The following is a 144,179-nucleotide window of genomic DNA, read 5'->3' as shown; positions in this document are numbered from 1 at the left end:
CTACTCATCTCCGCCACCCGCTCCGTCTCCTGGATTATTCTGCATCTTTTGAATCTGTAAATAAACACTCACATTCGTTCAACTCACCTTGTCCTGGTCTGCTTCTGGGTTCGGTCTTAGAGAACCGTGACAACATCAACACCAATTTGCATACCACCCCACAGATCCAAAGATGATGCAATCTCTATTGCACTCCACACTGCGCTTTCCCACCTGGACAAAAGGAACACCTACGTGAGAATGCTATTCACTGACTACAGCTCAGCGTTCAACACCATAGTGTCCTCAAAGCTCATCACTAAGCTAAGGATCCTGGGACTAAACACCTCCCTCTGCAACTGGATCCTGGACTTCCTGACGGGCCGCCCCCAGGTGGTAAGGGTAGGTAACAACACAGCTGCCACGCTGATCCTCAACACGGGGGCCCCTCAGGGGTGCGTGCTCAGTCCCCTCCTGTACTCCCTGTTCAACCGTGACTGCATGGCCAGGCACGACTCCAACACCCTCGTTAAGTTTGCCAATGACACAACAGTGGTAGGCCTGATCACTGACAACGATGAGACAGCCTATAGGGAGGAGGTAAGAGACCTGGCCGTGTGGTGCCAGGATAACAACCTCTCCCTCAACGTGATCAAGACAAAGGAGATGATTGTGGACTACCGGAAAAAGAAGAGGACCGAGCACGCCCCCATTCTCATCGACGGGGCTGTAGTGGAGCAGGTTGAGAGCTTCACAACACCAACAAACTATCATGGTCCAAACACACCAAGACAGTTGTGAAGAGGGCACGACAACGCCTATTCCCTCTCAGGAGACTGAAAAGATTTGGCATGGGTTCTCAGATCCTCAAAAAGTTATACAGCTGCACCATCGAGAGCATCCTGACTGGTTGAATCACTGCCTGGTATGGCAACTGCTCGGACTCCGACCGCAAGGCACTACAGAGAGTAGTGCGTATGGCCCAGTACATCACTGGGGCTAAGCTTCCGGCCATCCAGGACCTCTATACCAGGCGGTGTCAGAGGAAGGCCCTAAAAATTGTCAATGACTCCCGTCACCCTAGTCATAGACTGTTCTCTCTGCTACTGCACGGCAAGCGGTACCGGAGCGCCAAGTCTAGGTCCAAAATACTTCTTAACAGCTTCTACCCCCAAGCCATAAGACTCCTGAACAGCTAATCAAATGGCTACCCAGACTATTTGCATTGTCCCCCCCTCCCCTTTTACGCTGCTGCTACTCTCTGTTTATTATCTATGCATAGTCACTTTAACTCTACCTACATGTACAATTACCTTGACTAAGCTGTGCCCCCGCACATTGACTCTGTACCGGTACCCCCTGTATATAGCCTCGCAACTGTTATTTTACTGCTGCTCTTTCATTATTTGTATCTTTAATTTTTTACTTAACACTTATTTTTCTTAAAACTGCATTGCCTGTTGTATTTGGCGCATGTGACAAATACAGTTTGATTTGATTTGATGTTGTCTATGGTATGCTTCATTCACTACCTACAGTATATGTAAATAAGGTTTTTTATGTTAGCTCAAGTGTATATGTACACTTGAAATGTAACTATGCAGTATACATGAAATGACATGCAATCTGTCACTGATGTTGTCTATGTAATGCATCATTCACTTTCTACAGTATATGTAAATAACGTTTTTATGTTAGCTCGACGGTAACCATGTATGAGAGATAAATGTGAGCCTCTACATAATCTGAAATGTGGTCAAAGGAGCACCTATCATGTGATGAACAAAATAGGAGAAAAGCAGTGGGAAAAGCGAGAATAAATTGTTGAATGTGCTCTCTTTCAGCAGGTAGATTGTCCTTCACAGTTTGATGAGTTATGAAAAAACTTGTTATAAATTGGAGAGTACCAGGAGGAGGGAGATTCACAGCAGAGTGGGCCTCATAAATAACACACACCTGAGACAGGGGAGGGAGAACCAAGACACCAGACTGCTGCATATACAGTGGGGGGAAAAAGTATTTAGTCAGCCACCAATTGTGCAAGTTCTCCCACTTAAAAAGATGAGAGAGGCCTGTAATTTTCATCATAGGTACACGTCAACTATGATAGACAAATTGAGATATTTTTTTCTCCAGAAAATCACATTGTAGGATTTTTTATGAATTTATTTGCAAATTATGGTGGAAAATAAGTATTTGGTCACCTACAAACAAGCAAGATTTCTGGCTCTCACAGACCTGTAACTTCTTCTTTAAGAGGCTCCTCTGTCCTCCACTCGTTACCTGTATTAATGGCACCTGTTTGAACTTGTTATCAGTATAAAAGACACCTGTCCACAACCTCAAACAGTCACACTCCAAACTCCACTATGGCCAAGACCAAAGAGCTGTCAAAGGACACCAGAAACAAAATTGTAGACCTGCACCAGGCTGGGAAGACTGAATCTGCAATAGGTAAGCAGCTTGGTTTGAAGAAATCAACTGTGGGAGCAATTATTAGGAAATGGAAGACATACAAGACCACTGATAATCTCCCTCGATCTGGGGCTCCATGCAAGTTCTCACCCCGTGGGGTCAAAATGATCACAAGAAAGGTGAGCAAAAATCCCAGAACCACACAGGGGACCTAGTGAATGACCTGCAGAGAGCTGGGACCAAAGTAACAAAGCCTACCATCAGTAACACACTACGCCGCCAGGGACTAAAATCCTGCAGTCCCCCTGCTTAAGCCAGTACATGTCCAGGCCTGTCTGAAGTTTGCTAGAGTGCATTTGGATGATCCAGAAGAGGATTGGGAGAATGTCATATGGTCAGATGAAACCAAAATAGAACTTTTTGGTAAAAACTCAACTCGTCGTGTTTGGAGGACAAAGAATGCTGAGTTGCATCCAAAGAACACCATACCTACTGTGAAGCATGGGTGTGGAAACATCATGCTTTGGGGCTGTTTTTCTGCAAAGGGACCAGGACGACTGATCCGTGTAAAGGAAAGAATGAATGGGGCCATGTATCGTGAGATTTCCATCAGCAAGGGCATTGAAGATGAAACGTGGCTGGGTCTTTCAGCATGACAATGATCCCAAACACACCGCCCGGGCAACGAAGGAGTGGCTTCGTAAGAAGCAGTTCAAGGTCCTGGAGTGGCCTAGCCAGTCTCCAGATCTCAACCCCATAGAAAATCTTTGGAGGGAGTTGAAAGTCCGTGTTGCTCAGCGACAGCCCCAAAACATCACTACTCTAGAGGAGATCTGCATGGAGGAATGGGCCAAAATACCAGCAACAGTGTGTGAAAACTTACAGAAAACGTTTGACCTGTGTCATTGCCAACAAAGGGTATATAACAAAGTATTGAGAAACTTTTGTTATTGACCAAATACTTATTTTCCACCATAATTTGCAAATAAATTCATAAAAAATCCTACAATGTGATTTTCTGGATTATTTTTTCTTATTTTGTCTGTCATAGTTGACGTGTACCTATGATGAAAATTACAGGCCTCTCTCATCTTTTTAAGTGGGAGAACTTGCACAATTGGTGGCTGACTAAATACTTTTTTCCCCCACTGTACATGGACTTTACAGGCTGTACATGACTGCCATTAAACAGAGCCCAGGTTGGGGAACAATCGATAAAGCACCATACCAGAACCAACTCTTGTCACATTGTCTCAGCCCATCTCCAGGGTATGACAGCTATTATCATAAACTCTGTTTCCACGGCAGCAGTACTGTGGACCCCCTTCTTCCCTAGCCACAGACATTAGGCTGACTGGCAGTTCACATCATATACTATATGTTGAACCATTAGAGACATGGGGTCTACTGAACAGCATTGTGTTATGTTGTTGCCAAAACAGCCCTATCACAGTGGTGTTTCTGACTCTGCACAGGGCAAGGCGGCTGGGTGGGGGGATGGGACAATTCTCATGTCTGGGTAGTAAATTTAGCTGACAGCCATATTGTCCCCACTCCACATCTCCATTTCCACCCCATCAAAATATTTAGACTTGCAGCCAAATAAGGGGGATGGAATAGTTTAAATATGGGGCATCGGATCCTCCCCCGCCTCCATTCCAGAGGTGGGAGGTCCATCTAGCACAGATGTGACACACATTAGTCTGTGTGGGAGACACAGCTCTCCTCCAGTGGTAGCAAAGCTTTGCTCTGGGGCTCAGTACATGTTTCACTAGTAGGTTTGACTGTCTGACCTTTGCCATCAAACTCGTACCAACACAGCATGTGAACCACCAAGGGGCATTTTCTTTTCTTTTCCTTGTTCGTCCGTATAAAGACTGAGCAAAATGAAAAACTCTACACTCTCTCCACAGTATGAAAAGGAGCAATTAAAGCCCTCTCTGGTGCTATTCACCTGCCTAAACTCTGTCATTCTTACTTCTCTCTCTCTCTCAATAAAGGCTACGGAGGAAGCATACGAAGAAAGAATCAATCGGATTTTAAGTTTGTTTCAGGCTTGTGCCTTTTTGCTCTTCAAACCAGCACACATCATCACAATGAGTTCCACCAGACAGCCAGATAGGAGCATTCCTGATGACACTGGCTTTATTATTTTGGCATCACGTATTGTAAAACACCTAACGTTAGGTGGCTCTATTCAGTATACCTCTTATCCAAGAGGCCAACAGGGACATGGACAAGGACAACAGGGACTCAGATGGAGCTGGAATGACGGAGGCAGGCAGTTTCCACAGCCAGCCAGGGTGGCGGTGCCTCTGAGAGATCCCCTGCTCGTTTTGTCCTTGGGCTAGATGACATCTGCCTGCTGGCTGCCATTGGCTGTCACTACTGACAGAGAGCTGATGGGGAAGGGGTTGGGTGGAGGGGGTCTAGGGGTGAGGAGGGGTGAGGAGGGGTGACGAGGGGAGAGAAGGGAGGTGGCAGGGAGATAGACTGTTCCCCAGCTGTGTTTCTACACCCAGTGATCTCTCAACCCCCACCAGTCTACCCCACAGGCTTGGGTGTGTTTTTAATAAGCAGGCCAACGCTTTCACAGCCCTCAGATAAACAACTAATGAAATCCCTCTTTGCCTCTTAATCTAAATACCAGCGTGCACCTTGGGCTCCGGAGCAGACTCCTGGCAGGAGCCCAACCTGCTGCTAGGAGCCCTGCTATTACCTCGCTCAGCACGGCTCTGCTAAGCACAGCACAGCACAACACTTCACACAGAGGATAGGCATGTGCAAGAGCTAACACAACAACACAGTCATCTCAGCCTCTACCCCACGCCACCAAAACAAGGCTGACCAAGTACCATCAATAGATTAAGGAAGTCTCCCATAAAGCTATATGGAACACTGTGGCGATAAAACAATTTTATGGCGAGCTGCGAGAGCTTGCTTTGTTACTAATGGAGAAAGAGGTGAAATAAGTATGTCAAGTCTAACAGCCTGGTCTTGTACCAAGGCATAAAGGGGCTGTATATTTTTGCATGAATGTCAGGTAGTGTGACCTTAAATAATTCAGATGCACCCTCTCTCTAACATACTGAAATACACCCCCCTGAAGTCCCTGCTCACTTCTCCAGCTCACTCTCAGTTCCCTACTCTGTGCTGGAATCACTATTGGCAAATCGAGCGAGGCAGGATTAATTGTAATTCAAGGTCTATTACCATCGGCACAGCCTGGTTTGGGTGCTGAACACTGTAGGTGGGTGTGGTGAGAGGGAGAGCGGCTGCACTGCAGGCTGCTCTGGCCCTCAGATTGTTAAATAGCTTTTAGATCGAATTGATAAATCACTGGAACCTGTCTCACTGTTTCTCACCAAAAATATCTCCAAAAAACAGATAGAAATGAGTGAAATGAAAGAAAAAGGGGTGGGAAAAACAAAATGATTTAGAAATGGGTTAGGTGACAGTAAACTATGGAGATATGCTGCCCCCATGAGGAGCGATGAGGAACAGAGTATTTAACATGTTACTAACGGAATGTTCTTAAATTGTGCATGCCCGTGTTGATTCCAGCTGTCTCCCAGCCAGGCTTCCTGGAATGGCTCTGACAACTCTCCCCACTCTTAAATGTCACACTTCACACGGGCTATGTGATCCACTATGATTTGTATTTACCACAAAAAAAGGCCTGCTTAGGATTAGCATAGCAAAGGTGGCTGGCTATTTGACCTCTGTTAGAGGGAAAGGCCATGGCTGGCTAGTGTGTGACAGTATGTCTGGCCACTAAGAGAGAAACTGTGTGAATAGATTGGGTTCATTCAGCTCTTGGAGTCCCACAGCCCACAGAGACAGTGTTGGGGATGTACCATGGCTAGACAATGGCATCATATCTCTGCCTCATCTGGGCCCCTTAGTTCACTCTGATTGAGTCAAGGGTTTCACAGGAGAGTTACAGACAGTCTGACTATGTATTGTAGTCAGATAGGCATGGTGATAGACCTGTGGATCTGAGCTTGCTAATAGGAAAGGTTTTACAGACGATGACAGCTTTCAGGGCAAAATGACATCATCATTTTGAGCCACATTTCATATTGTTGAAACAGGATCAAGGCTGAACTTTCAAACTCTCTTGTTTCAAAAGGTGAAGCAAAATACACTGTGGTTTCACTTGGATCTGTAAAATACCTCTAATATTTGAGCTGCTCTACTTGCTTTGAAGTACTAGGGAAAGGCTTCAATATTTGTTGTTTGTCTGAAGGATTGCACTGTTGGGTTCTCTGAACTATTTCAATGAGCAAAATGTATTTTGAAATGCAATGCCAATATGAAACTTCTTTCTGAAGTGAGTCTGTTTTTGGATCTCAAACAGTCTCGAATCAAACGCTTGCCTTGTGGTAAAAAAACAAAGCTTGCGGTACCATTGCAATTTGTAAGATTTCGCTGCCTTTTGGGGCTCCATATTCTGTCCACAGAACAGCCTTAGCAATGCCCTATCCCATGAGCAGAAACTATTTTGGTATTGCTGGGCTGATTAACTGCACTGCACAGATAAGACTAAAGAGTATTGTGGTGTACAGGGAATATACCTGGTGGAGTTGTTGTCTTTGGGGAGTGATGAACACTGTGATGAACACTCCATAACTCATTTTCATTAATATATTGGCACAATAAAGATGGCAGAGACGACCAGATCTAAAATAGGAACAATAAGCAACAGGGACGATGACTAAAAGCCATAAAATCACAATCTCAAAACTAGGCTACATCCAGTACAAAATGGCTGGCTGTTGCTATATTCATATAGTTTCTCTCAAACATTTGCGGAGGCATTATTATTATGGCCATTTCAGTATGGTTGGGTCATAATAGAGTTCCCTCCACTGTTTTATTGTGGAAGGCAATCATGTTAGTTATTGCAAGCCATTGGTCATTGGTCGTCTACACTCCTTTCTCCTGACTCTATTAATACATTAAACCAATGAAACCTTGGAGCCAAATTTCAGTTTACACAAAAGCGTATGAGATTAAGTGGGGAAAGTAACACAATTCCATAGCCTTGCCAGCAGATAACACATCTGTAAGAGCTGCTGTATGTGTTGGTTTTAATGCATGTTATACATGGAATGATTCATTCATTGATGAATAAATGAGACTCCATCTCCTTCTAACTCAGTTTAACAGTGTTCGTCCCTAGGGGATTGGTGTCTTCACAGTAGATTTACAGATAACACGCTTAGAATTTACTTATGAGGATATCTATTTCCTCCTGTGTGAGGAGTTGAGTTTATTACTGCTCCTCTGTGCAACACGTTTGTTGCCACATGCAACATTAAAGGCACACCCACTGGGTTTATATTGGAATCCTGATTGGTTAGGAGAAAGAAACATCTTCACCATATCATTCTATTATTCCCCCAACCATTTACTACCACAGTCAGACCCTCTCTGTTATACCTCTTTTATATGATTTTTTTTTTTGCTGATTTACGACCCACAGATTAGTTCATTTTCACATTTCCATTAGTCCCTGCTAAAGGCCACAGGAAATGTTGAATCACTGTGCCCCATTAGCTGGCTGTACATTATTTAAGCACTGCTGAGCCTCTAAGCATTGTGTTTTCTATTATACTTCTCATGAAGAATGAATTGAGACATATCAATATTGTGAATCTTTCCAGTAGACAAAGGGAGAAATGTCATGACCCTCTCTTAAGTTACCATCATTCACAGAATGTCTGAAAGGAGCACATCAGGATATCCCCGTCTGGCTTTTGACAGAGTTTTCTGAATCTTGTCTCTGGTTCTGGACTTCAGTCTGTCTCCATCAGAGCAGAGTTTTCCTTTCTTTCTCTTTCTGAAGCAGCATCAGGGGGCCATCCATCCACAGTGATCCTGAATAGATATTCAAATGAATAAAGAGAAGTTGCTTGGCAATGGCTCTATAAATTAGTCAGTGTGTGTCTGCCGAGGCTGGTTGTTAGTCAGGGCGTTGTGATGAGGATCTGCTGGCTGTCTGGATGGTTGATGAATGGAGAGGAGGCCCCCAAGGGAGGAGGCCCTTAATCGCAGAGTCAGTATAATCTGTGTCTGAGCCAGCCAATGACAGGCCTCATCTGCCCAATTTGTGTCTGAGCAACCAATGACAGGCTTCATCTTCCCAATTTGTGTCTGGGCAGCCAATGACAGCCCTCGTCTGCCTCTCTCTACACCTGAGGAGCTGGTGAGGCGTTGGCGGATACGAGAATTCCGAGCAGGAAGCCGCAGTGGGCGTGTTCGAATCGTCTGTCATTATTATTTATGTCTGTTCATTTATTCACTGTCCAGCATCGCCTATACCTGTATCTCATTGTTGATGCTTGTTTCATTTATGCCTTAGATTTTGTAGAGGGGCAGGGATGCAACAAGAGAAGTTGTTGTTGTTTGTTTTACCTCTGTGCCACTGACAGGCGATGCTGTGGATCAGCGTATACATCACAGTGAGAGGCCACTTCAGTCAACATCATGGTAAACAAGTCGAGCCATCATGTGGATGAGGGGCTGTGAAGAGGGGCCTGCTGGGTAGGCCTGCCGGGCACAGTTTGGACACTCCCCTGTGGTGGCTCCCACTGAGGCCCAGCAGGGGGCGCTCTCTTAACAGGCCACTGGATGACAGTTGATTAGGTGTTCCCCAGCGAGGAGCAGCACCACTGAGAAATCTCCTGGATCCCCTTCTTCCCTCCGCTCCGTCCAACCCCCTCGAGAGGAGAGCTGCTGCCTCTCATTTACGGTACTGTTTCTGTACTGAGAGGGCCGGTGGGGATACTTGTTAGTTCCTCTGCTCTGCTGTCTGTATGAACAGCCCTGTCTTCAGTGGACATGCTAGTCCAGTGTAATACTGCAAGGCCTACTTGCATCACAGAGACTACATGTCAGATTATAGAACTCACAATCAGGGATAGCAACATGGTGTACAACATCACACCTCAGAGTGCTAATGAAGGTGCAGTAGTTGCCTACCTTTGGGGTGAGTGCTCGACTTGATCTCAGCCAGGCAGCTCAACTGTTGGCGCTTAAGACTGATCTTCTCTTTGAAAGAAGATCACAAGCAATGTTTGCAAAGGAAACAAAAAACACTCAAGTGATTAAAAAGAGATGACACATTTACTGACATAGAACAGGCTCTCTTAGCACAGGAGTCAGGTGTTCACATCCACTTCGGGAAAAGAACACGTCTGATTATCACCAAGATCAAAATGGCTTTATGATCCCTAAGTATGCTTGTAGTTGATGAGGGAGAGTTGAAAGCAAGCCATGGCAGATTATTTGAAAAATCTTCTCATTCATCTCTCGCACACAGACAAAATAATGCATTTCAGCCCTTTGCATCATCTAATAGTAGCTTACATTTGTTCCTGTTTGCTAGGTAATTAAAATTATTCCCACTTTGAATTGAAATTAATCTGAAAGCAAGCAGCAATTAAAAACCACATTGCCCTTTTTGAGCATTGTACACAATGTATTATTGATGATTGGGCATATTAAAACAAATTACCTCCATGAATCAAAAACGCTTTGGATGGGAAAGAAGAAATCAAGAGTTTGTTGCTCTTCGTATTGCTTCACACATTAGAGTAGTAGATTTAATCTCTGTCACTGTCACCAAGGTACTGGTGACCATCTTTGGAATGGAGCTCCAGTGTAATTTAAAAAGTAGCTGCCACGAATTCAGCCGAGGCTGCCCCTCCTTCTTGCTCGGGCAGGCTTCGGCGTTCGTTGTCACCGGAGTACTAGCTACTACCGATCCATGTTTCTATGTTCGACTTGTTTTGTCTTTATTGGTCACACCTGTTTCCCATCATGTAGTTATGTCTTCCCTATTTAACCCTCTGTCTCACACTGTGTGTTGTGCGTGTTTGTTCATGTTTTGGTTGTCGTAGTGAGCGGGTTTGTTCCTCCCTGCGTAGAGGTGTGTTCATTAAGATACCTACGAGTAAAGTACGTTTTTTTCGATTAGCTCTGTGTCCTGCGCCTGACTTCGTCCTACCGCATTACACTGATGCCTTGATAGCAGCAGATGTTGTTCCTATAAAGACTAGAACAAGACTAATTGTTTTTGTATGTATTTTTTATTTGGTGACTGAAACATTCTTAATGATAGATTAGAATAAAAGTACAGAACAGCACCACTTGAATAAATGCAGGGTCATCCAAGAACAAAGTGTGGCTGTTGTTTTCCAAGGCTTGTTCCTCGTCTCTAAATACATCATGCCACAGCAAGTTGAGGGCTCATTTGCAGGAACACAAGGCTTAATTGTATTTTAATGTGGGTTCCCTATAACAGGTCAAAGTCTCCCTAATTTCATCTCATCCAGCATAGTTAAACCATTAACCCTCATTAAGATCAATGGCTACTGCTCAGGCAGGAAGGCAGCTAAGTGCTCTGCTTTAGCCTCTTAAAAAACTGCCTTGGGATCTTTTGAAAGACACAGTGGGAATAATCACTCCTGCAATCACGCTGAACTAGTCAATCAGAGCAATATGCTCGGCACACAGTCAATGATGAACGAAAGCCACCCCCCTTAAAGCCCCCCTCCCCCCCTCCTTCCCACAAACCACCATCACAGCGCAATCTAGCTAGGCCAATCAATTTGGCCCAATTGAAATGGCTGCTGTCTCACTGACTGTCAGTCTGGTGAACCTGCCTGGCACCAGAGCACACACTCAGGCAGAGAAGTGATATACTTTACAACCGGTGAGTGAATCTAAAGGGAAGGATGTGACACCAGGCCATATAATCCCACTTCATTGACTCAGGTAGTGACTTCTAAATACAAGATTGAGTTGAATTTCATCTCCTCCTCCCCCGGCCTCCCTTCCCTCTAAAGAGTTGCTGAGTTATCAAGGACGCCAGCGTGTGCATGAAAGGGTCGCTAAAGATTTCGTCTTGTGGCATAGTGTCTGCCTGGACTTGGTGTTAGAGGAAGGCCAGCTCCATTAAGAAGCCATTGTCCACAGCCCAATGCCATTTCATTTGTCAGATACACTGGGTAAGTGCCTGTGATATATCATCTCCCATTGCCTCCCTGATAACAGGAATGAAAACGAAGCACTTTAAATGCCCCTTTCCCAGAAGCCTCAGCTAAGGCCAATAACAAGCAGAGAATATTGAGCATACACAAACACATAAGTGCTCACAGCAGGGTTAGAAAACAAGTTAACCCTTTCACCGAATTGATAGCTTTCAAGTGAGAGAGCATTTTATATCTAGAGGATTACTGCCATTTACCTGTATTTAAACACTAGTTTATGGCATTTTGTCTGTTTAGAAAAAGTCATAGCCTTGGGAAGTGTGACGAGTACTGAGGATACGAAGCGGTAGGACGCAGACGCAGGAATTAACAATGTAAAGGTTTACTTAACACTAAGCAAGAGAACAACAAAGAGAGAGTACACGACATGACACTAACAATCACACAAAACACAACGCTGAACAGTCCAGGGCTATATAGGGGTGGTGATGAGGTGCAGGTGCACTGGAGGTGATTAGGGTGTGTTGGGTTTCCATTCCGGTGTTGCCGAGGTGGTGCGCTCAGACCGGTGGCTCAGTAGACCAGTGAATCAGAGCAACGGGAGGAGACGTGACGCACTGGAAGGGAGTGAGCCCCATGGAGGAGTGAACGAGGGAGTTCTGGGCATATTCTGCCCAGGGAAGAAACCTCGCCCACTCACACTGCCGGTCCTGACAGTGGCAACGAAGAAACCTCCCCAGCTCCTGGTTCATGCGCTCCACCTGCCCATTCGACTGAGGCCTATACCCAGAAGTGAGGCTGGCCGTGGCCCCGATCTTCTCCAGGAAAGCCTTCCACACTCAGGAGGTGAATTGGGGGCCACGGTCCATAATACCTCAGCGACCTGGAGTGCAGAAGGAAGAACAGTTAGTGGCAAAAAACGGCATGATTTGGAGAACCGATCTACGGCCACAAGGACTGTGCTGAAGCCATCAGAACGTGGGAGGTCGGTGACAAAGTCTATGGACAGGTGTGACTAAGGTCGCTGAGGCACTGGGAGAGGAACTAGTTTGCCTGCCGGGGCGTTCCGAGGGGTCTTCGTATGGGCACATACTGAACAGGAGTTGATATAGCGGGAGACATCAGTAGCCAAGGTGGGCCACCAGTATTTTTGTGAGAGAGAATGTAGGGTGCGCGTCATACCGGATTGCCCTGCCATAACGGTGGTGTGCGCCCAGATCAGCAGGCAGTCACGGACCCTGTTGGGTACATACACACGCCCCGGAGGGGTGTTGGCAGGTGCTGGGTCCTCCTGAGCCACCAGGCGGATGTCTTCGTCCACATCCCAAACGACAGGTGCCACGATGAGAGACGGAGGCAGGATAGGACCCCCCAGATCCTTCCTTTCTCCGGTATGGTGCATCCTGTTAAGTGCGTCGGCCTTCACATTCTGGGATCCTGGGCGGTAGGACAGAATAAACTGAAAGCGAGTAAGAAATTGGGCCCACCTGGCTTGACAAGAGTTCATCCGTTTTGCTGCTCGTATGTGCTCCAAATTCCGGTGGTCAGTGAGAATCCGGAATGGATGGACTGCACCCTTCAGCCAGTGTCTCCATTCCTCCAGAGCGAGGACCACCGCCAACAGCTCCCTGTCTCCAACTCCATAGTTCCTCTCTGCGGGGGTAAGCTTTTTAGAGAAAAAGGCACAGGGATACATTTTCTCTGGCTTACCTTGCCGCTGGGAGAGGACCCCACCCATGCCCTCCTCAGATGCGTCCACCTCCAGGATGAAACGACGAGATGGATCTGGGTGTTTTAGGAGGGGAGCTGTGGTGAACCTCTCCTTCAGCCTCTTGAAGGCAGAGTCAGCCTCAGGGTTCCAAGCCAGCTTCTGAGGTCACCCTTAAGGAGAGAGGTGAGCGGTGTGGCTATGGAGCTGAAGGACCTGATGAATCGCCGGTAGACATGTGCGAAGCCCAGGAAGCTCTGTAGGCCCTTGATGGTGGTGGGGACTGGCCATGACCTGACGGCGTCCGTCTTCGCTCTTTCCATGAACACCCCCTGAGGACTGATCCTGTATCCCAGGAAGGAGATGGCCTGTTGGTGGAATTTGCATTTCTCCCCCATCAACAACAGGTTGTGTTCCCGGAGGCGGAGTAGGACCGCTCGGACGTCCCTGATGTGCTCCTCGAACGTAGCCGAGTAGATCAGGATATCGTCGATGTACACCACCAACTGTCTACTCAGCATGTCTCGGAACACGTAATTGACGAAGGACTGGAACACAGGTGCGTTGGCGAGGTCGCAGGGCATGACGCAGTATTCATAGTGGCCTGAGGTAGTGCTGAATGCCGTCTTCCACTTGTCTCCTTTCCGGATTCGGAACAGGTTGTAGGCACTCCTCAGGTCCAACTTGGTAAAGTACCGGGCCCCTCGCAGCTGCTCGATGGCCGACGGAACCAGAGGGAGGGGGTACCGGTACTTGGTGGTGACTGCATTCAGCCCCAAGTAGTCAATGCACAGCCTCAGTCCACCTTCTTTTTTGGCAACGAAGAAGAAGCTGGCGGAGGCAGGAGAGGTAGAGCGTCTGATGAACCCCTGTTTCAGGGTCTCCGCCACATACTTCTCCAGGGCCTCAGTCTCCACTATGGAAAGGGAGTAAATGCGACTCTTCAGGGGGTGTTGTCCCTCCAGCAGGTCAATGGCGCAGTCCCAGGGCCTGTGAGGAGGGAGACACTTAGCCTTGGAGGCAGAGAAGACATCGGAGAGATCTGCATACTCACGTGGAATGTTGGGCTGGAGGGCTGACGTGGAACAACAAACCACCGGCAGACAAGTCCTCCGGCATGAGGGGGACCAGGCTGTGATCCTCTTGGTGATCTAATTGATGGTGGGGTTGTGTAGTCTGAGCCAGGGCAATCCCAAGACTTGGTTTGGTGACAGGTGATGACGGAACACTCACGGAGCGGCGAGGGGGGTCATACTGCCTAGATAGGGAACGCCAGGAGATCTGTGGTCCGTGGTGGTGTAGGGGGTGCTGCCCACCTCCATGGGTGAGGACTCTGAGGCAGGGCGGCTTCCATAGTTCAGATGGGGTGAGCGTCGAGGCTCCGGGTGGTGTTGGGAACGCCGTCAGTCTCTCAACATGTCGTTGAGATGAATGGATGTGGCGATGAGGGTATCAAGGTCCATCTCGTCGTTCCGACATGCGAGTTCCCTCGTAATGTCCTCCTCTCCTGAAGGCTGTGCGCAGAGCACGCTCATTCCAGCCAGAAGACACAGCCACCGTGCGAAAGCTCAGGGCGTACTCGAACGCAGCCTCCTCTCCCTGGTGTAGCCGGAGGAGACGCTCAACCCCATCCTTTCCCTCCGTGGGATGATCGAACACCGCCCTGAACCAATCGAGGAAGGTGGAGTAGGGAAGCGCCGCGGCCTCACCTCATTGCCAGACTGCCGTGGCCCAATCCAGCGCCTTTCCCTTCAGTAGCAAAATCACCAGCACTATCCTGGCTTGGTCCGATGGAGATGCCCCATGCTGACACGCCAGATACAGTGAAACCTGTAGCAGGAAGCCTCCGGCAGGGCGAGGGGTCCCTCAGACGTTGGTGATAGCACAGGAGGAGGTGGACTAGGTGCACTCGCCGGTCCCTGAGGTGGAACCGGAGCGATGGTCAGTTTATGCAGTGTTTGGAGCACTTCCTGCATGGAGGCGTTCAGCTGGGCAATCTGCTGCTGGTGCTGGTCGAGGAGCTGGGAAACTCCAGGAGGATTACCTGCTGCATCCATCTTCGTGAGGTGTGTGATTCTGTGACGAGTACTGAGGATACGAAAAGGTAGGACGCAGACGCAGGAATCAACAATGTACAGTTGAAGTCGGATGTTTACATCTTAGCCAAATACATTTAAACTCAGTTTTTCACAATTCCTGACATTTAATCCTAGTACAAATTCCCTATCTTAGGTCAGTTAGGATCACCACTTTATTTTAAGAATGTGAAATGTCAGAATAATAGCAGAGATAATTATTTATTTCAGCTTTTATTTATTTCATCACATTCCCAGTGAGTCAGAAGTTTACATACACTCAATTAGTATTTGGTAGCATTGCCTTTAAATTGTTTAACATGGGTCAAACGTGTCGGGTAGCCTTCCACAAGCTTTCCACAATAAGTTGGGTGAATTTTGGCCCATTCCTGTGCAGTTGCAAACCGTAGTCTGGCTTTTTTATGGCGGTTTTGGAGCAGTGGCTTCTTCCTTGCTGAGCGGCCTTTCAGGTTATGTCGACATAGGACTCGTTATACTGTGGATATAGTTACTTTTGTACCTGTTTCCTCCAGCATCTTCACAAGGTCCTTTGCTGTTGTTCTGGGATTTATTTGCACATTTCGCACCAAAGTACGTTCATCTCTAGGAGACAGAACGCGTCTCCTTCCTGAGCGGTATGACGGCAGCGTGGTCCCATAGTGTTTATACTTGCGTACTATTGTTTGTACAGATGAACGTGGTACTTTCAGGCATTTGGAAATTGCTCCCAAGGATGAACCAGACTTGTGGAGATCTACAATTCTTTTTCTAAGGTCTTGGCTGATTTCTTCTGATTTTCCCATAATGTCAAGCAAAGAGGCACTGAGTTTGAAGGTAGGCCTTGAAATACATCCACAGGTACACCTCCAATTGACTCAAATTATGTCAATTAGCCTATCAGAAGCTTCTAAAGCCATGGCATCATTTTCTGGAATTTTCCAAGCTGTTTAAAGGCACCATCAACTTAGTGTATGTAAACTTCTGACCCACTGGAATTGTGATACAGTGAATTATAAGTGAAATAATCTTTCTGTAAACAATTGTTGGAAAAATGACTTGTGTCATGCACAAAGTAGATGTCCTAACCGACTTGCCAAAACTATAGTTTGTTAACAAGAAATTTGTGGAGTGGTTGAAAAATGAGTTTAAATGTATGTAAACTTCCGACTTCAACTGTAAAGGTTTACTTAACACTGAGCAAGAGAACAACAATGAGCGAGTACACAACATGACACTAACAATTACACACAACACAACCCTGAACAGTCCAGGGCTATATAGGGGTGGTGATGAGGTGCAGGTGCGCTGGAGGTGATTAGGGTGCGTTGGGTTTCCATTCAGGTGTTGCCGAGGTGGTGCACTCAGACCGGTGGCTCAGCAGACCAGCGAATCTAGTGACAAAAACATTCAGCACCCCTACCCTAAAACATCTTCCCACAGCCTGGAAAGAGTGCAACAAATGTTTGAGAGCCCACTTATTTTCTGCAACACTGTGCAAATGTTGTATTTCAGTCATGCACAGATGACAGGCTACATTAATAAACCTGTCGAGGCAGCCTCCATTCTGATGGCCTGCTGAGCACAAAAAGCGGCCAGATTGTAGCCAACCACTCTTTCTGTTTGTAGTGATGGAGGGCGGTTTTTTGGGTCCGCTTATGGCTTCTAAACCACAGAGCTTCAGGTTTGTTTTGATCTTTTTGTTTCTCCCGTCTGGCCTTTCCTGCTGTGCTTCACAAATTCCAATTATTATTAAAGGATCAAATCAATGGCCCAAGTGTCTAAATCGCTGGTGGACTGGACAGCCTCTGGATTTCATTTTTCTCTATGATGGTGGGAGGGAGCTCCAGGGACAATTAGTTTACCCTCAGTGGGACTGAGCCTGCTTTGCCCTCCAATGAGATGACCGCTAGGAGCAAGTCTCCACCGTTTTTTTGTGGAAATGACAACTCAGACTGGAGCTAATGATTTTTTCTTATTTTTTCTTATTTTGTCTTTAACCTGAGGACTGTCTTGAGGTGCTGAGTGCCACTCGATCCAAAATGACTCTCTGGGCTCTGCAGTGGACTTGTCACCTCTTGACTTCTGCCTCCCTATTATTGCCTCATACTTTTGAGTGAAATGAAAGGCTGGTGGCAAAGACCAGCCATGCAAGCAAGGTACAATTCAGCTTTCAGAGAAGGAAGAGCAGGAAGCCACACAGTTCTTGCATATACAGTGAGGGAAAAAAGTATTTGATCCCCTGCTGATTTTGTACGTTTGCCCACTGACAAATAAATGATCAGTCTATAATTTTAATGGTAGGTTTATTTGAACAGTGAGAGACAGAATAACAACAACAAAATCCAGAAAAAACACATGTCAAAAATGTTATAAATTCATTTGCATTTTAATGAGGGAAATAAGTATTTGACCCCCTCTCAATCAGAAAGATTTCTGGCTCCCAGGTGTATTTTATACAGGTAACGAGCTGAGATTAGGAGCACACTCTTAAAGGGAGTGCTCCTAATCTTATCTTGTTACCTGTATAAAAGACACCTGTCCACAGAAGCAATCAATCAATCAGATTCCAAACTCTCCACCATGGCCAAGACCAAAGAGCTCTCCAAGGATGTCAGGGACAAGATTGTAGACCTACACAAGGCTGGAATGGGCTACAAGACCATCGCCAAGCAGCTTGGTGAGAAGGTGACAACAGTTGGTGCGATTATTCGCAAATGGAAGAAACACAAAATAACTGTCAATCTCCCTCGGCCTGAGGCTCCATGCAAGATCTCACCTCGTGGAGTTGCAATGATCATGAGAACGGTGAGGAATCAGCCCAGAACTACACGAGAGGATCTTGTCAATGATCTCAAGGCAGCTGGGACCATAGTCACCAAGAAAACAATTGGTAACACACTACGCCATGAAGGACTGAAATCCTGCAGCGCCTACAAGGTCCCCCTGCTCAAGAAAGCACATATACAGGGCCGTCTGAAGTTTGCCAATGAACATCTGAATGATTCAGAGGAGAACTGGGTGAAAGTGTTGTGGTCAGATGAGACTAAAATCGAGCTCTTTGGCATCAACTCAACTCGCCGTGTTTGGAGGATGAGGAATGCTGCCTATGACCCCAAGAACGCTATCCCCACCGTCAAACATGGAGGTGGAAACATTATGCTTTGGGGGTGTTTTTCTGCTAAGGGGACAGGACAACTTCACTGCATCAAAGGGACGATGGACGGGGCCATGTACCGTCAAATCTTGGGTGAGAACCTCCTTCCCTCAGCCAGGGCATTGAAAATGGGTCGTGGATGGGTATTCCAGCATGACAATGACCCAAAACACATGGCCAAGGCAACAAAGGAGTGGCTCAAGAAGAAGCATATTGAGGTCCTGGAGTGGCCTAGCCAGTCTCCAGACCTTAATCCCATAGAAAATCTGTGGAGGGAGCTGAAGGTTTGAGTTGCCAAACGTCAGCCTCGAAACCTTAATGACTTGTAGAAGATCTGCAAAGAGGAGTGGAACAAAATCCCTCCTGAGATGTGTGCAAACCTGGTGGCCAACAAACGTCTGACCTCTGTGATTGCCAACAAGGGTTTTGCCACCAAGTACTAAGTCATGTTTTGCAGAGGGGTCAAATACTTATTTCCCTCATTAAAATGCAAATCAATTTATAACATTTTTGACATGCGTTTTTCTGGATTTTTGTTGTTGTTATTCTGTCTCTCACTGTTCAAATAAACCTACCATAAAAATTATAGACTGATCATGTCTTTGTCAGTGGGCAAACGTACAAAAACAGCAGGGGATCAAATACTTTTTTCCCTCACTGTAGAATGGAGAGGGCGGGCAGTGCTCTTTAACTGCACCAACGCCACTCTAAACCCCTCGCTGCACAGATGAAATAGTTGTATAAAGAGGGCTGTATGACAGGAGCCTGTCTTATAACAATTTCAATCTACTGATGTATCTGTTTACAAACAGATGCTCCTATGCAGCTTTATCACCAAATGTATTTACAGAACTTAAACTTGGACAAGTCAAAGTGATCTTTGTGTCTTCTGAATAGTTTTGCAGGGAATCAGTGACAGTAGGTGAAGTGAAGAGTTAAACCCAGTACACCAGATCCCACTGAGAACACTGCATCGTCTAGTTCCCCAGATTAAAGAGCCATCAGCACATCATTTGCACATCTAATAAGCCAGCAGTAAAATCACACACACAATGGCTGCTTCATTAATAGTCTCTTCAAGTGCTTTGAAACATAAAATGCTTAATTCTGCTTATTATTCGCTTGAAATGTATCCCACTGAGAAACATTTCTGTTCTCTAAATTCAGACACATTTGTTTTCCTCCTCTGAAAATACAAAACTCTCACTAATTAGGACCTTGGTGGCATATGGCAAACACTGTCGGGAGATTTGCCCCTGTTTTTCTGTGCCTTTATTATGTGTTTAATGCACCTTGAGCCCTTACCAAAGGCACTGGGGGCCTTCTTGTTGCTGAGGAAAGTTCTTTCATTAGTGTTATTAGAAAGTGGCAGAAATGTAAATTGGTAGAGATGAATTAACAACCCCTCTGGGAGGTGGAGGCCTAAGCTTGCTAATATGCAATTATATTAGCCAGCTTTGCATCTCCATCACAACATATCTGAAGGTGTGAACCAAGGAATGGGGGGCCGGATCTGGGGCCCTCCCAGCAGCGCTTCGCAACGCAGCCAGGGTGTGCAGTGTGTGTGAAGGGAGGTGGGGGAGGCAGTTGCTCTGCTAAAGCCGACTGGATAAAATGTTCAGCCTGTTAATTGAGAACAGTTTGCTTCCGTGACAAACAACAGCTACACAACCGAGCAGTGAGAGATCTCTCCCTCCTGCAATGGAACTGAGTTCTCACTCAAAGTACCCTTCACAGCAGCTTATATCCCATAGCTCTCATACCCATACACAAATTATATATTGTACCTCATTCTCTCTAGACACTGTTAATGCTATATACTGTCACACCCTGATCTGTTTCACCTGTCTTGTGCTTGTCTCCACCCCCTCCAGGTGTTGCCCATTTTCCCTCATTATCCCCTGTGCATTTATACCTGTGTTTTCTGTTTATCTGTTGCCAGTTCGTCTTGTCTCGTCAAGTTTACCAGCGTGTTTTTTCCCGTACTCCTGTTTGGTCTAGTCCCTGTTTTCTAGTTCTTCCGGTTTTGACCATTCTGCCTGCCCTGACCCTGAGCCTGCCTGCCTTTCTGTACCTTGTTGACACTACCCTGGATTACTGACCTCTGCCTGCCCTGACCCTGAGCCTGCCTGCCATTCTGTACCTTACTGACACTACCCTGGATTACTGACCTCTGCCTGCCCTGACCCTGAGCCTGCCTGCCATTCTGTACCTTATTGACACTGCCTGAAAGTGACAAAGTGTCTTTCTAATCATCTTCAACATTTCAATGGCATCATTTAGTAAACCTTGAATCCACTTTGACGTGGATGTTTTATTCTACTTCTGCTTTGATTAAAACAATTAAAAATACGTTGGTTGTGTTTTGTTCTGCCAACTGCAATTGTTTGCCATTGTGTTCTCCAGACTGCAGAACAGACTGCTGTTAGATGCCTTTGTATGCATATGTTTTACTACACATACAATTGAACTGAAATTGATGTATCATGTTGTGTTGTCTCCAACAATAGAGTTAATTTGTTTTACAGTTTCCAAAACAGACCTGACAAATTCTGGGCATTGCTTGACAGAAACTCGGCTGACGTTTCGAAGTCTGAAGTCTGTACTATAACTACATGTCTCCGGTTGTTGTTTATAAATTTTTCTCTGTCCAAATGACAAGCTTTTCAGGCAGGACTCCAACTGTTCTGAGCAATAGGCCAGTCCAATATCCTTTTGGTTGTTGATGGACAGATAATACAGCACTGCTTATGAGAGCCCACAACTTGTCTAACAAACAGGAAAGATGATGGGAAATTGCTGCCACATTGCCTTGGAGTTATTTTTAGTGCTCAATTAAATAGGCCGCATGATAGGTTTTGTATTGCCAGCTATTAGATCATTGTAGTAACATAGCTACTGTAAGTGTTGGTCAACTTGTTTCTAGGGCTGTGAGCAGATTTATATCCCTGAAGTTTGAAAGAAGAGCAGAAACTCTGCTGCAAGATCACAACTACTTCTTATGTCAGTAAATCCTGTAGTTATGACATGTCATCAAATCCAATGATCTGGATTTATAGGGATTAAAATATACATTTTATTGCATTAGAGTGGTGGGATCAGCTGCCTTCATAAAATGCAATTAGCCTGAATAGCATCTGGGTAAATATGTTTCTCTTGACCAACGATAAAAAATGTGATGTATTGCTAAATGGCTGGATTTAGCATCCGAGGGAACGCCTTTTATCCTGACTATGTATTATGTCCTGGAGAATGAATATGGTGCATGTTCACAACACATGATTCACAAGCTGTGCATTAAGCCCTGACTGGGCCTTCTGTTTTGATATGATGTCATTGAACGCTGCCTTCGTTTCATTGTAATCGTTTGGCAGCATGTGTCTTTTCATCTTAACCCTCCCGTTGTCCTAGGGTCAAAATGACTCGCCACTGTGTTGAACCAACTTTATTTAATTTTTATATTTTTGGGATCATTTGTGAGAAGGAGGCAGTGAGACTTTAACAACGGGAGGGTTAAGCAAATGCTGACCCATATCTCTTCTGAACGAGCCGGACTTGGCCCTCTCTTTAACTCTGCCATGTTCAAACAGGTTGTATTCTTTGACTGGGAACAGTAGATCCTGCTGGAAGACAGTCCACTTTATCTCCCCTCTTCCCTAGCGCCATCTGTAGTGGTAAGCACACCTCATGTTGGTAAGTGAGTGTGTGTTTGTGTTTTAGTCGGCCTTCTCCCTCCTGACTGGATCAGAAGTCCTCCTCTCTCTCTCTGGAAACTGTGTGATGTTAAAAAGGATTATGGCGGCACAACAATGGAGCCCCCAGATGTATGGGCCAACTATAGCCCACTACACCAGCAGACCACGGAGTGATGCCTTTGCCAGTAGCTTCCAGGAAAGGGAGCATGATCTGCCAGATGGAGCCAGCCTTTAGGAGCTCAGGAGAGTTAAGTCCCTTATACTGGAGGTGAAAATAATAATAGTATGTCCGCAACACTTGTCACAAGCCAAGGAAATATAAATGCATGCTTTGTGCCAATTTAAAAATGATTTGTGAATAACCCTCACATAGTTGGGAGTTGAGGTCTATCCTGTTTAATAAAACGGGTTGTTTGGATCCTGGATGCTGATTGGTTGATATGCAGGAGTTGTAGGACAACAACTCCCGCAAAATACCATAACGTTATGATCTCATAGTTCCATTCTCCCGCAGCCCAGGCAGGAAATTCATAAACTTCATCTCCCTCGGGAAAAAGCATCTACACATTATTTTTCCATGCTACTATTTGGGGGTTGTATAAACCTATGTGTCAGCCTCTACGACCTGTGCAACCATGTATCATTTTACAAATGCGATCTCCCGTGCCAGTAGGCTAGCTAGCCTAACAATGAACGTCAAACTAATCATTAATTTTATATAACGGGTGGGTCTAACCCTGGATGCTGATTGGTTAAAACCGCATTCCAGCCGGTGTCTATTCCACAACTTACCACCGGCTAAAGCCATGACGTTGAAATGCCTATTTACTCTGTTCCATCTCACTCCACAATCCACTGTCTCATCAGCCCAGCCAGGCAATTTATCAACTTGATCTCCACTATAAAAATCATCTAGACACTATCTCCCATGTCTTTTAGACTAACATTTTGTTTTCAACAGGGGAGATGTGTATAAACCTTGCTGTCTGTCTCTCCGACATTTGCAACATTGTTTCAATATTGAAATTCGATCTCCAGCTGTCCCATTGTAATGAATGTGTAGGGAGTCGGGATGAGACAGACAGGCAGGCAGCTTATCTCAGCCAGTCGAAATCATGAATTAGCTGGCATCATTTTTATGGATATATACACAGTTGAAGTTGGAAGTTTACATACACCTTAGACAAATACATTTAAACTCAGTTTTTCACAATTCCTGACATTTAATCCTAGTAAAGATTCCCTGTTTTAGGTCAGTTAGGATCACCACTTTATTTTAAGAATGTGAAATGTCAGAATAATAGTAGAGAGAATGATTTATTTCAGCTTTTATTTCTTTCACCACATTCCCAGTGGGTCAGAAGTTTACATACACTCAATTAGTATTTGGTAGCATTGCCTTCTAAATTGTTTAACTTGGGTCAAACGTTTCGGGTAGCCTTCCACAAGCTTCCCACAATAAGTTGGATGAATTTTGGCCCATTCCTCCTGACAGAGCTGGTGTAACTGAGTCAGGTTGTAGGCCTCCTTGCTCGCACATGCTTTTTCAGTTCTGCCCACACATTTTCTATAGGATTGAGGTCAGGGCTTTGTGATGGCCACTCCAAAACCTTGACTTTGTTGTCCTTAAGTCATTTTGACACAAATCTGGAAGTATGCTTGGGGTCATTGTCCATTTGGAAGACCCATTTACGACCAAGCTTTAACTTCCTGACTGATGTCTTGAGATGTTGCTTCAATATATCCACATAATTTTCCTTCCTCATGATGCCATCTATTTTGTGAAGTGCACCAGTCGCTCCTGCAGCAAAGCACCCCCACAGCATGATGCTGTCACCCCCGTGCTTCACGGTTGGGATGGTGTTCTTCGGCTTGCAAGTCCCCCTTTTTCCTCCAAACATAACGATGGTCATTATGGCCAAACAGTTCTATTTTTCTTTCATCAGACCAGAGGACATTTCTCCAAAAAGTACGATCTTTGTCCCTATGTGCAGTTGCAAACCGTAGTCTGGCTTTTTTATGGCGGTTTTGGAGCAGTGGTTTCTTCCTTGCTGAGAGGCCTTTCAGGTTATGTTGACATAGGACTCGTTTTACTGGGGATATAGATACTTTTGTACCTGTTTCCTCCAGCATCTTCACAAGGTCCTTTGCTGTTATTCTGGGATTGATTTGCACTTTTCGCACCAAAGTACGTTCATCTCTAGGAGACAGAATGTGTCTCCTTCCTGACGGCTGTGTGGTCCCATGGTGTTTATACTTGCGTACTATTGTTTGTACAGATGAACGTAGTACCTTCAGGCATTTGGAAATTGCTCCCAAGGATGAACCAGACTTGTGGAGGTCTACAATTCTTTTTCTGAGGTCTTGGCTGATTTCTTCTGATTTTTCCATGATATCAAGCAAAGAGGCACTGAGTTTGAAGGTAGGCCTTGAAATACATCCACAGGTACACCTCCAATTGACTAAAATTATGTAAATTAGCCTATCAGAAGCTTCTAAAGCCATGACATCATTTTCTGGAATTTTCCAAGCTGTTTAAAGGCACAGTCAACTTAGTGTATGTAAACTTCTGACCCACTGGAATTGTGATACAGTGAATTATAAGTGAAATAATCTGTCTGTAAACAATTGTTGGAAAAATGACTTGTGTCCTAACCGACTTGCCAAAACTATAGTTTGTTAACAAGAAATTTGTGGAGTGGTTGAAAAATGAGTTTTAATGACTCCAACCTAAGTGTATGTAAATTTCCGACTTCAACTGTACATATTCCACGTATTGCCAATAGAAAACAGGTCAAACGAAACGAAGTGCAGCTAGTTTGCATTCTTTCCAGCTTTAGGCTGAAGTGATTGTGTTAGCTTTGTTGTTGGCTAGCTCCTCTGAACAACAGTGTCCTGACGAGAGAGCACATCTTCTATGCCAGCGAAATCGCGCATCATTAGCTCATTGTTATGGATGTATCCAAATAAATGTCACTAGAAAACAGCTTAAACAAATGCAGCTACTTTGAAGTGACTGTAAATTAGCCATAGTTGACTACATTTACATTACAGACGCTCTTATCCAGAGCAACTTACAGTTGGTGAATACAATTATTTATTTCTTTTTTCTATACTGGCCCCCCGTGGGAATCGAACCCACAACCCTGGCGTTGCAAACACCATGCTCTATCAACTGCGCTACATCCCTGCCGGCCATTCCCTCCCCTACCCTGGACGACGCTGGGCCAATTGTGCACCGCCCATGAGTCTCCCGGTCGCGGCCGGCTGCGACAGAGCCTGGATTCGAACCAGGATCTCTAGTGGCACAGTTAGCACTGCGATGCAGTGCCTTAGACCACTGCGCCACTCAGGAGCTGACTAGCTAGCAAGCAAGGGATAAGAACATTGCCAGCCAGTATGACAATGGAACATTTAGAACGAACGACTGGGTCGCGTCCATAGTTACAGAACCAAATGACTGAGCGACTGGGTCGCGTGTCTGGCAACCGAACCGATAGAACGAACGACCAGCCGCCTTGGATAGCAACCTTAGATTTGTGTCGGGACTATATCTTGTGCAAGGATGAACTAGAACAGGGGTGTCAAACTCATTCCATGGAGGGCCTAGTGTCTGCAGGTTTTTGGTTTTTCCTTTAAATTAAGACCTAGACAATCAGGTGAGGGGAGTTCTTTACTAATTAGTGACCTTAATTAATCAATCAAGTACAAGGGAGGAGCGAAAACCCGCAGACACTCGGCCCTCCATGGAATGAGTTTGACACATGTGAACTAGAAGATGAAAATTAATTTATTGGCACGGTTTGCCAGGCCTCGGCTTCGTCTCGGGCCTAACAACACCGATGCCAATATATCCTCCAAACACCGGCTTCTCTGGCATTATCACTTAAATGAAAACCATAAACACTCAGAATTCCATTCATTCATCAGAAAGAGCAAGATGGAATGTTCTGTTTCTGTATCTTCTAGCACAATGAGAACAGCACAGTGAGAGCATTTCATGCAGACCATTCATAACCATTAATTTCTCATGTATATGTAGTGCAGTCGTAACTCCTAACGATTGCAGAACACACATTCATTCGTGGTGCAACATCCAGCTAAACCCGTCCTGGACTCAGCCATCTTGTCTATCTCGGGAACAGTCAGGCTAACTGTCCCTGAATTCCGTCCAATTTCCCAGCGTGCCACTCCATGACAAGCAAACTCATCAGTGATAATTATACAGCCCAGCACTCAGCCTCTTCAAATAAAACAGCCAGGGCCATTTTGGAGATGCTCCAACAGGGGCTGGGAATGTGCAGACAGGGACCTATAGCCAGAAGAAAACCGCTGATGAAGGCGTATAAGACACTTAAATTGTAATCATTGTCTTCATCCAAGGATCCTCTGATTATTTACAGGGAAAATCACAATTGTTAAATGTCTCAACACTATCCCTGCTTTCAGCAGAACTGCCATAGACTGTACAAGATAACTGCAACGCATAAAATATGCTGTAATGGCAAATAAATCCACAAGATGGCGACTGTGGGCTTTGTAGAATTCCAGTGCAGTATCTCATAATAATACTGCATGTCTGAAGTATTCATTTGTTTATCACCCTCTCTACAGTACTAAAAACAGAGTATTTCTGCATCTTGTAAAAAACACAGCTAATGGTGTGGGACTGTAAACTGTATTGATTAATGTTGAGAATCATGCCAAGCAGAGATTAGTAATAACCACAGGGGTCCAACAATTATACTCCTTTAAATATGGCCACACACTTAAAAGAGGCCTATTTCACAAAGACATGATGGACAGCTCGCAAAGTAACCTTGGTTATTTTAAAAGGAAGTAACTAACTTCCCCACACCTCCCATGTCTTTTTTTTCATTCGTCCTTTTCCAGTGTGCATATTGAACTTCTTTTCATGTGTGCAAGAACAAGGGAGATTGTTTCCTTCTTGTAATGTCAGGGGGGTGGGATGATGCAACAAAGAAAATCACTTAGACGAGACAGACACTCTGTGCAGCGGTTTAATCAGATCCCCTCAATGGGATTAGGGCCCAGTTTAATCTGGAATAAAAGCGATAAACAGGTCTGAAGGTGTGGAGACTGGAAAGTGTGGGGAGAAATGGCTTTAGCCAAGCAATCAAGAGATGAGAAAAGATAAAGAGATTAAATATCTCATGATAATCTTCCACTTTGCATGGCCGGCATGGGTTTTTAGTTGTTTTTATTTTTCATTTCTAATGTCGATATTGTTGTTGATAGGGATGGAATGAAAGAGGTAGTGCTAATGAAATACGTAGTCTGATTAGAGGAAAACATCACGCCATAACATCATAATACCTACAGTGCCTTCAGAAAGTATATACACCTCTAGACTTTTTCCACATTTGGTTGTGTTACAGCCTGAATTTAAAATGGATTACATTGAGATTGGTTTGTCACTGGCCTACACACAATACCCCATAATGTCAAAGTGGAATTATGTTTTTTGAAATTTTTACAAATTAATTAAATGTCTTGAGTCAATAAGTATTCAACCCCTTTGTTATGGCAAGCCTAAATAAGTTCAGGACAAAATATTTGCTTAACAAGTGACATAATACGTTGCATGGACTCACTCTATGTGCAGTAGTCATTTTTAATGACTAGCTCATCTCTGTACCCCACACATAAAATTATCTGTAAGGTCCCTCAATCGAGCAGTGAATTTCAAACACAGATTCAACCACAAAGACCAGGGAGGTTTTCATTGGGGGAAAAAAAGAAGCAGACACTGAATATCCCTTTGAGCATGGTGAAGTTATTAATTATACTTTGGATGGTGTATCAATACACCCAGTCACTACAAAGATGCAGGCGTCCTTCCTAACTCAGTTGCCGGAGAGGAAGGAAACTGCTCAGGCATTTCACCATGAGGCCATTGTTTACTTTAAAACAGTTACAGAGTTTAATGGCTGTGATAGAAGAAAACTGAGGATGGATCAACAACATTGTAGTTACTCCACAATACTAACCTAACTGACAGAGTCAAAAGAAGTAAGCCTGTACAGAATAAAAAATATTGCAAAACATGTATCCTGTTTGCAACAAGGCACTAAAGTAATACTGCAAAGAACTGTGGCAAAGCAATCACTTTTTTTCCTGAATACAAAGTGTTATGTTTGGGGCAAATCCAATATAACACATTACTGAGTACCTCTCCATATTTTCAAGCATAATGGTGGCTGCTTATTGTTATGGGTATGCTTGTAAACGTTAAGGACTGGGGAGTATTTCAGGATGAAAAAGAAACGGAATGGAGGTAAGCACAGGCAAAATCCTAGAGGAAAACCTGGTTCAGTCTGCTTTCCACCAGACACTGGTAGATTCATTCACCTTTCAGCAGGACAATAACCTAAAACAGAAGGCCAAATCTACACTGGAGTTGCTTACCAAGAAGACAGTGAATGTTCCTGAGTAGCCGAGTTACAGTTTTGACTTAAATCTACTTGAAAATCTATGGCAAGACCTGAAAATGGTTATCTAGCAATGATCAACAACCAATTTGACAGAGCTTGAAAAATTTTGAAAAGTATAATGGGCAAATGTTGGAAAGTTCTTAAAGACTCACAGCTGTAATCGCTGCCAAAGGTGCATCTACAAAGTATTGACTCAGGGTTGTGTAAATTAGATATTTCTATATTTAATTTTCAATACATTTGCAAAAATGTCTAAAAAAATGTTTTCACTTTGTCATTATGGGGTATTGTGTGTAGATGAGTGAGAAAAAAAAATTATTTAATCCATTTTGAATTCAGGCTGTAACACAGCAAAATGTGGAATAAGTCAATGGTTATGAATACTTTCTGAAGGCACTGTATATCACGCTATTCCTCTAAGCCTCTACTGACTCCCATTTAGTCTTGGGGTACTGTACTGTCCACCTATTCACTTAACAAAGGTTCCCTTTCATAAACGAGCAATGGGTCAATGAACCAGCATCATATTTCGAGGTGTGCAACGAGGCATCTTTCATTTCCTGTTTCTGTTTCGCTCCTAATGACCTCAGCGTGTTGGGAAGGCTAGAAGATGTGACCTCAGGTCTGCTGTGGCCTCCGAAGTCCGACCACGTATTCACCAGGGAGCCAGGGGCCCTTCACGCTTGATGAATATGTGGAGCATATATACATGTACTATGTGTGGCAGACTAAACAGTACCCCCATTGCTATTTTTACTGATTAGCGCTCATTAATAAGACTATTAATTCCAGCCCCTAAAAAGAACAGCCCTTACCTTTGAGCAAGCCACACAACTCCAGTCCACAGGAGGAGAAGGAGGTAGTTTCTGCCACAGTCAGACTGATACATACCAGGTAATTCATAATAATCTTTCACTGACTTCCATGGTGTTTTTGTTCCATATTTTAATTGACAAGTGTGTTAAGTTATTGATGTGCTTCTGACACTCTTTCTCGAGCTCAGTTTCTCAGACACAACTTTATGCCTGAAATCGGGGACACAATGAGGCAGATTGAGTGGGTTTAATTTCATTCTTATGTTTGGCATTCATTATGCATGAGTTTGTGTTTTGCATGGCTGTAACTTCATGGTGAGTGGGTAAATTGGAATGGAGTGCCACTCTCTCTTTCTTTCTTTCTCTCACTCTGTATTTATCTCCCTCCCCTCCCCCATCTCTCTCTCTCTCTCTGAGGGTAATCTGTTACCAACCCTGAGAGGGACAAACAAAAATGATTCATTATCCTCTCAAATAGCTTTTATCTCCTCGGCAGAACCATTTGATTATTTTCTATCAATGAGCTTTGCTATCGGCACGGCATCTATGTGGATGCAAAATAAGTCTTATTGTGCCATTAAAAATCCACTATGTTCGAACGCAATCACTCAAGTTAAAACAACTCCCTCTCTCAGACAGAAACCAATGGGAGACAAGAGCTTTTCAATGTCTAGAAATAGGAAAATAATGACATGTATATGCAGGATTAATTAGGTATATTTATAGAGATAATCCACAATCAGTAGGAGTTTGGTTTATTTATTAATCATGCTTCAATTAAGACTGCGGCCTGCGGTGACTGACAAAGGGCTTGGGTATCCTGCCTCTGTGCATGACTGTGTCTGATAAGTCACTAACAGCCAGCTCAACCTTTTTTTCCCCAAGCTTTCGGGGACATTCACAGAAATATCAGCTCTCGTGATGTTTCTGTTTGTGTTTTCTCTTTCATTCTCTCTCCGTGCCCTATTGTGGCGGCTCATGTGTCATATAATAAACAAAAACATTAGCCCTTTGCCTTGAGTCAAATGTAGAAAGGGTTAAAGTGTGGCTTTGGTTTAGGGCTAGGCAAAGCATTACAGCTTCTAAATCCATACATCCAAAAATCCACTTAAGAGGCACACATTTCCTCTTCAATTACCAGGGTCCAAATTCTTTTTTCCCCCTGGAAATATTGGTTAGAAAATGTAGGCTACAATGCTAAAGGGGATCAAAATCCGACACAAATCATTTTCCCGTTATCAGTCTTTGGATGTCCCCTCTAATAACAGGCTTAAAAGTATTTTCTATGGATACCGTGGATGATCCCAACCTTCTATAAACAACAAGGGAATCCATCCTGGTCAAATGACTCCCCTGAACACGCCAGATATACCAGCTGCTGTTGTGTCGCTATAGGATCAAAGAGCTCTCCAAACCTAACTTTTTTTAAAGCTGAAGAAAACTAACTGTAGTGACCCTTTCAATATTGATTCAATCTTCTTTAATTGTCTGATAATCCCATTGCTTGTTATATCATCCTTACATGAGTGGCCATCATTTCAATTTCACAAGCCATTTCAAAGCAGATGGAATCAAAATAAATAACATTGTCAATAACCTGTTAAGGAACTCTATGGAAATCATTTGTACTATTCAATATTTACATTGAATATGAACGAGATTGGAGAGGTGATAATCTGATATTGAAATGTCTGGTTGATTAACTGCCAAGCCACTTCATTTTGCCACTTAATAATAAAGAAAGGTACTTGTGGGAGACTTTTGTATCGGATAAGAGGATTCAAACAGATTGTAATGTAGAGGTAACTTTTGACCAGCAGTGGAGGAATGTTGTTGTTGTGCTAGGTCAATCCCACTTCCTCCTATTGAAACAGTAGCTACATTCCCCCTTTAAAACCTTTAACCCTTATCTTCCTGTTGAGAAAATGGAAATCCCTTGGATGGCGCACAGCTGGCCAGCTGAGAACTTTTGTTCCCGCAGATACAGAGGCGATTATGCCAGTGACAGAGAGATTGTGACAGTATGTGTCAATCAGTGTTTGTCTATGATGGAAAATTTAGGCTTCGTGTTTTTGTCTGCATTTGTCTGTGACTGAGTCTGTGAGAGTGTGCGTGTGAGTGCCTGAGTGTACGCATCAGTGTGCAATTAGACAGCAAACGAGCGAAATGCATATACTTTAAAGAAAACCACTTCCCACAACAGATAAACATAACCAAAGAGTTATGTTGCATTTTTGTTTATTTTCCCAATCAGAAATAAAATGCCAGCTTTGTGGGCTACCCAGCCCATTGGCCATAGAGGTTACAGTGGGGAAAATAAGTATTTAGTCAGCCACCAATTGTGCAAGTTCTCCCACTTAAAAAGATGAGAGAGGCCTGTAATTTTCATCATAGGTACACGTCAAGGTACAAATCCAGAAAATCACATTGTAGGATTTTTAATGAATTTATTTGCAAATTATGGTGGAAAATAAGTATTTGGTCAATAACAAAAGTTTCTCAATACTTTGTTATATACCCTTTGTTGGCAATGACACAGGTCAAACGTTTTCTGTAAGACTTCACAAGGTTTTCACACACTGTTGCTGGTATTTTGGCCCATTCCTCCATGCAGATCTCCTCTAGAGCAGTGATGTTTTGGGGCTGTCGCTGGGCAACACAGACGTTCAACTCCCTCCAAAGATTTTCTATGGGGTTGAGATCTGAAGACTGGCTAGGCCACTCCAGGACCTTGAAATGCTTCTTACGAAGCCACTCCTTCGTTGCCCGGGCGGTGTGTTTGGGATCATTGTCATGCTGAAAGACACAGCCACGTTTCATCTTCAATGCCCTTGCTGATGGAAGGAGGTTTTCACTCAAAATCTCACAATACATGGCCCCATTCATTCTGTCCTTTACACGGATCAGTCGTCCTGGTCCCTTTGCAGAAAAACAGCCCCAAAGCATGATGTTTCCACCCCCATGCTTCACAGTAGGTATGGTGTTCTTTGGATGCAACTCAGCATTCTTTGTCCTCCAAACATGACGAGTTGAGTTTTTACCAAAAAGTTCTATTTTGGTTTCATCTGACCATATGATATTCTCCCAATCCTCTTCTGGATCATCCAAATGCACTCTAGCAAACTTCAGACGGGCCTGGACATGTACTGGCTTAAGCAGGGGGACACGTCTGGCACTGCATGATTTGAGTCCCTGGCGGCGTAGTGTGTTACTGATGGTAGGCTTTGTTACTTTGGTCCCAGCTCTCTGCAGGTCATTCACTAGGTCCCCCCGTGTGGTTCTGGGATTTTTGCTCACCGTTCTTGTGATCATTTTGACCCCACGGGGTGAGATCTTGCGTGGAGCCCCAGATCAAGGGAGATTATCAGTGGTCTTGTATGTCTTCCATTTCCTAATAATTGCTCCCACAGTTGATTTCTTCAAACCAAGCTGCTTACCTATTGCAGATTCAGTCTTCCCAGCCTGGTGCAGGTCTACAATTTTGTTTCTGGTGTCCTTTGACAGCTCTTTGGTCTTGGCCATAGTGGAGTTTGGAGTGTGACTGTTTGAGGTTGTGGACAGGTGTCTTTTATACTGATAACAAGTTCAAACAGGTGCCATTAATACAGGTAACGAGTCGAGGACAGAGGAGCCTCTTAAAGAAGAAGTTACAGGTCTGTGAGAGCCAGAAATCTTGCTTGATTGTAGGTGACCAAATACTTATTTTCCACCATAATTTGCAAATAAATTCATTAAAAATCCTACAATTTGATTTTCTGGAAAAAAAATGCTCAATTTGTCTGTCATAGTTGACGTGTACCTATGATGAAAATTACAGGCCTCTCTCATCTTTTTAAGTGGGAGAACTTGCACAATTGGTGGCTGACTGAATACTTTTTTTCCCCACTGTATGTTGTAGTAATCAACTGCTAGAGTGCAAATCTGCTCCCTGATTAAACATAGAGAGCAGATAAACCGTTCCCAATTGCTGCCGCTTCCAGAAGGTTGAAACACAGGACATGAGCTCCCGATTAGTTTGGTTTTGGGAGGAAGCCGAGGCTTGACACTACGGAAATGACTGTGAGGGCTGGAGCTCCTTGATTAGGACTGAGCAGATTAGATTACCAGAACCACTGATTTTCAAAATGTGTAATAAGACAATGAGAGGTCTTTGTAGTGAAGCTAGCTATCACCTATGATGTGAGGACAGGGAAGTAAGTCAGGGCATACATTATACAGTACATCTCTATGCATCATGGGAGTTTGGATGTCATGAGTTAAAGGCAGATGTGTGACTAACTACCCCAACTATTCTATACGGACTATTCCTTTTTTTACAAAGTCTTCATCAAGGGTAGATACAAAGTCGTAAAGGCGCACTCCGAATAATGTATGATTTCTCCATCTGATTTAAATGAGCTATGTTGGGAGTAAAATATCAATTGAAATATGACAATTATAATATCTGTTGGTTTTATTGGTCCTGTACATGACAAATTACAGCATTTTTGCCAAATGAAGAGCTTTCTCTTGTGGTTAACCATAATGCAGTGCCTGTACGGTTTGTTATTGAGAGAAGGTATGAAGGGTAAAGTGCAACACCATGATGAAACTCTATGGCAATTTTAACTCTCTCAAGTCTAAAAACCTGAAGGGAATATATTCTGGGAATTAATGGTTTCAACATGTGAGTCTAAGGAAAGCAACATGAAAGCGTTGCCTAAGTCTATTTTCTCAAACAACTAAGTGGCTTTCTCTTTCATTTTTCCAAGCATCGCTTCAGGTTTCTTAAACTCCACACATCTCGCTATCATAAAACTTTTCTTATTTGTTTGGATTGTTGTTGGTGTTAACAGTGGACTGCCAGCTTGTTTTTAGTTTTAGAGAAACTGTACCAAAATATAGTGAATTTGTTAATTATATCCTGGTCAAAGCAGTTAAATCAAATGTTTTATTACAGTACTACATCGTTAAAGTGGTTAACCGTTGAACTGTCAAGGTAACATGACCTAGATGTCCTTTTTATTTTACACATTTAGACATTTAATGTAATCACTTTCAGTGTCTAAAAGTGAATGTATCCCATTCCCTATTTCCACTCGACTGTATCTTGGACTTTGCTTTATTTAGAGTGAGCATCCAGCCACCACAGTCTAGCTGAGCTGAATTAACACTGGGTGTGTTAGAAGCATTAACATTTTCCAACTTGAATACTTAACCATAATGCAGTGAAGAGGAATGCTTCCACCATGTTGCATCATTTACCATGATCCCCCCCCAAACAACAGATCTAGAGTGCATTGTAGGCACCATCTGAAAGCACTGGAAAGTGAGAGGGGCACAACCCTCTGCATCAGGTTGGTGTCATTGAAATAACCTCTCGCTGGCTGGATTGTCCGAGAACCTTGAAAAATGATGAAAGTGGGGGGCAATCACACAGAGTCAGGTAAAATCAGGGGGAGAGAAAATAAACCACCCTTTACAAAAATCAGCGCAAAATCATTCAGAGGGGTTTCGGTTCATTGCTTAAAATGTTGAAGTATGTATAGCGTTAGAGATGGGAGGGGGAGATGTGTTGATTTGGGAATTTGGGATGGAGGAGTTATAAAGTCAGATCCCTCCCAATCCTAGCCCCAGGCTGAATGCCACATTCACATTGAGATCAGTCAGATGAGTTCTTGTAAACTGTACGTCACCATTCTCTAAGGGGCTATACAGCGTATTGCTTGCCCAACGCAAATGAACCATGACAAGAACCCTGCTATTTTTAAAGAACACACTTCACAAGGAATTGACTCCCCTTCACTGGCTGTGATGAACATCAAGGATCACATACCAAGGACAGGGTTAAACACTGTCTCAATGGTCAAGACAGTCAGTGCGACACAACCACTAGCTGACCACTTGAAACAAAAATGACTGCCAAAATGGAAAATGAGAAGAGCTTCCAGTAATATCATTAGGTCAAAGCACTGCTACATTCCACTGAGTGTCCTCTGAGTCCTACAGAGTGACTTTTATTACATTTCCCAGACACCGCTTTTAAGGACGGTCATGAAAAGTAGCTGAGTCTTTGCATAAGCTACATGGAAAATCAAGCTTCCTTTCCAAGAATCACCCCTGGTCTGCATAATGAAGTATTTCAGTCACACAGCACACCTCTCACCCTGTCACATGCAGGGCCAGTTCAGATTAATGTAAAGTAACACATACATATTTATAATATTTATGATTAAATATCTACTGCTCTGAGAAGGATGTATTTCTGTAATTATATCTATGGTCTGCATGGCATTTAGGGTGTCACACCCTGATCTGTTTCACCTGTCTTTGTGATTGTCTCCACCCCCCTCCAGGTGTCGCCCATCTTCCCCATTATCCTCAGTGTATTTATACCTGTGTTCTCTGTTTGTCTGTTGCCAGTTGTGTGGTCCTCTGAAGCTCAGCTGGTAGAGCACGGCGCTTGTAACGCCTAGGTAGTGGGTTCGATCCCCGGGACCACCCATACACAAAAAAATTGTATGCACGCATGACTGTAAGTCGCTTTGGATAAAAGCGTCTGCTAAATGGCATATTATTATTATTTCGTCAAGCCTACCAGCGGTTTTTCCCTTGCTCCTGTCTTTCTCAAGTTCCTGTTTTCTAGTTTTCCCGGTTTTGACCATTCTGCCCGCCCTGACCCTGAGCCTGCCTGACGTTCTGTACCTTGTCACACCACCCTGGATTATTGACCTCTGCCTGCCCTGACCCTGAGACTACCTGCCGTTCTGTACCTTTTGGACTCTGATCTGGATTACTGACCTCTGCCTGCCCTTGACCTGTCGTTTGCCCGCCCCCTGTTTTTGAAATCAACTTTTGTTACTTCAACACTGTCTGCATCTAGGTCTTCTCCTGAAACGTGATAGTACGAACTGGCCATGACTGACCCAGCAGACTCGGACCAGCTCTGCAATGCCATCTCCCCCCAAGGAGCCACCACTGGAAGGCACGAGGAGTTGCTTCGTGGTCTCATGAAAGGGTTCCAGACCTTGGCCGAACGCCATGACCGAGCGTTTAACACATTGCTGGAGCAATTCCGCAGGTTGTCTGCTAGGTAGCCTACCACGACGGTAACCTCCCAGTCCCTCAGTAACCCAGCTGTTAGCAGCACGGCCTCCCTGGCCACCTCGGTTTCCAGAGAACCCCGCTTACCTCCCCCGGAACACTTCGCTGGAGAGTCTGGAACATGTCGGGCATTTCTTGCTCAGTGTTCGCTCATCATCGAGCTGCAGCCCTCCTCCTTCCCCTTGGACCGCTCTAAGATAACGTACCTCATCACGCTGATGTCCGGGAGGGCTCCCGCCTGGGCTACGGCAGTGTAGGAACAACAGTCGGCCGTATGCTTCAGTCTGGAGTTCATGCAGGAGGTAAAGAAGGTTTTCAATGCTCCATTGTCCTTGAGAGAGGCTTCCCGGAAGTTACTCCAGCTTCAGCAAGAATCCCGCAGTGTGGCAGACTATGCAGTGGATTTCCGCACGTTGGCAGCTGAGTGTGCCTGGAACCTGGAAGCGCAGTTCGACACGTTCCTGCACGGAGTATCAGAGGAAGTAAAGGACGAGCTTGCAGCCCGGGAACTACCGACGGATCTAAACTCGCTCATCGCCTTGACCATTCGGATCGATGGGCGACTACGGGAACAAAGGAAGGAGAGGAAGTCAGGTTCCACCTCGCCTCCGAGGCCTCCCGGAAGTCCCCAACGGCTCCGTTGCTGAGAGAACCCGAGGCTACCCGAGTTCCCCCGAGAGTCTCCGAAGTCTGCCGATTCACCTCTTCCCGAGCCAATGCAACTAGGCAGAGCTAGGCTGTCTCCAGCCAAACGGCAATACAGGATTCACATGAAGAGTTGCCTGTATTGCGGGACTACTGGTCATTTTGTGTCCACCTGTCCACTAAAAGACCAGGCTCACCGGTAGGAGCGAGTACTCTGGTGGGCCATACGGATAACTTTTATTCTCCCCTTACTCGCATCCACTTTCATGCCACCAGTCGAAATCTCTCTGGGTACTCTGGGACCGACTCTGGGGCCATCGACTATTGGGTTTCTCTTGACTCCAGCGACACAACCCCTTTATTGACTGGTCTACTGGTGCCATCATGGGCTGGAGCCCGTTCTGCCACGCTCATTGCCTGAAGTCAGCGCAACCAGCCCCGGGACGTCTTCCTGGGGGCTCGGAAGTTGCCTCGGTCCTCTCCGCCATTCCCAAGGAGTACCAGGCCCTCCGGGTGGTGTTCAGTAAGGCCCGGGCCACTTCGCTTCCGCCGCACTGACCCTACGACTGCGGAATTGACCTTCTCCCAGGCACCACTCCGCCACGGGGACGACTGTACTCGCTGTCGGGTCCGGAGACCAAGGCTATGGAGACCTACATTGAGGACTCCCTAGCTGCCGGGTTCATCCGTACTTCTGCCTCCCCCGCCGGCGCAGGGTTCTTCTTTGTGGAGAAGAAGGACAAAACCCTGCACCTGTGCATCGACTACCGGGGCCTCAACGACATCACTGTGAAGAACCGCTACCCGCTACCACTCATCTCCTCGGCCTTCAAGCCGCTCCAGGGGGCCAACGTGTTCTCCAAGCTGGACCTACGGAACGCCTACCATCTGGTGCGGATATGGGAGGGGGACGAGTGGAAGACTGCCATCAACACGGCCAGCAGTCACTACGAGTATCTGGTCATGCCATTTGGCCTTACCAATGCTCCAGCTGTGTTCCAGGCCCTGGTTAATGATGTTCTCTGCGACATGTTGAACCGGTTCGTCTTCGTCTACCTCGACGACATCCTCGTCTTCTCCCGCTCCGCCCAAGAACACGTGCTCCACGTCCGACAGGTCCTCCAACGCCTCCTGGAGAACCAGCTTTTTGTGAAAACTGAGAAATGCGAATTCCATCGCTCCACCATCCCCCTCTTGGGCTACATCATCGCTGCAGGGAGTGTACCAATGAATCCCGGGAAGGTGGGAGCGGTGGTGGATTGGCCCCAGCGTACGTCCAGAGTGCAGCTGCAATGTTTCCTGGGATTCGCCAACTTTTATTGCCGCTTTATCCGGGGTTACAGCACCCTGGCTTCCCCTCTGTCTTCACTCACCTCTCCCAAGGTTCCGTTCACATGGTCCCCAGCTGCTGACCGGGCGTTCTGGGACCTCAAACACTGTTTCACCATTGCTCCCATCTTGTTTCATCCTGACCTGTGCGCCAGTTCGTGGTGGAGGCCGATGCTTCGAATGTCGGAGTGGGGGTGGTCCTGTCCCAGCGTTCGGCCCTAGACCTCAAGTTACATCCCTGCGCCTTCTTCTCCCATTGCCTCAACACCACGGAGAGGAATTATGATGTGGGGGCCCCAGACAACCGGATGTTTGTTCCTGGCGCTGTCCGCTCCACAGTCCTGGAGTGGGCCCACTCCTCCAGGCTTGCCTGCCACCTGGGCTCCCGTCGGACCCTGGCCTTTGTGCGACAACGCTTTTGGTGGCCTACCATGGTTCCTGACGTCTCCGCGTTCGTCACCGCCTGCACCATCTGTGCGCAGAACAAGACTCCCCGGCAAGCTCCGGCTGGTCTCCTACAACCTCTGCCTGTTCCTCACCGTCCCTGGTCTCACATATCCCTGGACTTTGTCACGGGTCTTCCCCTGTCTGATGGCAACACCACCATCCTGACAGTTGTGGGCCGGTTTTCCAAAGCAGCCCAGCTCATGGTGCAGCACGTCTTCCAGATCCATGGACTCCCAGTGGACATGGTCTCCGACCGGGGTCCTCAGTTCTCGTCTCCGTTCTTGAAGGCGTTCTGCACATTCATTGGGTCGTCGGCCAGCCTGTGCTCCGGTTTCCACCCTCAGTCCAACGGCCAGTCGGAGCAAGCCAACCAAGACCTGGAGACGACTCTGCGCTGCCTGGTCTCCGCCAACCCCACCACCTGGAGCCAGCAATTAGTGTGGGTCGAATACACCCGCAACACCCTTCCTTGCACTGCCACGGGTCTTTCACCCTTTGAGAATTTCCTGGGTTATCAGCCCCCGCTCTTCCCGGCATACCCTCGGCCCAGATGTTTGTCCACCGCTGTTGTCATACCTGGAGGAGAGCCTGGTCGGATCTTCTCAAGACCATCTCCAGGTATCGACAACAAGCGGACCGCCACCGGACCCCGGCTCTCTGGTATTGTCTCGGGCAGAAGGTATGGCTGTCCACCCGAGATCTGCTCTCTGGGTGGAGTCCCACAAACTTTATCCATGGTTTATCGGCCCTTTCCTCTTTCCCCATCTCCAAGATCATTATCCCCTCTGCTGTTCGTCTTCTGTTGCCCTGTGTACATCCCACTTTTCATGTGTCTAGGATCAAACCCATGTCTCACAGCCCTTTGTCTCCTGAAGGTTCGACCTCAGGGCAGGGGATTCCAGTACCTGGTTGACTGGGAGGGTTATGGCCCGGAGGAGAGGTGCTGGGTCCCCGCTAGGGACATCCTGGATCCAGGACTCATCACTGAGTTTCAATGCTGGCACCCCAGTCAACCAGGTGTGAGCCCAGGTAGGACGCCAGGTGGCGCCCCAGCGTTCTTCCCCTTGCGCCTGTCTTTCTCAAGTTCCTGTTTTCTAGTTTTCCCGGTTTTGACCATTCTGCCTTCCCTGACCCTGAGACTGCCCGCCATTCTGTACCTTTTGGACTCTGATCAGGATTACTGACCTCTGCCTGCCCTTGACCTGTCGTTTGCCTGCCCCCTGTTTTTTTAATAAACTTTTGTTACTTCAACACTGTCTGCATCTGGGTCTTCTCCTGAAACGTGATATAGGGGGATTTAATTTATTCATTTTGAACTCTTTATTCTAGAGGCTGTGCCTTAAGCACAGTTCCTCTCATGGGAACCCTGTAGATTCCCATGACTATATCTAATATCTAAACAGCTAAATAGCTATGTGCATAATATCACATCTCTCTCTCTTTATACAGTACATATCTACAGAAGAAGCAGATCCCCTCCCTCCTACCAACAACAGCTAGAACCATGACCCCTGCTGTGACAAAGGATGGTGTAATTTTCTTGTAATACAGAACGCTTTAATTATAATAAAGACTGCTTCCTTTTGAGAGTCCATTACCAGAAGAAAATACCTACAAGTAGCCATCAAAGATTGATTTGAAATGTAAAGTGAGGTCAAAGCAGGTGAATAACGAGAGAAGAATAGAAGAGTAAGAGACATGGAGAGAGACAGGAGGGTGATTTGCTGCTCCCACTCCAGGGACGGCTACTTCATTCTAGAGCTACTTGTCTGTCTGCTGTCTGATCCATGAAGACGTTGAGAAGAGTAATGGTTGCCAAGCCGGAAAATAAACAAATAAATAAACAAACGTCAAATGGGCAGTCTCTCTCTCTCTCTCTCTCTCTCTCTCTCTCTCTCTCTCTCTCTCTCTCTCTCTCTCTCTCTCTCTCTCTCTCTCTCTCTCTCTCTCTCTCTCTCTCTCTCTCTCTCTCTCTCTCTCTCTCTCTCTCTCTCTCTCTCTCTCTCTCTCTCTCTCTCTCTCTCTCTCTCTCTCTCTCTCTCTCTCTCTCTCTCTCTCTCTCTCTCTCTGCCCCAAGGTATCATCGTAGGTCTTCTGTCAAATAGGCTTGCCCTCTCTTTAAGACTAATCTCACTAAACTGACTGCCTCCCTTCAGATCTACAGGGTGTGTTGCTGAGGGGCTTTGATAAAAAACAACCATACAGCTCCAGTCCAATTCCCCATATTACAGATGATGCTCAAGGGATAAGCGAGAGAGCACTGGAGAAAGCCCACTCATCTCACTTACCAGCTTAGACAAGATCTCTGAGACAGATATGCCGCCGTAGCCCTGAAAAATGTAATACCACTATGTGGGAAATCTCATGGGATTAACGTCTATAAACTGTTTATCATAATCTTTGTCCCATAGGTATGAATAATGAATCGCTTTGCTTTCTCTCCTTCTTTTTGTGTTTTCATCATGGAGGCGAGAGCAGAAATGTAATGCTTCTCACATCGCTCTGCCTCTCCACGCGCCACAGTCTGCCTGCCTCTTAACATGTGGCTGGCGCTCTCACCGCCTCCTCCAGTCACTTCAGCAGCGACGTGCAGCGCTGTGATACACGCATCGCATGCCTCCCTCTCCCCCCTCAGCCCAGGCTCTTCAGGCTGCAATTAGGAGCTGCTGTTTGTTCTATCTGATTCTCTGTGGGACTCTCCACGTCAGGGGCCACAGAGTGGACTCCAACAAGAGGAGAGGAGAAGGACTGTAACAGGAAACGTGACAAGGGGAACTGGGCTGATCTTTGTGGCCATTGGGCTGGCCTGGAAGTCCTGAGTGCTCCCCTCTGAGAAGAGAATCAGACAGGTCCACAACCAACAGCTAACACTACTACTGCTCTTTCACCCAGGATCTACCTGTGACTTATACCTGCCTCATACGCATTGGACGATCTAAAAAGGAGGAGTTCTGAAAATAATTCATCTCTAGTAAGTCATTCCAGTCATTTATACTGTATGAATGGTTTTGTTTATATTGTAAGTTTGGTTACACATAACTCATAACATTTTATCATTTGTGTGGATACGTATGAAATGTATGATTGAAATATCACATCGATACAGTATGTTGTATCTTGTTGCGTCTCAAACTGATAAAATCTATTACCACAATGTGCAACAGCGACTGATTTGATAACATTAGCCCTGAGTGTAAGGCTGAACCCTCGAGACAATTTGATACCAGATTGACTATGTTTATATGTGCTACACTAAGACTCTGTAGCCACGAGGGAGAAATCAATCAAAAGAAATCCTTAAACCATCTGTGCATTTTGAGTTACACAATAGTGTACAACATTTTTGAGTCTTGTATTCTATGACCTAAGTGTAAGGTAACTCAACCTCAGATATCATTTTCCTTTCAAAAGTAGAAAAATGTATTCATTTACCTATACCAGATTTATGACAGTGTTAATAACATTGAATTGTTTCGATACTGTACATAGATAGATATGCAATTTAAATATATACTGACGTCAGCTGCTCTAGAACTAATTGTTGAGGCTTGAAATGATGAGAATGAAGTCAAACATACAGATGAATTCTAGTATAGCAGTTAAACCAGTCAAATAACATCTAATGACACTGAACTAATCCTTTTAGCAAATATAATGTCAAATAACTGTGGTAAAAGACCTCAGAGAAGAGGTGTGATAGATAGCCACTGTCTGTCAGACTCAGAGAACAAGTGCTGCCAGAGAGAGCCAGTGAGTCCAGTGTGATGTTTTGTGGGTGAAGCAGGGCTGAGGAGACGGCTCATCAGTGACAGACGGCGTTTCCTAGAGGAGTGAGTAGGCAGACAGATTGTTGGAAGCTGCTCTGTGATTAAAGCTGTTTTAATCTACAGCGGGCAAACACACACACCCACACACACATATTGTACGTCACTTAATTCTACAGTATCATCACAATATTGAGGCTTGCTTGATAGTTGATCTTGAATAGTCAGATTTCAACATAATGTGTATGCTGAGTGCTTGCCTTGATATTACCAAATATTGCCAATTTTCTGACTAATGTTACAGTACAGTATACGATTAGAGATCGCAGGTGCATCAGGTCAGGTTGTGTGAATATATCCATAAACTGATGAATTGATATGGATCTTCCATATAGCTTTGTGTGCTACTTGGGATTGGAACACAGCACCAATTGTCTCAGGCATACCAGGCTGTGAACTGTGTGAGTCATAGCCTACTAAGATTAATTCATGTGGAATAATGTACAGCATATTTCAAAATACAGTACCGTATTCCTCTTTTTTTTCTACAAGATAAGCTGCCTTATTGAGAACTTCTGAAAAATATCTACATGGTCATATAATCTGACATTTGCATAGACAGCATTTAAAATGGCACAGACAGAGAAATATACTTTCAGTTATCATTGAATGGCATTCAAATGAAAGGTCAATGGACTCGCTTTGAGGAGAACAAGAAACTGACATTCTGGATATAGGTTTGTCCATCATTCGAGAGTTTAAATGGGTTTGATCCATTTGAACTAGGTATAGCTGAGGTCCTGAATGAAATACTTTACAATTGTCCGATAGCATCCTACCTAAACCAACTCATTTAACACATTGTTTAAAAATCCCATTGTTTTCTCCTTAACTCTCGCTACTGCTCAAGAAAATTGTCAGAGAAAGAGAGCCAGAGAGACAGAGAGAGAGGGAGAGAAAGAGAGAGGGGGGGAGAAGACGGGGGCAGAAATTGAATTGCAGGAAGGGTGTGAGGCCACAGTAGCATTAGCGTAATGATGACTCTTCATTAGAAATGTGAATGTTATTTCCCAAGGGCATTGTGTTTACACTTCCTCTCCTTGATAAAAGCCCAGACTTCAAATCATGACCTCACTGGGAGGACTTACTGTATGTACCCAGTAACAGAACAAGGAGACATTCAAAAAATTCCATTTTTGACGTAGTGGGCCATCCATGACTACAAAGACAGCTACAAATAGTGACGATTGAGGATGTCTATCTCTAAAGTAACTGGAGTTTAAAAAAGGCCTCTATCCTTTATCGGACAAACTTCAGGGCGTGGCAAGAAGGACATCGGATGACGCACTGTTAACACATATGAGGTTTGACTCCTTACGTTATAGCACAGAGTAAATGTCTTCCAACAAAACATTTTTAACTGTTCCAATAAATAGCTGAAGACAAGATTTAATAAGTTATGGAACAATAAAACATGATGAGATACTCACTTTGTGCCAAGTTCTTTACCTCAAAGGCCCAGATAAACCTATTGTCAGTGTGGAGAAGATAAGATACTTTATTATCTGTGCTGTATGGGGTTGTAATGAAAGTCATTTGATTGTAGTAGTTTTGGGACTTTAGAATATGATATTAAGCCATTTGGGAACATTTACGAACCATAATCCACCTCATCTTAATATCCACTGCTGAGGGCTGGCAACAATAAGACTGGAATAACCCAGATAAAGTATATTATCTGGGATGGACTGCTTTAATGTTTAGCTATCCTCTTGACCACAAAGAAAGTGTCCATTTAAAGAAAGTGTCCATTCAACTTTTCTAGCGGAAAACTCTCAAAAGTGCCAACCCTGCCCACCGGGCATGCCAGGCAAGCTTAATTAAATGCACCCAAAGTAATAGTTAACAGTTGAAAGAAGACAAATCGTTTTTTGAGCCAGGTGTGTTGCATGAGGCGTGAGTGGCCTCAATGGCCCAAATTTAATTATCTGCTTCTCCCTTCCTCTGCTTCTCCCTTCCGTCCTTCAGATGATGAGACAGTCTGCATGGAGGCAGATGACTGGGCCAGAGCTGTGGATGGGTCTCTTTGCCTTGGCCCTCACCCTCAGTCTAACCATGGCTGAACATATGGACCAGAGGCCAGCACTCCAAACCAGCCCATTTCTCCACAGGCACAAGAGAGAGTGGTTGTGGAACAACCTTTACGTGGAGGAGGAAAGGCCAACCTACACCCAATACTATCTTGGAAAGGTATGTCGTTGTTTTACCATGTAGGTGTACTCTTGGAGGCTCAGGTAGAATGCCAGAGAGTTGAATTAACATTGTCTTCTGTTTTTCTATTTGTAGTTAAAGTCAACTAAGTCTGGTGACAGGACACGCTATGTCATTGAAGGAGAAGGTGCCAACACAATCTTCAAAGTCGATGAAAAAGGAGACATCTATGTCACTGAACGATTGGATCGAGAGGTGAAAAGCACATACCATCTAAAGGCCCAGCTGTTTGATACCAGCAACAACTTGGTGGAGAGAGTGGAAGAGTTTGTGATCCTGGTTACTGACATCAATGACAACGATCCAGTGTTTACCAAATCATTCAACGCTTCTATCAAAGAGAGATCCAAAAGAGGTACAGGAGGTCAAATCCTAAACACAAGGATGATTATGCTGGATATTAAAAACTGCTTTTGCTAAATCCCTTCTCTTTATTTCTTCCCTGTGTAGGAACTAAAGTGATAGAAGTCACTGCCACTGATGCAGATGATCCAACGACTGCAAATGGAGAACTTGCTTACAAATTATTAGAGGGGGGAGATGTCTTCAATATAGACAGCACAACAGGTAGGAGATGTTCATTCATTTTAACTCATATGGCATAAAGTCTATTGTATCTTCATCTCTTTTCAATATTCTTTCCTAATAACCCTTATTCATTTCAGGGGTTATCACCACCAAGTATGAGAACCTGGACCGTGAGACCCAGAGTAGCTATGTGGTTGTGGTTCAAGCCCAGGATCTGAGAGGACTTAAACAAGGGGGCACCGCCACCACCTCTGTCACCATCGCAGTCAGCGACATCAATGATAACATAGCCACGTTTACCAAAAGTAAGGGCAATATAGAACATCCCTGACAGCTATATATAGCATATTGACAATTATTGGTCTTATAGGAGATAAACCTAAATATGAATGATTGTTACGGAATGCTTAGCTGCAAATGAGGGATTATTCCATAATGTCCCTCAGAAGCTTCTCTTACTAAGATGTAGAGTGTATTTTGCCCCTAGGTTCCTATGTATTTAGTGTGAAAGAGGACATGAAGCGGGGACAGAGAATAGACACCATGGTCCTGGAAGACAGAGATGAGATCCAGAATAAAGACCCTATCTTCACCATAGCACCTTCATCTGACATCTTTGAAATGGAGCGCAGTCAGACCAAAGATGGCAACCTCATGCTGAAACAGGTATTTCACTCATCCTAAACTGTTGCTTTTTTTTATCACAGAAAATGATCCACATTTGTCTCAATAGTGCAACCAGGTTTAATGTTTTCCTAATGTGTCCTAAACTCTACTGTAGATGTGAACATTACAGAGTGATGCATAACACTGAACTATACAGTAGCAGAGACTAAAGAAATAAGACCATGCACTCTTTGAAGGACATATGAAAATGATTGTCCTTGAAAGACTCCTTGAAGGGCATTATTAAGTAAATGAAGAAAATTAAACTACTTAAAGTATTCTGCGAAAAAAGTATCAGTACAGCCTGTACATTATAGATAAAGTTGTAGGGAATATGTATGAGAGTGACACATTTGCTAAAGATTATACGTATAGTACAGGTACTGAGTCTTTTCCTTAACCTTCCTTACTTCTTTTCAGGGACTTGATTATGAAACTAAGAGCAGCTACACGTTCTTTGTGGATGTGAGGGAGAACCACTTGCAGTCCCCGGCAGATAATAAAGACAATCCAGTGATCAAGGCCCAGGTGACCATCCAGGTACTAGATGTTGATGAGCAGCCAGAATTCAGCAAGAGCATCTATAACTTCAACGTGATCGAGGAAATGATGGTCAATAATATTGGAGTCGTTTCAGCCAGAGATCCTGATAAAGCCAACAAGGCCATACGGTAGGCCTACACATTCACTAATTGGCACAGGCTAGAATAAACAGCACTTATTTTCTGAGAGGCCATTTCCACAATGTCTCAACGTGTCCTCTACAGGTATTCCATTGAGGACAAGGACAGTCCCATTGGTATCAACCCCATAACTGGACAACTTTTCACAGTGAGGAAGCTGGATCGGGAGCTTGTAGCCAATCACATGTTCCAGGTTAAAGCTAAGGAGGAACCAAATGGTATGACATTAGCCATCATCTTTAATCTTATTAACTGCAAATTCACATTTATTGCATGAAATGTAATTAATGTCCAAAACATATTTTACCTTAATAACTGGTATGCTTTAGGTGTTTCCCAATAATAAAATCATTTTTCCTGTCTCCTCTTCAGGACTGGAATCTTTTGTGAACGTCAACATACTGGTCATCGATATCAATGACAACAAACCAGAGCTGTCCATTGAAGAGATATTCGTTTGTGAAAATGATATGGCTGGCACGGTAGGATTTTTTCCAGAGTTAGATGTCATCTAAGCCATCAATCTTTAAACTCTTGCTGAAAATTGCATTATGTCTTTCTTAAAATGTATTCCCCTCACACAGGTGATTGGGACCATAAGTGCCACAGACAAAGATGATCATTTGCCCGCATTCAGCTTCACATTGGTGAAGCCGAACGCCAACTTTTCAGTCATCGATAACAACGGTGAGAGAACTGATCATTTCTATGCATGAACATATGACAAGTGGCACCTTTATTATGTCACCTAGAGCTGTGCAGGCAGACACATTCTACTGATGCTAAGCTGTTGGTTGGTGTGATGGGGTGGTGAGGTGGGTATAACAGGGATAATGTGATTGGCTGGTTCACATATGGGCTCAGGATAGCACTGTGCTCCCCAGTGGCTGAGGAATCAGCCTGGGCAGCGCTCCGTTCTAAAGCTATCTGACGTCTGAACGTTCTCCACCTAGTCGGGTGGAAACGAGAACAGCAACAAACCACAGAGAGCCCCTGAAATATTCATGATGTACAAGCTCTTTAAAACCAGCAGCCCTTCATTACATATTTTGAGAGCAACAGTGACGACCTCAGAGGCACTCTGGCTGGGGAACATTTTCAGTGCAGCGCTGGGGTGGCCTGGTCCAGTCTGTGCTGCCTCGTTGGCTGCACTGCATAATGAACTGATGTGACATTTCCCCATGTAATGATCAGCCAGGAACACGGAACACTGGGAGTAGGCTGCACATTAGCCCAGTGCAACTAGAGAGAAGGTCATAGCACCGGAAGAACAGAAGAACAGTGAGAAGTTGTTCTTCCATTAGTGATGTGCATGTTAAGGCCATATCTCTAGCTTTGATGTACAGTATGCACTACAAAATGAGTATGCCCAGTTTCTATCAACATCTACTGGCACCTAAAGCTCATGGAGATAATCATATCTAATCCACATAGGACTAACCATGTGGAAAAGCATAATTTCTATATCTAGGTTCGGAGCATATTCAATCATCCTGCTTTGAGGATTCTTACCTACTGCGATTTTAGGTGATTGTTAGTGCGGAAAAGTTTCACTTACACAGGAACCCTCAGATTCAACAGTCTGCTTATTAGGTAGATGCAAAAGTCTACACCTAAGTAAATTGTAGCTAAGAGCATTCCACCATTGGAACCAATGCACTATCTATGAAGACCCATATAATGTATAAAAATTTCCTCCAAATCTAACCATGGCAAACCTCTGATAACTAACATTGTTTTATGTCCACCTCTCCTAGACAACACATCTAACATAGTGCTGAAACATGGAGGCTTCAGCCTGGAGGACTCCAGGGACTATGTAATAGACATTGAGATTAGCGATGGAGGCAGGCCTCCCATGAGCAGCATCACCTCTCTGCCTATCAAAGTGTGCAGGTGTGACAACAAGAGGATCCACACCCAGTGCAAAGCAGCCCAACTCAAAATGGGTGTCAGTGTCCACGCCCTGATTGCTATACTGTTGTGCATCCTGACTATTCTGGGTGAGTCAATCTCTCCTCTACTGTATACAGCCCTCTCCATTTTAACTGGCATTCTACAACACCACTGTTCCTGATTAAGACATATTGTAAAATAGAGCAATCGTCTAAGAAATAAAAAACTGAGATCATTAAACAAGGTACTTCAGCTCAAGGTGTTCTTGGGTAAAATCATGAAGTATTTACGACACAGGGAGAAGGATAGGTAAATGTGAACAATTCAGATGATGGATGATGGGCGACTCATTTCAATTTTTTGGACAAAGTTGAAGAGTTTTACCTCAGTATCTGATTGGATAAATAACATACAAGAATCCAGGACAAGCTAAGTAAATAGTGGAAGGAATGGGAAGCATTGAGCTGAATATTCTTTTTGATACATTCTCTGCTCTGCTGTCTTGGGAGAAAGCCATTTGTCATATTAGATGAGCCATGTGCCAGAGATGTTTTGTCAAAAGCTCATATCTGAAGCAGAGAGCAATCGCACTGCTGCAGTAGGCTTCCACAAAAGCAGATATGTGGGAAAAACATGAGAAGAATGGGAAGGCTAATGAGAAGATGATCAGTTATTCGGCTGTCTTGTTATCAAAGACAAATAATGAAGTGGTGATTAACTATTAAACAGTCATTATCGTATGAATCCCAAAGAAATATACTGGAGACCCATTCAACAAAGTATTTTCTCACACCCGATTTCATTTGCCTCATGAAATATATATTTTACCCGCTCCTATCTCCTTCAGTACTTATTAAAACCCCAAAGTGTCTGTTATGGATATTAAACATGTTTTCGTTCTCATTCCAGTCATAGTGATCCTGATTGCTATGAGAAAGCGTCACCAGAAGGACGCCCTGGTCACTCTGGGAAAGAGTGAGATCCACGAGCAGCTGGTGACGTACGACGAGGAGGGCGGTGGGGAGATGGACACCAACGGCTACGACGTGTCCATCCTGACCTCAGCTCGGAACGACGGCAGCATGAGCATGAGGCAGGGCCCCAGCCTTTACGCCATGGTGAAGAAACCACCAACAGCGTGCAAGGGAGACATGGCCATGATGATCGAGGTGAAGAAAGACGACGCTGACCATGACAGGGATGGGATCCCCTACGATACCCTGCACATCTACGGCTACGAGGGGCCAGAGTCCCTGGCTGGTAGCCTCAGTTCCCTGGATAGTTCCTCCACTGGCTCTAATCTTGACTATGACTTCTTAAACGACTGGGGCCCTCGCTTCAGAACCCTGGCTGAGCTCTATGGGGTGGATGGGTCTGAGGGAAGTGACTCCCCGTATTGAGCACATTGAGCCTAAAGACCAGCAGGCAGAACGTCTCTCAGCTCTCTCAGCTCTTCCTTTGACTAAAAGCACAACGGGATTAACTTCTTCCACTAATCCGTCCAATCATAGCACACTATGATAGGGTCCACTCAAGCGTGTGCCAATTTGAAGTAATTCTCTCTTCTTCTCGTTCTTGCTTCCTCTTCTTCTACCTCCTGTTCCTCCTCTTCTTACTTTTTCCTCTCTTTTTCCTTGTTATTATTATTATTTTATTAATATTTTAAAGAAATCGTATTTTATTTCCTTTTCTTTCATTTCATTAATTTCTGTCACATGTAAATATGACGATAAAGGGAAACACATTTGCTGTAAAGAAAACTGTTAACATTCCACAACTGTGCTTCATTTATTTGTTTTACATTTATTTGAGGTTTCAGAGGAGATTGAGACAATGAGTTTGATTTTTTATCTGATTACTCACACAGAAATCTGTATACCTTCATTTTGATTGATTGTGTTTTTTTATGGTTGACTAAACCAACTGTAGCTATGTAGTGAGAGGTGGGCCATTCAGTGAGTCACAGTGGCAGCCTGAGTTGTCTTTCAGACAGAATTACCCTTCTCCTCAGGAGATACTATTGCCCAGGGAGCCCGGCAGGAAACAATGATAACAGAAGCTCTGAAATAATTAAAGTCTATTCCCAGTTTATTTGACAGGACTCATCAACACATCAATTGTTGTGGATACAGCCCAGGTCTCTGAGGTCCACTGTAACAAAAGTATTACAACCAACTCAGGAAATGTGAAGTATCTCAATAGTCATTTAGATGAAAACAAAGTTATCTGAATAACTTTAACCTTTCATCTTTGAGCTAATGCTTCAACGTACTGCTTCAACATACTGCTTCCATATTCTGCTTCAACATACTGCTTCAACATACTGCTTCAACATACTGCTTCAATATACTGCTTCAATATTCTTCTTCAACATACTGCTTCAACATACTGCTTCAACATACTGCTTCCATATTCTGCTTCAACATACAGCTTCAACATACTTCTTCAACATACTGCTTCAACATACTGCTTCAATATTCTGCTTCAACAAACTGCTTCAACATACTTCTTCAACATACTGCATGTGCTTCTGCTCCATTTGCTGAAATAGCTTAATATAATGAGGGCAATCTACACAAGTTCAAGTTTATCATTATCGCTATTGTCCTTCTTGACTGAATACAGCAAAAAGAGAGCAAAGGTTTACTCCTGTTTATATTTTATTCCATATTATTTAGAATGTGAACTGTTTGTTGTATACTGAAGCTTTGAATACTTGGGACCACCTCTCATAAACTATGGATACAATATGTGGAAGCCATCTTACCACTTTCCTGTCTGGATCATATACATGGAGGGCTGGACCACCATCCTTTTTCAAACACCAGAGTCCACCCCTACACATCACCCAAACAAAACACTGGAATCAGCTTCCTGCACATATGTGTGTGAGGAAGTCCTCTTCCTGTCCTGTTATCTTTTAAAGTAAAGCAACACATTGCGGCCCGCTTCCTGTTTTCCTGCCTGGGAAAAACCTTTTGGAGAGGGCAAAATAGATAGAGAACAATGCAAGAGCCATGATGACTTTAACAACAGGCAACATTTCATTTCATTGTCGACCATCTACCAAAGATCAGTATGGTGAAACCTCAGCTTACAATAGTTTCCACTGGTAAACTGTTCTGTAATGTTATGTCTCCAGTACTCCATTTCTATATAACATACCTGATCTACTTCGGTCCATGCTATTAATGATCATTGTCTGCTCCCAATTCTATTCTATTTCACAAGCTCTTACTGTTAGTGGTGCTCTGTATAATCATCTGTAAACCTTATGGACTATTTTTCAATGGCACTAAGTAACTTGGCAATACGGGATCCATGTTATCGAGATTGTGAGTACTGGAAATATAGTTGTCTACACTGTATATAGAAAATGTGCCTGAATATTGATATTGGCCTCACTTCCTTTTGCGTTATTTCAAAATGATTTTACTTGACACTGGTGTTTGTCTGCTGAAAGTGTAAAATATGTCGTTTTTTTTTACTCTTGTAGTTTAATTGATGTGTAATTGTGCATTGATTGATACTGTATGTAGGTGTGAGTCTACCTGTGTAAAGTATTGGGCACCAAAATGAGAAGAGAAAACATTCAAATGCATTTATTTTGTATGCAGCTAGATTATTCTGTAGGGGAGCAATATGTGCCTTGGTTTATGATCATTCTCACAATGGTGAACACAATCTTTTCTAAGGTTTGTATCGTGTAAAACAACAACTTTTTATTCCGTACCAATTTTATATGTGTAAAATAAACGTAGCACTCAAATGATAGTACAAAAAGTGAGCTTTATTGTTTCAAAAAATGCAAGAAGGAATTAAGTAATATTATGCTAAATGGAATTGAACTGACTAGATTAGCATAATATAGCTTTGATACTTGGTACAAACAATGGTCCGTTCTAAGTTATGGTTTCTGTGTTTTGCTGTAAGATAAAGAACAGTCTCATAATGCCTTTATAGCCATCTAAATTGGCCTCTTGTGATTGTAAAGTCATTATTGTATGAGAGGGTTATCTTCAGGTGAGGCTCAGTCTTCAGATCCAACAGCAGCTACAGTCCCTGTGGTCTAGAAAGTATGTGGGAGGACTGGGTGTGTGTGTGTGAGATTGCAAAGATAACGGAGAGACTAGGGAAAATGCCTCAGTGATGTCACGCCTCAAACTCCCGGGACTAAAAGAAAACAGCCAGTAGGGAACTTCTTGAAGCCTCACATGTCCTCACATTTTTTTAAAGGACCAGGAAAGTGATGGGCCTCTCACGACCTCTGATATATGGTGAGTGCCGCTGTGCATTTGAGCCTTATGAGTCATTGTTACAATATTGAGAAAGCTATGTGCTGAAAATATTTTGATTCGTTAGGGTATAGGAACATTTGGGATTTGTATCATGGACCGGAAGACGATAATGAAGGTCTTCCCTGGAGTCTTCAAGAAATATTGCATCACATTTTCCAACGGTCAGCAGCCAAGTGGCCCTTTACTATTCTAATTTGCACTGTGAACTGGGGCCGGAGGATTGTGAACATTGACCAACAATCTCTTCTTTACAGCACAGGAAGTCCAAAGGGGCAAATTAGAGAGAAAATGTGTCATTTTGAATGTTTTAAGTGGCCACAATTTGGCTAAAAAACGATTACAATTCAGTTATAACTCAGCTATGGGTCAGTTACAATCTGTGATATGTTTCAACAGAGTGCTGAACTGAATAACTGGCAGACAGGTGTAGTTTGCCCAAGTGAACACTGGGAGACAGTAAAATGTTACGAACGCAGTGCAGGAGGTAACATTTTAGATCAACACAAATGCTTTCACAGAGAATAGATTCACTCTCTCGCTCTATTGTCAGAGGAGGAACAATGCTGCTTTTTAGCCTGACCACATGCTGATTTGCCATAATTTCATTGTTTGTCATCCAACATAAAAACATACACAATTGAAATTCAAACAAACTAATTCAGAGACATACTGTAACTATGTCATGGTTAGATCAAAGAACAATGATGAGCCACTTCCTTCAAACAGTCAATAATAACAAAAGCCAGGTGAATGGGATAAACACTCTCAGGGGATATCCCTTTTCATGTCCAGTCCATACTGCTACGGAATGCAACAATACAGAGTTAGTTAGGGTACGTCTCAATTCCTGGCCACCTTGCCCATTCATACCCACGGACTATCTGACCGCTCCACCTGTTTCCTACGTCTCAGACAACCTTTCTGTGTCTGCTGCCTGGCAGACACAAAGATAAATACAACAGCTGGGAATGAATTGCCTCTTACTTGGGGAAGCAGCCAGGGCACCGATACACACACACGCAAGCGCGCGCACACACACACACAATGACACTGAGATAAAAACACAATTCAATGCTAAATGTAATTGTCTATCCCTATATTCATGGTTTTAATAGTTATAATTGTTTGTGCTATGGAGGAATGAGGATAAAGGAACCCAGGTCCTCTTCTCATTGTCATTACAACTACATAGATACACATGGTTGAGGAAATATCCAATATGGCAGTCCCATTTGTACATGTCTGAATTGTTTTAAATAGACAGCTGGATGGCTTAAATTATCCCTCTTCTAATTACCCCTGCAAGACAAATTCCTCACTCAGGAGCGTGTGCAAATTAAACACACTGCCACTGCTGTGGTTCCTGTCGGATTAATGAGACAGGGGTATCAATTATTAACTATCAGGCCCCGACAACATCAGCGCCTCTAAAGTTATTGTCACGTCAGCAACACCCCGGGGGCAACGCCCATCCGCTCAACCCGCGCCCCAGCCATGTGGATTGACGGATCAAACAGACGCAGTGTGAACTGAGATGACACCAGCATCTGATCTGGAGATGTGGAGACAAATACCTGAGGGAAGAAGCCCTAGTGCTGCCATACATAGTTGTTTCAGCCTCAGTGGACTAAAGGAGTTCTAATGGCTGAGATGAGGAACTAGGTGGAGTAATGGAGAAGTCCCATTACCCATTAAACACCACCAGGGGGCCATGGACTAGCTAGACCACGAGACCACAGCCCATTCATACATACTATACTGTCTACACCACAGTCTGTGCATCACAGTATACATCACTATGAATCATTAAACTTGTCCTTTATTTATCCAGCTAGTTGCAACTAGTTCCACAATACTCATGTGCTCCAATGGTGCCCCAATTTAATAATAATAATAATTATTATTATTATTAATTTGTAGAGCGCATTGACCCACGCTCAATGTGCAAATGTCATCACCTATTGGGATTGAGGTTGGTAGAGATACCTTGACAAAGATATAATGGTTCTCCCTCTGTTTTTAGGCAACTAGAATCTGTGGGTTCATTCAATTGTGAGTATAAATGCATCATTAACATATACAAATATTAATACCTTGCACCATGCTTGCTGAACAAATTAGCTCAATAAGATAGATAATCAATGCAGACCTCCAGTCCATGTGCAGCATGTTACATTTCCTGCTTGGTGTAACATAATGAAGCTGGATTGGATCTGAAATGACTGTGCATAAATACATGCTGAAGCCATCCCATGTGCATGCATATGTCATCTGTCTCAATTTATTTAAGGGATAGCCCTTCCTTACAGAATATTACATGCTTGTAAATGGCTCCTGATGAGAATTTATTTGATTTCATCTCTCCAAGGAGGAGGAGGTGGACTGAAGCAAAATGACGTGAAGGTCATGCAAGCGAAGGAATTTTGTTCCCTCGTTACACCCTCTCTTTGTTTTAGATTTTATCTCCTCAGTACATCTCCCTCCTTATCACACATCCTGTCACCCGAAACATGTCATGCTCAACTTTCATTCACAACACAACGATATTACTTAGAAGATGCTATTAATCTTTCAAATTATGACAGAGCTTTTCCATATTGGATGACAGTCCTACATGTTACATAAACCTTCCACCCTCTCGCCAACCGGAATGTATCTTCCACCTCAATGCCTTACCAGAGTGCAATCAGATGGCCTTCTGGTCTCTACTTTCATCTTCTCCTTACTCACACAGACTCTCATATAGTGTACACATACAGTGCTAAGACGCAGACACACTCACTAACTCATCCAAAGATACCAAATCTCCCATATTACTACTAAGAAATAAATAATCTGCCTCAAAAATCTTATTTTATCGCTCTCTCACACACACAGTAAAATCCCTCCTGTACTTTGTATCATTTTCCACACGTAGTTAATCCATATAAAGTCAACAATGTGATGTGGTAACTGAACAGAGATTACAGATCAGATGGCCTGTGTGTGCCCTGAGCGGTTTGTGTCCTACCTGTCTCTCTCACGTGTCTCTCCACATGGCGCCTGTCCACAGCAGCAGCAGCAGTCCAGCTCCAGGGAGGCATGTCATCGCTGGCCGTACTCCTCCGACCATATGGCCCCAGCTCTGAATCTCTGGGGAGGAAAGAGAGAGTGTGTCTAAATCCAAAAGCGAAATCCAAATCTTTCTGTATTATGTAAACTGTAGTTGTGGAAAGGTCCCATGGTACAGACACTTGTAGAACATAGCCTTCATAGTGGGATTAATAAATATAAATACTGTATGCTACAGGTTATTCCTCTGTCCTGGTTTAGGGAATAACAATGTCCTGATATGACTCTGTCAGAGCACAGGCATCTGAGTTTATGCCGCTGAAATCTGACTAATCCTTCACTTTGTCTGATTTGAAGGGACCTGGTAAATTGTGGTAAAAACAATAGCTTTTGTTTACGTATGTATCCCTGCCCGACACCTCAGTGACTAAAGTCTGCCTGCACACATCTACAGTGTACAGAAACACACCATCTGGGTATCTGTTTTGTTCTATATCCCCATCGGTGTGAACTTTCATTGTTGACGTGAACTAAAGATTCATACACTCATCTTTTTCTGCTGACAAAGAATAAAGGACAGAAAATACACATATCAGATTCCACAGATGAGACAGACACTTTAAAAACACAGACGGGTTCATGACAGACTACGACCAGTTGGCATCAACAACAAACTAGGCAATATCACATTTCTATGTCACCATAGAGAGATAGGCCTATGGCATGCATCTGAAAATACAGTTGGTCTATTAGTTTCTTAAAATACCCTCACTCCTTCTTCCACTTACAGTATACCTCGTTCTCCTTACTTTTCAACTCTACAACAACATTGCATAATCTATGATGACATTTTAAATGCCAAGTGCACATAGTGCACCTTTTTTTGCCTTTAGAATGGCATGTTTTAGTGAAGGTATCCTTTCAGTGCTAAGTTGGGAGACTTTGCCTGCCGCTAGCAGTAGTTTTACAGGCTGAAATATATATAGCTGTGTGTGCTTGCTGCTGCTGCAGTGCAGATGAAATAGGACTGGCAATGACTGACTGGCAGGCACATCAAGCCCCCAGTCACCACCTTACAATTCCCTTATCACAGCCTGCTGTTTAGGCTACTGCCTGTCTGTCACAGCCAAAACATCCAAACTAAATGTGAGATCATTACTTTGACCTCCCCCATTGATCCTATCTCTCTGCTCAAAATGTGTCAGCGTTAATTAAAGCTAGTCCAGGCTGTGACACTGTGACATCCAACACAAAGACGCCGGGCCGTTACCTGAACACCACATGAGGTTGGTGGCACCTTAATTGGGGAGGACGGGCTCGTGGCAATGGCTGGAGCAGTACAAACAATATTATACAGTGCATTTGGAAAGTAATCAGACCCCTTGACTTTTTCCAAATGTTGTAACGTTACAGCCTTATTCTAAAATTGATTAAGTTGTTCTTCCTCATCAATCTACAGACAATACCCAATAATGACAAAGCAAAAACAGGTTTTTAGACATTTTTGAACAAAATAAAAAAATATATATATTACATTTACATAAGTATTCAGACCCTTTACTCAGTACTTTGTTGAAGCACCTTTGGCAGCGATTACAGCCTCGAGTCTTCTTGGTTATGACGCTACAAGCTTGGCACACCTGTATTTGGGGAGTTTCTCCCATTCTTCTCTGCAGATCCTCTCAAGCTCTGTCAGGTTGGATGGGGAGTGTCGCTGCACAGCTATTTTCAGGTCTCTCCAGAGACGTTTGATTGGGTTCAAGTCCGGGCTCTGGCTGGGCCACTCAAGGACATTCAGAGACTTGTCCCGAAGCCACTCCTGCATTGTCTTGGCTGTGTGCTTAGAGTCGTTGTCTTGTTGGAAGGTGAACCTTCGCCTCAGTTTGAGGTCCTGAGCGCTCTGGAGCAGGTTTTCATCAAGGATCTCTCTGTACTTTGTTCTGTTCATCTTTCCCTCGATCCTGACTAGTCTCCCAGTCCCTGCCGCTGACAAACATCCCCACAGCATAATGCTGCCACCACCATGCTTCACCATAGGGATGGTGCCAGGTTTCCTCCAGAAGAAATGCTTGGCATTCAGGCTAAAGAGTTCAATCTTGGTTTCATCAGACCAGAGAATCTTGTTTCTCATGGTCTGAGAGTCCTTTAGGTGCCTTTTGGCTAACTCCAAGTGGACTGTCATGTGCCTTTTACTGAGGAGTGGCTTCCGTCTGGCCACTCTACCATAAAGGCCTGATTGGTGGTGCTGCAGAGATGGTTGTCCTTCTGGAAGGTTCTCCCATCTCCACAGAGGAACTCTGGAGCTCTGTCAGAGTGACCATTGGGTTCTTGATCACCTCCCTGACCAAGGCCTATCTCCCCTGATTGCTCAGTTTGGCTGGGCGGCCAGCTCTAGGAAGAGTTTTGGTGGTTCCAAACTTATTTGATTTAAGAATGATGGAGGCCACTGTGTTCTTGGGGACCTTCAATGCTGCAGGATTTTTTGGGTACCATTCCCCAGATCTGTGCCTCGACAAAATCATGTCTCGGAGCTCTACGGACAATTCCTTCGACCTTATGGCTTGGTTTTTGCTCTAACATGCACTGTCAACTGTGGGACCTTATATAGACAGGTGTGGGCCTTTCCAGATTATGTCCAATCAATTGAATTTACCACAGGTGGACTCCAATCAAGTTGTAGAAACATCTCAAGGATGATCAATGGAAACAGGATGCACCTGAGCTCAAATTGGAGTCTCATAACAAAGGTCTGAATACTTATGTAAATAAGTTATTTCTGTTTCTTAGTTTTAATACATTTGGCATTATGGGGTATTGTGTGTAGATTGATGAGGGGAAAAAAATATTTAATCAATTTTATAATAAGGCTGTAATGTAACAAAATGTGGAAAAATCAAGGAAGAATAGACTAGTGGTTCCCAACCTGGGGTACTAGGACCCCTGGGGGTACTTGGCCTATCCACAGGGGGTACCTGAGAAGACTCATGAGACCATAGGCTTAGCCCTACTAGTAAAATGCACATGAGGGGGTACAACAAGTGGGTACTCTCGGTAGAGCAAAATTCAGTTGGTGGTAGGCTACAGTAACCGAAAAAGGTTGGGAACCACTGGCCTAGCACTAGACTCCACCACCCAAACATGAAACTCTTCAACACATTTGTAGTGCTCACAAAGTGCACGCATATTATTGTGTGTGCTACTAGTAACATTACAACATCTACACAAAAAACGACTTATTGGAACATTGAAACCATTTATTGTATCATCTAAAAGTTACATTTCATTGCCAACCTGTGTTTGATGTTTACCATCTCCGGTATTGGCACGCTTTTTAGGGGGTGCACGCAACATTAGACTACTTCATCGTTAGGCCTATAGACAATCACGTCAGTGACGCCGGTAAGTACTCTGTTATGGATAAATGCTGTTACATTACAAGTAATTACTTTCTGCATAAATCAGTGACTGCAGTAATCATTATTCATGTATGATTTTCATGCGAATATTCAAAAATCTGCACATTTTCACACCAAATATGTGTTTCTATCAAATTGACTTGTTGCGGATACAAGGCTGTGAGGGATGACCAATAGTGGGCAACTGCAGCCCACAATTTGGGGCGTTCCTGCATGTGGGCATGACTGCATCTGCAGGAACGCCTGCCCTCGAGCATCCTATTGGTTCCTTCATCGCCCACTTACCGCTAGCTATTCTGGGAGGCGGGGGCGACACCATTTGCTAGCATGCTAGTTAGCTAGCTAGCACACAGTGCCCTTCACTCCTGCCTGCCGAACACCTGCCCTTACCGTCATTAACATAACTGCGGGAAAACAGTGCCTGACAGGCGTGGGCGAAGGACACTCCCGGGTTAGCTATAAAAAAATATTTGCTACCGGTGTGTACTAGCTATAGCTAGCTACCGTTGTCGCCCCCGCCTCTTCTTCTTCTGTGGGGTTTATCGCCGGTTGGCATCCAACGTTATGCTGCATTGCCGCTATATAGTGTACTGGAGCGCCCCTGCAGATGCAGGATGCAGGAATGCCCACATGCAGGAATTCCCACATGATGCAGGAATTCCCACATGCAGGAACGCCCCGAATTGCGTGCTGCAGTTGCACCCTTCTCATGCTTTCCTGAGTCATAGTGGGAGGACCACACAACATGTCATCGCGTGACTCCAAGTTTACTTCGATATTATATCACCGCCATTTTTCACATAATTCATTTTACAGACACAAAAAGATCCCACCTTGTATAGCATATTTTGTTTTGTCAACATTTGGAAAGTTCACCAACAAAGTAGCGGTTTCCATTAGACCTGTCAATACATTTTTTGTCCGGCATGTACTTTACTTGCGTAAAAAAGTTGGATGGAAACCTGGTTTATTTAGGCTTCTTTATTGTACGCATTTTGACCGGTCCTTGAAAAACCTAACTGTTTCTGTGTTTATGGTTTAGCCCGTTTTGGGAGTGTCTGTACAGGCTATATGCCATCCTCTAGTCATTATTTACATTTTAGTAATTTAGTCATTGTAGCTGGAAACGGCTGATTTTTTCTGATTTTTCTTTTTATGGAATATCTACATAGGCATACAGAGGCCCATTATCAGCAACCATCAATCCTGTGTTCCAATGGCACGTTGTGTTTGCTAATCCAAGTTGATCATTTTAAAAGGCTAATTGATCATTAGAAAATACTTTTGCAATTATGTCAGCACAGCTGAAAACTGTTGTGCTGATTAAAGAAGCAATACAACTGGCCTTCTTGAGACTAGTTGAGTATCTGGAGCATCAGCAATTGTGGGTTCGATTACAGGCTCAAAATGGCCAGAAACAAATAACTTTCTTCTGAAACTCGTCAGTCTATTCTTGTTCTGAGAAATGAAGGCTATTCCATGTGAGAAATTGCCAAGAAACGGAAGATCTCGTACAACACTGTGTACTACTCCCTTCACAGAACAGCGCAAACTGGCTCTAACCAGAATAGAAAGAGGAGTGGGAGGCCCCAGTGCACAACTGAGCAAGAGGACAAATACATTAGAGTGTCTAGTTTGAGAAACAGACGCCTCACAGGTCCTCAACTGGCAGCTTCATTAAATAGTACCCGCAAAACACCAGTCTCAACATCAACAGTGAAGAGGTGACTCCAGGATGCTAACCTTCTAGACAGAGTTGCAAAGAAAAAGCCATATTTTAATTTTATTTTATTTTTATTTTATTTCACCTTTATTTAACCAGGTAAGCCAGTTGAGAACAAGTTCTCATTTACAACTGCGACCTGGCCAAGATAAAGCAAAGCAGTGCGATAAAAACAACACAGAGTTACATATGGGGTAAAAAAACATAAAGTCAGAAATACAACAGAAAATATATATACAGTGTGTGCAAATGTAGCAAGTTATGGAGGTAAGGCAATAAATAGGCTATAGTGCAGAATAATTACAATAGTATTAACACTGGAATGCTAGATGTGCAAGAGATTATGTGCAAATAGAGATACTGGGGTGCAAAAGAGCAAAATAAATAACAATATAGGGATGAGGTAGTTGGGTGGGCTAATTTCAGATGGGCTGTGTACAGGTGCAGTGATCGGTAAGGTGCTCTGACAACTGATGCTTAAAGTTAGTGAGGGAGATAAGAGTCTCCAGCTTCAGAGATTTTTGCAATTCGTTCCAGTCATTGGCAGCAGAGAACTGGAAGGAATGGCGGCCAAAGGAGGTGTTGGCTTTGGGAATGACCAGTGAGATATACCTGCTGGAGCGCAGACTACGGGTGGGTGCTGCTATGGTGACCAATGAGCTAAGATAAGGCGGGGATTTGCCTAGCAGTGATTTATAGATGGCCTGGAGCCAGTGGGTTTGACGACGAACATGTAGTGAGGACCAGCCAACAAGAGCGTGCAGGTCACAGTGGTGGGTAGTGTATGGGGCTTTGGAGACAAAACGGATGGCACTGTGATAGACTACATCCAATTTGCTGAGTAGAGTGTTGGAGGCTATTTTGTAAATGACATCGCCGAAGTCAAGGATCGGTAGGATAGTCAGTTTTACGAGGGCATGTTTGGCAGCATGAGTGAAGGAGGCTTTGTTGCGAAATAGGAAGCCGATTCTAGATTTAACTTTGGATTGGAGATTCTTTATGTGAGTCTGGAAGGAGAGTTTACAGTCTAACCAGACACCTAGGTATTTGTAGTTGTCCACATACTCTAGGTCAGACCCGTCGAGAGTGGTGATTCTAGTCGGGTGGGCGGGTGCCAGCAGCGTTCGATTGAAAAGCATGCATTTAGTTTTACTAGTGTTTAAGAGCAGTTGGAGGCTACTGAAGGAGTGTTGTATGGCATTGAAGCTCGTTTGGAGGTTTGTTAACACAGTGTCCAATGAAGGGCCAGATGTATACAAAATGGTGTCGTCTGCGTAGAGGTGGATCTGAGAGTCACCAGCAGCAAGAGCGACATCATTGATATACACAGAGAAAAGTGTCGGCCCAAGAATTGAACCCTGTGGCACCCCCATAGAGACTGCCATAGGTCCAGACAACAGGCCCTCCGATTTGACACACTGAACTCTATCTGAGAAGTAGTTGGTGAACCAGGCGAGGCAGTCATTTGAGAAACCAAGGCTATTTAGTCTGCCAATAAGAATGCGGTGGTTGACAGAGTCGAAAGCCTTGGCCAGGTCGATGAAGATGGCTGCACAGTACTGTCTATTATCAATCGCGGTTATAATATCGTTTAGGACCTTGAGCGTGGCTGAAGTGCACCCATGACCAGCTCGGAAACCGGATTGCATAGCGGAGAAGGTACGGTGGTATTCGAAATGGTCGGTGATCTGTTTGTTAACTTGGCTTTCAAATACTTTCGAAAGGCAGGGCAGGATGGATATAGGTCTGTAGCAGTTTAGATCTAGAGTGTCACCCCCTTTGAAGAGGGGGATGACCGCGGCAGCTTTCCAATCTCTGGGGATCTCAGACGTTATGAAAGAGAGGTTGAACAGACTAGTAATAGGGGTTGCGACAATTTCGGCGGCTAGTTTTAGAAAGAAAGAGTCCAGATTGTCTAGCCCAGCTGATTTGTAGGGGTCCAGATTTTGCAGCTCTTTCAAAACGTCAGCTGTCTGAATTTGTGTGAAGGAGAAGCGGGGGGGGCATGGGCAAGTTTCAGCGGAGGGTGCAGAGTTGGTGGCCGGGGTAGTGGTAGCCAGATGGAAAGCATGGCCAGCTGTAGCAAAATGCTTGTTGAAATTCTCGATTATTGTAGATTTATCGGTGGTGATAGTGTTTCCTAGCCTCAGTGCAGTGGGCAACTGGGAGGAAGTGCTCTTATTCTCCATGGACTTTACAGTGTCCCAAAACTTTTTGGAGTTAGTGCTACAGGATGCAAATTTCTGTTTGAAAAGGTTTGCCTTTGCTTTCCTGACTGCTTGTGTATATTGGTTCCTAACTTCCCTGAAAAGTTGCATATCGCGGGGGCTATTTGATGCTAATGCAGTACGCCACAGGATGTATGTGTGCTGGTCAAGGGCAGTCAAGTCTGAGGAGAACCAGGGGCTATATCGGTTCTTAGTTCTGTATTTTTTGAATGGGGCATGTTTATTTAAGATTGAGAGGAAATTACTTTTAAGGAACATCTCAGACTGGCCAATAAAAATAAAAGATTAAGATGGGCAAAAGAACACAGACACTGGACAGAGGAAGATTGGAAAAAAGTGTTATGGACAGACGAATCGAAGTTTGAGGTGTTCGGATCACAAAGATCCGAACACCTCAAAGACGCAGACCAGACCAAATGAAAAGATGCTGGAGGAGTGCTTGATGCCATCTGTCAAGCATGGTGGAGGCAATGTTATGGTCTGGGGGTGCTTTGGTGGTGGTAAAGTGGGGGATTTGTACAGTGTAAAAGGGATCTTGAAGATGGAAGGCTATCACTCCATTTTGCAATGCCATGCCATACCCTGTGGACGGTGCTTGATTGGAGCCAATTTCCTCCTACAACAGGACAATGACCCAAAGCACAGCTCCAAACTATGCAATAACTATTTAGGGAAGAAGCAGTCAGCTGGTATTCTGTCTATAATGGAGTGGCCAGTACAGTCACTGGATATCAACCCTATTGAGCTGTTGTGGGAGCAGCTTGACTGTATGGTACGTAAGAAGTGTCCATCAAACCAATCCAACTTGTGGGAGGTGCTTCAGGAAGCATGGGGTGAAATCTCTTCAGATTACCTCAACAAATTAACAACTAGAATGCCAAAGGTCTGCAAGGCTGTAATTTCTGCAAATGGAGGATTCTTTGACAAAAGCAAAGTTTGAAGGACAAAATTATTCTTTCAATTAAAAATCATTATTTCTAACCTTGTCAATAACTACATTTCCTATTCATTTTGCTATATTTCCTATTCAAACTCATTTCATGTATGTTTTCATGGAAAACAAGGACATTTCTAAGTGACCCCAAACTTTTGAACGGTAGTGTATATATTCTTAATTCATTCCTTACTTAGATTTGTGTGTATTGGGTATATGTTGTGAAATTGTTAGATATTACTTGTTAGATATTACTGCAGTCGGAGCTAGAAGTAAAAGTATTTCGCTACACCCACAATAACATATGCTAAACACGTGTGTGACCAATACAATTTTATTCGATTTGATTTACCTCGAATAACCTGTGCCCCCGCACATTGACTCTGTACCGGTACCCCCTGTATATAGCCTCGTTACTGTTATTCTATTGTTGCTCTTTAATTATTTGTTATTTTTCAATTTTCCTTCTTTTTGTATTTGTATTTATTGTTTACTTCAGTTTATTTAGTAAATACTTTCTTAACACTTATTTTTTCTTAAAACTGCATTGTTGGTTAAGGGCTTGTAAGTAAGCATTTCAATGTAAGGTCTACACCTGTTGTATTCGGCACATGTGACAAATACAATTTGATTTGATTTGATTTGATTCTCATTTACTTTTGAATCAATACCACATTTTCATTGACTGAGTGCTGCTTACTATAAATATTTGAGATAAAAATGCCTTTGGGTTTACAGTGTATTCATTTACAAATCAAAATGGTATCAAGTTTATGGTTATGGATACATTGTCCTTATGATGTACACAGAATTACAATTTCCTTCAGCAGACAGACATAATGGGAAGAATGTATCATAATATAGAACACCACCAGCAAGCCTTTTTGGCAATGCATTATATCACCAGTAGGGGTGGCCAACACACCTATCATGGAATATTTGTAATAACCCACATCAACTTCACGAATTGTACTTCATTCAGAAATGGAACACCTTCCTAATATTTTTTGTCTTGCCCATTCACCCTCTGAATGGCACACATACACAATCCATGTTCTCAATTGTCTCTAGGCTTAAACATCCTTCTTTAACTTGTCTCCTCACCTTCATCTACACTGATTAAAGTGGATTTAATGAGTGACATTCATTTAACGTGGATTCACTTGGTCAGTCTATGTCATGGAAAGAGCAGATGCTATTATGTTTTGTATACTCAGTGTAGGCCTAGTGTCTTTTCGCAAGTTATTATTTCAGCTAAAAATGAAAAATGTCCATTGTATTCAATGAAAAGTATTACATTCTTGATTTGGAATTTCCTCAATTGATTGAACTGAAATGGTATTGACTCCAATATCCTCTTTTTCAATATCCTCCTATGTAGTAATACATACATAAACAGTGAATAAAGTGAATAACAGTCGAAATGTGTGGATGTCAGAAGACAGTTCACAACATAACCGCCTTCGTCTGCTTCAGAAAACGAAAAAATAAATAAATATATATATATATATATATATATATATATATATATATATATATATATATATATATACTGTAAACTTGAAAACAGACAATTGTGGTGCTCTTACATCCTGGGACATTCATATTGTATTTGCCCGGTAGTCTGCAATATGGTATCCATCCATCCAACTACAATTATGTCATTTGTAAACAAACGCCAGTGTTGGCACATGACTGCCGCTGCCCGCCTGTCATCTAAATTAAATATCATGGCGTTATAATACTGTATGTTGGATAACTGAGCGCTGCAAACGACCTACCACGTTCGCAGCAACGGCGGGACATAGAAGATGCTTCTTGCTGCATAGTGTTTGATTTGACGGCTTTTGATGGCATTTGGTTTATATGCTCGATGTTTACACCGGGGATATTAGAAAAACTAGTTTTATCTAGTATCTACTGTGCTAACGGAAGTTTAATGAGTGATATACTTGCTTGCTATGTTGGCCAGGTGGGCCATGTCTCCGGTCGACGGCACGCGTTTTTGAGGGTTGAGGGTTTGTTCTGAGGGTTTTCGCACCAGATATTATGTTGCACCGTAAGATATCGTATCCCCTTTAACCACGATGTTTTCTTCGAATTAAACAAGTAATATTTCTGCTGACATTGGGTAGGTAGGCTATCCGAAATTGAAGGACAGGAAGACACCTGCATCACACGGGGATATTTTTATACCGGTCGGTAGGTACGTACTCTATCACTCTTTCCTCTTGTCCGATAAGCTGTTGAATTTTCGTTTATAGACCTGTGATCTGCGTAAGACTATTCCAGGTTGAGCAGTTGCTTTTTTCTATTTATGTTGTGTTGTGGGTACACCTTTAAAGATGTTTTCACCATTGAGATCATGGCATCCATGCACCATGCTTGGTCTTTCATAGAATGTTTCCAAAAAATTAATTGAAGTCATTAATATTTCTCATTATTACGTTATGAGTTTGGTTCTTGTCCAAGGAAGGCCATAAATTGATGACTGACCCAAAATAGGCAAAATTGGGCTGTCACATAGGGCTAGCCCAAGATTGATGAGCATAGTGTATACATGCACCAAGTGCTATGCACCTGCCCCTGAGGAGTCTGTAGAATCTAGCTAGAGAGCATTGCATTTATATTCCAAACATCCCCAGAATCTATATGGTCTAGTACATGGAAACAGAGCTCTGCATGGAACTATACTTGTCCCATTTAAAGGGACTATCTGCATTTGAAATGTCCACATTACTGTACAGTAGGACAGCCAGTTTAGAGACCCATCTGGTTTCATATAAAATCTAAGTATCTATCCTAGTGCTCTATTAGTAGCTGTACAGGACGATGCTAACCCACTGACTATGTTACATAATGTTCATGAGGAGTTATTACATTCCCATCCTCCTTTTTGGGATATTTTTCAACATATTGATCTGGGTATCCAGAAACTGTCTGATACCAGGTTGGTTACACAACTAATCAACTTCATTTCTGCCTTTGATAAATACAAAAACGACAGAGCTCACAGAGCAAAATGAATGAATAAAGAACTATAAATTTTTCTGTGGGGGATAACAAAGTCTTATCTTGATCTTCACTTTTTAGCTTGTCAATAATACTGTCACATCACCATAAAGTTTGGGCGTTGATGTTGTGAGATAACTGGCAAGACTGTCTGAATATCTGATCTGTAGTCAGCTCTGCTGTAGTTTTGCCTCAGACGATAATGGTCATGGCAGCCTGTTGACCAAAGCCACTATGCATATGTTGTTACTGTCTGGCTTAGTCCCACATTCTCCCTTGGACTTGAAATACCAAGCCAAGCCATGGCTTGTCCAATCCCTGCATTAGCCTCATCGGGCCTGGGCAGAAATGCCAAAGAGGCATGATGTGATGTCAGTGTCAGCCAAGAGGGAATAGCACCCCAGTCACCATAAAACAAAGTTGACAGGAATACAAAATGAGATTAATGCTTCCTCTCTCTCCGTTTCACTCCTGCGCTGTACCTCTCCAGCTCTAGGACTGCACACTCCCCTTGTCTGTGGCACCTCAAACGCAATTGAAGTTGTCAGGAACTACTCCAAAGCCTGTGAGTTTTCTCTGTGTTTTACATGTTCAGTACCGTACTTAACCCTGGCTTCTTATACAAAGAATGCACAGATTATATCATACATGGATGTGGGTATATGAATGTATGGTGTGTCTACTGTATAATACAAGACTCATGGTCCGTGAACGGAGTGTACTAGAATCTAAGAGATTTTAGCTGCTGCCTGGAAGATGCAGCGTTATGTAAGAGCACTATCCACCTTTGGTTAGCGTGACATTAGATACTCTGCTTTAAACAGGACTTGAAACCTCATTCACAATGGCAGGGCTTTGTGATGGCAGGCAGTACAGTCATCCTTCATACAGTGTGCACAGAGTAAACGTCATCATATATGACTCACCTCATTTGAATATAAACACACATGCACAATACACAAAGTAATAGCATATGTACAGTGGGGAAAAAAAGTATTTAGTCAGCCACCAATTGTGCAAGTTCTCCCACTTAAAAAGATTAGAGAGGCCTGTAATTTTCATCATAGGTACACGTCAACTATGACAGACAAAATGAGAAAAACATTTTTTTAATGAATTTATTTGCAAATTATGGTGGAAAATAAGTATTTGGTCAATAACAAAAGTTTCTCAATACTTTGTTATATACCCTTTGTTGGCAATGACACAGGTCAAAAGTTTTCTGTAAGTCTTCACAAGGTTTTCACACACTGTTGCTGGTAATTTGGCCCATTCCTCCATGCAGATCTCCTCTAGAGCAGTGATGTTTTGGGGCTGTCGCTGAGCAACACAGACTTTCAACTCCCTCCAAAGATTTTCTATGGGGTTGAGATCTGGAGACTGGCTAGGCCACTCCAGGACCTTGAAATGCTTCTTACGAAGCCACTCCTTCGTTGCACGGGCGGTGTGTTTGGGATCATTGTCATGCTGAAAGACCCAGCCACGTTTCATCTTCAATGCCCTTGCTGATGGAAGGAGGTTTTCACTCAAAATCTCACGATACATGGCCCCATTCATTCTTTCCTTTACACGAATCAGTCGTTCTGGTCCCTTTGCAGAAAAACAGCCCCAAAGCATGATGTTTCCACCCCCATGCTTCACAGTGGGTATGGTGTTCTTTGGATGCAACTCAGCATTCTTTGTCCTCCAAACACGACGAGTTGATTTTTTACCAAAAAGTTATATTTTGGTTTCATCTGACCATATGACATTATCCCAATCCTCTTCTGGATCATCCAAATGCACTCTAGCAAACTTCAGACAGGCCTGGACATGTACTGGCTTAAGCAGGGGGACACGTCTGGCACTGCAGGATTTGAGTCCCTGGCGGCGTAGTGTGTTACTGATGGTAGGCTTTGTTACTTTGGTCCCAGCTCTCTGCAGGTCATTCACGAGGTCCCCCCGTGTGGTTCTGGGATTTTTGCTCACCGTTCTTGTGATCATTTTGACCCCACGGGGTGAGATCTTGCGTGGAGCCCCAGATCGAGGGAGATTATCAGTGGTCTTGTATGTCTTCCATTTCCTAATAATTGCTCCCACAGTTGATTTCTTCAAACCAAGCTGCTTACCTATTGCAGATTCAGTCTTCCCAGCCTGGTGCAGGTCTACAATTTTGTTTCTGGTGTCCTTTGACAGCTCTTTGGTCTTGGCCATAGTGGAGTTTGGAGTGTGACTGTTTGAGGTTGTGGACAGGTGTCTTTTATACTGATAACAAGTTCAAACAGGTGCCATTAATACAGGTAACGAGTGGAGGACAGAGGAGCCTCTTAAAGAAGAAGTTACAGGTCTGTGAGAGCCAGAAATCTTGCTTGTTTGTAGGTGACCAAATACTTATTTTCCACCATAATTTGCAAATAAATTCATTAAAAATCCTACAATGTGATTTTCAGGATTTTTTTTTCTCAATTTGTCTGTTATAGTTGACGTGTACCTATGATGAAAATTACAGGCCTCTCTCATCTTTTTAAGTGGGAGAACTTGCACAATTGGTGGCTGACTAAATACTTTTTTCCCCCACTGTATAATACAGTGCTTGACTCATTTACATATTGATTTATTCTAAACAAGAAAATGAAACATATACATTTCAAGATAACCAATCTGAAGCAGATTTCAGTGTTAATAATTTCCACCTAGTTACAAATCCAGTCTCCGAACGCCTTAACGGAATACTTCGGGATTTTGGCAATGAGGCCATTTATCTACTTCCCCAGAGTCAGATGAACTCCTGGATACCATTTTTATGCCTCTGTGTCTAGTATGAAGAAAGTTAGAGGTAGTTTCGTGAGCCAATGCTAACTAGCATTAGCACAATGACTTGAAGTCTATGGGTATCTGCTAGATACCCATAGACTTCCAGTCATTGCACTAACGCTAGTTAGCAATTGCCCTAGCGCTAGTTAGCAACTTCCTTCAAACTGCACGCAGAGACATAAAAATGGTATCCACGAGTTCATCTGACTCTGGGGAAGTAGATAGATTCATTGCCAAAATCCTGAAGTATCCCTATAATATTGTATGTAGAGGGGTCCTGGTATTGATCGGGACACTCAGACCCTGGGGTCATGTACCGGAAAGACTAATGAACACGGGGCAGCGTGGGTGGCCCCTTGGCTGCACACAACACACAAATACACACACGCACACACATGCATGTGCCTCGGGCTTTATAAACAACAGAGAACCTGTCACTCACTCACTCACATCACTCTCTCTCTCTCTCTCTCTCTCTCTCTCTCTCTCTCTCTCTCTCTCTCTCTCTCTCTCTCTCTCTCTCTCTCTCTCTCTCTCTCTCTCTCTCTCTCTCTCTCTCTCTCTCTCTCTCTCTCTCTCTCTCTCTCTCTCTCTCTCTCTCTCTCTCTCTCTCTATCTCTCTGTCTCCCTCTCCCCCCTCACAATCTCTCTCCCTTCTGCCTGCCCTTGCAGATGAGGACATCGCCCTTCTGTGCAGAAGAGAGGAGCTCAAGTTCGGCACCTGCCTCATTAACCGGCTGAAATGTTACTATAAGAAGGACTGTGGAAGGGAGTACATGTTGATGAAATTAATCTGCTCAGGTAAGGGACACATCCTTGCATGTTTACTGCACATTTCTATTTGAATTGTCTTAATGGTTCTTGTCATGGTGTATACTAGATTGATTATCCACATAATATTATATGTATAATGACTAAGAACATGTAACTCTGCCTCTTTAGAGAAACCAATAATAACCATGGCAACATATGTCTGGGATGTGATTGAGAACATTTGTTTCTGTCTTTAGTTGATTAAATAGTGTAGTTGTAAGCTGCCTCTGGCACTCCTCTTCAGATCATCAATTTACCTGAGAGAAATGCAGACACCAGAGCCAATGTCCAGAGAACTGAACCACTTAAACAATGACCTCAGGTGTCTTAAATCTATAGTGACTTTCTAAAGTGGTAGCCGTTAGTGTTAGTAGTGTTGGACTTATCACTGTACGTACAGCGTTATGGGAATACACATCCCATGGTGTCAAAATGACACAAAATGCCGGTTCCTGCTAAAAAATAAACAGATAAATAAATAAATATTACAAACGCGGGTTGTCAGCCATCCTCAAAATGTGATGTTCCAGTCCTAATATATGGCTTGGAGGCACAAACTGCCAGTGAAAAAACAGTTACCTCCCTGCCTGGTTGATTTTAATCAGGGTCTTTTTTTTCATTGCCAGAAACATGGTTTGTACGTCAGTAGTGACCACGTGTTGCCTTATTGTGTTAAAAAGCTGCCATCTTGCCTTTTATATAACACCTCCATCTCTGAAATATGATCTATTGGCTGCTAGGTAGCCTCGGTCCTTTATAAGTACCTTTCCAGTGAACAGCTTGTCCCCTCGGCCACGGTGTGTTTACACCCGCCACTAATGCAGCCTGACCTTTCACTAAACTGTTTGCAGAGAGAGAAAATTGTGCCCACAAACGTCTGCAGTCAGTCAGTGGAACCTCGGTACGTCATGTGGTCCCTGGCACTCTCCAGAAGAGCTCTAACGAGCCACAGAGGGCTTCTCAACCAGCCACAATATCTATCTCCTGACTGACTATTGGGGAGGGCTGGGATCAGGGAGGAAATTGTACCCGTTAAAGCTGGCCTTGTGGGATTTTATGGCATCCGTATTCTACATACATATCCATTGAAATCTGAATAAAGTAATATCAAGATGAGAGGAAATGTTTCAACTTTTCTTCAAAGTATTTAGCATGTTTAGACTGCACACACACTTTTGTGTTGGTGCTAATAAACTAAGCTGTAATGGGAGTTTTCCCAGTGATGGAAGTGGTTGAACCTATACAGCCTCGCTGGCTGCTCTGACAATCATAGCTCCTCTCAAAGTAATACTCACCAATCCCAGCTCTCCCTCTAATCTATAATTCACAGCTCATCCCCCTCACACCTGAAATGTCACCAGTGCCCTAGGCTGTGGAATGACTTTCGGTGGACGGACTCCCCACTCTCGGCCAAGCTGTAAAAAATGAATAGAGTAAATAAATAGATAAAGAGAATGGAAAGGCAGGATCTTTTTAGGTTCCTCTATGGACATGCCCCTATGCCCAGCACAGTCCTCTATGTTGACACTGTAGCTGTGGACTTTTTTTGATATTTTGTTGGGGATCACCCCACAACATGTGGCTGGCCAAGTGTGTTGCTACTATCTCATTACCTCAGTGATAGGTGTAAAACGTCTCATTCCACAAACAGATCACTGAGAAGGTCTTCGAGAAATACATTTGCCACAATCTTAAAAATATCTTTGTAATCTGAATGTCATGATAGCAGATATTATCTAAGCGATCTTTATTTCTTAATGCCTTTCCTTTTGAGGACCTATAATATAATGCACATGTGTTAATATTAGAATTTGATATACTTTTACATTTAAATACATTCAATGAATGAATCCTCTCATCTTGATAAAATGTGTATTAATTGTATAATGTATTAATTCAGATATTACCTGCTTCATACTGTATGCCCAAGCATACTATTTTCATTTTTAGCAGTGAATAGATAACCGCCTGCATCCTGAATCTCCTGTTAACCTTGCATTAGTCACAGTGCAGGTATCTGCTTCAGCTCTCAAATGGAGGCACTGGCTCTATGCTCCCATGTCAAATCAAATAGTGGAGTGCTTTTCATGGATTTAGCACTATCCTCTTCACTTTGGTCTGTTTATTCTTTGTCATAGTAATTAACTTCCAATAAATATCTTCACCCCATACTAGTGTGGCAGCGATACTGTATTAAGTTGGTATTTTATTTCATCATTCTGATTGAGAACGGGGCTTCAGTGAAGGATAGCTCGCTGAAGGACAAAGGCTACAGATGGGACGTCGGCGCTCTATCCTTGAGAAGGACACTTAGTCCAAATTGTTTGTCTAAATATCCAGCTGTAGAAGCGAATCATATGTAAATCCATCCATCTCCCAGTGGATCAGGGCATCTGCTGAGTTGATAACTAAATAATGTAAAGAGCAACAAGTGGCTGACTAATGTTGCCACTTTGTCACCATGCCCCTCTCCTGATTTGACCTTCTCCTCACCGTTGCCAACGCAGACCTAGGAACTGTGACGGTGGCTCTGGATCCCCTGGAGTGGTCCTGCTGTGGCCCTGCTCCTGCTGGGTGTCTGTCAGAGTAGGGACAGACAGGAACAGACAGGCTCTACGCTGTGGCTGCACTCACCAGACCACATCCATCACCACTGTAATGTACTGTTCCTCAACATCCACAACAACCGCCGCTCCTCTATGCCAGGAAAACGGCAGATCCACACTTGTCATCTGTGTTCTCTAGTCTGTGTGGATCTGTTTGTACTGTCATTTGTTTGTGTGTGAATACCTGTTTGCAGCTTGCACAATTTCAGAGATGTGCAAACTGGGATTATGATTATATGGTGAGGGAAGGTTTTAACACAATCAGTTTGAGTTTCTTTGGAAATCGAATGCATGTAAATGTCAACGTACATCACCCAAACTTCAATATGCAATCACACCAATCATATCATACCTACACTGTAATTACAATGTGTTTGCCCACAGTATGTAATGCTATGCAAATATACATTTTAGCAACACCTATTATGAAGCCTCTTCACAGACAAAAGTTGAGGCACGTCGTCTTTCCAAACCTTATTTCGGTGTCTTCATATTTTATAGGGAGATCTATGGCCACTTTCATTGTTCTCTCTGTAAACACTTTCAATTATCTGAACATCAGAATGTATTCAATAATGTACACTGAGTATACAAAACATTAAGAACACCTGCTCTTTCCATGACAAAGACTGACCAGGTGAATCCAGGTGAAAGCGATGATCCCTTATTGGTGTCACTTGTTAAATCCACTTCAATGAAGGGGACGAGACAAGTTAAAGAAGGAGTATTTTAAGTATTGAGATAATTGAGACATGGATTGTGATTGTGTGCCATTCAGAGGGTGAATGGGCAAGACAAAACATTTAAGTGCCTTTGAATGGGGTATGGTAGTAGGTGCAAGGTGCACCGGTTTGTGACAAGAACTGCAACGCTGCTGGGTTTTTCATGCTCAACAGTTTCCCATGGTATCAAGAAGGGGGGGGGGGGTTCCTAATGTTTGGTATACTCAGTGCATTTCCATTTTATCTTTAAAATTAAGTAAAAAAAGTTAAACATTTAAACGGTCTGTTCCAGTTCAGTGCACATGATCTACAAGTAAAATGGTACCCATGATCCTTTGCTTATCCATCAGAAAGAACCCCATATTTAATGAATTATGAAAATATCAGAAATTGGCGCATTTGCAAATTTTTGTTGCTTTTTCACTTGGTCCAAGTATGACCATCTATATGCATATTAGGAGATGTGGTGAGATTGTAGAATATGGAGGCTGGGGATAAAATACCAAGATGGTTCTGCTTCAGTTCCCTTGTCACAGTAGAAAAAAAAAATAATTAAAGGCATTGCAGGTGGCCAGAAAGTGGTGGCAGATGTCAGGTGAATTCTCCCTGTGCCTTTTGGAAGAAAAGCTATTTTCTTTGCAATTAGTGGACAAGCTTTCTTAATAGCATCTATTAATTGCCATGGCAAACTGCTGTGGGGTGGAGTGAGTGAGACAGGAGGAGGATGGAGAGAATAGGTCCTTTATGAGTGCCTTTATTCCCATTAATTGCTTTAGACATATTCCTTTAATTCTATCACTTTCTCTATGCCTTAGTCTATTGATCCCTCTGTTCACCATTTACAGCAAAGGGATCCATTAACTTAGGTTTACAACTCCAATCCAATATGTAGGAAATACAGTATCAGTCGAAGCAGCAGACATGATGAGAATGAATGTGTCTGTGAATACGATGCCTGGAAAATGGCTCCAGAACACTGTCGGCAGACGAAACATGAGGAAGGGTTATTGTGCTCTGGTCTAACACCCCAAGCATCCGTTCCTCCACACATTGCAAAAGCAATGGGATTTCTCAAAGCGGGAAATGTGCTTACACATGCCATACCCAATTCACAGCTGTGGATACAATACGCAAAGGTCAGTAGTGTCCTATGGCAAGCCTGCTTCTCCCTACACCCAGCTGTACCCTAGGGCCCAGGTTATAAGTTACCCTTGTATTGTGACACCCCAGGGATTCAGATGCAGGCCTGTAGTGTACAGTATGTTGGGAATGGACATCCGTCTCCCCGTCAGTTGAGAAGTCAGGGCAGATACAGGAGGAGGGAGCAGGAGTTATTACATACACTAGAAGCAGGGGTTATTAGAGCCGCCTTAACCAGATTAAGAGGCTGCAGTTCGGTCTCATCCCGTGGGCTCAGTGTGCCAGCCGTGACAGTGAGAGTGGGATCAAAGCAGCCAAATCCCGCTGAAATGGGCCATGCTATTGGCCCTCCTTACCCACTAAACCTCAGACGTCTGGATAATGCAGGGCCGGGCCTCATCCCCTGGCTGTCTGTTTGTTTGGGAGGTGCAGCAGCCATGGCCCATACATGCAGGTTTATCCCTGGTTCTCCTCTAATCTGGGTTAAATAACATGGGGAGAGCTCTCTTTAAATGGCCGCCCCTCCTCCCAAAGTGTCTAATTATCTTAGCGGGATAAAGTGCAGTGAAGTCATGGGCTGCTTACTGTCCTTGACAGTGTTTTAGGACTGTGGTTGTCGAATTTGGGAAAAAGCTGACTATACACACATACTTTAATAACAGTGAATTTAAAAGATGCTGTAGTCCTGATCAAGAAGCCATGTTGTATCTAATGGGCTAATGCAATGTTGAATGTCGTATGACCTTGAGCACTAGCATTGGAGGTCATTCACTCTGTGAAAGCCTTTCAAAGAGGCTTTGTGTACCTGGAGTAATCAACTGTTCTTCAGAGCTCACTTGAATCACATGGATAATCATGATAACCAAAACCTGTCCCCCGCTCCGCCCCCTCTGTCTCTAGCATGGCATCACAGTAAACCTGGTCCCCTGAGGAACTCTGTAGAAGTGTAGCTGGCTGGCCGCCACATGCAATCCAAACTGGTTTGATCCAGAATGAGTGCAGCTCAATTATTCACTCACTCCCTTTCGGGGTTCGGTTGTCTAATTCGGCATTCCACGGATCCCCCTCAGAAGGATCTCCGTATGAAGTTTCCCACCGGCTGGAGCCTCTGGCAGAGCCTGGATAAGGACAGAATGCCTGTGCTCTCAGACACCTCAAAGTCTCAGCCAATTATGGCATAGCGGACGTCAGTTTTGACAGACTTATGCACTTTTCACCATGTCATATCTTCCTGACAGTTTCCACAACAGCTTTGAGTGAAGCAGCTTCCTTTGACTAAATCCACAGAGGCTGAATAATCCACAATATGAATGGAAATAAAGTCAGAGGCTAACCAAACTCAAGAGGACAGTGCATTTCCTTCTTCTTCAATATCTCCTTGTTCTTGTAAAGCCAGGCACGCTGGAGGGAGGCACAGCCAGTCAATGATTTGATCTCGTAATCTTCTATTGAATTAATAGAATCAAAAGGCATCAACTTTCATTCTGCAAGTTCTTCCCTGGTGGCAGTGTTTTGGTGAGCCGATACCTGCCACTGTTAGATAACCCACTTATAATGATTACAATTGTGCTGAATTGAAGTCTTCCAATTTATGACATGACCTAGCTCTTCCCCTACTTTGAGTTAAAATCATTTCCTGTAGCTGTTGTGTCATGCTGCCTCTCCTGTGCTGTTACTGTGGCAAGAGGGACAGACAGTCCCAGCCAGGTTTGGGCCTAGATTAGTACAGGAAATGACTCATTCATACCTAACCCCATTAAGCCTCTTTAGACTGATGGTGTCTGGACTTCCGGGATATGAGCACTGTCACACCTCCACCTCAACGGGAGACAAACTAATCACATTTGTTTTCACCATGGCAGCCTCAAGGGAATGGTCAGACGCTTTATTTTCGTAATAGTCTGGATTGGTGAATCATTGGCAGATCTACAGGGCTCTACTGTTTCCATGGCTCAGTGCTCAAAATGTGTCTGTGATGGCTCTATGTATTATTGTCTGTTACGGGAGATTTTCCCCTTTTCAAACACCACTCTTCTGAAAAGTGTCCAGTCCAGCAGAAATGGGGTAGGGATTTTGAGTAATTTCAAACTGCTGCCAGGCAGTTATATCTAAAAATATCTATTTTAGGATTCATCATGTATCTAATGTGAAATATGCAAAGACCTAATTCCTCTGACTCTAATTCTATTGCAGTGATGTTGAATGATGGGATTGGGTTAAGGGATCTAGAATAGTGAAATATGGTGATGCCACGACATCACACACATACGCATGCATGCATCCATGCATGCACACAACAACAACAACAACAAACCTCCTGGTAATGAGTAGGGTTGGATGTGGAAGAACACTGGTATAATATTGATAATCTGTGCCATCCCTTCTGTGGTTTATTAATAGGTGAGCCAGAATGCACAGAGAGCTTCTATGATCCAGTTTGACCCAGATATTCGTTCCCCCTCCATGGCTCTGTGACCCACATCCAATCATATCCAACTTCCCTTCATGTATAATATTGTGGTGGTGTTACGCTGTGAAGGAGGCTGTTACAATAATACTGTCTGATAAAGGGCATTGTGCCCAGATACAGTATTAGGTCGCATCTCTGAGACAGATACAGTTCATTTGTTGTTCTATACAGATGTTACTGTTTTGTATCACCTGTGATCTCAATGAACTGTTTCAATAGAATAAACGGAATAGTTAATGTGTCTGCTATCTATCGCTTTCATGCATATCAGTTGGGATCATAGGAGGCTGCTGAGGGGAGGATGGCTCATAATAATGGCTGGAATGGAGTTAATGGAATGGTATCAAACACATGGAAACCATGTATTTGATGTGTTCAATACCATTCCATTTATTCCGTTCCAGCCATTACTATGAGCCCATCCTACCCAATTAAGGTGCCACCAGCCTCCTGTGGTTGGGATATCATAGTGACAGGGCCGTTGTGGATGAGACTGATGTCTATTGGGTTTCTGCTGTTCTGTGGACTGCTTGCCCTCATTTTACACCAGCCTCTGGGTTTCAGAATCAGATCTCTGATGCTTTGTCTTACAGCCAGAAAAACAGCCAAGACCCCTGCAGTAGGCAGGAAATGGGTCACACCATGTATTGTGTAAAACATAAAGCACACTGTGGTTTGCTGTCTTTGTCACATTGAATCAAGGGGCTGACGATAAGAGAGCTGGGTACATGTGTGGTTGTTCTTCATAGCTCTGTTTTTGTGTACTGTTAATTTGTCTGTGGGTCCTATTTGGGTTAGTTTGTGTGTGAGCGACAGAGATATGAGAAAGAGAGAGAGATGAGAAAGAGAGATGAGAGAGAGGGGGAGAAAGGGAGAGAGAGAGAGGGAGAGAGATTAGAAAGATAATGTGAAGGAGGGGGATAGGGAGAGGGAGAAAGCGAGAGTGAGTGTGTGGGAGTGTGTGTTCTTAGTATTTGGCCCCCTGGAGCTGTTGCTCTGTGCTGTCACAGTGTGCCCTGGCCTGGTCAGCAGCTGTCGTGTCGTCCAGACTCCAGCCTGATTCTGATGGATGTGCTGCAGGATGACCTTGAGCCGCTGAATCAGTCTCATGCTAAATTGATTTGGGAGGGTTGCTGTGGAGATGGCTGCATGGCTGACAGACTGCCCAGTAACAGCAGTCCCATCCCAAGTCACAGTCAGGGAGCAACAGTGACATCTCAGCCCTGGAGGCTCCTTTTAACACTGAATGTGAAAGGAGGGAACATCACTGCGACTATCAGATCCATTATAACCCATCCATCAACCAGCCAGCCAACAGAGTCTGTCTACCACAGGGTGTGAGAATGACTGCTTACCAACCACTAGTAACATGCAGAAAACAGGTGAAATTATAAGATAATTATCACCCACAGAAGTGTGTATGGTTCTGGCATGGCTTGGCTAGTATGTGTGGTATGTTCTTACTATACTAAATTTATGTATAAACAGGTGTAGTACAGATATCTTAATTTGATCACTCTGTTGTGGCTGAGTATTTTCCTGCACCTCAGGAAATTCAAATGAGCCTTGTGATTAATAAATTCACAGAAAACCAGCAGTTCTCTTTCTTTCTCACTCGCTCAAACGCTAAAGCACCAGACAGAATAAATGTCCTACTACTGTAGGTCCTACTACTGCGACATTCAAATGTACAAAAATGTATCTGAAATTCAGCCATAATTAACAAAAATATAAACGCAACATGCAACAATTTCAAAGATGTTACTGAGTTACAGCTCATATAAGGAAATCAGTCAATTTAAATAAATTAATTAGGCCCTAATCGATGGATTTCACGACTGGGAATACAGATATGCATCTGTTGGTCACAGATACCTTAAAAAAAGGTAGGGGCGTGGATCAGAAAACCAGTCAGTATCTGGTGTGACCAGAATGTTGTCCCACTCCTCTTCAATAGCTGTGCAAAGTTGCTGGATATTGGCGGGATCTGGAACACGCTGTCGTACACGTCTATCCAGAGCATCCCAAACATGCACAATGGGTGACATGTCTGGTGAGTATGCAGGCAATGGAAGAACTGGGACATTTTCAGCTTCGAGGAATTGTGTACAGATCCTTGTGACATGGGGCCGTGCATTATCGTGCTGAAACATGAGGTGATGGCCCCAGATGAATGGTACGACAATGGGCCTCAGGATCTCGTCACGGTATCTCTGTGCCATCAATAAAATGTAATTGTGTTTGTTGTCCGTAGCTTATGCCTGCCCATACGATAACCCCACCGCCACCATAGGGCACTCTGTTCACAACGTTGACATCAGCAAACCGCTCGCCCACACGATGCCATACACGTGGTCTGTGGTTGTGAGGCCGGTTGGACGGACTGTCAAGTTCTCTAAAACAACGTTGGCCTCCAATTCTCTAAAACAATTTAATCTTTGGTTTAGAGAATTTGACACCGTCCAACCGGCCACACAACCGCAGACCACGTGTATGGCGTCATGTGGGCGAGCGGTTTGCTGATGCCAACGTAGAGAAATTAATATTCATTTCTCTGTCAACAGCTTTGGTGGACATTCCTGCAGTCAGCATGCCAATTGCACACTTCCTCAAAACTTCAGACATCTGTGGTATTGGTGTTGTGTGACAAAACTGCACATTTTAGAGTGGCCTTTTATTGTCCCCAGCACAAGGTGCACCTGTGTAATGATCATGCTGTTTAATCAGCTTCTTGATATGCTACACCTGTCAGGTAGATTGATTATCTTGGCAAAGGAGAAATGCTCACTAACAGGGATGTAAACAAATTTGTGCACAGAATTTGAGAGAAATATGCTTTTTGTGCGTATGGAACATTTCTGGGATCTTTTATTTCAGCTCATGAAACATGGGACCAACACTTTACATGTTTTGTTTATATTTTTGTTCAGTGTAGCTTAATAATAACACAAGATAGATATTGGTCTACGACATAGAAGTGTATCCGAAATGCAGCTGTAGGCTGCACCTAAACTATAGTCTATTGGAGCCTATGAAAATACATTTCCTGTTAGAATGTTTTACTTTTTTGAGAATAATCAAATCCTCCTGCTGCAAAATTATTTTACTCCTGCGACGAAACTGGTCAAATTAAGATCCAACATCTGTATGTGAATATGAGAGTTAGTGTGTGCTTTTGTGAACTGAACTGTGAGTGTGCTTTCCACTGTAGATACAGTATCTGGTAATAAGCATTTGCACAGTATGGGTGTGTTATGTGTCCAGGAGTTTGGGAACATGTGTGTGATTCCACCTGGTTGAAAATAGTGATCATATCAGACACACCCTAAACTGCTGTGTCAGCTCAGGTGTCAGCAAACATCTCCAGTGTGAGCCTTAGTTCTAACAGGCTCCTGAATTCCTGCTTTCATGTGTCAAAGCCTGCAGTGGCCTGCTCATAAATTACCCATCAGCCCCTGTGTGAGTATCACACCCACCTCCTGGCTGCCTGGTCTGGCAGTAGGGGAGCGGTAGAGGAGCGAGAGGCTTCGTGTCAGGCCTGGGATCCGGACATCCTCCCTCACTCCACTGGTGATTTGACATGACTGCTTAATGACTACCTCAGCCAAGGGCCCAGAATTAGACCTGACGTTTGCTCGATACAACCGGAAGCCGCTCTTAGCGCCTGTCGACTAAACTGATCTGCTGCTGCTAACTCACAGACAGACCGGAGAGACAGAGATAGTACTACACGTACAGCTCTTCCTTTGTCATCAACATAACCACATCCTGAAGAAAAACATTTTGTGGGGAGAAGCATCCATGATGGGAAAATATCGATACAGTTACATGAAATTGGGAGCCAATTTGTTTTCTGCGCTTTTAGTTCCATGACTGATCAAAACGTGTTTTCTCATGACTCTCTCTTATCCCTCTGCAGCAGACATATGGTGAGCCATATGTTTGGAACATCGAATCGCAATAAAATCACAGTATCGAATCGCAATAAAATCACAGTATCAAATCGCAATACATATCGTATCGGCACTTAAGTATTGTGATAATATCATATCGTGAGGTCCCTGGCAATACCAGCCCTATTATGTTATACTAGGGAAATTGTGTTTCCATAGCTAGGGCTGACACTAGGACTTGTGAAGGGCAGAATCAACAACCTCTGCGTAATCAAAACAGTTGCTTTGTGAGAAGGTTTTAAAGTTCACATTGTTACGTGAATGCCAGCTGAAAAGTACCAGTGGCCTGGCTTTGGCCCCAAGTGAGAGCAGGTCCACCGGAGCCATTGCCCAGTGAGACACGGATGCCGGCCCGCGTAGATGGAAACAGAAATGTCTGTGCCTTTTGGGTAAAACATTGGGGTAAATCCTGTATGAAAATGTGCCATGAGTGAACTGCTATGTCTTTGGTTTGTACTTTTCAAAAAGGGCATGGAATGTTACCAGTACACCTGTATTGTGTTTCCAATTATCCCTGGTGCCACTTAGCAACACTTCAAGGTGTACCAGTGGCACTGCCTTTACTATTGGTTGTTTTGTAAGTAGACTACATGTTGGCTTTTTGAAGCACAAGCCACTGCAGTGTGTGTGCTTTGTAGTGTGGCTATGATCGATTTCTGCTCAATGACGCAGGCTCTACCTTACATTAGAAGAATGGATTGCGGGGACAGCATTTATAAAAGACTGTGGTGCTTTTCCACGCAGTGCTGTCCATCTCCCAGACTCGTCATACAGGGCCATTTCCTCCCCGTGTCTGTTTTCATAAAACTTCCGCTCACTCCCTCATGGCATTGAAGGAACATATTTGTGAATAGAGGAGAAAAGCTGTCACCCAGGAGAGACAGGGCAATAATTTCACTAAATATAAGCCATCTACTTAGTGAATACCATTGGTGTTTAATATGAGGGTTTCAGCATGAAATGTCCTTTATATTATTTTTTACACACTTTTTCTTATTTAACTATGTCAGTTTGTTGTCAAATAGTTGCAGAATGAATTGAAAATAATGCAATTGTTGATTAGATACTTTTTAGTAAATCTATTTTCTCTTGAACTATATGGTCTATCTACTAGAAACTCATGGACAAAAATTATGCTAAATATGAACACGTCTTTCTAAAGCTATTCAAGTATAAATTACCAAAATTACGATAGATTATCATAGATTTTCTGTTAATTACCAAAATTACTGAAGATTCCGGTAGCTTTGGTAAACTACCGCTATCGTTGCAATCCTACCCGTGCCACATGGACACAAACAAGCAAAGGGACTATTAATGAGTCCCATTGGGGATCCTGTGTTGCTTGTAGGAGGTAGGAAGGCTTGCATGACGTAAGACATGGAACTGCCATCTAGTGGTAGTCAGTGTTCTGGCCTGGGATATCAGCCTGTCTTCCAGTCCCAGAGTTGTTTATTTCCTGCTCAGGGGATACCTTCGTCTTTGGAGATGAAGTTGGGATTTTGTTGTTATTGAAGTCTATGGGGATTGCTGATTTATAATAAGGAATTCTAATATTGAATCCAAGTAAATGAAAAATACTCTCATAGTCCTTTTCATTCGTAATACCAATACATATTGTTAGACCTGGACGTAGAGCAAGATATTTTCATCTTTTTAATGTTGTAATATTTCAGAATTGAAATAAATGAATATAGATATCCTTGAGGTCAGAGCAGAAATCAGGTGGCTGAAAAATATCTCTGCTCTTCTCTGGCATACAATAGGTTCATCTTCTAGAGACATGCGAGGTGACATTTGTTTTCCTCGTCACCTTTAGAGAATGCCCACAATGTCAGGGAGGACTGTTATCATTGAATGCAGGGAGAGGAGTCCTTATCACCCCTCATTCTATAGGGCCATATCAACGTGTTTTACTCTCTCTCCACATAACCATGTACTGTACCTCTCATACTGGGTAATACCCATGTAATACAACAGCCTTCATCTTCTCCTCACACTGCATTCCCTACTGGCCCATTGACCATCACCAATGTCACCTGCACAATATACTCAGTGATGGATGTCCCTTATACATATTCATAGAGCAGTCATCTTCAGTACAGTTACCATAACACATCCAGACATCCTTTCAGGATCAGGCTGATGTCTCAATGTTGTGGTCACTCTAGCTTGTATAGAGTCTATAGACTATTTAAGCACACCCTGTCATCATCTATCAGTATCATAATAGTCACATTAGATCCAGCAAGGTTTCACATGGGTAGACAAGCATGCAGCCAATTGATACACTGGATGTGGCCTTGGTATGTACCGTACGTGTCAGGACAACATAGGAATTAGAGTGATTGTCTTGTATTGAGGTCATACAGGAACTTGCTGTGTGTAATGAATAACGTCCGCTTTTATTACAGTACTGTATGTTTGTCATGTCCCACTGAATCAGCTCAGTGTCAACATATTGAACACGAGGAACTGCAGTAGACTTCTTCTCACAAGGTTGTACATACCAATGTGAAATGTGATAAATATGTTAAAAAGGCTACCCAGTAAAGTGTGAATTGGCTTGTAAAGAATTGTCAAAAAATAAGCAAAACACTTCCTTATAGCGACATGCATGTGTTAAACATTATCAGCACCTGCTTGGGTTGGCGCTGAAGATGTGTTAATTAGCTATGGTTCGTTCGTCTTCTGTGTTAAAACATTAAAAAACACATTGAATTTACACTGACGCTGTGGTCATTATATCTTAAATATGTCAACTTCATAAGATTTTAGAGAAATGTTTGTTTGTGTTATCTGATCTCTCCTCTGAGAGAGATAGAGATGCTGGTTATGTGTCATTTAATATTGTTCGGTTCGTATCCCACTGTTATATTATGCTCCTAGCAGCGATGCTGTTCAACACTTCTTTGTTCTAGCATCTCCTGAGAGTAAAGCTTCTGAGTTCCTCTGTCTAACCAGAATAATGTGCCAGGAAAGATGCCCTCGCTCGGTTTTCTTCTCCCACTCTCTCTGCAGCTGGGGCCAGGCCTGCTAACCCCACAGGGCGCACAAACATCACACAGACACAATTTATAACAATCACCTCTCCCGCTCTCTCTCACTCCCTGTGCCTCTCCCTCTTCCCCTCTTCTCACACACACACACTCTACCGTTCTCTCTCTCTTTCTGTCTCTCTCTCTCTTTCTCTCTGTCTGTTCCTCTCTCTCACACAATCGCACTCACGCACTACCATTCATATTCCCGGAGTTATCATATTGAGGTTGATACCACCATACAGTAGACAGTTCCACTGTTTGAGAACACCAAAGTCCTATGAGAAATATATAGTGTGTGGGTGTACTACTTGGCTTTGTCTGGATTATAAAGCACTTGAGGAGGAACGGAATGATATTGTGAATTTAAATCACAGGGAGCTTTATCGATGGTTCTGTTTAATGTTCAATGGAAAGACAGGGCAGGGGTGGCAGGATAGGACTGGAGTCTTATGGGAGTGAACATAAAGACAGTGAGAAATGCTTTCTAATCTTATGAAAAACTGTCATATAAACACAAAGACACAAAGGGAACAGACTACCACTGTTAGCAGTATTATCTGAGCATGGAGAAAGGACGTTTGGACTACATGTGGGCTATAATTATTGCAATCTGGTAGAAAACTGGAATGAGTCCTGTGGGAGAAAGGGAGGGTGGAAGAGAAAGAGGATGGAAAGGGAATGGTGTGTTCAACAGTTGAAGAAATAAAGATGAAACGGTAGTGATCGAGAAAAGGGGAGGATATGTACTATCATAAAAATATGTTAGAGAGGTGGACATGCAAAATTGAGAAAGAGATTAAGAGAGTGAGGGAGAGAGGGTATATTGATTATATACAGTACATGGTCCTGGTGTTCTGGCCTGGTGTGACCCTCTGCATCGAGTGGGCTGGCTGTGTGCTCTGTGAGGTCCTGTTTCACAGGCCCAAGGGCAGGTTTGGAGAAGGTCAGCACCACTTACTGCTGCATGGAGGAGCAGCAATCAAACACATTCAAAGTGCTTGATAGACCCAGGCCCTGACAATATGCCATTCACTCAGCTCAACAGCAGACACGCGCACGTACGTACACATTTGCTCACTTTCTTTCTTTCTTTCTTTCTTTCTTTCTTTCTTTCTTTCTTTCTTTCTTTCTTTCTTTCTTTCTCTCTCTCTCTCTCTCTCTCTCTCTCTCTCTCTCTCTCTCTCTCTCTCTCTCTCTCTCTCTCTCTCTCTCTCTCTCTCTCTCTCTCTCTCTCTCTCTCTCTCTCTCTCTCTCTCTCTCTCTCTCTCTCTCTCACTCACTCACTCACTCACTCACTCACTCACTCACTCACTCACTCACTTACTCACTCACTCTCACTCAGTCACTCATTCTCTCACTCACACACACATACAAACATACAGCTTCACATAGGACATTCTCTGGCGAAGCCTCCACAGCACATCCTGTTTCATGCACATGGGCAATATGACGTCCCAGACGTGTCTCCCAATGTGAAGCACAGCCAGCTGGATGACCCAAGGCATCCATGGTGCATTGGCTACAGCACTGGGCCCTGGAGACATGGCCATGTGGCGCTCTGCTGCTGCTGGTGCTCTCAGAGATGTCCTTACTCTACAGCCACTACAAAATGCATCACTTACTGAACCCATGCTGCTGAATTCAGCACATACTGTATGAGGACTACTAATAACTACTACCAATTGGTAGGTACATGGTGTCAACTAGGAGTTTAGCAGGTGAGTTACTTAAACAACAAAATATAATCCGACACTTAACTATTTGGCACGGTCTTGGCACTCTCCAGTATGTGAGATTCATGAAGCGCAACAGCGGAAGTTTGCTCTAATGATGTGTCTAAAAGGCCTCTTAATGACAGAGCTAAGAATGCTAATTAGCATCTCTGTTTTGGGCTGTGAAGAATGATGCTAAATTAAGAATGATGCTAACCATGCTCAGATGCTTGATACACAACAAGAGTTGTCTTTTTTTTCTGAGTGAGGCTTTGACTTGATGCCTTTAGAAATATTAGGCTGTATATATATATCTCTCTCGCTCTTTTTCTCTCTCACCCTCTCTCTCTCTCTCTCTCAATCAGATATCATATCAAATAATACAGTTATTATTCAAGAGTATGCTATTTCAATGCATCACTGATCTAGTGATTGATTTTGATGTCTCTAATCTCTGCTCATTTATTTTCCTTGCTACCTGCTTTTAGATGAAATCAATCTTTATAAAGCATCAGCTCAGGGGAAAGAGTCCTGAGAAAGCATTGTGTAAGCAGTCCCGTGAATCAAATATAACCATAATGAGTTGCCCCGTAGAATAATCCCATTAACCTACACTGGAATATCGCCCTTTATTGCCTTCAGACCTTTCTCTGGATTAACACTGACCTCAGAGGTGTTACAGATCGGTATTAATGGAAGACTCTGGACTTTATTTTGACGCACCACAGATACTGTATATGTACACTATCATTGAAAAGTTTGGGTTCACTTAGAAATGTCCTTGTTTTCGAAAGAAAAGCAATTTTTTTGTCCATTAAAATAACATCAAATTGATCAGAAATACAGTGTAGACATTGTTAATGTTGTGAATGGTTATTGTAGCTGGAAAGGCTGATTTTTTATGGAATATCTACATAGGCGTACAGAGGCCCATTATCAGCAACCATCAGTCCTGTGTTCCAATGGCACGTTGTGTTTGCTAATCCAAGTTGATCATTTTAAAAGGCTAATTGATCATTAGAAAACCCTTTTGCAATTATGTTAGCACAGCTGAAAACTGTTGTGCTGATTAAATAAGCAATAAAACTGGCCTTCTTGAGACTAGTTGAGTATCTGGAGCATCAGCAATTGTGGGTTCGATTACAGGCTCAAAATGGCCAGAAACAAATAACTTTCTTCTGAAACTCGTCAGTCTATTCTTGTTCTGAGAAATAAAGGCTATTCCATGCGAGAAATTGCAAAACAGACACCTCACAGGTCCTCAACTGGCAGCTTCATTAAATAGTACCCGCAAAACACCAGTCTCAACGTCAACAGTGAAGAGGCGACTCCGGGATGCTGACCTTCTAGGCAGAGTTGCAAAGAAAAAGCCATATCTCAGACTGGCCAATAAAAAGAAAATATTAAGATGGGCAAAAGAACACAGACACTGGACTTTTTCTTTGTAACTCTGCCTAGGAGGTCAGCATCCCGGAGTCGCCTCTTCACTGTTGACGTTGAGACTGGTGTTTTGCGGGTACTATTTAATGAAGCTGCCAGTTGAGGACCTGTGAGGCGTCTGTTTCTCAAACTAGACACTCTAAAGTATTTGTCCTCTTGCTCAGTTGTGCACCGGGGCCTCCCACTCCTCTTTCTATTCTGGTTAGAGCCCGTTTGCGCTGTTCTGTGAAGGGAGTAGTACACAGCATTGTACGAGATCTTCAGTTTCTTGGTAATTTCTTGCATGGAATAGCCTTTATTTCTCAGAACAAGAATTGACTGACGAGTTTCAGAAGAAAGTTATTTGTTTCTGGCCATTTTGAGCCTTTAATCGAACCCACAATTGCTGATGCTCCAGATACTCAACTAGTCTCAAGAAGGCCAGTTTTATTGCTTCTTTAATCAGCACAACAGTTTTCAGCTGTGCTAACATAATTGCAAAATGGTTTTCTAATGATCAATTAGCCTTTTAAAATGATCAACTTGGATTAGCAAACACAACGTGCCATTGGAACACAAGACTGATGGTTGCTGATAATGGGCCTCTGTACGCCTATGTAGATATTCCATAAAAAAATCTGCTGTTTCCAGCTACAATAGCCATTTACAACATTAACAATGTCTACACTGTATTTCTGATCAATTTGATGTTATTTTAATGGACAGAAAAATTGCTTTTCTTTCGAAAACAAGGACATTTCTAAGTGACCCCAAACTTTTGAACGGTAGTGTATTACCGGTAGGATAACTTCACCTCTCCTCTCAATTAGGAGGAGAAACCCTAGGCTGGAATTTCCCCCAATCAATCAATGTATTAATCAATTCAATAAATCTGTTCATTTATGGTTCTGTAGTGAAAGGCACAGCCTGTGGAATCATTATATTTGCATAGCTAGTTCACTCCCAAAGCAACAGGAGAGGAGCAGCAAGTAGTTCCTTGTTTTGATGCCATCATTGCAGTGATGTCAATGTGCCCACTACCAATCAGGATGCCCAGAACATTCAATAGATTGCCCCAAAAGTTCTAATAACACAAAAACTGTCCAGTTGTGCTGATGATTATACAATGTTTGTATAAAACAGTCACCTGATGTTGCAAGAACGTTCCCAGAACAAATGTTGTTATTACATTACCTGGAAACCTAATAAGAACCTTAGGTTAATGTTCTGTGGTGGCTGTTACAGATTTTGTGCACAACATTTTAGTGAATGTTAGAAGAACATTTGAAGGATATAAAAAAAATATACAGTATTTCAATGTTTTTGAGATGTTATCATCCTAATGTTAGATAAAACCCTAACTAGAACTTAATGGGAATATAATGTTGTGTGAATGTTCCCGGTTTGCTGGGTGGGCACTGCAGGGATGCAGGCAGCTATGCCAACACATAAACAGCATGAAGCAGTAGACTACTCTGCTAGGTCTTCAAATCAACACACAATGCTCAATGTTGATTAAAAGATTAACATTAATTATGATCAACACAAATATTTTATAACCTCAATTATGGCAGGAATTCCTCAGCAAGGAAGAGATGAACAGAGACTAATTTGATTAGCATTTAGACAACGGCCTCCTCATAAATAAATTGATTAGATTTCTTGTCTCCTGTTGATGGGCACCCAAAAATATTTTCAGAGGCCAGACGTGGCAAAGTTAACACGGCAGCTCGTATTATCTCAGCCTGCACTTGGATATTGAATCTGTCTGTGTCATTATCTATGTGGTGTTATTTGAGTACATTTTTATTTATGTTGTTTGCTCTTATTTTGGTTTCTCTCTGGTTCTGATGAAAAGGGTGAAGGGGATTTGAGAAGAGCCACTTATGGCTGAAGTTGGGTTTTCTGCCTCCTGAGCTGACATGAAAGAGTTCCTCCCCGTGTATTTAAAAATTCTAACGGGTTGAGGATTAAATATTAAACACTGCAGACTTGGGAATCTTTTCCTCCGCTGAGGAATGAAAATCTTGGGAGTGTTCCTGACCTGCGGTCCACAGAGAGGTATGTGTATGATGAGAAATATCAGCTTACATGTTTCTCTCCATAGGGTCATGGAGGCAACGTCTCACATTGACATTGCCACAAAGGATTTGAATTTCTGCTTTACAACCAACAAAATAATGAACCTGTGTTTGTTTTTTCTCTCTCCACCTTCTCTCATCCTCTCACCACTCTCCTCTCTCCATCACCTCCCTCTCTCCCTCTTCCCCCCCCCCCCCCCCCCCCCCCCTCCTCCTCTCCACACTGTCCCTCTTTTATTCCATTGTTCTCTGCTTTCTCTCTTCTGTGGCTGTGCCCCACCTGTGGTGTGTGAACTGTGCAGTGAGCTCGAACCAGAGCAGTGCCCATGAGTACCCAGACTGCCGTGATGGGGGCAGCGAGGCCAGCCTGCTGGTGTCACCGCTGGTGGTGGCTGGCATCGTTATCGGCCTGGTGCTCTTCCTTTCCTGCGTTACCATCATTGTGGGCAGTCTGCGCAAAGACAGCCGTCTGCGCAACCCCCACCTTCGGGCCAGCTATGGTGAGTTACAGAGAGCTGTCCATCAATGAGGCCAGTGGTTGTGTTAGAGGCCAGTTCATTTATAAGCTTTAGTCTATCGGTTTTCAGTTACAAGCGGTTTCATAGGTCTTATTTACAAATCACTGGGACAAAATGTATGGCCATGCATTTTCCATGCTACTTTTCCCAGAGCTGAATCAATAGAAGATATCCAGTTCAGTCTTCTATGAACACATTTCACCCACATGGCATTAATATGCCACATTTGGCATTCTCCAGAGCTGGCATTTACACCAACCAGTGCTCTTCTCCTGAAACCTCATATAAAGGGACCACTCTCTGCCTGTGTGGTTGATAACGGAATGGGAAAAAAACTAAATATTGCGGCAAACTGAATCACACACACACACACACACACACACACACACACAAACACAAACACAGCCAAAGCCGTGTCTGTGGAAGGCCACTTGGCCCAGTGGACTGGGTCCCATTGTCAGTCCACACAGAGAAGCACAAAAAGCTCAAAGAGCATCCTTTGTATGAGGACGCGGCCCCAATCTCCCTCTGCCTGGCCAAAGGCTGATATACCCAGATTATATCACACTGGCTTCAATCACAGCCCCTCTATCTTCAAGGAGCCACATGCCCTTAGCCTTATGTTTCATAAAGATTCTGACTGCTCCAGTGTAAAAACAGTGCAGATGAGAGAGATAGACTGCTAAAATAAATATTTACTGTAAATCTGCTTATTCAGTTCAAAGTAGGATCCCTAAACCATGAGATATATAATTCAGTTGAACTGAACACAGAGAATATTTACAATCCTGACTGTGTGCTGTAGTTCACTGAGAAAAAAGCTATTGTGTTCATTAGTGTTGTATTAGACTGCCCTGCCTCTCCACAGCTCCGGATGGCTTTTCGTATGGTGGCTCCATTGGGGAGCTGAGGTCGACGTGTATCGAGGAGTTCCCTCCAGCGTTTGACTTTGACTCCTACGTGGAGACTCTATCACAAGTCAATGTGATGTATCCAGACTCCCCGCCCCAGTAAGTCATTTAACTCTACTGTATTACCACCCAAATGGCATTACGATCATCTTCATTCCTGTGGTCACCAAAATGGCTAGAGTTTTATGATGGTCCATTTGCTGTTATCTTCATACATTATGATAAATGATAAATGACCACTATTTTTCTGGATGGTTACCTCTGGGTGATTCCCAGGGTGTGTGTGTGTGTGTGTGTGTGTGTGTGTGTGTGTGTGTGTGTGTGTGTGTGTGTGTGTGTGTGTGTGTGTGTGTGTGTGTGTGTGTGTGTGTGTGTGTGTGTGTGTGTGTGTGTGTGTGTGTCTGTGTGTTTGATAGGATCTGGCTATGATAATGAAGCAGGACCAGGTAATGGAATGGAGGGATGGGCTGGGGAATGGAGAGCTGTAGTAAGGAGTAGATGTGAGAAGTGGTTAAGAGCTCTCTAATCAATCTAAAGATCACATTATCATCCACCATAGTGGAGAGCCATAGTTCCTATGATGGGCTTTCTGTACTTAGTGCACTCTTATGGTTATATGATTGAAATGTAAAGGGTTTTGGAATATATTCAATATGCATTTCATTTGTGTTCCAGTTTCCATGCAATAACTGTGGTTCTCTAGCTCAGTTAGTAGAGCACAGCGCTTGCAACGCCAGGATAGTGGGTTCAATTCCCGGGACCACCCGTATGTAAAATGTATGCACGCATGACTCAGTCATTTTGGATAAAAGCGTCTGCTAAATGATACTGTATATATCATAACTTTGCTGTAAGCCATGCTCACCTTATCAACAGTGAACAGTTGTGGGGACTGGGGATTGTGCTTGAAGATGCTTTTGAAAGCCTTTTTAGTTTCAACGTGCCAAGATGGCTGCCCTCTATCCTCCTAGTGTAGCCTTTGAAGACATACAGTAAGGAGACAGAAAGAGTAGGAGAGATAAGATAAAGAGGGGAAGAGAAAGAGAGGAAGAGGAAGAGAGGGAAAAAAAGACTCCATTTACACACCAGCCTTCAGTTCTCCTGCACACTTGCTGAGTTAGGTCTGGCCTCGGTAACCTCTCTGAGGTTGAGTTGAACCATGCTGTTGTGTCAAGACGTTCATTAGAGCACTGTTGCACAGCTCAACTCTTTCATGGCTGGGTGCTCCGCCTCACACTCTAAACTCTCCGCCCAGCACGCAGCCTGCTTCGCTCCCTGAACAAGCCTCTGGTGCTGCTGGTAAATGCCACTGCTTTGCAGTGAAAGACGCCCGGTGTGTTTGATCTAAATGGCAGCCCAGCTAATTGGCGTCTTTAATAATTCAGCCATATTCCTCTCTCTTGCAGTTTGGTCTGCCATCCTTTCTAAAGACACTCATGAAGTGTTGATGCCAGCTGATAAAAGAAGGTTAAAGAAATGAGAGTCTTGAATACAATCTAGAATACATTGAGTGTAATACATGGTACAATAAACTCTGTTTCTCACTACCTCTCTCAATGAGAGGAGAGGATCACCTTAGGTTTGTGTAACAAAATGGAAGCAAGCTCCACCTGAGCACCAGTCTTGACAGTTGGTTTAAAAATTACTTGACAGATAGAACTCAATGTATATCTACTGATGGTGTTAAATCAGGTTTTCTGGAGATAATGAAAAGTATCCCGCAGGTGTCAATTCTGTGTCCTGTACTTTTTACATTAACAATATTGAAAAATTGTAACCTGCAATTGTATGCCGATGATACTGTTGTGTATGCTATTACCCCCACGGTTGACCAGGCTCTATCTGAACTACAGTCATTGTATTACAGAAAAACTTTATTGACCTGAAATTAGTATTGAATGCAGGTAAAACTAAGTAAATGTTTTTCTCAAGAGTGCATAAAAATAACTCTGATGATTTAAACATATGTACTTTGGATGGTGTCCATATTAAATAAAAAAAATAAAGTACTGATCATGTTGATCATGTCCCTGCTTACAAATATCTGGGCATTTGGATAGATGAAAAGCTGTCTTTTAAAAAGCATTATGATGAGTTAGTTAAGAAGCTGAGAATAAAAATGGGCTTCTTCTATAAAAAATAGGTAATGCCTCTCGCTAAATAGTAGAAAGCAGATTATTCAGTCGACGTTCCTATCATAGACTATGATGACATCATCTATATGAACTCAGCTGCCACTTCATTAAAGCCGTTAGATGCAGTTTATCATAGCGCACTGCGCTTTAATACGGGCGACAGTTTTAGTACTCATCACTGCATTCTCCACCAGAAAGTTGGTTGGCCCTCTTTGATGTCATGTAGGTTGATACATTGCTATTTTTCTGGTATAAAGCCCTTTTACAAAAACTCCCACTGTAGCTAACATGATTACTAAACCTTAGACAGGGATGGCTAACTCTGGAAATTCCTTTGGTCTCTACTGAGTTAGATAAATCAGCTTTTAGTTTTCTTGCACCTTATTTGTGGAACAATCTTCAAAGTGTTCTTAAATTTGATGTTTTGGTGCCTCTAGGGCAATTCAGAAAGCTGATTGAGGACCTTATTACTGATGAATGTGTTTGTTTTTTATGACCGTGTTTTTCTTTCTTTCTTTCTGCTTGCATTTTGTATTTATATTTTGATGTGTGTATTTTCTGTAATTTCTGTAATTCAGGGCTCATCTGTAAAAGAGACCTTGGTCGCAGTATGACTCCCTGATTTAAAAAAAGAAGAAAAAAAGTTGTTTCCTCACAGAGAGAGGGTAGGCTACGGAGCAGCAGTTCTTTATTCCATGTTTAGGTTCAGAGTCCAGTTAATGCACTCTTTCCTCACTGTGATTGGATTACATAGGAGGAGGAGGAGGCTTAATCCTGACAGTCCTCTAAACCTCCACAGGCTCAATCTGCAGGTCTAGACATCCTGCCAGCCTCCACCACATCATCTCCACTCTGATCCCTGGCTGACACTACACCTGTTTACTGACTACTGGGCTGTGATCACATCCTAAACAGCTCCTGATGATTTCACTATCAAGGAATTACCCCATGTATTTCAGAATTAAGATAGAAAACAAACCTGAAAGGAAATGCAACCTTTCTGTAACTAGATGGACTGACTGTGGGTTTGGTTTGAAGCCACCCACCTTCCCCTCCCCTCCCTCAAGTATAAAGATGAGATAAGATAATTAGGTGGATGCTTACATTTGTCCTATTTGTGAATTGGAAATGTGTTTTTTGCATATCACACTGACACACCCTCGGAGAGTGGGGTCAGAGCATGGGTCAGTCATTATTGACGGCGACCCTGGAACAATTAGGGTTAAGTGCCTTGCTCAAAGGCACATAGACAGATTTTTCCCCTAGTCGGCTGAGGGATTTGACCAAACGACCTTTCGGTTACTGGCCCAACGCTCCTAACCGCTAGACTCCGTTTGTGTGTGTGTGTGTGTGTGTGTGTGTGTGTGTGTGTGTGTGTGTGTGTGTGTGTGTGTGTGTGTGTGTGTGTGTGTGTGTGTGTGTGTGTGTGTGTGTGTGTGTGTGTGTGTGTGTGTGTGTGTGTGTGTGTGTGTGTGTGTGTGTGTGTGTGTGTGTGTTTGTTTGTTTATCCGGCTCAATTCTGCCTGCTTGCCCTTCAAGGTTTGTTTCACAGAGTCACAATGTTATTTACATTTATATGACAGTTCCATTAGTGTGGCGGCCCCTGTGTATGGCCCTGTGAGGGGCCTCTAAAGAGGGTGAAATTACCTCTCCCTCCAGAGGAGCCATCTGAAACATCAGGCCCTTTCCTGTTCAACAACAAATTATGAAAAATATGGAATATTACTGCCATAGACAGGGCTATTAATGTCACTGAATAGTGTGTAATTCAGTTTGGCGATATATCAATCTGCTCAATTTCTGTATAGATAGTAATGTCCTGCCTCTTTTATTCACTGGCCTTTTCCATCAGATAAACCTGTAGGTTACATATGCAAACGTAGGCTGAAGCCCCATTTATAACTGTTTCTAACATGTGTCTTTTGTCCTGATCTTGTCCACATTCTGATTGTGCCCACATTTTTAGACAGGTGTAGAATATTAAAACACGGATTGTGATCAGATTGTGAACAGGTCTTCCTGACCAACTCCGGAGGTAGTCAGGCACGCATTGTGTCTCGTAAATGTAAATGTAAATGTTAAATAATCATTATCCTGCCTTCTAAAATCATCAGTCAGGTGGCACCATTGACTTATGACATCAATATGTGTCTTAAAATAAATAAATAAATCAATATTATTTTCAAATAATTTTCAAATAATTTGCATACAGGGAGGGACCAAGAAATCTGGTCAGCATGTGGACACAGTGGATGGATAAGAGACACATTTAAATACCATGTGTAGATGCATATCTGAAAATGTGGGAACAGTCAGAATGTGGGCAAGATCAGGACAGGATGCATGTTAACGCCAGGTATAAACAAGGTTTACAAGAGAGAGACTGAGTGGGCACGAATGAGAGGAAGAGGAAGAGGAGGTTTAGCCAATCGTGTCTCTTAACATGAAAAACACAAGTCTTTGTTCTGCGCTAAATACCAACACCTGGTTGTTGATAGTCAGAGCTTGTCCTTTAATGAGACACATGCTATTGATCAACAGATGCAACAAATTGTCAACAACGGTGTTGATCTTTGCAGTGTCACGGCTACATCTAAGAAAGTCCTACGCTAACACAACATATTTGATGATAAGACCAGACAGGATTACTAGCTTCTAATTGGCAAATTGTCATGTAGTGCTTGTGTTTTCAAGCCTTTAGAGAGCTTGTGTTATTATTGGTTTAGATGTTAGGCTCCACTGTTAGATGGGGTTAGTGGTGGTTAGCTTGGGTGTTGGCGCTGGCGCTGAACAAGCCACTCTGTCAATGCCTCTGCCTCTCATAGCCTCCATCCATCTCTGTTACGCTGTGGAGGGAGGGAAATCACTCCTCATATTAACAGAGGCACGATTCCTGTCTGAGGCCTAATGCGCTTTTATCACTCCCAAACTACGTCTTCTCAAACTATGTCTTCTTCGCTGCTGTGCCAATTAACGTGGGAAACCACACCACAGGAATGTTTTCTTATGCCTGAATTTAGGCTCAAATGTGTCATAGCTTGAGGTAGATTTAGATCAGGAAAAATATCCAGTGCAAAATAGAGATATCTAAGTCTGTTGGCCGAGGACCAGTGCATTGGAGAGGATGAAAGAGAGAGTATGTTTTGAAGTGTACATTGTGTGCATAGTCAGGGATAGGAGGCAGTGGGGTGGAGTGGATAGAGGGAAAGGCATGTGATGCAGGGCAGTGCTGCCATGGCCACAGATGGCTCAGGGAAACCACAGAGCTTACACCACCTAGATCAACAACTCACCTGTGGAGCCTGTGAAGGGACTTGCTTCCGCAGAGGGAGAACTGGGCACATCCCAGCACAAATATACACACGCACACACACACCACACTGTTATATTATTTACATATACACTGAGTGTACAAAACATTAAGAACACCTTCATAATATTGAGTTGCCCTCCTCCCCCCTTTTGCCCTCAGAACAGACTCAATTCGTCAGAGCATGGACTCTATAAGGTGTCGAAAACATTCCACAGGGATGCTGGCACATGTTGACTCTAATGCTTCCCACAGTTGTGTCAAGTTGGCTAGATGTCCTTTGGATGGTGGTCCATTTTTGATACACATGGGAAACTGTTGAGCGTGAAAAACCCAGCAGTGTTGCAGTTCTTGACTCAAACCGGTGCGCCTGGCACCTACTACCATCCCCTATTGAAAGGCACTTAAATCTTTTGTCTGGCCCATTCACCCTCTGAATGACACACATACACAATCCATGTCTCAATTGTCTCAAGCCTTAAAAATCCTTCTTTAACCTGTCTCCTCCCCTTCATCTACACTATTTGAAGTGGATTTAACAAGTGACATCAATAAGGGATCATAGCTTTCACCTGGATTCTCCTGGTCAGTCTATGTCATAGAAAAAGCAGGTGAACTTCATGTTTTGTACACTGAGTTTTTTTTCACTCATCTAAACACACACGCATGCACAAACTCACACTAACATCTACAGGTATATGCACAATAATGTATGCACATCACAATCACACACTGTTGCTCTTGTCCGTAGCTCTACAGGCATGGGCCTCTGACAGTGCCAGGGAGCTGAAAGAGTGAGCTCCCTGTGCCAGCCCCGCAGTGCAGTGGACAGACCGGGCCATATGCTCCAGTCAGTGCTGTCATCTCTCCAGAGCCACAGGCTAGAAGCCAGAGGTCCTCCCTCTAGTGACCCACACCTCTCCTTGGGCTTTGGAGTACATTGTATACCCATAAAGATTCATATAGTATTGCGTTTTACTTTAAACTTTTTGACCGCATCATAGTTGTGAATGCCTCTCTAGGCATTGGAAAGTAACACATTCTGTGTCATATGCACCGCAAGTTTTCTGTAGAAGTCCCATGGTTCTCCATACTGTAGTTTCATCCTATGACAAATTATGCCCAGATTACAAATGATACAGCTGTGCTCAGGGAAATTAATGTGTATGCAAACATACATTTACCAGAGCGACTTACAGGAGCAATTACGGTTAAGTGCCTTGCTCAAGGGCACATCGCCAGATTTTCACCTAGTCAGCTCGGGGATTCGAACCAGCGACCTTTCGATTACTGGGCCAATGTACTTAACCGCTAGTTTACCTGCCGCCCCATACAGCATGTAGATTATTACAAACAGCAGTAGACTGCAGGATTGATTAGACAAAATCTAAACAGGGCTAGGCTGTAGCGGTGTTATATCTGACATTGCTAGCTAATAATGAATTGTTTTTAGGATGCAACACCTTGTGTTAGCATCCTAGGTGACTTATAGTTCCCACAAGGGGGGCGACTGCAACGTGCAAAACATTCTCACCCGAATCAGAGGGGGGATTCTCAGCTTGGTGTAACACTCATGAAACCTGGGCATGAAAAGAGCTAGGCCCTCAGGTGTCCACAGCGCTACCATACCTGGCAAACACATTCTGGAGTGACTCTCGACAAATGTCTGTATCAGCATGTTTATTTAAAGAGAAAAGTCCTATTTTCAATGTTTATGTGGAGCTGGTAGTTTGTTGCACCCTGAAGGGATTAAAAACATTGCTGAGCTGTGTGATGAATATCAGACACACGTAAACAAACACACACACACACACACACACACTTCTGCAAACTGAGACTCTCACCCTCTTTCCTGGATCAGCGTGGTCATAATTTATTCATGACAACTAGTAGGAAAAAAGAACTGCTGAAAGTAACCGGGGCAACAGCTGATATTCCTTCTGACTGGAGCTGACTAACAGTATGGGTTAGAAAGGTTAAGAGATATGTGGGTGTTATGTACAGTATTTAGTGCAGCGTTTCCCAAACTAGGGGTTGCGACCCCATGGGGTCGTCTGATTGAAAATGGGGTTGCAAGAGAAACTGGATAAAAAATCACTTGGTTCATAGAACCACGGTTACGTCAGTAACCTCTGGTAGTTGTTAGATGCGGTTGTAATAAACAGAGCGGTTTCTGTTTTCTTCCTACAAATGTCGCTCTATCGTTTGAACGGTTTAAACTACAAAATATTATGACCCCATCACTGAACGATAAGACTATCAGGAACACATACAGGTCTTCTGTTTCCCTCTACGATGCCCACAAGCCACGCAGGTCTCATTAGAACAGAGTGGACAAGACCAGGCACTAAAGACTGGGGTGGAAAAAACATCATCTACACAGAAGATCATACAAAGTTATTGCCTGATGATCTTCTGAACTTCGCAATACCTTTTTGATGCATTTTAGTCACTTCAAACCATACTTCCCTCAGATTTAAATACTGCCATAAATACTGTCAGACTGATTTGTAATAGACTAATTAAAAAAGTAAACATTGGCCGTTGATTCCATCACTTTTTTTACATGGTGGGGTCGCACATTTTTTTAAATGTCAAAATAGTGTCGTGGACCCAAAAAGTTTGGGAACCCCTGATTTAGTGCTTTTGAAGGGTGCCAGTGCTCGACAGTGATTACTAGCAAAACAAACCCTTCTCTACCCACAACATCAGGATACTTCAAGTAGTCAGGTGACCCCTGGTCAGTTTGTTCTGATACTGCCCAGCTGTCTGCACAGCTGTAACCAACGATGCATAAGAGTAAGGAATACAATCTACTCGATAACAGAAAGTTACCAGAGAGAATTTGAACTAATAAGATAATGCAATGTTTACTAATTTCTTATTAGCATCATCCTCCTCTTCAACTCTCAGAAGAAAATATTTGAGATAAGAAAAAAAAGTAGTTGAGAGATACTTTATGTATCACCACTGACTGCCAGTTGTGTCATCACCTCTCAATAGTAAGTTGGCGTTTCTGTGCCCACTGCTTTAATGTTGCTGTGTTATGCAGTCATTACATAACAGAGCATGCTACAGTATTGAGCGTTACACATGCAGAGCCAGAGGGAGGAAACGAGTGCATTTTTTTTTTCTTTGGTTACACAGTTACAAAGTATCTCAAATGCTCTCACCTTTTTTATAAAGTATCTAAGATCACTCTCACCTTTTAACTCAAAATCGTAAACAAATATTTTTCAATGTGTCGATCCAGGGGCGGCAGATAGCTTAGTGGTTAAGAGCATTGTGCCAGTAACCGAAAGGTTGCTGGTTCTAATCCCCGAGCCGACTAGGTGAAAAATCTGTCGATGTGCGCTTGAGCAAGGCACTTAACCCTAATTGCTCCTGTAAGTCGCTCTGGATAAGAGCCTCTGCTAAATGACTAAAATGTTTATTTTTTATTTTTTTTATGTAATGTAAAGTACAATAGAAGAAAAAAAAAGAATGTTGTCCGTCAGGTTTCACTCTGCATTTGTACTGCTGTATGGCAAATTAATGGCCCACTGTAGTCTTGCGTAGCAAATGGACTTATGAACCATTTTTGCACTATAGCACCGGCTAATGGCAAGTCCTGTTTTGGTCTGTAACCCCGGATCATGTGAAATCTTTCTGTCCTGCTGTGTTCTGGGGACATTAAGTCTGTCTGAATGAGCTGGAGTGCGGCCGGGAGTCTAAAACAGCTCTGCACGCAGGCAGACAGGCAGCACTCTGCAGCACAGTGATGGCGGTTGGAGGGAGCAGAGGCCGGGGAGTAAGTCAGCTACACGGCTCATTTGAAATCAAGCAGTCATTACTGAGGCTCCTGAACAGCATCTTTTACTGTCCCACTGAGCACAGAGCACCAGCAGAGGAGAGGAGCCGTTACCTGACTCTGTATTAGTCTCTATGAGGAGCAGATACCTGACTGTATGAGTCTCTATGAGGAGCAGATACCTGACTGTATGAGTCTCTATGAGGAGCAGATACCTGACTCTGTATGAGTCTCTATGAGGAGCAGATACCTGACTGTATGAGTCTCTATGAGGAGCAGATACCTGACTCTGTATGTCTCTATGAGGAGCAGATACCTGACTGTATGAGTCTCTATGAGGAGCAGATACCTGACTGTATGAGTCTCTATGAGGAGCAGATACCTGACTGTATGAGTCTCTATGAGGAGCAGATACCTGACTCTGTATGTCTCTATGAGGAGCAGATACCTGACTGTATGAGTCTCTATGAGGAGCAGATACCTGACTTTATGAGACTCTGTATAAAGAGTAGCTCACATACTTTTGTTTACCTCAAACCCATTTGAAACCATCCGGAATAACGTTTAGAACAGAATGGGGCAATGTGGTGGCAGAAAATATATACTGAGTGTACAAAACATTAGGAACACCTTCCTAATATTGAGTTGCACCCCCTTTTTCCCTCAGAACAGCCGCAATTCGTCAGGGCATGGACTCTACAAGGTGTTGAAAGTGTTCCACTGGGATGCTGGCCCATGTTGACTCCAAGGCTTCCCACAGTTGTGTCAAGTTGGCTGGATGTCCTTTGGGTGGTGGACCATTCTTGATACACACAGGAAACTGTTGAGCGTGAAAAACCCAGCAGCATTGCAGTTCTTGACACACTCAAACCGGTGCGCCTGGCACCTACTACCATACCCCGTTCAAAGGCACTTAGATCCTATGTCTAGCCCATTCACCCTCTAAATGGCACACATACACAATCAATGTCTCAATTGTCTCAATACTTTTTTTTTTTAATTGTCCCCTCCCCTTCATATACACTGATTGAAGTGGATTTAACAGGTGACATCAATAAGGGATCATAGCTTATACCTAGATTCACCTGGTCAGTCTATGTCATGAAAAGAGCAGGTGTTTCTAATGTTTTGTACACTCAGTGTATATCTAATACACTATAGCTGGACTCATCTGATATATGAGGGCAATTGTGAATGTTCCTACTGTTTAGCTTAGCTAAACTTGTTACTGGAAATATTGTTTTCCCAGCCCTGTGCAGAGGAAGTGGAACTTTCATCCAGTCTATCATTAATAAAGATCTCATTTACTCCAGCTCCCAATGCCTTCTCTCATTAAATCTCTCAGTGTATCGCCCGACCCAGCCTGGAGGTGACAGGCTTAAGTAATCCACAGTCACAGTGCCATTTGCCTTGCTTTCCCACACCGGCTCTCTGAGAGGGTGATACTGTTAATAATTCCACAGATTAAATTATCCTGCTGTATTTTCTCTATTTCCAGATATCCCCTGGGGTCAGTGTCGGGGTAGTAGAGAGCGATTTAGCAAGTGGTTTACACATATGACGATGGTCCGTGGCAAATGTATCTCACATAATGTTATACAAGCCAGTCGGGCTGACTGACACCATTTTCGCCTCTCTCTCTCTCTCTTTCTCTCTCCGCTTATTCCTTTTGTGTTACAGGGCCTCTATAAAGCCCAGCAGCTCTAGTAGGGTGGTGGTATGTGCTAGACAGACTTCCAGTGCACTGTGGGATTGTGGGTTACGTGAGAGCTGAAATAATTGTCCATTGGCAGGCTCTCCCATGGAAAGCACCAAACCAAGACTAGCAGCCGCCACAAAGGAACAGAGCTCACAGTAGATGACAATAGTCTTCTCTAACAGGCCTGTTCCACCATTCAGATTTCTATGATGTTTAGTCACCAAACAGCCAGGACAGCTGTCATGTCATATTTATTTTCTCTTCTTATGCTAAACATTTATTTTGTGTTTGAGTTCATGTTGTTAACTACAAACATAGAAATCTGATGGACCTGGGGCGGCAGGTAGCTTAGTGGGTAAGAGCATTGTGCCAGTAACCGAAAGGTCGCTGGTTCTAATCCCGAGCCGACTAGGTGAACAATCTGTCGATGTGCCCTTAAGCAAGGCACTTAACCCTAATTGCTCCTGTAAGTCGCTCTGGATAAGAGCGTCTGCTAAATGACTAAAATGTAATGTAAATGTATACCATTGGTTGGAGATATCCTTAGGCATTTTAAAATGTTAAACCTATTTACCTGATATACTCTCCTTTATTTCAGCTATGATGAATGTGTGGGACCAGGTGCGACACAGATATACGTCCCCACAGATGACCCCCCTCCATACTCCCTCACGGACCCCTGTCAGCAGGGCCACCAGCAGGCCACCTACACCAGCCTGGAGATAGAGGAGCCGTCCGCTGGTGCTGGAGCCTCTTGGGTGTCTGCCAGCAGCGCCGCCGCCTCCCCCTACCCAATCAGACTGCACGAGCTCAGGCAGCAGCCAATATCCTCCATCTCCCTGTCAGCATTCCCCCTGGATGAGGCGCCCCCATACGAGGTGGTGGTGAGCAGGCAGAACCAGCCCATCCCTCTGATGCCCATGGACCTGCTCAAACACCCCTCAGAGGACAGCCATAGTCCCCAGAGAGCCCGAGTTGTCACACACAGGATCCTGTAGAGCTGCCTGTGCTAGTCCGCTCCAATGCTCTTTCTGCAGACAGCCACACACACACCCATCCCAGTCTGAGTAGGACAGTTTAACTCTCTTCTGCTTCTTCCAGTGTCCCTTTGTGCATGACAGGCAGTATCAAAAGAGATGGACTTTCTGGACCGAAGCTGAAAGTTTGGGTTGAACCTGAACTCAGTCCGCGCCTTTCTTTCCTTCCCTACCTCTTGGATAAGCTGTGTCCCCCGAACCCAAGATGTTACCCGCACCACTCCTCACTCTCTCTCCCTTTACTACTGGGGCACTGCCATGAAATCACAGGGCTACTTCTGGTAACCTGGGGCTGGGAGTATGGTCTTTCTGTCCAGAGGGAATTCACTTCATATTGTACATTGGTCTCAGTTTAGGAGGCATTCAAGCATTTAGGAAGCATTATCAAAGTCTGTTTTTAGCACAAAAAAACACTAGAGGTAACCTGAAGTGGTTTCACATAGATATTCTGTATGTACTGTTGGTTCTTGTTGTGTTGAAATGGAATTGCTCTTGATAAAAAACACTATAGAAAGAATGTCTAATTTCACATTTCTTCACAACATATCCATATGGTTTTATTAATATTTTCTTAATGCAAATAATATTTGATTTATATTTAGCTGACTTTAGGACTCCCACAGTCTGTAAAACGTCCAGTAATTTAAACTGATAAATATACGCCAGTGTTATACACTCTTAGAAAAAAAAGGTGCTATCTAGAACCTAAAAGGGTTCTTTGGCTGTCCCCATAAGAGAATCTTTGAAGAACCCTTTTTGGTTCCAGGTAGAACACTTTTGGTTCCATGTAGAACCCTTTCCACAGAGCGTTCTACATGGAACCCAAAAGGGTTCTACCTAGAACCAAGAAGGGTTCGCCTATGGGGACAGCCGAAGAAACCTTTTGGAACCCTATGTAGGTATTTTTGAAATAAATTAATTTTGTGGTATATGGTTTTATATGGTTTCTGGATATAAACACGTTCTAATGAGCTGGAAATACTGTATATTCTCTATAATTAGGTTTCCCCTCTGGGGGCTGAGGTCCATTTAGATCCTAACCGCTCTGTTTCAGTCTCTGAATGTGCACTGCCACACATTCCTCTTCTCTCTCTCATTACTTCTCTTTTGGGAAGAGCTTTTTTAGGTGTTCACAAGCTAAATTACTATGAACTTGACACATTCGCCAGCTAACATCAAAGTACAATATAGCTTGTAGCAGAGATACAATGGTATTTGACAATTGGTGGGAAGGAAAAATTATATTTGCACACAGTTTACTGTGATAAGGGATTTACTATACTTTAGTACTGACATCTTTGATATTATGATAAATAAACAATTCATTTTTTCAAAATACTATTCAGCCTAGACACATTGTATTTTTCAATATGCTGGAATCTTTTTAATGCTTCCAAATTATTATTCAGTATTTTGTTTTTGGTTGTGAGTATTCATTGTACAGATAAACTGTCTTCAGATTACATGTCTATCATCCATGTATAAGTGGTATAAAAATGACTGTGCCTGCCAAGCACTAAGTCTAAGACTGTTAGACTGCTTAACATTGCAGCCATAATAACTTGCAACACTGATTAACAAATCAAGAGCTTTCCTTTTCTAAATAGCTTATTATTTTTCAAGGCTTGTGTTACTTTGTTAAGTTATTCAGATAAGTCTATGTTTATCATTGAAACCCCAGAAAAAGCACTCTCAGATGATGTATAAAACTGTATTTGTGAAGTCAATGACCCCGTCACCTTTGCATTTGGCCCCAGAACTTGGTATCTCTGTTCCTGCCCCCCTCTCATTCTCATTGTCTCCCGCATTTATCTTACCAAATCCCTTATTGTGAAGTGATATCCTCACTGATGAACCCTTAAATAATATTTTATAAATGAATTAGTCGCATGATTGCATTGCTGGCATTGTGGATAAAAGTTATAAAGAGATGAGTATTTATTTAGAATAGCTTTATCAATAATATGTGTAACTGTGGAAAGACTACTATTAAATAGTTTTTGTGAGATTCACCAGAATGTAGATGTACTACAACACAGATGCTTTGCACTAGAGAGAATCGTATAAAGACTAAAGATCAACAGGTTATTTTCTTGCATTACATTCTTGTGCCGATCTTCATCGAATGGATTTGACTTTGAGAGTTCATTAAATGGCTTTTAAAAACCAAACGCTGTTCTCAGCACTTGTTAATACATAGTCTATTTGTGGTCAGAATTGTCATGTCAAGCCCTATAAATAAAGCAATATTTGGGCTGAAAATTGTGTTAATGAGCATTTACTTGATGCTTATTATTATGTAGCTGCTGCAAATCTAGCGATGCTATACGATAATAATGATGAGCTTGTGTTTCATAAACTGAAATCTAAAAGTGCAATGCAGTGAATAGTACAACATATTAGATTGTGAGCATTGTGACACACACAGAGGCATCTAGAAATGCAACTTTACCTGCCTTTACAAGTCAGTAGAAATGCACTGTAACTGTGTTGGAAGACCTAGTCCAATACCTGTTGATGTGAAACTGCAATGCGGTTAACTCTGGTCTTACATGCTGTTTCGTCTTTGTCTTACCTCCTTTTGGTAGCACAATAGGTACATGTCCAACATAAATGTGAAATGATGTGTAATACTGTACATGTACACTTCCAACGTATAGTTTCCCTATAAATCCCACTTTGTACACAACTGTCCTGTGTGACAAGGATTGTTGTTTCCTATAATCACAGTCATCAACGTATATCCATATTTTGTATTAGAGCTTTTATTAATTTCTTATATTGGGGAAAGTAAATAAATTTGACCTCTATGATTTGAGTCGGCGTGACTGTTCGTTCTGGTTTTGCTACTCTGGGCATTGAAATCGCCTTCCTGTTTTACATGTAGGCTACACCTAGGAGTATCCGGTTTTACATGTAGGCTACACCTAGGAGGATCCTGTTTTACATGTAGGCTACACCTAGGAGTATTCGGTTTTACATGTAGGCTACACCTAGGAGTATCCGGTTTTACATGTAGGCTACACCTAGGAGTATCCTGTTTTACATATAGGCTACACCTAGGAGTATTCTGTTTTACATGTAGGCTACACCTAGGAGTATTCTGTTTTATATGTAGGCTACACCTAGGAGTATTCTGTTTTACATGTCGGCTATACCTAGGAGTATTCTGTTTTACATGTAGGCTACATCTAGGAGTATTCTGTTTTACATGTAGGCTACACCTAGGAGAATACTGTTTTACATGTAGGCTATACCTAGGAGTATTCTGTTTTACATGTAGGCTACACCTAGGAGTATTCTGTTTTACATGTAGGCTACACCTAGGAGTATTCTGTTTTACATGTAGGCTACACCTAGGAGTATTCTGTTTTATATGTAGGCTACACCTAGGAGTATTCTGTTTTACATGTAGGCTACACCTAGGAGTATTCTGTTTTATATGTAGGCTACACCTAGGAGTATTCTGTTTTACATGTAGGCTATACCTAGGAGTATTCTGTTTTACATGTAGGCTACATCTAGGAGTATTCTGTTTTACATGTAGGCTACACCTAGGAGACTACTGTTTTACATGTAGGCTATACCTAGGAGTATTCTGTTTTACATGTAGGCTACACCTAGGAGTATTCTGTTTTACATGTAGGCTACACCTAGGAGTATTCTGTTTTACATGTAGGCTACACCTAGGAGTATTCTGTTTTACATGTAGGCTACACCAAGGAGTATTCTGTTTTACATGCAGGCTATACCTAGGAGTATTCTGTTTTACATGTAGGCTATACCTAGGAGTATTCTGTTTTACATGTAGGCTACACCTAGGAGTATTAACTCTAATAGAAATAGGAGGAGGAGCATTACTATTAATAAACATAGGGATGATAGAGGAGGGAGTTGTGGATGAGGAGTGTTTGTATAGCATCCAAAAGTGCAGAAACAGTGTAGCGCAATTATCTACATTGGCAAAATGTTTCCCTAAATGTTTTCCCAATCCAATGCTGCTATGTATAATGCATGGGAATATGTTGTGACATCCTGTCTGTTCACAGCCATTCATTCCACTCTGATCTGCTCTGACTGTTGTGTTTGGATGGTGGGCTAGCTAGCTAATGTAAATCAAACTGAGCAGATGGTCTGTGCCGTTTCTCTGCTCCTAATTACCCTCGTTGCCCAGTGCAAGGCTCCTATTAGGGCGTGCCAGCAGAAAGCTAATTTCCTCTAGTGCCACTGCACTCTGGATAATACGTCCACAGCGTCCATTATGAGGCTTTGTGAATACTGCACTCACCCAGATCTTATTGACTAAGGAGGGAAATCATTTAAACTGTGTTTTCCTTCCTGGTGTGACTGACAAAGCAGAGAGCTCTCTGGAGCAGCTCTGGTCTCTGTAGCGAGTTAGAGGTGATGAAAGAGGTTACCATAGGTCAGGCGGACATCATCAGTGATAGAACCTCATAGATGTGTTTTACAGCGATGTCTCCAAGGTATCCAATCACCTAAATGCCTGAACAATCACCATGCCATTGCAAAATTGTTTTAACATTATCACTATTCAACTGAAACATTCTCTAAATCAGGCTGTTCCAAGGGAGGGAGGAGATACCACTATGCATTCATAATTCAAGGGTTTATCATCATTCTCTATCTCATTGTCAGGGAGAATGTTGTTTTTGGTGGGACATGTAACATATATCACCTGTAGCAGCACAGAAAAACAAACTGATGGAGAGAGATACACTGGAAGTTGATTAATTAGCGTTACAGAGAAGAACTGCTACAGCCTTTTCAGAATTATCTCAGGTTTGTGGCATGACTAGAATATAATATTTTTTTATTTCCTGTAGCACCATCTGTTGGAAGACGCATGTCTTTAGTCTAGAACAGAAATTTTATATTTTATCCTCTGGATGTCAGTCGTGCAATGCAACAACACAAAGCCGATACTGAAGGAGAAACTTCATTGATACATCTAATGTCACCGTAGCCTAACTGTAGCGAAACAGTCATGCTTCCGCATTTTGTAAATTTTTACCTACTTGACTAGCCTGTCCGATCTCTTTCACTTCCACTCTTGTCATACTTCCTTGTTCCTATGTTATTGCTAAATCCGATAAGAAGCGTCTAGCCTAGCTAAACAGTATTTTTCAACCAAAAAAAAACAAAACATGCAGGACGGTGTCGGTGACCAAACACCTGTAGCGCGTAAAGAGGCTTTCGACGATTACCTAAATTACTATGATCAGATTTGGAGTAATGGTAACCTGAAACTATGCCAAGAGAAACTGGTTACTGAGGGAGCTAGACGATTTTTGCTGTTAGAGACAGACCCCGGAGAAAGATTTTCTAATTTTGACTTCTACCTTACTGCATCCGAATGCCTAAAACAAGGATTTAAAGATTGTAGGACATTCTTCAGTGCGCTCATCAAAGCCACAGAGGTGTTGGAGATTTTCTGTGTAAATCTGTTTCTTTACCCATGGAAGAAGGAAATCAAGATGCTCAAGGTAAAGATATAAATAGTATGGTATTCATAGTTCGACAAATTAGGCCTAGGCTGCTTTTATCTTGCGCAATGCACCCAAGCAAGTGGGGTGAAGAGTTGTATAGACTTAGGCTAGGATAATGTTCAAATTAGTATTATCAGAGTAAGAAATAAATAGAGGGATAATATATGACTATGGTTTTACATTGAATCGCCATCTCTAATCACAGGCCACATATATAAAGGTGCAGCTGTCACATATCAGGAAGTGAAAGTAAACTGTATGAGGCTATATTATTTGCTGGGCTTGTGAAATGTCAAAAAGTTAAGCATGATTTGAAACTTGAGAGGATTAAAGTACAGATGTTCTCTATACTGTAGTGATCACGTTCTTAAGTTTAATTAAGTTGTCATAATTAACACTCTTATCTCCCACTCAGACTTTCACTGGCCCCTTTGTCTACTGCATCCAGCCTGTCCTGACAAAGAGTGCCACGAAAAGTATCCTTGAAACAATAGGATATCATCTGGAGACTGACACAGAGTACCGACTCACAAACAATGCAGACCCTGAAACAGCCATGAAAATGGGTTTTGAGCTTTTCCTGGCCCGAACAGAGTGTGAGTACCTGTTGGAGCTCATGGGTCAGCGGTCACAGCCTGAGTGTCTGGAGATTCTACAGAGGAGAGCTGCACAACTACCTCACACCCAGAGGGCTGCCGAAGAGACAGCAAAGGACTCTGAAACAGAGCCCTTACCAATGCAAAAAGAAGAGGAGGAGAATGAGGATAAGGGTCTATCTAATGGTTGTTCCCTGGTAGACCCAGGACCAGTGGAGACCGATGAGGGGGACTTAACCGAGGAGAACCCTTTCACCGCTAGCACACCAGGCAGGCAACAGGATGATGGAGAGATACCCCTCAACCTGGAAGTTCAGTCCATTGAGATGACACACTCTCCAGGAATCAGACCTCCCAGGGCATTCTTGAACGATGACAGGTCTATCCTGGAGATGCAGCAGAATTACCCAGACCTTGCCATAAGGCAGAAACCAATATTCAGTAAGCCACTGGGTGGACCTCCTGTAGCGCGGGGGCGACTTATCAAAGGGAACACACCTGAGGAAGGTAGCAGTGCAGCCAACTTAGCCGGCAGTGATATAAGTGGTCCCCAGTCCATCTCCATTCACACCACAGCAGCACCAAAATCCCATCTCACAGAAGCAGTCCCAAAACTCCAGCCTCCAGAAGGTAAGGCCTACAAGACTAGTGCCACGCTCCATGGATCAACTCCTCCACAGGCAGAAGTGACCAGAGAGGGTCAGGAGGCCGATGATGCAGACGAGCTGAGCAAGCTGACTGAGACGATGGGCCAACTGCATGTCCATGAGCACAAGGTGGAGGAGCACCTGAAATACCCTGTAGAAGAGACAGCACCGCCACATGCCAGTTGCCATGACGTGTTCCCTCACCAGGGTTCTGCAGGGGACCAGAGCCAGCCCCTAATGTGCCATCCTTCTCTGGTGCCGGTCTGTAACATCCCAGGCTGTAACAGCTGTGAAGGAGCAGACGGTCCCCATAAACAAATTCCTGGTAAGGATACCATCAAAGAGCCACCTCACTCCATCTATGTCCCAACCAGCCTCCTTGACCCCCCAGTGCTGGACCCTACTGCTCCTGACCACCCCCCCTCCGCAGGCCCTCAGCACCAGGACATGGAGGGCCCCATCCCTCAGCCCACAGAGGACGAGCTGACTCGGACCTTTGTCTTGATTGACATGTCTGTTCAGGTCTAAAACAGCACTTGCCACTAAGTTGTTTTGGTCTGGGGCTCATAATAACGTCTGGAACGGAGCAAATGGAATGGCATCAAACCATGTGTTTGATGTATTTGATACCATTCCACCCTTTCTGCTCCAGCCATTACCATGAGCCCGTCCTCCCCAATTAAGGTGCCACCAACCTCCTGTGGATTCAATGTCTGAAGGTGACAAGAAGAATGACATCATTGAATTTAATTCCTCTTCAGTATTTTCTGGTCTTTGTTTTGTACCGTTTCTCAGGTGATATCGACTTTTAATACAGTGTTAATCATGCTTGACCTAATTTATGAGGTGGAGGTAATGTTTCCACTGTGTCCTCTTATGTACAGTGCCTTACTGAAATGAATTCTATGCCAATCCTGCACTTACTTTCCTTGCTCATTGTCATTGAGACCACTGAATGTTTTGTAATGTTTATGGAAATGTAAGTCCAATTGTATTCAGAATGTTATGACCTTTTTTAACTCAAATAAAAATGTATGGAAAACTTTCATGGTCTTCAGAAGTTCAAATGGATCATACAAAATAGACAGTTACACTAACTTTATTCAGCAATATAGCATAAATGAACATATGTTATTATAGAAAATCACTATTAGGAACTTATTAAAACAAACTCAGCAAAAGAGTACAATATTTAACATATTTACTGTTGGTCCTGTTCACAACAAAGTGCAATTCCAGCCTGACAACATGTTCCTCTATATATTAGCAGCAAATAAAATAAATAAGAACAAAACATATAGCTATGTTAGTCAGCAGCCCCCTACAATATATGCTTTGTATTACAGACGTGGTACTGCTATGTCCCAGCAGTTGTAAAATGTAGGTATTATTTCACGGCTGACACCACGTGATCATCATTAAGTAACCAACACGACATCATGTTCGCGTATAGAGAGAATCAATCATGGTCAGTGAAACAAACAAAAATGAGCAAGTGCATATGTAACAGATGTGTTGGAAAGCGACTTGTAGCAGTAAATATACAGTATGGATACCTGCGGTCTGAAAATGTACCGGTTGACAAGATAAAAGGAACTCCACTAGCTCATTCTGGTATGCTCTCTTGGGCTATAATAACCTGCTTACAGAAAACAAACATATCTACTGCCATTGTTGGTGCAGCGTATATACTTCAGTCACACATTGCTCCCTGCTAAAATCTTCTCTCTGTTCTCTTCATACTGGTGGAGCATCTTCTGCAGGTCATCGTCCGCTGAAATGACCTGTAAAATATAGAAGTACATATACACTGAGTATACCAAAATCAATGACATCGACCCCACAGTAACCGTACGTACATACCCTAACCAGAAGCCATGGATTACAGGCAACATCCGCACTGAGCTAAATGGTAGAGCTGCCGCTTTCAAGGAGCGGGACTGTAACTCGGACGCTTATAAGAAATCCCGCTATGCCCTCCAACGAACCATCAAACAGGCATAGCGTCAATACAGGACTAAGATTGAATCCTACTACACCGGCTCCGACACTCGTCGGATGTGGCAGGGCTTGCAAACTATTACGGATTACAAAGGGAAGCACAGCCGCGAGCTGCCCAGTGACACAAGCCTACCAGACGTGTACTCCAAGCATGCGCTGACCAACTGGCAAGTGTCTTCACTGACATTTTCAACCTGTCCCTGACCGAGTCTGTAATACCAACATATTTCAAGCAGACCACCATAGTCCCTGTGCCCAAGAACACCATGGTAACCTGCCTAAATGACTACCGACCCGTAGCACTCACGTCTGTAGCCATGAAGTGCTTTGAAAGGGTGGTCATGGCTCACAATACCATTATCCCAGAAACCCTAGACCCACTCCAATTTGCATACCACCCCAACAGATCCACAGATGACTCAATCTCTATTGCACTCCACACTGCCCTTTCCCACCTGGACAAAAGGAACACCTACGTGAGAATGCTATTCATTGACTACAGCTCAGCGTTCAACACCATAGTGCCCTCAAAGCGCATCACTAAGCTAAGGACCCTGGGACTAAACACCTCCCTCTGCAACTGGATCCTAGACTTCCTGATGGGCCGCCCCCAGGTGGTAAGGGTAGATAATAACACATCTGTCACGCTGATCCTCAACATGGGGGCCCTTCAGGGGTGCGTGCTCAGTCACCTCCTGTACTCTCTGTTCACCCATGACTGCATGGCCAAGCACGACTCCAACACCATCATTAAAGTTTGCCGACAACACAACAGTGGTAGGCCTGATCACCGACAACGATGAGACAGCCTATAGGGAGGAGGTCAGAGACTTGGCTGTGTGGTGCCAGGATTACAACCTCTCCCTCAACGTGATCAAGACAAAGTAGATGATCGTGGACTACAGGAAAAGGAGGACCGAGCACGCCCCCATTCTCATTGACGGGGCTGTAGTGGAGCAGGTTGAGAGCTTCAAGTTCCTTGGTGTCCACATCACCAACGAACTATCATGGTCCAAACACACCAAGACAGTCGTGAAGAGGGCACGACAAAGCCTATTCCACCTCAGGAGACTGAAAAGATTTGGCATGGGACCTCAGATCCTCAAAACGTTCTACAGCTGCATCATCGAGAGCATCCTGACTGGTTGCATCACTGCCTGGTATGGCAACTGTTCGGCCTCCGACCGCAAGGCACTACAGAGGGTAGTGCGTACGGCCCAGTACATCACTGGGGCCAAGCTTCCTGCCATCCAGGACCTCTATACCAGGCTGTGTCAGAGGAAGGCCCTAAAAATTGCCAAAGACTCCAGCCACCCTAGTCATAGACTGTTCTCTCTGCTACCGCACAGCAAGTGTTACCGGAGCGCCAAGTCTAGGTCCAAAATGCTTCTTAACAGCTTCTACCCCTAAGCCATAAGACTCCTGAACAGCTAGTGAAATGGCTACCGCCATTCCTTCCAGTTCTCTGCTGCCAATGACTGGAACGAACTGCAAAAATCTCTGAAGCTGGAGACTTATCTCCCTCACTAACATTAAGCGTCAGTTGTCAGAGCAGCTTACCGATCACTGCACCTGTACACAGCCATTCTGAAATTAGCCCACCCAACTACCTCATCCCCATATTGTTATTTATTTTGCTAATTTGCACCCCAGTATCTCTATTTGCACATCTATCATTCCAGTGTTAATACGAAATTGTAACTATTTTGCACTATGGCCTATTTATTGCCTTACCTCCATAACTTACTACATTCGCACACACTGTACCGTATATATATTTTCTGTTTGTATTTTTGACTTTATGTTTTGTTTACCCCATATGTAACTCTGTGTTGTTGTTTTTAATCGCACTGCTTTGCTTTATCTTGGCCAGATCGCAGTTGTAAATGAGAACATGTTCTCAACTGGCTTACCTGGTTAAATAAAGGTGAAATAAAAAATAAAAACAATAAAAAAAACAATTGCATTGACCCCCCCCAATCCCCTTTTTTTATGCTGCTGTTACTCTGTTTATTATCTATGCAGTCACTTTACCTCTACCTACATGTACATATTACCTCAATTACCTCGACTAACCTGTGCCCCCACACATTGACTTTGTACCGGTACCTCCTGTATATAGCCTCGTTACTGTTATTTTATTGTTGCTCTTTAATTATGTTATTGTTCTATTTTCTTATTTTCTCTATTTTTATTTTTTACTTCAGTTTATTTTAGTAAATACTTTAACACTTATTTTTCTTAATACTGCATTGTGGGTAAGTACGCATTTCACTGTAAGGTCTACACCTGTTGTATTCGGCGCATGTGACAAATAAAATTTGATTTGATTATGAACACCTTCCTAATATTGAGATGCACCCCCTTTGCCCTCAGAACAGCCTCAATTTGTTGGGGCATGGACTCTACAAGGTGTCGTAAGAGTTCCACAGGGATGTTGGCCCATATTGACTCCAATGCCTCCGACAGTTGTGTCAAGTTGGCTGGATGTCCTTTGGGTGATGGACCATTCTTGATACACACGGGAAACTGTTGAGCGTGAAAAACCCAGCAGTGTTGCAGTTCTTGACCCAAACCGGTGCGCCTGGCACCTACTACCATACCCGGTTCAAAGGCACTTCGATCTTGTCTTGCCATTCACCCTCTGAATGGCAGACATACACAATACATGTCTCAACTGTCTCAAGACTTAAAGATCCTTCTTTAACCTGTCTCCTCCCCTTCATATAAACTGATTGAAGTGGATTTAACAAGTGACCTCAATAAGAGATAATAACTTTCACCTGGATTCACCTGGTCAGTCTATATTACGTCAGGTGTTTTGTATACTCAGTGTATATACTCATTAAATGTTGTGAAACTGCCTTTACAGATTATAGTAATGTGAACTAAAACAGAGCAGTGTTTAGCTATCACTTACCTGCATACCTGCCTTTCTATTGAACAATTGACTATTTCCCAACAATGAAAAACAAGGATTCCTTGAAACAGATGACCAATACTCTGGTGCTGTTCACAGGAGACACTAGGACGTATAAACAGTGTTCCTCATTAATAGACCATTGTCACCCAAACGCACGTCTGAAAATGATTGATCACTCACAAGGACTGGAGCAGGAACATTGAAGGACGTCTTCTTTATCAGCCAGTCTTCATATAGCTGATGGATTGCCTCTAAATATTCCTTTAAAAAAAGAGAGAGAGATAGTAGGATGAGAGATTAGGGCAAGAGACGAGTCTTACAACTCCTCTGAAGTGAGACCAAGAACAGCATTGAGAGTTTCTGTCATTCTTCTACTCTCACCAAAGGAATGATCTTCTCCTCCTCCCTGCATCTCTCTCTCAGCCTCTCATGGCAGGTCTGTGGAGACGACTGGAGGTAAACTGAAACAGAGGAGGAACTAAGTGAACAAGGTTCTACCAAGGACCCAACATCATCAGAATAAAGTAGAAAGCCTGTGTTTCTGCACAGCTTACCGATAAGATCCACAGGAATGGCAATGTTCTGAGTGATCCACTCAAACCACTCACTAAGAACAGCAAAGTCCACCTCGGGCATCTTCCCACTGCAGAGAGCAAAATATTGTCAAGTACATAACATTAACTAGATTGGACACAAATGAAAAGCAGCTATAAAGTGGTGTGAAATATACCATGTGCATTACCTTCTGTAAAGATTTTCCACAAAGATGTACTTGGCACTGTAGATGGACCTTTCCATCATTCTCACTGGGGCTGACTGGAATCAACAAACACAAAACAGACCATGTTAATTATGCAATGTAAAATACAAGTCTTTGTACTTGGTGAAATAGAAATCTGTACTATTGATAGAACACATGCAACAGTAGTGAAACAGTAGGCTATCAGTGCAACCTGTTCTGTGCAATGTTTAAAGTACCTACTATTGTTGAGAGGTGTCGGTCCAGCATGGTTAGCTGAACATAGGTCTGTAGAGTGATGCCCCATCGAGTAGGGTCCTGGTACATCAAACCCTGCAGGATGGGAGGAGATCTAACATCCGCATACAATATGTCATTTATCAAAATGAACCATCTTCTTTATAATGATCACGTACCAGGGGGTTGTGCCCTCGAACATTCCTCCATTTGGAAACTGGCTCAGTCAGCACCTGAGAAATCAAAACTAAAATAGTGATTTCATTTTACACACACAAATACAAAATGTTGAACAAGCATGTTGCATGTTTTTTTTTTTACCTCTATGTTACTGGTTTTGCTGAAATACTCTAGGCATGTTGTCTTCCCACTAGCAATATTCCCCTCTATACAGATCTAAAGAAAAACAACAAGATACATGTGTTGACTTCTCCCTCAAGTATATAGGCAGCAAATGTCTTAGTATCAAATTCAAAGATTTTCAAGGATTTAAAATGACAGTGTATCAGTACATACCACTAACTTCTTCTCCTCCCCATTCCGCACCAGCTTTCCTTGGGAGGAGTAAGACAACATTGTGAGATAACCTGACTTCTTGGTTTCAGCTTCAGTCAGTAGCTATGGTAAAGCCAAACGGATAAGGATATTAATATAGGTGATGCAAGTAGAGGTGATAGCTTTCAGCCCTGGTTTGGTTAGAGCAAATTGATGAGCATGTAGCCTCAATGACAGTAGTGGTAGATAATAGCAGTGCTCATTGTGCTTTATTTGTTTGATGTGAATGTTCAAACATGCAAATTAGACATGCCCAATGCCTAATTTGCATTTTTTGACATTTGCATCAAATTTAAATTCTTTACAGCATTTATTGGTGGTAGCTTAAGTGACCACAGAATATAAGTGTATTGTTTCTAAACAACATTTTCTGTCACATTATATTGTAACTAGGCTATTCACGTTGTAACCCGTATGAGTAGGCCTATTTCAAAAATATATTCTGTTGTTCTGATGCAACATTGTAACTCACGTCATTTGTAACATGGCATTATAACATTAGTCTACAACGTGTTTCATTGTATCGCTCTGTATTGAAACAATGTTTCAGAACAGCGAATAAATAAACCTTGTGCACGGGAACCTACTTGAGACGTGCTGTGTATTGTTGCTATGGGCTCTCGTCTGGCAGAGCGCACCGCGCGTATCACCAAATATTTTGCAGCGAATAGCCACTAATCGCGCTGACGTGACAGCCGCGTGAGAAGATAGTCGTGTAGCAGATCTCCACAAATTGTTAATATAAAGCGAGTTAAAGGACATCTCGCATAATTATCTAAAACACACAGGGCTCGACTATCACGTGGCATTCCAGTTCCGTGTGTCAAATAACCTCTTCCTGGTTCATGATATGGAGATGTAGTTTTTTTCTATTGGTTGAAGTGCTTTATTTGTTCTGAGACCTGCATTCCCTCCACCAACCACCATCACCAGAGGGCAAAAAAAAGATAGAAACTGATCCTCGTTCAGTGAGGGACTCATGTATTGGTAAATAGTGCTACCGTTATAATTTATGACAGATTATCAGTACAGTAATGAAGAGGATCATTAAAATGCATAGGCCTTCCCACGGGGGGCCAGTATAAAAAAATATGTATTCACTAACTGTAAGTCGTTCTGGATAAGAGCGTCTGCTAAATGACTAAAATGTAAATGTAAAATGTCATAATGTTTTTACCTATATATGTCTGTAGGTCTATATGAGAAAGTCAATCAAATATTTTCTGATTGTAATATTCTATGCAGATTGATTGCATTTTCAGATCATGATTCATTTGTTTAGTGGCATGCAAGCAGCATGATAAGGCCTAGTGTGTTTAGCAGTGATGGGTGTAGAAACACTGCACACATTCTGAGCAACGTACTGTAATTTCCTGCAATTTAAGGAAATTGCTTGTTCAGGAAGCACAGACTCTGAGCTGGTTCTTTTGAAACTTAACAACATGACAGATGACTGTTCCAAAACAACCAGTAACATCCCTTCATTAACCATGGAGGTTGATACTGCTTTTCTCAGATCCTTGAGGGGTGTCCTTAAATTAGCAGAGATGGTGAGACATTTTTCATATGCATTTTTCATACTTTGATAAACCACTGGGTTTTGAAAAGACTTATCAGCACAGATAAAGCCATATATCGGGTGTAAACTTGATTTAAAAAAACAGCAAGAATGTATTGCACAGTATTATTACAGGATATTACAATTGCTTACTCTTATAGAGATTATATTGATTTACATTATTTCCTAAATATGTTGTCTATGAGAAAACAGAAGTAGAAGTGAATGTCAGAGCTCTAGTTCCTGTGAGCTGTACAAACGTTAAACCCATTAGTTGATGATGACGTTAAACAAGATACTGCATGCCCTCTAGTGGACATTAAATTCTAATCAATGAAAACTACCAGCATTGTCACAGTTTTTGGTGTGAAACAACCATTTCAATTTGTAGGATTAGACTATTCTTAAATATCTTTGAATGGAAACAATCAATTAGCATTTCCTATAATTTCCTAATTGACAATGCTCTCTGTTTCAGGGGACTATGTTTGTAGCATTTGTGTGTTTTGCTGTAGCATCCAGGCCCAAATACATTGCAGCTACATGCATGGAGTTTGTGATCACATTCTCCCTGCTTCTGCTGTACACGCTGAAGTTGAACAAGAAGCTGACTCTGTTCTTTTGGCCTCTCATTGTAAGGAACCTATTCAATTACAGTACATTGTTTACAGTAGGTATTTTACATTGATTAACTGCTGTGAAAATGTCAGGCAGTCAAGCTTTCTGAGTAACTTCCATTCTCTTTTCTTCTTCAGGATTTGTTCAACTCACTGTTTGCAGCAGTATTCATACTTATCCTGAGTTTGATAGCAGTGTCCACTTACACAGTGACAGGGACCCTGGGTGGAGGGGTGAGATAAAAACAAATGTATTCCTTGTTGACCTTCTAATTGGGGGCCTTATTGAACTGGGTTCCTGGGTGAAGCCTCCTCTTACACACCCTCCTGTCAATAATGAACTGCCAGAAGGCAGTACAATCCTTGTGAACATTTCCACTAACATTAATCTATACTGTAATCCCACATTTGGCCCCCAGTACAAGTAATTAATGAACTATTACAAACATGTCAGCTACAATTCTATCTTGTAGCCTATATCCAATATTTACACTAAGTCTTGTATTTTTTCCCTATCTAGATAGTGGGTTTCATAGCAACAGGCCTGTGGTGTGTGGATGGTTACATGCTTTTCAAGAGGGTCACATTCAATCAACCAAGAACAGCAGCAACTGGCACTGTGAAGTGAAGACACCACAATTGTCTTGTCCCATGCTCACTCTCTTATATGTGTAGGTTTAAAGGGTCAATCAGCGGTTGAAACAATAACTAAGCTTGGCCCTGGCCCGTTTTGGTAAAAAGCTGAAGGATATGGGGCTGGAGAAATGTAACCCCTCTCAAATTCATAGACAGAGCTGTGTATTCAAGGACTGACCATCAATAATATCAACATTATAGTTTAAACCATGTTTCGAGGCTATATAGTGTTTGTTTACGTTTAGTTTGTTTACAATTATTGGAGTAAAACAAGCCTATATCTTGGGTTCTGATGGGGTATGACAGTTGAACTACGCTCATGAGGCATTTATATATGGGTACATATATCATTAATTTCTAAGTCCAAAAATGGATGTATCAACTGCAGATTGCCCCTTTGTTTGTATAGCCTAATCAATGCAACAACACAATTATCATGTATAAAAAATAAATACACATTTGAAACCTGTGTCTGTATCATTTTTGAAACAATGTCAGTTTATATGTAGGCCTAGTGTATTTCTACTTTATTCTGAAGTAATGTTTCTATTGCATTTTGAGCTGTTTATGACGTTCCCATAAAGTTGGCCCATAGGCCTATTAAGTTAAAACATATTATTTATAAAACTCAAGGGATACATCACAACAATTTTAACAAATACATTACAGTATTTTAGTTTTGACGCATTTTAGCATGCACATAGCCCAGTCACCCAGCATACGGGTCTAACATCTCTAAAATGCAGATGTTGCGCCTTTGTGAACTACGTTTTCGCACTGTCATTATTTCCGTTTCCACTTCAAGAAGCAACACACTTTTTCAGGGCTTTGCATTTTCCACTCTCTCAACTCTTCCAGCCCGCTGGATCTGTAACCATTACTGAAGTCAAACTTTATCTTTGCAATGGGGGACATCGAAGCTCCCGATACGACTGGACCGCGCCAAAGTGTCCTTCAAACTATTCTCCCAATCGCAAAATAATTCGCATCTTCACGGAAAGGACAACTTCTTATTGCAGAAGTGGTAACGTAGCATTTCAAATAATATATTAGTGTCATTATTTCCATTGTGTCGTCCGAATACTTTTCTTTAACGCTGCCAAGACAAGCAGATGCGTAGAAGTTTAGTTGGCGGGGGCGGGGTGCACTCGATTTAATGGTTTTGTGCTATTCAGTGTTAGGATTGATTTATGCTATTGCATACCAACTCTTCAAGCAGCTGTTTAGGTAAACTATATGGAAAACACAACGATTGAATTCTGCTCATTTCTATTGAGGTCAATGTGTCCATCACACGGTTCTCATTTAGGCAAGGGAGCATTTTGTTTTCGTCAATAGCGCTAAAAATGGATTTATTAATTAGACTTAGCCACATCTTTTTAACTTTGGAAGAACGTTTTAAGTTTACGACAGACTACCTTTTAATTCAAGTGAGAACTTTGATTTATACCAGTTAGACGAAATACATAATACATATGGATAATTTTGGAGACATAGCCTGTAAACTATCATTTATATTCATGTAGCCTAGTGTAGGCTAATTGATGTTTACACAAGCAAGCAATAGACCTTACATACAACTGTAATGTATTCTATATTTCATGTGGTCAGTCTTCTGTCGCACTTCTGCTCTGTATTACTGTAATACTGGATATCTACTGATAGGTTTTGACATGATGTGCAGTAGCCTATTGTAGGGACACGTTTGCACATGCAATTAAACCAAAATGGTCATGGTACATACAAAATACATGGTACACACAAAATACATTTAAAAGAGAGTTTGCTAAAATTACAAATGGTTGCAAATAAAGTAACTGCATGAATTCTTCAATGATTATTGATTATTTCAAACCTCAGATATCAGGAGTGTGTCTGCTTAGACATCTTTCCTGTAAAAGGGGTGATCACAAAGGATTTGAACTGATTGAACACAAATATGTTATTATCATGGACCCTCCTATGTCTGTCATGTGAGATTCAGTTCCTGGACATGCTGCATAAAACAATTATCAACCCTCTCAGTCTCTACTTAACTGACACTGCTGGAGGGCATGTAGCCCAAAAGCTATACTGTAGAGAATAGAGGACTTTATTAGAGGGCTCTGGCTGACTGGCCCTATAAGGTAAAGGTATCAGTCTCCAAGAACAATGCAGCCTCTTTACACCCACTTAGAATATGATCCTCTCCCCTGTTTGTTCTAGAAACCACATGGGTGCTACTATGACTTTAACCATTGGAAAATAATGGAAAAACTCACAATAAAATATGAAATATGGTGGTTTTAGTAGTGGCTCAAGACAGCTGGAAAACATATGCATATAGTTTTTTCTGATCGTAATAGCTGGAATGACAATAATGCTGCTTAAGTCATTTAATTTGTCGCTCGTAGCATCCAATTTACAAGAAATGTGTTGTGCCAGAATTCTCAGAAGAAAGTATTAGATTCCAAGATTCCTAGTGAATTTACCTTGTTGCTTTACTATCCAAGGACATATTTGGTAAGAACTGTTCCTGCTATGCAGAAACATAGCAGTGGGTTTCTGAGATGAGAAACCTTAGCCATGTCAAGGTCAGACAAAATGTCTGATAAGCAGAATCACAGTTCTGCTGTGCATTATGAAGATATTCAACGTTATTCGATGATGAAACACATTCTAAGTGTTAGATAGATGAACAGTTTGCTCTTCTCAGGGTTGTATCTATGAAAGCAGCAGTAGCAGTCTGTGTTGCATTTGGGGGAGTTCCCACCCCGAGGCGAGCCTTGTCTGTGGTTTTGAAGACACAGTGTAACAAAGACAAGATGGCTCTCTGTGTAGGATAACAGTGCCTGGGCTTGTCTTGTCCAATGATGTTGGCCGGGGGAACTCAGGACAAGGGGATGTAGGAAAACAAACACAGAAATGCTTTACAAAGAAAACTGCATGCTGATATTAAAGACTTGTGCATGTCTTTGAAATCACAAAGACAGTTGCGTCTTTTAGGATGTGTGCTCAACCAGACAAACATGTTTCATGATTAGCTAAAGTGAACAATTACATTAACACGTGTATAAACAAGCAAAAACTTTTGAATTCACGTACAGTATAGGCTTATAGCGTGTCTGTATAGACCTGTGTATATTATTTGTCATTCAACAGCTGCATCTCCTTACAGCTTGAGACAGGAAATGTAATAGCTTAGGGGCACTGCAACATTTCTTGAAAGGGAGATTTTGGACCAAAATAACTTTAGTAAGCCGTTACTGCATTCTATTGGTCACTTTCTCCATCTCTCCCTTCCTCTGTCTTCTCCGCTAGGCTCTGTCCCTCATCGCGTTCATCTGTTTTGTGGCGTCCACGGCAGCAGCCTTTGTTACAGCACCCCTCATTGAGTTCCTGGCTGCCCTCTTCCTCCTATTTGCCTATTCCACCAAATTCAATGAGCGATTTAAGGGATTCCACTTCCCCCTCATGGTGAGTATACTGGTCAGGTGCCACAAAGAGGGACCTCGGAAAACTACAATTGGCTCAGAACAGGGCTGCACGGCTGGCCCTTAAATGTACACGGAGAGCTAACGTGAATAATATGCATGTCAAACTCTCCTGGCTCAAAGTGGAGGAGAGATTGACTTCATCACTGCTTGTTTTTGTAAGAAGTGTTGACATGCTGAATGTACCGAGCTGTCTGTTTAAACTACTAGCACACAGCTTGGACACCCATGCATACCCCACAAGACATGCCACCAAAGGTCTCTTCACAATCCCCAAGTCAAGAACAGACTATGGGAGGCGCACAGTACTACATGGAGCCATGACTACATGGAACTCTATTCCACATCAGGTAACTGATGCAAGCAGTAGAATCAGATTTAAAAAAAAACAGATAAAAATACACTTTATGGAACAGCGGGGACAGTGAAGAGACACACACAGGCACAGACGCACATACACATAAGACACACACTCTACACACACGTACACATGGATTTTGTACTGTTGATATGTGATAGTAGAATTGTGGCCTGAGGGAACACAATGTGTTGTGAAAAGTGTTATGAAATGTAATGTCATATAATATTTTAACTGCCTTAATGTTGCTGTACCCCAGGAAGAGTAGCTGCTGCCTTGGCAGGAACTAATGGGGATCCATAATAAATTCAAATACACTGAGTGTACAAAACATTAAGAACACCTTCTTAATATTGAGTTGCCCCCACACAACAGCCTCAATTCGTCGCGGCATGGCCCATGTTGACTCTGATGCTTCCCACAGTTGTGTCAAGTTGGCTGGATGTCCTTTGGATGGTGGACCATTCTTGATACACACGGGAAACTGTTGAGCGTGAAAACCCACTACTACCACCTACTACCATACCCTGTTCAAAGGCACTTCAATCTTTTGTCTCACCCATTCACCCTCTGAATGGCACACATACACAATCCATGTCTCAAGGCTTAGAAACCCTTCTTTAACCTGTCTCCTCCCCTTCATCTACACTGATTGAAGTGGATTTAACAAGTGACCTCAATAAGGGATCATAGCTTTCACCTGGTCTAAGTCTAAGTCAGGTGTTCATAATGTTTTGTCCACTCAGTATATTTATAGTAGAGATGGTAGCCACTGCTGACAACTGTAAAACAAATGTGAAAAGTACTTTTTCATTGTCATTATTTATCTGTTAGGATTTTCTGCGCTGTGTCAGTGCGTCCATCATCTTTTTCATCATCTCCATAATATCAGTTTCCAAGTTCACAGACGGGGCCTCTAAAGCAGCAGGGGTAAGAAATGCTCTTTAACACTATCCACACATCTCTCATCTAACCTATGCCATGATCAGAGTTGTGTCTCCTCACCATTTACAGGACAGGTGTCAAACTCATTCCAGGGCCGAGTGTCTGCGGGTTTTCCCTCCTCCCTTGTACTTGATTGATGAATTAAGGTCACTAATTAGTAAGGAACACCCCACACCTGGTTGTCTCTGGCTTAATTGAAAGGAAAAAACAAAAACCTGCAGACACTAGGCTCCCCATGGAATGACTTTGACACCCCTGATGTACGGTATACACATTGAACTCAGAAGTTGTGTCTGGTTACTCCACTGCATTACTTAATCGTGTCTGGATATCATATTACAGCTAACTTCTGTCAGACACTTCACCCCCTTCTGGATTTACTAGCTGTTTCACTTTGATATCAAAGGTTTTCTTTCCCTCCACCCCCTCCAGGTGTTCGGGTTCATTGCCACCATTGTTTTTGCGCTAGATTTCTACTTCATCTTTAATGACCTGGCTAATTTCCTCAAAAAAGGTGGGGACTCGGGTGACGAGCCACCAAGAACCTCAGGTAACACATTCTTTCAAATAATGTCTAGTATATAGTATGATCTAATTAACGTAAATCTACATTTTGTCCCCAGTGCTACACACTTTAGCTGCTACAGTACCCCTCAGAAACATTCAGTCCTTTCCTGTTCTTCCCACAAAATGGCTACAGGAAATATAGAAATGAAAACTTAGTGCTGACCCTCCATTCAGGGTTTTTGTTTCTGTCAGTTCTAATGAAATGTGTTTGGATAGTTTAGGAAAACTAATAGACTTGCAGTTTGCTGATAGCGCATAGTAGAAATCATAAGCCACATTGTGGACCACATGGCTCGAGTTCACTCAGCCAAGGGTCACAGGTCAATGGGGAGCTAATACTCATGGAGTGTGTTTGTGGAGTCAGCACATCATCTGGGAAAATCAGTGGAGATTGTTGTCTTTGTTCTGACCGTATGCTGAGTAGCTAATCTATTCAATAAACAAAACATGGTAACATTTGAATTCTGATCTCATTTGCCTTGAAACTGTATCTCAGCACAACCTAGTTGTTACTATATTAACATTTATATTAGCTCTTTAATCATCGATGTTGACCACAAATGTGTTTTTACCTATCATGATTACTTTCTAGGATTATATAGCCTTTATATTCATTTCTAACTTCAATTCCTGATCATTGCATTAGGTCAGAGACCACAGGACTCAGCAAGACAAGGCATTCACTTCCCTCTTTGGAAGGGACAGGCAGAGGGGATGTGTCATACACAGACAGGCACAGGCATTGCTCATACCCTCACTGTAAAAGTGTTTTTCCTGTTTTTGTGTTATAGAGTACAACGACTCAGACTCTGACTCAGACTGAAGAGGTTCTACCCCAGGGACCGTGTGTGTGTGTGTCCAGTCCACCATGCCGGACAGGAAGACAGCCATACTGCAGACGTCAACGGCATCCTGAAGGATTCACATTTCATTTTAAACTGACGTGAAAACAGGTTTCCAATCTCAGTCTTTAGGGCATTGGAATGTTGGCACGTACAATGATCAATTACGGTTACAGTATTTTCCAAATGCTCTAAAATTGCCCAAACTCTGAAATACATTTCTGAAGCTGTGAATGAACTGTGGTATTTATAGTGATGGCTATTGGTTTACAGTTGCTCGGCCTCCATAATACCAAGCAGAGCATGGGGAACAAAGGCACATTACACTAAATTTAAATGGAAGAAATTCCCTATGTGTTTTTATGAGGTTTACATCATTGAAAAGATTGGCAGCTGGTTGGCTGGTTACACCATCTGTCCAATCATCATACTTGCTTTGCTTGATTTTTCATTTTCTGGTGACCTTTATTGAAAATGTTCCTGTATCTGATGTGATATCCTAGCATTAAAATCATTTTATGACAGATCCATGTTCACCGAGCTGAGAAGACTGACTGTGCATGGCACTTAGCGACTCTTACCGACTGCCTAAATGGCCACTTCCTGTTTGAATTTGATTTGTCAGCGGAATGTTTTCTTCTTTCTTCCAATTCAAAAAACTTTTGATCATGGAAAAGCACTAGGAGACATTTGTTATTGTGTTTGAAAAGTAAACTGCAAATGTGGTAGGACTGCATTCATTGATTGAAAATGTTACACCAAAATGTTTTCCTATTTAGGTTTTCTTACCAGGTTTGTACATGAAACATTTGTCAATTTGCAGGTAATGTAAAGAAAATAAGAAAGACATCAGTTGATTTTCAGGCATTTGTAAGCTTTACTTTGTTTAATAAAAAATTAAGACATGTTCAACAGCATTTCCAAATCCATTTATTTTGAGACAAGGTTGTCACCATAAACTATAGTTTTGTTAAATCTACAGAAAATTATTTAAATACAATACAGATTTTAATACTGCCTCCTAGAGTCCAATAAATACCTGTATCAGTTACAGAACATTTAAGAAAATCAAGGTTAAACTTTAAGAGCGGTAAGTCTTCACTTTAAGATTAGCCATTTCAGATGTTGAGTGGTTCAAAACCTTGATACAAGCTATAACCTCTGCATGAAGCACTGTTGTTAAAGTTGTTTTAAGCATGTTACAAGATATTGTAATGTAAATACACCTAGTTCAAAATATTAGGTTATATTTACAGAGTGCTCTAGATTGTTAAAGCCTTCATGAAGCATTAACTTGTATTGTTCCACTATAGTCACATAATTTCACTACTAGTTAAAGCAAGGATTACATATGCACTCACATGGTCTATTACTGTATGTTATAGCATACTGTATTACTAGATAAAGGAGATGGATCCACTCCTGTGAAGTCAAGGCATAATATACCACTTAAAACAATCAACCCAGTCCATCATTGAATAGAGAGACATAAATAGAAACATTTGATTGTCTATTCTTCACACAAAACCACCCACTCACACGTTTCAATCATAATCAACAGTTATTACGGTAAATTCCTTCAAATTAAATCTGCAATTTGAGATTTGCAATGTTCCCGCCCTCACCTACAAAGTCATTAATTTAGTTAGGCCTTAAGATTGTTCTCACAAAGAATATTGGTTCATCAACTCTTAAAAATACAAAATATGATCATTCTTACAAATTTTTAAAACATTTGTAAGATGTCCCACAACCAGGAGTGGGTGCACTTCAGTACATATAAAGCATCCACTGTGAGCAGTTCCTCTGAGGGTATCTTTACCATAATCCACATATACATAAACGTTTTACCAGCAGGGTCAGTGGAATACAGAACACCCGGAATAACAATGTTGTGTAGATGTAAACACACAATACTATTTAGAACAAAAAATACAAAGGCCAAAACACAAGTCAACAGTTCTAAAAGTCCTTCATCCTAGACACATTCAGTACAAACTTGCACATATGAACAGACATAGGCTACATATCCATACATGTGATCTCAATGTCCCTTGCTCTGTTTGTCTGTACCAAAACAAAAAAATACAGGAAGTTAAATTGTCTGCGAGGGTGTTTTATGAAATAACATATGGGATAATGTATGCTGTATAAGATGAATAAGATCACACATTCAACTGAAATACATTCAGGGCAAAAAGTAAAACCCCATTGGTGTGCCAATGACTATGCTGTGAATGACTATGCCATGGACCCAATTATTAAGAAGGCAGCATCTTTTGACAAATGTATGTGTTGCCACATTTAAGTTTCAAACAGAAAATAAAACAGAAATGATGAGTCAGCCAATACCTGAGATGTGCCATGGACACTGACCTCGACCAGCACCTGTTTATCAGTATTTCGTTCAATTACCAAACGTACCACCATGTTAGTAACGTATCGCTGTGCAATTTGTCTGTCACTCACTAGGCCAGATATACTATAGGTACAACACCTATAAACGTCACATGTATACTCTTTAACCATTTACAAATAGCACCCATACCAACTACATTGCCTTCAGAAAGTATTCACACCCCTTTACTTTTTCCACATTTTGTTGTGTTCCAGCCTTAATTTCAATAAAGTTGCTAAAATGTATAAAAACATGTGTAGATGGGTGAGAAAAAAAACATATTTAATACATGTTTTATTCAGGCTGTAACACAACACAATTTGGAATAAGTCAAGGGGTATGAATAGTTTCTGAAGAAACTGTAAATCAAAAGTCCTTCAATAAAAATTAGTAAAAAACAAATACCTTCAATCTTCCTTCAAAAGTCCATGTGGTTCGGTGTTGTGTATTAGTGAGATACACTGCGGATGGTTACTTTACATCTACAGAGAGAGAGACAACTGACATGTAATGAAATTGTGGAACTGAACTGTGTTGGGAATGTGTTTCAGGAGTATCGGAGTTCATAAACGTAATAACTGATCGACCTGCCGTAACAAATAGGCCTAAGCTTTTGGTCCTTTTTTTTTCAAGTTCATGTTCAAAAAAATATAAATCAATTTATTAAATTGTTGTTCTCATTGTGTGTCAGATCTGTAGTGTTAAAAAAATCATTCCATTTCTAAAACAGACAGTGCTACCTGTACGTATTGCAAATAACACAACCACCAAACCCTGTACAGTATGTGCTGGTGGCCATAGATACCAGTGGCTAAGTCACACAGTCAAGAGCATTTACAAAACACTGGAGCAAGATTTCAAACCACGCTGAATTCAAAACCAGAAAAACACTTAATTTATATCAAGTCAATGTTCTTGATGACCGTCGACAGAGGCAGATCTCTGAGCCAGTCTGTGTGTTGGTACTCTCAGGTGGCTAGGGCTCTGAGTCCAGGCCTTGAGGGTCTCTCGCCAAAGGAGACCCCCAAGTAAAGAGGCTGCAGTGCTCATCCATGGAGTGGGTACAGTGATTGGTTATGTCACTAGGGGGTAGTGGGAGAGAGGGTATGGTAGGATAGAAGCCCTAAATGTCAGTCTTGGTCTCAGAATGTCACCTCCTTCAGGCCAGGTCAGGCCGTGCCTCCATCTCTCCCCGGGAGGCAGTGCGGGCTCGCATGTACTCACTGGTCTGGACCGCCACTGAGCGCCCGTCACCTATACGCCACCTTTTCACCGCCAGGAAGGTGTTCACAGCGTATACACACGTCACCAGGAAGCCAAATATCTGCACAGGAAGTTACAGGAATATGATTCAAAACAACAGAATTTCTGTTACTATGAACTTAAAATAAATGTAGATTTCCAAGTAGTACAGGAGGAAATGACACCTCCCTCCAGTCCTTCCTAATATTCCCAGCAGTAAATACATTTCAAATAGGGACTACTGTATAATAACAGCAAGACATTTAGCTGATTAAACAGTAACACAAAGTGTCTAATCTCTCTCCAAATCGCAGCCCTTTATGTAGTATACACCCCTAAAGAAATAGACAGAGTGGAATTCAACAAATACACCCCTCCCACAACTCCCTCCATCTCTCCCCAGGAGGAGAGCCCAGGGATTTAACTGGCCCCCTCCAGGCCTGAAAAAGCCCAGGATGTTTAATAGAAACTTCCTGCTGAGAACATCTGTACCATAAACGACTCAGCGCAAATCCCCAGGCCACCGGCCGGGCGCCCGTAGTACACAGTTCTGCTGATCCAGCCTCATGCACAACCACAGGAATCAAAGGACCAGCAGTGTGTGTGAGGACGTGTATGCTTTCTTATGTGTAAGGAAACATGCAAGCTTTGCCAGACAATGCAATGAGCGGTACAGAGAATGAGGGGGAGAGACCTCAAAATGAGGTTGAGGGTTACAAAGAGGGTTAATAGTCAAAGAGAAAGAGACTGAGAAAGAGAAAGCGAAAGAAAGAGCGAAAGAGAGAGTGAAACAGAGAGAGAGAGCGAGAGAAACCAATGAGTTGTGATCTCTCTCTCTCCAACGAGGAGATTAGGGCTGAACTCCAGAGTAAACGTCCATGTCACGGCTCAGAGCTGACATGACAGGAATCAGAAATCAGCTCATAACCTCCAGGGAGGGACTGAGTCAGTAAATAGTGTGGATGTGGCAGCAGCAGGGTGGCCAATGGAGCCATGAGCATTCACTGTGGCTCTGCTCACACATCATCAAGCTCTCAGCACTCCCCTGAACAGCAACACTTTACCCCTGGTCTGGCCAATTACAGCCTGGCCAACTGATCCTCAAATCTCTCAGACTGTCAGGCAGATTGATGTGGCAGCAATTCTATTTTGGCTTTATTATACTGTGTAGGTGGGGAGGAAATTCCATATTGACTTGGCGAAATGCAGTTCAGGCTACCTTCCACAGGGAGGCAGCAGTTAACAGGAAATGCAGTATAATGTGACAAGACAAAGAATCTGATAAACAGAAAATCAACAGAAGAACTTCAAGGAGGCTAATAGCTAAATGTCTCGCATTCGATTTGATTATTGAACATATCTCTGAACATTACATTTTGTAGTAAAGGTCTTTGATGTATATTTTAGATGCATATAGGCTACTCTTCAAACAACAGAAATCCAGTGGGTCATGTAACACCAGCCATTGTTCTTAGCGTAGCACAATAATGGATCAAATAACCCTTTCACAGAGAGAGGGGAGTAGGGAAAGGAGGATGAGGGGGAGAGAGGAGAAAGTCCAGACCTCAGCCCATGTTTCAGTGGTGTACATCTGAGACAGACTAATAAACAGGGTGGTCACTCTGAGAAGGCCCAGGTCAGGGGTCACAGGGAGTGACCAGGATGAGGATGCAGTGGGGCGGGACGGGGAACTCACCACTGCTGCGATCTCGGCTCCAGACTTGTGGTTGAGAGCAGCCAGGACCACAGAAGCCAGGAAGAAGAAGAAGGTGCTGGCTGCAGTGTTGACCAGGTCCTGTAGGGACAGACAGACAGACCATGCATATTAATTAACAGGTAATGTTTAGACTGATAGTTACTGTACATATTGTAAGTAGCAAGGAGTTAGTAATAGCTTTTCTCACCATGTTGTGCAGAGACAATGTTGAGTAATGTTTTAGGGTCATATGTTAAAACATCTTTAAAAACCATCCCCACCCAAAAAGAAAACAGCAGTGTTTCTCAAAGGTACTTCAGATCACTCATCAAGCAATTATTTATAAGAAATGTCAATGTTTCCCCCAACAACAACAAACAAACAGATAACAAGAATAGCTACCCATCTAGTGGTCTGAAAACAATTTTTTTCCCACCATGTTTTTGATCCAATAGAAAGCGGTAACTCTGTGGTGTCCAGCACTAAAGGGAGAGAGTGACAGACGGGTGGATAGATGGATGGAGAGAGATGAGAGAAGGGTGGCCTGAGGCTGGGGTCTTTTATAGGACAGGATGCAGTTCTTATGAACAGCAGACAGGGAGCGTAAAATGGCGATAGCACAATCACTCTGACGCCTCCGTGTTCTAAAGTTCATGTAAAATATCATGGAGCCGGAGGATACCTTAAGCATTGACAACGTTCTCCTCCTGAACACTGCCCATAGGCTACAGCGAGAGACCCAGATATTTCATTATGTCTGGTTTTAAATCTGCAGGGGGTAACATGTAACTGAACCTTCAAAGAAGCACGCCTTACCACTGACTGGCACCTCACGTTTCACATTACTGAGCCAACACAAGGCAGAAACCTACCTTTGATCTAACACTGGGAATACAGTATCATCTGCTGTTCTTTCACTGTGCGTTTGAAAAGAAAAGGAATCCCATTAGGGGAGACTAGTGTATCTATATAGAGTATAGCCTCTATGGTACACCAGTAAAGAAACTTTATAATTTCACTCAAATCCATCATTCCCATACTAATGTAGACACACATGCTCATGTTGTATTTCAGAATTGTAATATTTAAGTAACATATTTAGAGTTTCAGTCATATTAAAGTAGCATATTTAGAGTCTCTGTAACCCACATCATTGTCATACTTGTCAATCCATCAGCTATCTGAATGTTTGGAATTGTTTGTGTTGCTCTCTTGTTGTCTGTTGATAGTAATTGGCGCTGAAGCCAATCACTGAAGGTCCTAGTACAAGGACCTGATTATTCACATGAACATAGGACACTGTCACAGTGAGCTTTCAGGATGTGCTGTTCTGGCTGGCTGACCAGTCATTCAGTGTATGGTTAATAAATGTTTCAGCATGACTAGGGCAAGGCCCCCCATGTGAATTCTTGAATGATGGGAGTCATAACCCACATCGTCTCACATGACACCAACTCTCCCCCACAGACTGACTGGCCAAACCAGACTCAAGACTTAGCACTAGCCAAGTGAGACCCTCAAAACTGGAAAACTGGCCAAACCAGACTCAAGTCTCCCTTTTTTGCACCAACACACATGCTCAGACCACCAAACCACACATATGCTGGAATCAATCAGAGACAAATCAAGCCTGAGTCTTACACTTGGCTTCAGATGTAGTGCAAATCAACTCTAGTGCCTCACTCCCTGTCTGTATGTGTGGCAGGTATACAGAGTGTGTCTCTGTGTGATCTGTTTGGCAAGATGTGTGAAGAGAAAGCGAACAGTGCTCAGTGGGGTGTAAAACTGTGAAAAGTGCTGTTTATCCTGGGGTTTAATCTGTCTGATGTGTTTAATGGAAGCCTAGCGCTGCAGTAGGAACGCTATCTTGTAGAGCTGGATCTCCCACTGGACACACCACCAACATCATAGTAACAGCACAGCATACACTGGTCCAACTGGTGTTACAGGACTGATTTCTCAGCGTCAATACTGCCACGCTCCCTCTACCACACATCCCAGATCCAGCTCACCCCAGCACAATAGTCTCTGGGAGAAAACATTTCCACATGCACAGCAACGGTTTGTAAAGCAGCAGCAAAAGATGGAGCGCCTGCCTTTAAATACCCCAGTCAAACCGCTGCCTCTCGCTTTCTCTCTCTCTCTCTGCAGAGCGACACACTTCTCCAACCCCTCCTCCACCCTGAGCCCCGAGGCTGAGAGGCAGGCAGGCCGCTTAGACTTACTGGCTTCTCTGGGAGAGGGGGAGATGTCAGCATGCTCAGCATTTGGCAGAGCAGTCAGGGACTCACTCTTTGGAAGCAAGAAAGTGTGTGTGTGCTAGGAGTGGTCTTTCACCGAGGAGGGCTGTCGAAGCTCCAGTAGCATCCCCTTCAAAATGGCTCTACCAAACGTTTTCAGCTGCGTGTTTATGCTGATTTAGACAAGGATCAAGGCAACAGGAAGCACGCATATCCAGACAAACTCTCTGAAGTGCGAGTAGACTTCATGGAAGAAGAGTTACCAAAAACACATTGCAGAATACAGTCAGTTCAATAGTCTTTTTAGGGGGTATAAAATCAATAAAAAGATAAACATAATTATTGCATGTCTTCTGCTTGGGTGGCAAAATACAGGGCTAAAAGAACTGCAGTAAAAAACTTTTCCTGGACCCCCCTCTGAGATGATTTTGAAGCGAAAATAAATAGAACGTAAGAGAGGAAGGCTCTGCGAGCACAACCGATTAATCACAATAGCAAACCCGGATTGGCAGTTGGATTAAACGTGTAGGGGGAGGGATGGACCCTGCTAGGTAAAACAGTGTGGAGTCTGACAGAGACGTGCTTTGGAACAAACAGCGGAAACTACTAATGCACACACAAACAGGATGGCATTGCACACTATTTCAACAGATGCCAAGATTCAAGGAAAATAAACCATGCAGCTACATCTGCAAGAGGAATGCACTGTATATCGTGTTTAATCATTAGTCAGCAAAGTAAATAAATAACATGTTGCTTGTGATTTGCCACAGGGTCATCTATCAAAACAGAAACAGTCGCTCCACTCAAGCCAATACACTGCCTGGTTTCCATAAGGAGCTGGCATAGCAGGATCTGCAGTAAAGTGAGAGGGGATAACCTGCAAACCAGGTCAGCATATGTTCTCACACTCAGAGGGGAGACTCTACTTGGCACATTTTCAAAGATCCAGTCAAGAGGCCACTTCAGGTTCTCCCATAGGCTGCCATTCCACTCATGCATGTACTGAGATTTCTGTTCCCAGCCTCCTCATTTCTGAGCAAAACATTTTCCCAGCATTCCTTGGGCCAGCACTCGCCCACATTGAAAACTGGCAGTGCCTGTGTGTGTGGTCACTCTTCTCTGTGCCGGCACTCCCTGGCATGGCAGTTGGTAATTTGAAAGCCTTTGTGTGGAGAGACAACAGAGCCAGCCAGCTTTGAGACAATGTATGGCCGTTGTGGCAACACCACAAAAAGAGAGCCAGTCTCTGGCAGCACAAGACAGATCAACACCACCCAAACCCAGAGACACAGCATCACACAGATCGCTGGGGGCAGGGAGAGAAAAATAACACTCATAATACTGAACTCACTCCCCTTAGCTAGCGCCAACAATGTATCTGAATAACCAAATTGACCTCTAACCAAATGTGACATCCAGGAGCCTTCACTCACCAACTTTATGTAAAGGTTACCTCAGAGAGCTTTATGATAAAGCCCAAGGCTGTGCTCATTTTTTTAGGTGAGGAAATAGCTCCCCTATATTCCCAAGACAGCAATAGAGCTTTACCAAACATATCATCGAGCACAGGTTTGAGATGACAGGATCAAATAGCACATAATTAGAAGAACAGACCTTCCTCTGAGACGTTTTCCACATTTATAAGTCAGCTCCACAAAGGGGTAATTTCAATGTCACTGGTGTGTTCGGAGAATGACTTTCTCGGTTTACACTCAGTCAAAACTGCTGTGTCATGTAAAAATTCCTGGGGCCAACTCACCTTGAATGTCACAGATATAAATACAATGAAGGGAAAACGGGCCACTATGCTGAGGATAAGTCCGCTACTCCACTCTAGAGCCAATACGAGCCCTGGAGACGGCAACAGCTCCCTTTAAGCCACAACCAAACACACATATGCACACAAAGCAACAGCCTCTGACAAAAAAATACACATAACAGACATTTCAACCACCCACCCCCAAAGGCACACTGGCATAAACACACCAAATGACTTTTGTTTCCTCACACAAACGATGTGCATAAACTAAAAATAAAGAAGTTATGACATCACATTCACAGACATTTATATATTTCAGTGAGATATGGACATATGGAAGTACCGAATTATAGAGATACAAAGATAGCCATATGTTGTGTTGACATGGTGCAGTGTTTCCATCTCTTTGAAGGGTCCTGCATAGCCCAAAACCATTGGGCCTAAGGAGAAAAACACATAAGGCCTATTTAAAACAATATATAAAAACCCTGCTTCATTTTGCTTCACTTGGCCAACAGTAAAAGCCAAAGGCACACCCCTGTATGCCTGTTTGAGGTAAAACACATAGTACTAAGTATACCATGCAATACGATAGTTATAGTTGGATTTAAACCACTTTAACTCACCATCTATTACTCTTTCTGGTATGCAGTGTGCTCTGGAAATAAAGCAAAGAGCAGCGTTTCCATTTCCGTCTGTAACACATACTGTACCGGACCCAACGCTCTAACGATGTGTGTTTGTAGGCAAATAGTCAAAGGGGCCATGTTGGATTGGAGAATACCCACTACTAACATTTTCTATGACTGCATTTTTAAAACTTATTCTCACCCACATTTTATAGGCAAGTGCACTTTCAGCAAATTCAGTTTACCCTCAGTTCAACTTTTATTTTATCAAATGTGTTAATACTTTGTGAAGTTGCTCTTATACCTATGTAATAACACTATTTAAACTAGTCACAACTTTAGTCTCAAAACAAAGAGACCAACCCTTTAAGTCCTCCAGAAGACCCGCCTATTGGCTTATTGACATCTGAACCAGACTCTTTAAAGGGCCAGTAAGATGATGTGATTGGTCAGTGTGTGTTGGTGGTATACACACCGTCAGGCTCCAGTTGACTTGGGGCACTTTGGTGTGCAGACTGAGGCTGAAGATGAGGAGGAGGACGCCGGTGACTACAAAGGCACTGCAGCTGACAAACTCAAAGACGTAGACCCCTCCACAGGGTAGGCACAGCATGATGGTCTCTATGCAGATGAAGGCTATGAGGGCCAGGCCCTGCAGAGAGGGAGGAGGAAGAGGGACAGGTCAAGGACAGCCTTCAAATAAATGATAAACAAACAGTCCTACAGTAGAGTGAATAATGTGGAAATTGAGCAAGTTGAGGAGACTAAACTGCTTGGAGTAACCCTGGATTGTAGACTGTCATGGTCAAAGCATATTGATACAACAGTAGCTAAGATGGGGAGAAGTATGTCCATAATTAATTACAGGCCCTAGTTTTGTCACACCTAGACTACTGTTCAGTAGTGTGGTCAGGTGCCACAAAGAGGGACTTGGGCAGCAAGTGAAGCTCAGAACAGGGCAGCACGACTGGCCCTTTAAAGTACACGGAGAGCTAACATTAATGACATGCATGTCAGTTTCTCCTGGTTCAGAGTGGAAGAGAGATTGACTTCATCACTGCTTGTTTTTGTAAGAGGTGTTGACAAGCTGAATGTACCGAGCCGTCTGTTTAAACTACTATCACAGCTCGGAAACCCATGCATACCCCACAAGACATGCCACCAGAGGTCTCTTCACAGTCCCCATGTCCAGAACAGACTATGGGAGGCGCACAGTACTACATAGAGCCATGGAACTCTATTCCACATCAGGTAACTGATGCAAGCAGTAGAATCAGATATTAAAAACAGGTAAAAATACACCTTATGGAACAACTGGGACTGTGAAGAGACACACACAAGGGTATAGACACATGCATACGCACACATTGTGATATTGTTGTATGGTGGTATTAAACATTTTGTATTGTAGGGCTTTGTCCCATCTGGGCCGGCTCAGACCGGATCTAGTTGCCTGACAGATCTAAATAAAGAATCTGTTCCATCGGCATAATGGGCCCAGTCCAGCTTTTATCATCAAAAATGTATGAGCTCTGTGATAGGGAGTCTGAGAATTACAAACATGCTAATGCACAGACTTAGCACCCTTGCCATGTATACATTCACACCACCTTGAGAAAGCTAAAAGGTGGCTAATGGAACATTCCCTAGTCACATCACCCAGTGAGTGAGTGAGTGAGTGTGAGAGAGAGAGAGAGCGAGAGAGATACAACTACTTTGGTATCATCATCAAAATTGACATTACACTAACGTATGCACACACACATATGGAATCTCTTTGCTTTCTTTCTCTCTCTCCTCCCACCACTTTTCAAAAAGCCCCATCCTAAGGGGAGCCTTCAGATGTCTTAAGCAGATGCTCCGTTTCACAGCTTTGATGGGGGAATTCACATGACTTCTTGACAGTCTACGTCTCCCCACATGGACTTGGACAGCCAAGCGTCTGAGGATCTGCTTACGGCCAGAACTCTAAAGTACCAATACTAAGTCTGGGATTTAACCAAAATAATCCAGCCCTAACAAACCTTATCAAGAAGACATGAAATGAGAGACACAGATTTGCATACGTACACTTTATGCCGTTTCTATAATGTATGATCTGCTCAGATATCTTGTCTGTTTTCCATGCTCTTTTGAAATGCAGATTGAGCCAGGCCTCCCTGTGAAGAGCCAGCTCCTGTTTTGTAGTGGGTAAATGGAAAGGGTGATTGACAGACAACGCTTTCCATGGCAACAGTGGGACTTGAATATGCAGATTCACCTCCCATTTTAGCAGTGATGTTATCTTTAGACAGAGAAAAACCACTCATGAATCCTATGATTTCTGTGTAAAGAATTACCATAATTTTGAAGTTGGACAAAAGACCAATCCATCGGTAATATTAAAAATGTTCATGAAAACAAAACATATTTTCTATCAAATATATTGGCGCAGTGTCGAGGCCCAATCTGCTGATCAGAAGCCACTCTTTCCTCTCCATCCAAGTCATATATTACCCTAAAGAACAAGTTTGTGATACCTTGAGGATGAGTTAGTCATCCATCTGACAACAACAGTTTTCTAAAGCATAGAGCAATATTGTCAATGTCAGAATTTGCTGTAAAACTGGCATCTTAGTCGGCTGAGACAGGAGACAACTGACATGATAAGTGCAGTGAGTAAACCAACCAGTATATTGAACCAGATGATGATGGGAGCAGCAGGGAGGCTGCTCCCCTCCTTTCCTCTCCTCCCTAGCCCGGGCTGTTTCTTAAACCTGTCAGCCCAGTTAATGAACAGAACAGGGGACTGCAACAAGGCTTCTCATCACAACACTCCTCTGTTTCTGACACAGAGTTGTTGAGGCAGGAGAGCTGTCAGCAGAGAGTGCTTAGGCTACACTCCTGACAGGCTCTCTGGCTAACCACCCTTCACACGTTACACATCTGCTGCAATTACAGCCCTGCGAAGGCCAAACACTACAATCAATCTCACTTTCTCATGCGGACACACAAGCATGTACACAGTCACGAACATACAAACGTATTATTATTATTTCAGAGCGGCAAATCTTTGTCAACCCCACACTTACAGTAGATACCTCTGTGAGGAATTCTTTGAGCCTATGCATTTCTCTGTGCCAGCCAATTGAAACCCCATTAGAGCTGTGTTTGTCTGGGTGCACACAGTGTGACATTACAACATGGACGTGTCCAGACTGGGGGTGGATGCAGTGGATGAAGTCATTGCTGAGACGTGATAAAAGCAGCTCTTCCCAGGCCCAGTGTGGAGCATGTGTCAGACAGGGGGGGGGGGGGGGGGTGGAGTTACTATGCATGTTGGGTAAGCATGTAACTAATGATTATATGTCGACCCCCCACCCTTCTCCAAAGCTTCCCATTCTTCATCTGTGGGATTAGGTACACTGTGAGCTGCTTGCAATGGCCACTTGGAGTCAGATCCCAGTCTTGTTCACCATCTGTTGTGGCCAGAAAATGAATGGAGGTAGGCATCACAACAGACTGCACTCCAACGGCCTTTGATCAGTGGTGTCCTGTGTATTTCGTTCCTGGCCTAAATGGCTCATAGTAACCTGTGTAAAAATACGTTTTTCTCCTGTTTCTTGACCCCAGAGATGTCTGTAGAGCCAGAAACTCCACCTATCATGTGTGTTTGTTAAAGACCAGTCTGAGAGAAACACTAGAGCAGAACACACAGTCTCTCCAGAATGGGAAGTGCTAGCTGACACGGAGCAGCATCTGGTAAATTAATTTAGCTCCATACACAGCCCACAAAAATGGCCTTCAATAATATTTAACTTCCCCTTGTTAAAGCACCACAAAAAATATCTACATTACAAGGTCCATTGACACAATTGAATAGCTATGTAACAACTTAATCCAAACGGCAACACTCTCCAAAAGAGATGAAAAGGGAGTTTTATCTTGGTATTATAAAAGGCCACAGTGTACATTACATTATAACCAGTACTAAAAAGGAGGGACTGTCAAAATCTGATTGGGTTAGAGCTGATTGGGTTAGAGCTGATTGGGTTAGAGCTGACTGGGTTAGAGCTGACTGGGTTAGAGCTGACTGGGTAAGAGCTGACTGGGTTGGAGCTGACTGGGTTGGAGCTGACTGGGTTGGAGCTGACTGGGTTAGAGCTGACTGGGTTAGAGCTGACTGGGTTAGAGCTGACTGGGTTAGAGCTGACTGGGTTAGAGCTGACTGGGTTAGAGCTGACTGGGTTAGAGCTGACTGGGTAAGAGCTGACTGGGTAAGAGCTGACTGGGTTAGAGCTGACTGGGTTAGAGCTGACTGGGTAAGAGCTGACTGGGTTAGAGCTGACTGGGTAAGAGCTGACTGGGTTAGAGCTGACTGGGTTAGAGCTGACTGGGTTGGAGCTGATTGGGTTAGAGCTGACTGGGTAGGAGCTGACTGGGTTGGAGCTGACTGGGTTAGAGCTGACTGGGTTAGAGCTGACTGGGTTAGAGCTGACTGGGTTAGAGCTGACTGGGTTAGAGCTGACTGGGTTAGAGCTGACTGGGTTGGAGCTGATTGGGTTAGATGACTTGAGCTCTGTGGAAATGCCTAGAGGAGATGAGATCCACAAAAGCCTGCTGTCACAAGACTTTTCACACCCATGTAAAGTTTCATCATAGACTGACACAAAGAAAGGGTCTCTGAAGGTGATCGCACCAGTCTTCTGGGGCTACTGCTTATCCCAGTAACACCAGGTCAACATCATGCCTTCAGAGTGTTTATGTAACAACAACCTCTATGGGACCAGAGACCAAGAGGGTGTGGCTGTAGGAACAGTTCTCATTCTAAAGTCCTTAGGAGAGGTAAATGTGCTGCCGGGAGGAGGGTTTCAACTCAACTAATGTGACATATACTACACACACAACCCTCACGATTAGACCAGCAAGGTTAGCACCGAACATTCATCTTTACTAGCCCACCAATATCCTTTTTGATTTATAGCTGAAATCGTATGTGATTTTATGTAACTGAATAGTGAATAGCCTAAGAGAGAAGGATATCTTATCATCAACCCTCCCTTTAAACTATACTTTAGTCCATTATCACTAGTTTAATTTAGTTCAACAATATCAATCATCAACTTTGCACTAATGCAGATTGAACTGGAATTATCCATTAACATTGAGAGTGCCCTCGTTCAGGGAAAAACTGGGCCCATTTGCAGAGGAGGTACAATGAGTTGTGTTTTGGGGATTAAATAGTCGAACACAAGACCTTAGCAGTTCCCTGTGAGGCCCTTCAAGTCAGTCAATCATTGTCCAGCGGCAGTGGAAAAGGCTGTGGCATACATACACTCCAAGGTCAACTGACAGTCAAACCGGGCCTACATATGGGAGCTCTGCTATTGTAAAACTATTATGGTCAACCTTGAGCATATTTCATGATTGAGCTGCCGTGAGTAAATGTAAGGAATGTGTTATCAACTCCTCTGTACTATCGTTCAAATGAAACCCCCTTACAGAGAAAGCATACAGTGACTAGATCCATAAAGCCAACAGGGCTTGGTTGGCAGACATGGTGAAGGTGAGATAATGACATTCAGACGTCCTGCCCAGTGCAAGTATTGAATTAGACTGGCATGAACAGGAAAGACTGGAAAGACCTGTCGCATTCACACATGTAATGTCACTGGGAGTTGTGGTGTCTCTACTGTACATTTACATTTGCCCTGGCTAACTGTGGTGAAAGACATGACTTCCTGTTTGACCTCAGTGTTTTGTTTGTTTTTATGTAACCTTTAGTTGGTCAGCTTTCTCCAACTATGATTATTATTGTTATTACATGCTTATTTTTGTCAGTCTCATCTGACCAAGCAGTGAACGTCCACCTGGGCACAGAGTTGCTCTCAGCACAGACTTTACACGCAGGCTACAGATGTCTTTCTCAAATACAAATATCTCCGGTGTCTGTTCTCATTTTACATTTCAGTCATTTAGCAGACACTCTTATCCAGAGCAACTTACAGTTAGTGAGTGCATACATTTTTTATTTTATTTTCATACTGGCCCCCCCGTGGGAATCGAACCCACAACCATGGCGTTGCAAGCGCCATGCTCTACCAACTGAGCTACATGGGGCCTAACCCTTGTCAGACTGGTCCTGTGCCTTTTCTGGCTTTGAATCTGGTGAATCCTCTGAACACGAAAACTCTTTGTACAATGAGTTCATTTAAAGAGTCAGTGTGTGTATGTTCTGACCGCTGTACAGTGCAACAAAAGCCAAATAACGTTCTATAACTGCTAATGAAGCAATATTAGAACATGGCATCTTTTGGGTAGGGGGCTCAGGTTGTTTCCCTTGGCACTGTATGCACTTAATTACTTCCTCAGTTCCACTGATTTTCGCGCACTGTGGATACAGTGCTTCATCTGTAGGCTATGTGAGAGCACCATCTCTGACTGAGCAGTTTGGCACCAATTGAGGACAAAACTCTGGCTGAGACGTTTCCTCTGCAGCTGAATTATCATAGCTTTGGGAGGCATCATCTTCCTTTGTTGTTGTGTTTTCTCCCTCCTATACATCTGGTTTTAGGTGTACTGGCTCAAACCCCACATTAAACTATGCTGTTTCCCCTTCCTGTAAACTGCTGAGAGAAATGTTGCTGATTTCTTGAAAATAAACAATAGTCATACAAATTGTTATAACTGGTTGATATGGAATTCTTTCTAGTAGAGGAATTTGTCATTATTTGGGCTACTTCCATTGCAAAATCATGTACTGACTCCATGTACATATCTACCTCAAATACCTCTGCACATATGGTACTGTTACTCCCTGTATATAGCGCCATTCTTGTGTATGTTATTTTTTAAACTCAGCATTGTTGGGAAAGGCTCGTCAGCAAGCATTCCACGGTAAAGTCTTAAACCAGTTGTATTCGGCGCATGTGACACAAAATTTGATTTGAAAAAATGTGAAAGTGTAGCAGAGTGGACTGTGGGTGAGCCACATGCAAACGGGGCTACTACTATGTCACTATGCCTAAAGAGCCAGGTCACCTATCAAAAACAGACAAGCACAGGCTACACACATACAAATGCAAACACTGTAGGCTACAACACACATCATTAAATGAAGCGTTTTCACATGCACATTTTTAACACTTTTCAGTAGCCTAGTCATGCAGTCTGTTGAATGATTTGACATAATTATTTAACTTACCACTTCAACGGCCTTTAATATGCCAAAGTGTGACTTCAGGTATTCAAAGTCACACCTAATGCCACCCAAAACATTCCTTGAGTGTACGGGCTCGGTGGTGGGCTGGTATGGGCTACTTGCTCCGGAGATCATGGAAGTGTTGGAGGCCTCGCCATCAAACCCCTCCGCCTCCTCGCTGTTCCTCATGATGATTTCACTGTACGCTCCTACACGCACCGGAACTTTTAGTAGAGTAGCCCGGTGGATTACACACCGTTTGGCTTTGAAAACAAAAACAACACTTTATGCAATAAGCGAAAGGGAAAAAATAAAAACACCTCACCTTTGATGCGACGATCGCACAACAAGCTACAATGTTGTGCCGAACATTTTTTTAAAGGGGCAGCAATGCTTATTCCGCGAATATTCCTCGTTGATCAAATGCTGCTTCCAAAAACAATGTGATACAAATTGCGTTACAGTTGCCCACCAGTGTAAGGGACGATTCTGGTTTGTTCTGCACGCACCGAAAACACCTATTCAGGGAGTTGGAGAAACAGGCGAGCTACATTCCGCTCCTTTGTGGTACTTTTATGTAACTAACAAAAATCCATCATGGCCAGAAGAAACGAGACATGCCGTTTTTACACCATGGCGTTTATAGGCAAAAGTTCAGAGCTGGAATACAAATTATATTACGGTTGCTGTAAATGTAAAGTCTTCGCCCCAAAAAACGGCACAGTCCTGTATGCACATGCTTTAAAAAGTATTTAAAAGCTTGAAGACGCCCATTGGATATAGTCACTTCTGGTAGCCTAGGTCCCGGAGGCAGTCTTTACTATCCGGGTTGATCTAATTGTAAATAGTGAAGGGCTTTCTCGATGTGTGTATCATCCTTCGTTGATAGATACTGCGTAGGTTTTCCACTGCCATGCAGGGCGCGGAGAGTGGTGGTCTATGACCGTGACGTGTACACAGGTGTACACTGATGACGCTTTACCAGGTAGGCCCATCATTTCTATGGCTAGGCCTACTGTATAGCGTTTGCAATAGTAGCCCGATTACTGTAACATCCCAAATAGGCCAATAAACATACATGAAACAGAACAGGCAAAACCAATATGCTCCGAGACTTTTCATAAAGGCATAATTCATAAATTAACCATAGGCAACATTACTTGCTCTGACCATCAGAGTAAGTCGTGTCTACTAAAAGTGATGACAGACAGAGAAGACTGATCACTATCATCTGTTCAGCTCCGTTTACTTTGGGTGGGTCAGATGTAGGGCAAGGACAAATAAATCGCACTTAAGTGTCCTACTGTCCTCGTGTCTGGAAAAACACTGCACTGCCCTCTCATGGTCAAGGTCATGAGAAAACCTAAGTACTACCGAGTACTGACCCTGAAAATCACTTGTTCACAAGGGAC

At 43.1% G+C, this 144,179-nt stretch overlaps 7 protein-coding genes across 11 annotated transcripts; 5 read left to right on the top strand and 2 right to left on the bottom strand.

The window, feature by feature from the left end:
- The first annotated feature begins 41,645 nt into the window (after positions 1–41,645).
- On the top strand, positions 41,646–52,381 carry LOC311128281 (cadherin-5-like). Its single transcript, XM_084160343.1, has 12 exons — positions 41,646–41,770; positions 44,592–44,813; positions 44,910–45,189; positions 45,285–45,401; positions 45,500–45,667; positions 45,850–46,028; positions 46,449–46,699; positions 46,796–46,929; positions 47,084–47,193; positions 47,296–47,398; positions 48,469–48,714; positions 49,517–52,381. Exons 2-12 carry the CDS (start codon positions 44,592–44,594, stop codon positions 50,005–50,007), a joined length of 2,301 nt encoding a protein of 766 aa, XP_084016469.1. The 5' UTR covers positions 41,646–41,770; the 3' UTR covers positions 50,008–52,381.
- A 3,559-nt stretch (positions 52,382–55,940) lies between these two features.
- Positions 55,941–103,380, top strand: LOC311128578 (uncharacterized protein; the record flags this gene model as incomplete). Its single annotated transcript, XM_084160764.1, has 6 exons — positions 55,941–56,001; positions 67,760–67,834; positions 70,735–70,863; positions 90,322–90,519; positions 91,406–91,547; positions 102,981–103,380. The coding sequence occupies 6 exons, from the start codon at positions 55,941–55,943 to the stop codon at positions 103,378–103,380; spliced, it is 1,005 nt and encodes a 334-aa protein (XP_084016890.1).
- Positions 103,381–108,404: 5,024 nt separating this feature from the next.
- LOC311127696 (uncharacterized protein) lies at positions 108,405–111,215 on the top strand. Its single transcript, XM_084159566.1, has 2 exons — positions 108,405–108,923; positions 109,342–111,215. Exons 1-2 carry the CDS (start codon positions 108,585–108,587, stop codon positions 110,695–110,697), a joined length of 1,695 nt encoding a protein of 564 aa, XP_084015692.1. The 5' UTR covers positions 108,405–108,584; the 3' UTR covers positions 110,698–111,215.
- A 37-nt stretch (positions 111,216–111,252) lies between these two features.
- LOC311127606 (thymidine kinase 2, mitochondrial-like) lies at positions 111,253–117,449 on the bottom strand. Of its 5 annotated transcripts, none has more exons than XM_084159429.1 (10): positions 117,212–117,449; positions 116,586–116,687; positions 116,391–116,465; positions 116,249–116,302; positions 116,076–116,165; positions 115,836–115,909; positions 115,648–115,736; positions 115,475–115,554; positions 115,274–115,354; positions 111,253–111,953 (listed from the first exon to the last, which is right to left on the bottom strand). In XM_084159429.1, exons 2-10 carry the CDS (start codon positions 116,643–116,645, stop codon positions 111,867–111,869), a joined length of 690 nt encoding a protein of 229 aa, XP_084015555.1. In that variant the 5' UTR covers positions 116,646–116,687; positions 117,212–117,449; the 3' UTR covers positions 111,253–111,866. The 5 variants fall into 5 exon arrangements, with proteins under 5 accessions (XP_084015555.1, XP_084015553.1, XP_084015554.1 ...); XM_084159427.1 differs by having other exon boundaries at positions 116,586–116,623; positions 117,212–117,446; XM_084159428.1 differs by having other exon boundaries at positions 115,475–115,736; positions 117,212–117,446.
- Positions 117,450–118,055: 606 nt separating this feature from the next.
- Positions 118,056–119,904, top strand: LOC311127300 (chemokine-like factor). The gene is made up of 4 exons (XM_084159110.1): positions 118,056–118,174; positions 118,661–118,816; positions 118,938–119,033; positions 119,320–119,904. The coding sequence occupies exons 1-4, from the start codon at positions 118,067–118,069 to the stop codon at positions 119,425–119,427; spliced, it is 468 nt and encodes a 155-aa protein (XP_084015236.1). The 5' UTR covers positions 118,056–118,066; the 3' UTR covers positions 119,428–119,904.
- Positions 119,905–120,232: 328 nt separating this feature from the next.
- Positions 120,233–126,530, top strand: LOC311128011 (CKLF-like MARVEL transmembrane domain-containing protein 3). The gene is made up of 5 exons (XM_084159940.1): positions 120,233–120,459; positions 122,736–122,891; positions 124,101–124,196; positions 124,644–124,761; positions 125,570–126,530. The coding sequence occupies exons 2-5, from the start codon at positions 122,889–122,891 to the stop codon at positions 125,599–125,601; spliced, it is 249 nt and encodes an 82-aa protein (XP_084016066.1). The 5' UTR covers positions 120,233–120,459; positions 122,736–122,888; the 3' UTR covers positions 125,602–126,530.
- A 2,632-nt stretch (positions 126,531–129,162) lies between these two features.
- On the bottom strand, positions 129,163–143,666 carry LOC311128010 (CKLF-like MARVEL transmembrane domain-containing protein 4). The gene is made up of 4 exons (XM_084159939.1): positions 142,771–143,666; positions 136,063–136,239; positions 130,957–131,055; positions 129,163–129,342 (listed from the first exon to the last, which is right to left on the bottom strand). Exons 1-4 carry the CDS (start codon positions 142,954–142,956, stop codon positions 129,178–129,180), a joined length of 627 nt encoding a protein of 208 aa, XP_084016065.1. The 5' UTR covers positions 142,957–143,666; the 3' UTR covers positions 129,163–129,177.
- Positions 143,667–144,179: the final 513 nt, after the last annotated feature.

Source organism: Coregonus lavaretus (assembly GCF_964263955.1).
Source record: "Coregonus lavaretus genome assembly, chromosome: 4".
NCBI classification, from domain to species: Eukaryota; Metazoa; Chordata; class Actinopteri; order Salmoniformes; family Salmonidae; genus Coregonus; species Coregonus lavaretus.
This window is presented reverse-complemented; position numbering and strand designations above follow the sequence as displayed.

What these genes read in the sequence shown, in the direction of transcription:
- LOC311127300 (XM_084159110.1), top strand. Translation starts at nt 118,067, where the DNA reads ATGACAGATGACTGTTCCAAAACAACCAGTAACATCCCTTCATTAACC. An exon ending in TCCTTAAATTAGCAGAGATG is followed by an intron (nt 118,175 to 118,660) that starts GTGAGACATTTT and finishes TCTCTGTTTCAG; the next exon opens with GGGACTATGTTTGTAGCATT. An exon ending in CAGGGACCCTGGGTGGAGGG is followed by an intron (nt 119,034 to 119,319) that starts GTGAGATAAAAA and finishes TTCCCTATCTAG; the next exon opens with ATAGTGGGTTTCATAGCAAC.
- LOC311128010 (XM_084159939.1), bottom strand. Translation starts at nt 142,956, where the DNA reads ATGAGGAACAGCGAGGAGGCGGAGGGGTTTGATGGCGAGGCCTCCAAC. An exon ending in TATTAAAGGCCGTTGAAGTG is followed by an intron (nt 136,240 to 142,770) that starts GTAAGTTAAATA and finishes CCCTCTCTGCAG; the next exon opens with GGCCTGGCCCTCATAGCCTT. An exon ending in GAGCCGAGATCGCAGCAGTG is followed by an intron (nt 129,343 to 130,956) that starts GTGAGTTCCCCG and finishes CTTCCTGTGCAG; the next exon opens with ATATTTGGCTTCCTGGTGAC.
- LOC311128011 (XM_084159940.1), top strand. An exon ending in GGGCCTCTAAAGCAGCAGGG is followed by an intron (nt 124,197 to 124,643) that starts GTAAGAAATGCT and finishes CACCCCCTCCAG; the next exon opens with GTGTTCGGGTTCATTGCCAC. An exon ending in CGAGCCACCAAGAACCTCAG is followed by an intron (nt 124,762 to 125,569) that starts GTAACACATTCT and finishes TTTGTGTTATAG; the next exon opens with AGTACAACGACTCAGACTCT.
- LOC311128281 (XM_084160343.1), top strand. Translation starts at nt 44,592, where the DNA reads ATGATGAGACAGTCTGCATGGAGGCAGATGACTGGGCCAGAGCTGTGG. An exon ending in AAAGCCAACAAGGCCATACG is followed by an intron (nt 46,700 to 46,795) that starts GTAGGCCTACAC and finishes TGTCCTCTACAG; the next exon opens with GTATTCCATTGAGGACAAGG. An exon ending in GTGCATCCTGACTATTCTGG is followed by an intron (nt 48,715 to 49,516) that starts GTGAGTCAATCT and finishes TTCTCATTCCAG; the next exon opens with TCATAGTGATCCTGATTGCT.
- LOC311127606 (XM_084159426.1), bottom strand. Translation starts at nt 117,386, where the DNA reads ATGTCCTTTAACTCGCTTTATATTAACAATTTGTGGAGATCTGCTACA. An exon ending in GGGAGGAGAAGAAGTTAGTG is followed by an intron (nt 116,466 to 116,585) that starts GTATGTACTGAT and finishes GTTTTTCTTTAG; the next exon opens with ATCTGTATAGAGGGGAATAT. An exon ending in AGGAGAAGATCATTCCTTTG is followed by an intron (nt 115,355 to 115,474) that starts GTGAGAGTAGAA and finishes CTTTTTTTAAAG; the next exon opens with GAATATTTAGAGGCAATCCA.
- LOC311127696 (XM_084159566.1), top strand. Translation starts at nt 108,585, where the DNA reads ATGCAGGACGGTGTCGGTGACCAAACACCTGTAGCGCGTAAAGAGGCT. An exon ending in AGGAAATCAAGATGCTCAAG is followed by an intron (nt 108,924 to 109,341) that starts GTAAAGATATAA and finishes TCTCCCACTCAG; the next exon opens with ACTTTCACTGGCCCCTTTGT.